Source organism: Haemorhous mexicanus, chromosome 20 (genome assembly GCF_027477595.1).
Source record: "Haemorhous mexicanus isolate bHaeMex1 chromosome 20, bHaeMex1.pri, whole genome shotgun sequence".
Taxonomy (NCBI): Eukaryota; Metazoa; Chordata; class Aves; order Passeriformes; family Fringillidae; genus Haemorhous; species Haemorhous mexicanus.
The window spans coordinates 772,503-876,348 of record NC_082360.1 but is presented as its reverse complement, the minus strand read 5'-3'; the positions used below and the strand labels follow the sequence as shown (position 1 = coordinate 876,348).

Below are 103,846 nucleotides of genomic sequence, written 5' to 3'. Positions count from 1 at the left end.
CTGAGGCCCAAAGGAAGCCCGTGGGTTTGAAGGAAGTGCCATTTATCTGCAAAGCTGGGAAGCAGAGAAAGGCAGCGCCAGTGCCACAGGGAGCTGCCCCTAAGGGAAGGGGTCTCTGCCCCCTCCACCCACCGGTCCCAGTGGGGCCAGGGGATCCCTCTGGCTCCCAGACCTGCCTGGACTGTGGTGGGAGTCCCTGCGAGGGGTGGCATGAGGCTCCCTGGGGCACTGCAGGCACCCAGAGCTGCTGTGGCACAGCTGGTGGGAATGTGGTGATGCACAGGACCCCCAGTCCCTGCCTGGGGTCTGTGGGGACATCCAGGAGATTCAGGGACAGAATGGGGACCCTCCCTCCCCAATCCCTGCCTTGTGTGGGTGAACCCCAGGGATGGGGGTCACACTGAGCCCCTGGCTCTGCATTCGTGTATCCACCACAAAAAGCCTCCAATGCATTTGCAGTCAGGAAGGAGCTGCTGTAATTTGCTCAGTCTCCCACATCCTCCTGTGGTTATTATTTGAAGCCATTTCCCTGATTTCTGGGCCTGGTCTGGAGATCCCCATTCCCAGACTGACTGATGCCTGCGATGACAGCATTTCTGCTCTTGGGCAAATTAATTTCCCATGGGATTGTGGCCTAATACATAAATATAAAACTGACACATTTTTACTGGGTTGAAAGGAAAATAGCTCCAGCTAGCATGAGATAAGGCTTGCAGGAGATAAGGCAGCAGTTGGAGTGTGAATTGCCATGAGGATCCCACTTTTCCCACAGATCCCGGGTGATGTTTGCTGGCCTGGCTGTGCGAGCCCTTGATAAACGTCAGCAGCGTTAATGCAGCCTTTGGTTCTGCTCCATCTCACCCTCACCTGCCTTCTCCTGGGCTCAGCAAAGGGCTGCAGGGTGGGAAGGGGGAGCTCTGGGTGCTCAGGATTCACCGAGGGATCTGCCTGGAGCTGGGCTGGTGCTGGGGAAGAGGGGCAGCCCCAGCCCTGGAGGAGGGCAGGGAGCCCCTTCCCACAGCCAGGGGATGGACAAACAGCCACGGTCCAGCTGGACGGGAGGGATGGGCATCTCCTGTGCCCTCCTCCAGGAGGGAGCCACGCTGAGAGCACCTGGGGAGTGGAATTCCATGGCTCTGGGCAGGGCTGTGCTCTGGGCACCGGGAGCTGCCCTGAGCCAGCGCTGCCTCCCTTTGCAGGAGCAGGAGGGGCAGATCCTGGGCTGGGGGTGGCTCTGTGCCCCAGGGGCCATGGTTTTATCACCAGGCTGTGGGACCAGGCTGTGGGAGCAGGCTGTAGCAGCAGGCTGTAGCAGCAGGCTGTAGGAGCAGGCTGTAGCACCAGGCTGTAGCACCAGGCTGTGGGAGCAGGCTGTGGGAGCAGGCTGTGGGAGCAGGCTGTGGGAGCAGGCTGTAGCACCAGGCTGTAGGAGCAGGCTGTAGCACCAGGCTGTAGCACCAGGCTGTGGGAGCAGGCTGTAGCACCAGGCTGTATGTCCAGGCTGTATGTCCAGGCTGTAGGAGCAGGCTGTAGGAGCAGGCTGTGGGAGCAGGCTGTGGGAGCAGGCTGTAGGAGCAGGCTGTAGCAGCAGGCTGTAGCACCAGGCTGTAGGAGCAGGCTGTAGCACCAGGCTGTAGCACCAGGCTGTGGGAGCAGGCTGTGGGAGCAGGCTGTAGGAGCAGGCTGTAGCACCAGGCTGTAGCAGCAGGCTGTATGTCCAGGCTGTAGGAGCAGGCTGTATGTCCAGGCTGTAGGAGCAGGCTGTAGGAGCAGGCTGTAGGAGCAGGGTGTAGGAGCAGGCTGTAGGAGCAGGCTGTAGCAGCAGGCTGTATCAGCAGGCTGTATCAGCAGGCTGTAGCAGCAGGCTGTTTCAGCAGGCTGTAGCACCAGGCTGTAGCACCAGGCTGTAGCAGCAGGCTGTAGGAGCAGGCTGTGGGAGCAGGCTGTGGGAGCAGGTTGTAGGAGCAGGCTGTAGGAGCAGGCTGTGGGAGCAGGCTGTAGCACCAGGCTGTAGCAGCAGGCTGTAGGAGCAGGCTGTAGCACCAGGCTGTAGCAGCAGGCTGTATGTCCAGGCTGTATGTCCAGGCTGTATTTGGAGGTTGATCTCAGAGCCCTGGAGCCGTTTGCTCACGCAGCAGAGCTGAGGGTGTTTGATCCTGACCTCAGCCCTTATAAATAACCCAGCTGGGGCCATGCAGGCACCCAAAACAATTTGTCCCTCTCCTCTCTCCTCCTCTCTTCCCAGCTCCCTCACTGCCCTAGGAATGTCCCCTCATCCCCAGGATGATTAAATCCCAAAGAATGTGCTGGGAGCTCTGCTGGGGCACGCACACACGCATGGGGGGCTGGAATAAGCAGGAGGATTTACCTGCCCTCTGTAACCCAGGCATGGCCAGAGCCCTCGGCCTGCTCCTGTGCCCTGGCAGAGCCATCCCATCCATGCCATGGATGGAATGTGCTGGGAGGTGGTGCTGTGGGCAAGCAGCTCCTGAAAAGCAGATCTGAGCAGAAAATGCCAGACCTGGAAGGATTTGTGCTTTTCCTGCCTGCCAAGCACCAGCAATACTTAGAAAGAGCTCTGGGGTGGATTGCAAAATCCACCCCGTTTGGAGTGGGTCTGAACACTTCAATCCCTCTTTAATGACACTGCCCAGGAAATGACAAAGCTTTGGGAAATCAGCCGGGCTGGATTCTGGATTCTGCCTTGGGACATTTCAATTCCTTGCATACATTTTTTTTTGTGTGGCTCAGCAAAACCCTACAACATCCTGCCCCAGCTTTCCTTGTTTCCCTGACACTTCTGGCACAAAATTGGACACTGCAGCAGATTCCAAGGCTCAGTTCCATCCAGGTTTGCCCTGTGCTGTTTGGGTCACTCTCCTTTCAGGTTTGTGGGTGACAGCTCCGTGGGGATTTCAGAAAGGAGCTGCCTCTGACAGTGGGTTGGTGTTTTCTCCCCTGCTGCCCCTGCAGTGCTGCCTGTGGATGGACACTGCCAGGGGTGCTGCAGTGGGGAAAGATTTGCCTAAATTCCACAGCCACGTGCAGTGGCACTGCCCAGGGAATGCCTGGCAGGAATTGCTGGGTGCCCAGTGTTCCACAGGGACCATCCCAGCTGTGAGCTCGGGGCAGGGAACTCTCAGAGCTGAGCAGAGTGCAGTGGGGAAAGGAAATAAAATAAAACATTGGTGTTCTTCCAGCGGTTAACGAGTAAATATTAAACTGTTTTGAGGTTTTGTTACAGGAGATGTTTATGGGGTTATAGCTTTTAAAACTGAACATTGAGAGCCTTTGTGCTGAGCCCAGGCCATTCACAAGAGGAGGTTACACTTGAAAAACTCCACGTTAGATTGAATAGTGTTTGCTTGAGGCCATAGCAAGAAGGGAGACCCAGGGAGAGAATCAGAGGCATCTCTAGAGGTGACTTTTGGTCCAACCAAAGTGGAAACAGTGCAAAGAGCAAAATGCCAGCTTTGGGCTCGTGTAGGGCTTTTGTGACCCACAGTTTGGGGTCACTGGGCTGTGTGTGGCACAGTTTGGGGTCACTGGGCTGTGTGTGGCACAGTTTGGGGTCACTGGGCTGTGTGTGGCACAGTTTGGGGTCACGGGGCTGTGTGTGGCACAGTTTGGGGTCACTGGGATGGGGCTGTGTGTGGCACAGTTTGGGGTCACTGGGCTGGGGCTGTGGCCCAGCAGAGCAGAGGGCACACCGGGGCAGTGCAGGACTATCAGGGGTGTAAAAGGGTGGGTAAAGAACAAGAAGGGCAGATGCTTGCAGCCTTCTGAAGAGGTGTTACTGTGTATGGGTTGAAGCTTTCTGAAGCTGCATGGGGACACTCTGTGTACTGTGACATGTGCTGTGACAATCCAGCTCAGCCTGAGAGCAGCTGGGGTGGGCAGGGTCCTGCTCTGAGCCAGCCCAGCCCAGCCCAGGCCTCACTGCCCTTCCCTGGGCACTTCCCTGGGGTGTCACAGCACTGGCTCCTGCAGGGCTGGGGCAGGGTTTGAGTGCTGCCCCTCTGCAGCAGGGCCAGGCAGCTGCTGGCTGCACCACACCTGGCTGCAGCTCCAGCACGATTCCTTTGCTCTTTCCTTGTGGATTTCACCCAAAAATGCTGCCATGCTTTGTCCCCCCATCACCTGATGGAAAATCACTCTCACTCCTTGTCCCTGGCAATCAGTGGTGCAGCAGCAGAGCTTTGGGCTCGGGAGCCTTCAGTGGGCCTGGAAACCTGTGTGCAGAAAACTGGAGGCACAAATGTGGGAATTCCTCCCTGGGAAGCAGGTGGGAAGGGCTACCAGTTCCTATCAGCCATCAGCTGTCAGGGCCATGAGCAGCAGATTCTGATTTCCTCCAGGACCTTCAGACATCAGCCTGAGTGAAGCAGCTCATTAAGAGCAGCTAATAGCTGCAGTCATTTGTGAAATGAATTTTTCAAGGTTAATTTAGTTTAGCACTGAGAGGCCTCCATTTAGCTCTGGAGAGGGTGAGCTGCATGTGCCACACATCCCTCCCTCCTCCATGGCCAGAGCACCCAGGCTGGGGGGCTCAGATCTGGGGCACCCTCAGGGCTGGCTGAGGGAGTGTCCTGAGCTGGGATGGGGAAGCCCAGGGGATGCAAACACTGGTCCCAGCAAGGCAAGGTGAGCAGCAGGGCAGCTGGGCCTGTGCTTGCTGCAGACATCAGCTTTGCTCTGTCAGGAGATGAGCAGTCCCCTCCAAAGCTCTTCTAACCATTGCAGGGGTCCTGGGAGAGCAGAGCCTGAAACGGGGTGAGTTCAGTCGAGCTTTGCTGTTCACCTCCCTGATCCCATTTCCCCTTTGCTGTGGGGGTTCCACAAGCAAACCTCCCTGTCTGAGGGGCTCCCAGATGGCTTTAAAGACAGAGGGACAGCCTGTGGGGGCAAAAGGGACATTTGCTGCAGCTGGTGCCTGATGTGGAATCATTTTCTGCTCTTGCAGACTGAAAGCAAGTCCCAGGAAGAAACAAGAGCTTCTTGTGATGCATCATTTCAGGTCCAGGGGGCTGCAGCAGCCTTTGCTGTCTCAGTGTGGCCCAAAGCAGCCTGGGCAAGGGTCTCAGTGCTGTGGGACACCAGCCATGGGGTCTCTGCCCACGCAGGAGCAGTGGGGACCTCTGTCCATCCCTCCACTCCCCACTCCCTGTGCATCATCACCCACATCCCCGTGGAAGGAGTCAGCTGCAGAGCCCAAACTTGCCCAGAGCTGCTCCTGAGCTGCTGGGGCTGGAGAGGAGCTGGAGAAGAGCTGATGGAACTGGAGCTGAGCTGATGGAGCTGGAGAGGAGCTGGAGCAGAGCTGATGGAGCTGGAGAGGAGCTGGAGCAGAGCTGGTGGGGCTGGAGAGGAGCTGGAGCAGCTGGAGCAGAGCTGGTGGGGCTGCACGGCTCCCACCTGAGCACAGCCCACCTCGGCACCGGCCTGGGGAAATCGGCTGTTTAATGGTCACATCCTGTGTTTGCAGAGCACCCGCCAGCTGTGACAATGCAGATGTTTCCTGTCTCCCTGGAGCTGCTGAGAGCCTTTTCCCAGCTGGGAGCAGTTCCTGCATTCGGGCTCGGTCTGGGGGTCACACAGGCCTGGCCTCGGGCAGCGGGACGTGCCTGGGCAGTGCCTGGGCAGTGCCTGGGCAGTGCCCGTCCCCCCTGCCCGCTCAGCCCCAGCTCGAAGGCAGCTCCAGGAGCCAAGCCCAGCTCCAAGGGCAGTGCAGGGAGGCTGCCCCAGCCCTCCCGGAGAGTGTGAGCGGCCCTGAGCAGGACGTGGGGTCTGCAGGTGGGCAGGAAGATCCCACGTGTGAGCAGGATGGAGGATGTGACTCTATTGACTGTCCTGCCTTGTTGAGTCTCCGTCTTTGCCTTGTCTGGACCCCTGGAGCCGAGTCTTGCACATCCTGTGGGTTGAGACTGCATTTGGGAAGCAGATAAAGCCAGGTTCACCCCCTTTTCTGCTGGGGCAGAGCACAGCTGGTGCAGCCCTCACAGGCAGCTTTTGCTTTCCAGAGGGACGGCTGGACCAGCCTGCCTCTCCTCCCTGCACAGCATTTGGGGCTCCACGGCTGGACCAGCCTCCCTCTCCTCCCTGCACAGCTTTTGGGGCTCCATAGCTGGAGCCAGCCTGCCTCTCCTCCCTGCACAGCTTTTGGGGCTCCACAGCTGGACCAGCCTGCCTCTCCTCCCTGCACAGCTTTTGGGGCTCCATAGCTGGAGCCAGCCTCCCTCTCCTCCCTGCACAGCTTTTGGGGCTCCACGGCTGAGCTGAGCTGAGCTGAGCTGAGCTGAGCTGAGCTGAGCTGAGCTGAGAGGGTTTAGCCCCGAGTTTTCCTCCGGAGCTGCAGCGAGCCCGGCCCTGACTCTCTGGTTTCCCTCCCCAAGCCCTGGAGCCGGCAGTGCCTGGGCATGACCACGGCCTCACCCGGGCTGACCTGAGCACTTTTCCTGCCGCACTGAGCCAATGTTTCCTGGGCTGTGTCATGCACGCAGAGCTGGGGCAGCCCCCGGGTGAGGATGCCACCCTCCGTGAGGATTTCTACCTGCACCGTTCCCGATGCATTCGCTTCCTGCCAGCGTGGAAGGCGAATTCCCTCCCGTCAGCCTGCAGCTGTGCATGGAGCAGGGATGCTCCCTGTCGGAGCAGCCAGGCCGGGCTGCCCGGGCACGGCGACAGCTGCGACGGCACCGCTGTCACCTCAGACAGCCCCTCCACTCCTCTTCGCCTGCTTTCTGCAGCCCCCGGGTTCAGAGCAGGGCGGATCCTCGCAGCAGTCCCGGGGGAGGCACGGGGGGTGCTTGGGGACAGGTTCGAGCTGTGCCGGAGCTCAGGGGAGCTCCTTGTCCTTGCAGGGCACGCAGGACCCTGGACAGGGATGCAGGAGCACGCACTGCTCCGTCCCTCGGTGTCCTGCGGTGACACAGCCCCGGGGTCCCTCCCGCTGAGCGGCTCCGGGACAGCTGTGGAGCACCTGCGGCTGTGGAGCTGCAAACTCTGCCTGGATGCTGCACGGAGGGGGGAGGAATTGTGCCCCAAATCATTCCTTTTCCTACCAAGCTGTGGGGCAGCCTCGGTGGCCTGCAGCCCTCCCTGCCTGTCCCCATCCTCTGGAGCAGCTCCGGGGGCAGAGCCCCTCACCCTGCCCGGGGCTGGAGCAGCCACGGGGGCCTGGAGGGTTCCCAAACGCCTCCAAACCACAGGAGGTGAAAAATCCGCGGGAATTGCAGCCAAAACGGGACAATTCCTCCACTGTTGCTGGAAATGCCACGTCAGACGCAGAGCACTCGGCACCCACCTGCATTTCCCAGCATTGGCGTGCAGTCCTGGGATGTGCAGTCCATCCCACCCAATGCAATCCTGGGACGTGCAGTCCATGGGATGTGCAGTCCATGGGATGTGCAGTCCATGGGATGTGCAGTCCATCCCACCCAATGCAATCCTGGGATGTGCAGTCCATCCCACCCAATGCAATCCTGGGATGTGCAGTCCATCCCACCCAATGCAATCCTGGGATGTGCAGTCCATCCCACCCAATGCAATCCTGGGATGTGCAGTCCATCCCAGCCAGGGACGGCAGCAGGGCAGAGGGGGCTCTGCGAGGGCGCTGCTGAGGCACCCCTGACCAAACCGAGCTGAATTCCCGGCAAAGGCCGCGGGGAAGCAAAGGGGAGAGGAGGAACGGGACACAAAAGCACAAGAGGAGCGCCTCGGTCTGGCAGCCGCAGTGCCGTGCCGGGAAAATCCTCTGATTTACTGCAGGAGTTCTGGCAGATGAGGAAAGAAGGGAGCAGAGTTTCTAACCAGTGACAGCTCCCTGAGTCTTTTCCTTTCTTCCCTGGCCAGCTCTGCAAAGCTGCTTGTGACATTCAGCGGGTCTGTGGGGGGCTGCTGGGCCCTGCTGCCCATGCCTGCCCCTCAGCCTGGGCACAGGGCTCTGCCAGGCTCCTTGCCCTGCCTCTCGCTCCTCAGGAGAGCCTTCCTCCCACCGAGGAGGGCACGGCTGAGCCATGGTGTGAGCCAGCAGCTCTGCTCCTGCCCCCAGGGGCCATCCCGATGTTCAGGCTGGGCTCTGGCTCCGAATGTGCCCTGGGCTCGGGTGCCTTGGCCAGGCAGGAGCCCCGGGGGCAGCTTTGCTGTCAGGCAGTGGGAGGGAGCAGCACCCAGCCCGGGGCTCCCAGAGCTGCGGGAGCTGCTCCTGGTGCTGAGCCTTGGGCAGCGTTTGCCCGCCCAGCCCGGCAGGTCTGCCCAGGCTTTTCCACCCGAGCTGTTACTGGCTCTCCACCCCAGGAAGCCCATGCGGGAGGAGCAGCTGTATGTAAATCCCAGCGGGAATTGGTGTCCGGCAGGGAATTCCCACGAGGATCAGGCTGGGAGGCCTTGGGAAGGGTCAGAGCGCCCTCAGCTCCACCCAGTGCACTGCTGGGGGTGGCACAGCCCTGCCCAGGGCAGTGCCCGGCTGCCCTCCGCTCTCTCTGGGCAAACCCGCTGCTGTTTCTCCCGGCGCCGGGGGATGGCATCAGCTCCTCACTGTTCGGGATGCCAGGTGAGGAGCCGGAGGCTTCCCCATCCCCTGCGCCCTGCAGGGCGTGGGTGAGGCTCGGCTGGGTGGAAAACAGAGATGCCACATGAAAAGCCGAGCTCTTCACGCAGTTCCAGCCTCAGGTCCCCGGAGCTCCTGTCCCCAGGGCCCTGTCCTGCTGCCACCCGGCTGCCGCTGGGACACGGGCAGGGCTGGCCCGGTCCCGGCTCGTTCCCGGCGGGCAGCGCCAGCTCCCGCCCGAGCCCAGCGATTCCTGCAGGTATTTCTTTGAGCAGGAGCTGGGGGTTCCACAAAAGGCTCCCTGCTCATCATAGCTTGGCACTATTTACACATTTTAACAAACAAGGACATCAGCCTCCACTAACTGCTGATCACATCGCCTTTTTTATGTTTACTTTTTATTAATTGGCATCCTAGCCCTGTTTGCTGGGTGTATCCTGATCAGTCACAGGAGCAGCTCTCTAGGTGGTCGCTCTTCCCACTGCTGGAATTCCCTTCCCCTGAGTATTTCTCATTCCTGCTGATCCCCCTCCTGGTGGCTCTGGCCCAGACACCCCATTCCTGGTGTGCCTGGATACCCTGTGGAGGATCCCAGCCATTCCTGGTGTGCCCATGCCCAGCCCCCTGAGAGCTCTGCCATTCCTGCTCCTGCTGTGCCCTCCTGCCAGTGCTGGCACAGCCCTGGGGCAGCCACAGCTCCTGCCCCGAGTGGCTGCAGGGCTGGGATGGGTGGGAGGTGACCCCACCTGAGAAAGTGTGTTTGGGGTGGGAGAGGTTCTCCTGCTGCAGCCAGAAGGTTCCCTGTGGCCTCCAACCCCCCTGTGACAGAGAACACCAAACATTCCCATTCCACATTAAAACAGCCCATCCTGGTGATCCCAGCCCAGTGACACCAAACCTCCCCATTCCACATTAAAATGGCCCATCCTGGTGATCCCATTCGGGGATCTCCTCTGTGGCCAGCCCTGCAGTCCCACGCCAGCCCTGGGCTGGGGACAGAGCAAAGGGCTCAGCCCCAAACGTGGGGTCCCCCTGGAGCTGTCACTGCACCCACAAACTGCGGCAGGGCTTTGCCATCTGATCCAGTCCGGTCTGATCCAGTCTGATCCGTTCTGCTCTGCGCCGTTCTGGCCGCGAGGGGACCAAGGAGCTGTGCCCAGGTGGCCCCAGCCGGGCCGGGGGTGCCAGGGCAGGGAGGGGTCCCCGTGGCACACAGGGTGTCCCCAGGGCACCTAGGCTCTTTGAAAGCCCCACACCTCCAAGAGCTGCACCTGGAAGTTCTCCTGGCAGAGCGGGGGGTTGTCGAAGGTCTCGCAGTGCTCCGTGTGTCCCCGCAGCAGGCTGGCGTCCAGGGACAGCGCTTGGCCTCCCCCCCCGCCTGCAAGAGCAGCCAGGCTCGGGCCGGCCCTCCCGGGCTGCTGCCAGCCTCGGCCCCGGTGCCCCCGCACGGAGGGAGGGAAGGGCTGGGCAGGGGCGCTCCCGCCCCGGGCAGCGAACCCCGGCGGGGTTTGGGCTGTGGGGGCCCCCTGGGGCTCTCGGGAGGAGCTCCCTGGGCTGGGGAAGGGGAGCTGCCCTCGCCTGCCCGGCCTTGAACCCGGTATCCCCAACCGGAGCTCCTGGGAGCCGATAGGAATCCCCCCTTAATGATAGGGATCCCCCCTCACTGATAGGGATCCCCCTTATCCATATCAATGCCCCTTATCAATAGGGATCCCCGCTTATTGATAGGGATCCCCCCTCACTGATAGGGATCCCCCCTTTACTGATAGGGATCCCCCCTCACTGATAGGGATCCCCCCCTCACTGACAGGGATCCCCCCCTCACTGATAGGGATCCCCCTTATCCATATCAATGCCCCTTTATCAATAGGGATCCCCCCTTAATGATAGCGATCCCCCCTCACTGATATCGATCCCCCCTCACTGATAGGGATCCCCCCTCACTGATAGGGATCCCCCCTTACTGATAGGGATCCCCCCTCACTGATAGGGATCCCCCCTTACTGATAGGGATCCCCCCCTCACTGACAGGGATCCCCCCTCACTGATAGGGATCCCCCTTATCCATATCAATGCCCCTTTATCAATAGGGATCCCCCCTTACTGATATCGACCCCCCTCACTGATATCGATTCCCCCTCACTGATATCGACCCCCCTCACTGATATCGACCCCCCTCACTGATATCGATCCCCCTTACCGATATCGATCCCCCCTTCCCGGTATCGATCCCCCTTACCGATATCGATCCCCCTTACCGATAACGATCCCGTCCCGGGAGCCGGACATGAACATGGAGGCCGTTTTGGAGGGCAGCAGGAAGTGCCTGATGGCCAGGAACGGGGACAGGCGGCCTCTCCCCTGCGGCGAGGGCACGGCCAGGTGGTTGGGGCTGGAGCTGCGGCTGGCCCGGGAGGAGCCGGGCGGGGATTCGGGAGCGGGGGAAGGCGAGCGCTGCCGGGAGCGCGGCACGGCCTTGGCCAGCTCCGGCTTCTTGATGAGCACCCACTCGTACCTCTCTGCCTCGGGGCGCACCTGGGCAGCGGGACACACCTGGTGACCCCCGGGGCACCGCGCCACCCTGGGGGAAGGTGCTGCTGCTGCTCCGGCCCTGGACCTGGGGCAGGGAAGGGACGGCGTGTCCCGGCAGGACAGCACCGAAGGGACAGAGCCGGCCACAAACCGTGACTCACAGTGAACACAAAGCACTCCCCTGTCCCAAAAAAGCCCGACGTGGCTCCGCTCTTCTTCCTCTCGGCCCAGTCGGAGGAGAGAAAGGCCCCACACACCTGGGGAGAGAGCACAGGGAGCTCAGGGGACGGACCAGCCTCACTCGTGGCCCCTCTCCCCCTCACCCTCTCCTCCTGGTTCCCCAGCACCCCCGGCTGAGGTGTGTCCTGGTGGCCGAGGTGCACTTTGTTCTGCCCTGGGAGCGGGGACAGACCCGGGCCGGGGCAGGACAGGGACCACGCAGCCCGTGGGTGCTCCCAGCAGTGCCACTGGGGTCACCCAGCCCGTCCCCTTCCCCAGCCCTGCTGGAAACGCTCACCTCCCCCTCGGTGGTTTTGATGAGCAGCACCGTGGGCTCGTAGCCTTCACAGCACGTGTAGAACCTGCAGAGATGGACAAGGGTGGGCTCGGGGGGAGCTGCAGCCCTGGGCAGGGCGGGCTGGCTGTCCCTGGCCGCTCACAGCGTGCTGGCACAGACTGGCACACGGGGACATCCCTGCCTGGCACAGCCACAGGCTCCCTGTGCCCCGGGCGGTGCCCAGGTGTCGGTGGCCATCTGGGCCAGCCTCTGCCCTCTGCCCTAAGCCACCCTCAGGACCCCGAATGGAGCCCAGCAGGGGCCCCAGCAGCCCCAGAGGTGGCCCAGGTCACTCGTGCTGCTCCTCCCTCCAGCACCAAGCCCTGCCCAGGTGTCCCCCGCGCCCGGCCCGCCCGGCCCCGGGGCAGGTGAGGCTTCACCTCTGCAGGCTGCAGCCGTCCTCGGAGGTGGAGAAGAGCAGCAGCGGGGGGAAGAGCGAGAAGCGCTCGGGGAGCCAGGACCAGACGAGGCGCATCTCCTGCGCCGTGACAGTGCTGGAGCTGAACTTCTGCATGTCCACGGCCAGGTGGAAGGACGGCCTGGGGGGGAGGGACATCAGGCCGGGCTGGGGCCCTCTGCTTCTGGGGCACAGCCCCTGCAGCAGGTTCTGCCCTGCCCTGTGCACTGTGAGCTCTGTGCCAACACCCCCAGCTCTGCTGTGCTGTGTCCCCTGACAGGGTCCCCAGCTCTGGCTGTGCCGTGTCCCCTGACAGGGTCCCCCAGGGGCTGCGAGGGCCCAGCACAGCCACAGCTGCGGGAGATTCCTGCAGCTCCCCCGAGGGTTCTCCACAGGAGCTCCCATTCTGCCAGCTCAGCCCCAGAGCTGGGGGGCGCAGAGCTCTCCTCACCTCCTCTGCACCACGGTGATGCCCCTCTCCACCAAGGCCTTCCTGTTGGCCATGTGGAGCAGCCAGATCTCCTTGCGGGAGAAGAGGCGGATGCCGAAGGCTCTCTCCAGGAGTTTGTCCACGGTGACGTGCTCGGCGATGTTCCTGACGAAAGCCTGCAGCTCGGCCTTGACGTCGGAGCCCTGCGGCCCGGCCGGGGCCGCCGAGAGCCTGAACTGCTTCAGCAGGGCCAGGGCGATGCGGTACAGGACCTTCTGGCCCTCCAGCAGGAACACGTCCAGCACGCGCACGGCGTAGCCGAAGGGCAGCCCGGGGAAGAGCCACGACAGCCACTCCGAGTAGACCTCGAGGACGTTGTCGGCGGCGCCGGCTATGAGCCTGTGGGCCGCGGGGCAGTGCTTGCTGGCCAGGTCCCCGAAGGTCATGCAGGAGGCCTGGTGGGCCAGGAAGGACTGGTCGATGTAGGCGGCGTGGGGAGCGTTGCTGGCGATGAGGCGCGAGAGGCTCTCGAAGCACTGCGCCTCGTCCTCGCTGTAGTGCAGCAGCAGCGCCGCCAGCGCCGGCAGCAGCGGGCTGTGCGTGATGTCGGGGAACAGGGCGCCCACGCAGATCAGGATCTTCTTCAGGGCCGTGACGCCGTGCGGGCTGAGGCAGTAGGTGGGCACGGGGCAGCCCTCCAGGAACTCGGGCAGGGGGTGCGAGCTCACGCTGGGCTTCCCGAAGAGCCGGGCGGCCACGTCGCGGTACACGAGCGCGTCGGGGGTGACGAGGCGGCAGGAGACGCGCTGGATGAGCCGGGGGTAGAGCCGGGCCCGGCCCGCGTGGCTCCCGGCCCAGCAGCCTTCCCTCGCCAGCCGCTTCAGCTCCTTCGGGGGCCGGCCCAGGACGTCCCGCGGGAGCTGCGCCGGCCCCTGCGCCTCAGGCATCTTGTCCCAGTCCACGAAGTGTCCGCAGCCCCGGCCCGGGGAGGTGTCGATGTCCCAGGTGTCAGCCTCGGACGTGACCACGATGGTGATCGGGGAGGAGCCGAGCGCCTCTGCGGGACAAAGAGCTTTTATTGATCACCTCTCACCGCCGCACCAGCAGCGTTCCACCCCGGCTCAGGGCGCTCCGAGTCTCACAGCCACGTCCTGCATGTCTTTGCTCTCCCCCGCAGAGGGAAGCGTTTCAGGCTTTGCCCTCTCCCGCTCCCATCAGCTCCGGGCCCCGGAGAAGTGTGGGGCCAGGTCCCAGCTGGGTGTCAGGGCAGCTTCTCACACCGTGAGGGGCTTTTCACCGCTCCCAAAGCTCCCGGCCCCGATCAGGGCTCGGGCAGCCGCCGGCCCGGCGCTGGGCAGAGCAGGCTCCGAGCTCCGCCTGGACAGACGGGAGCGGCATTTCCCCGGCGCTCGGGAGGGCTGAGCCGAGCCCTGCCGGGGCTGGGAGCTGTCCCCGCGTGGGTGAGCTCTGCTGGGCACTCACCCACGCCCGGGGACACCGCCAATCAGCGCACTCATTAACCCTCGGACGTTTGTACCGCGCCTGTGCTCGGCTGCTGGGGGTCAGGGATGGATTCGCACTGAGCCGAGGGGACACGGGGGACAGCCCGTGGTGGCACATCGGGAGGGTCCCGGGCCGGGTCCGGCTCTGGCTCTCCAGCTCAGGTTGGCGCTTGCCCAAGGCCAGCAGGAGCAGCGGGCCGGGCTCAGCCTGGTTCAGGCAGGAGCTGCTGGATCCGGAGCCGCTCGGGCCGACTCCTGTCCCGGACACAGCCTGACCCCGGCACAGTCACGGGGGCTCCCGGCCACAGAAACCAGGCTGAGACACCACCGGGGGTCGATCGGGGGCGGTTTGCAGCCCAAATTCACCCCAAATTCCTCTCTCAGGGCGCTGCCCTGCCCCGGTACCGAGGAGCATCAGCCCGAGCCCACCCGACCGCCGGTGCCCCGGCCCCGGGTGCTGGACGGAGGCTCCGGCTCTGCCCGGCCCGGGACGAGCCGGGGGGCTCGGGGCAGGAGCCCGGCTGTGCCCCGGCCCCTGCGCCCCCCGGCCGTGGCCCGGCACGGGCGGGTCCCGCTCTCGCACTCACCTGGCCCGGTGCCCGGCTCCTCGCCCGCGGCCGGCTCGGCCATGGGGAGGGCGGCGGCCGCGCCCCCGGGGCAGCGGGGCAGGCTGAGCCCCACCTGCAGCATGTGCCAGCTCGGCCACCCCTGCCGGGTCCCCTCTGGCCCCGCACCTGCCCGCGCTTTTAAGGTGCGGGCCAGCCCCGGCCCCGCGGTTTATTTGGGGTAAACACAGCGAGGGGTGGAGCAGCTCCGCGCCCGCATCGCCCCTTCCTGCCCCAATTCCGCGCCGGGCCTGGCCGGGGGCTGTAAACACCCCGTGGGCCGAGATAGCATCAAACAGCAACACGGGCAGTAAATGAGCCCTTCATTTTCCCGAGGATAACCTTCGTGCTCCGCTCGGGCTGCGGCGGCTGCGGCCCGGCCGTGGGGCTCCCGCGTTCCCGGTGTGCCCCCGGGAAATGCTCGGTACCGATCGCTCCCAGCCTCAGAACGCGCTGCAGAGCTGCAGAATGAGCGCCGTGCTCACGGACAGAGGAGCTGGGCTGGAGGAAAAGCGGCCTCCAGCAGCTGGGAGAGGCTCCCGGGACACCGCCCCGCTCCCACAGCGCTGCTCTCAGCTCGGGCTGCACTTAGCGGGCACTTTATAGGCATCCTAACCTTGTAAAGGATGCTTATTTGCCTTTAAAATCGGATTGCTTCCGCTGTGATAAGAGCAGCTGCAGGTTGTTCCTGACCTGCCTCCCTGCCTGCGAGATATGAAATATGAAATACGGAATATGAAATATGTAGAGGCCGCGGGGCTCGGGCTGAGCAGCGCAGCCCAAGACCATCAATGTTTGATGGCCGCGGCTGCGGGAGCATCTCCGGCAGTGCGGAGAGCCGGGCCAGGGCACAGAGCCCACCCCGGGGGCTGCGGGACCAGCGGGGGCTCAGAGCCCCGGAGGGCACTGCTGGCCCTGGGCGCTCCTGGGCAGGAGCGGGACCTGTCCCCAGCCCAGCCCGGCCTGAGGGACAGCCCTGGGGGCATCCCGGGAGCAGAGCGGGCGGGGATCAGCCCCGGGAACGGGGGAGCAGAGCGGGGATCAGCCCCGGGAACGGGGGAGCAGAGCGGGGATCAGCCCCGGGAACGGGGGAACAGAGCGGGGAGCAGTCCCGGGAATGACGAGATGCGCTGGTTCTCGTTATCAATCTCGTTATCACCAGTGTTGTGATTGTCCTTATCGCTGCCGTCATCGCTGCCGTTATCAGCAGGCCCAGCAGCCCCGTCACGAGGGCGATAAAGCCTCGCTGGCAGCGCCCCGGAGCTGCTCCTCGGGCTTGTGCCCGATTTGCGTCACCGATCGCATCCAAAAGCAAAGGGAGAGGCCAAATCCCGGCGGATGAGGGGCGGGAAGGGCTTGGAGCGAGGGGCTGAGCCCACCGCAGCCAAAACAGCGCCAGTGCCAGCAGCGCCAGTGTCACCGGGACCGGGGCGGGGACAGGGAGAGCAGCGATGTCACTGCGGAGGGGCAGGGACAGGGCACAGGGCTGGGGGTTTGGAGAAGGGAACCGCTGCCACCGCTCAGTGCGGGGTTTGTGTGGCAGCAGGGAGGGGTGGGGGCAGCTCTGGTTCTGTGCTGTGCACATCTGCCCACATCTGCACCTTGCACCGCGCATCTCTACACCCCGAACACCTCTGGCCCTCGTATTGCAAAGCTCCGTGCCCGAACACTGAACATCTGCCCCTCTAAACTCCGAACATTGCATCTGTCCCTGCGCCCCGCACATCTGTCCCTCTGTCCCGAACACCTGATCCTGCCCCTCTGCCCCAACACCTGCCCCCGTCCCTCTGCCCCAACACCTGATCCTGCCCCTCTGCCCCAACCCCTGCCCCTGCCCCTCTGCCCCGAACACCCGGCCCTCCCCTCTGCCCCTCTGCAGAGCCGCTGCGCCATCGGCCCCGCTCCCCGCACTGCCGCGCCCCTGGGGCCGGCTGCGCTCCCCCGGGCCCGTGCCCTGGTCCCTCTCTCCATCTCTCCCCTCTTTCCCCCTCCATCTCCCCTCTCCTCTCTCCCACTTCCCTCTCCCATTTCCCTTTCCCCTCCGTCCCCTCCCGGCGCCTGCGCGCGGCGCGTCCGGGCGGATCCGGCGGAAGCGCCGCGAAGGTTCCGGGGCCGTGATGGCTCCGGACCCCTGGTGAGCGCCGGGCCGGGCCGGGCCGGGGGCTGCGGGCCGGGACCGGGCCGGGACCGGGTCAGGACCGGGCCGCGACCGGCTCTGCCGGGGCTGCACAGCGTGCGGAGCCTGCGGGGCCTGGCACGGGCGGGAGCGGGGCCGGGCAGGCCGGGCTGTGCGGGGTGTGCCTTCGTGAAGCCCGTCCCGGTGTGCGTGTGTGTGTTCGGGGTGTTGTGTCTGTGTTCGGGGTGCTGTGTGTGTGTTCGGGGTGTTGTGTGTGTGTTCGGGGGTGCTGTGTGTGTGTTCGGGGTGCCGTGTGTGTGTTCGGGGTGCTGTGTGTGTGTTCGGGGTGCCGTGTGTGTGTTCGGGGTGCTGTGCGTGTGTTTGGGGCTGCTGTGTGTTCCCTTCCCGGAATCCTTTTCCAAAACCCATCCCAGGTTTTGTGGCTGTGTGTTTTGGGGCTGTTGTGCCTTCCCCTCCCGAGGCTTACACCGGCGGGTCCCATCAGATCCCATCCCATCCCATCCCATCCCATCAGATCCTATCCCATCCCGTCCCAGCCCGTGTTCCGCTCCGCAGGCTCCCGCTGCTCGCCGCCGCTCGCCAGCTCGCCCAGGACATCGCCGAGAAGCTGCAGGAGCGGAGCCGCTGCCAGCGGAGCGGGGAGAGCTCGGCCAAGGTGCCCCGGCAGGGTCGGGCTCGGGGGGCTGGGGCTGGGTGCGGCGGGCCGGGGGGCGGAACTCCGGGATAAGGGCGGAACTCCGGGATATGGGGCGGGATACTCGGGTTAGGAGGCGGAATACCCGGGATATGGGGCGGGATTGCCGGAGATGCGGGGCGGGATTCCCGGGATGCGGGGCGGGATTGCCGGGATGCGGGGCGGGATTGTCGGGGATGCGGGGCGGGATTCCCGGGATTGGGGGCGGAGGGAGGTGCGGATCGGGGCCGGGGCTGTGTCGCTGTCGCTGCCGGCACCCGCAGGGGAAGGCTGTGTTCCAGCGCCGCTGTCTGTCCCTTAAGGGGAGCGAGAAGGGAGTTTGGGAATGAACCGCGGCTCCCCGGTGTCGCCCAGGTGTGGGTCAGCAGCGGTGAATCTGTGCGTGCAGCCGCGCCGGTTCAGGGAGGAGCCGTGGCCGTGCTGGGCACGCCCCGCTGCCTGCTCCGGGTGTCCCTGCGGGATGGAGCCGGCCCAGAGAGTCAGGGATGCTGGGATGGAGCTGTCCTTGAGGTTCAGGGATACTGGGATGGAGCTGTCCCTGAGGCTCAGGGATGCTGGGATGGAGCTGTCCTTGAGGTTCAGGGATACTGGGATGGAGCTGTCCCTGAGGCTCAGGGATGCTGGGATGGAGCTGTCCCTGAGGCTCAGAGATGCTGGGATGGAGCTGTCCCTGAGGCTCAGGGATGCTGGGATGGAGCTGTCCCTGAGGCTCAGGGATGCTGGGATGGAGCTGTCCCAGAGAATCAGGGATGCTGGGATGGAGCTGTCCCTGAGGCTCAGGGATGCTGGGATGGAGCTGTCCCAGAGACTGGAATTCTCAGGGATGCTCAGCAGCTGCTCTGTGCCCTCTCTCTCTGAACAGGGAGCAGAGGTTCCTCCTCCAGGGCTGGCTCCTGCCTTTTGCAGTGGCTGCAGATCAGAGGGAGTAGCATCTTGCATCCTTGTTTTAGCTGCATTTCTAACACAGTGCAAGCCCAGAGTTAAAGAGGAATGAGAAGCAGCAGTTGGAGCTCACCCAGGAATGTTGTGTTCTCCACGTTTTCCCCCTTCCTGCTTATGAAATAAAATAAAGTTAAGGTTTTCAGGAGGCTGCTTTCCCTGGGGCTCCAGGCCTTGTCCTTTCCTTCAGGAGCAGCTTTGAGTCATTACCTGCTCCTTTGGCTGTGTTCAGATGAAAACTGCTGTAAGCCCTTGAGTTGGTCATTTACAATAATTGGCATAATTAAAGCCCCAGTGCTTTTTCTCCCCCTCTCTGTATCAGGGCTGTAATGCAGTGCCTGATCACTGGGTCTGCTCACTTTGCTGAGGGCTGTTCAAATCAAATGTCATTTTTGAAAAGTTTCCTTGGAAGAAGTTCTGGGGAAGAGTGTGTAGGCTGTGCACAATGATCAGTGCTGCTGAATGGCTGCCTCACTTCAGCAGGAGTTGAAAAGGGGTCTCAGAAACCCCAAATGAGTGGGGCTTGAGCAGTATTTTCTCTGCCTTTGGAGTGTTTGGAGGTGCAGAGTAAATTCCTGCTTTGGGGATGGTGAAGTATCAGAATTGCACAGATACACCTCAACAACAGCAGACCAATAAAAAGATTGCTGCTCAATCTGTCTGTATTTATAGAGGGCAAAGTTCTCTACTGCCATCAGTGCCAGCTCTGAGGAGCCCAAAGCCCAGTGAGACGTGGGGCTGGTGCTGTTTGGAGCTTTCTGGGGCTGGAACTCTCCGGGCTTGTGTTTTATGGAAACATTGCACACGTGGCTGACTTCTCCATAAAATCATTTGTCCCATGCCCTGTGTTTTCCAGCTTCCTTTAATCCATCAACAGGTAGAGGGGAATATTTGGCAGCGTTTGATTCTACTCTAAACAAGGTTCCCACAAGGAGAGAGGTGTTTCCATAACAGAAATGCCTGTTGAGAAACCCACGGCTGAGCAGTCGCGTGTCCTGTGCCCCCTGAGCGCTGAAATGCAGGGAAATGTCTTTGTACAGCCCTGGCCTTTCAGGGAGAATGTAAACAGGGCTTTGTTTTTGTAGTATTTTGCAATTAGCATGGCTGACAGACCTCTTGCTTGTTGCTGAGCCAGAAATAGAGCACAGAATCTAAAATGGAAAAATAAACTGCGAGGAAGGATTTCAATCCAGCACTGACCATCCGTGAGCTCTGCTCTGTTCAGCTGATCATAAAACTTCCATTGGTTTATTTTTTTTCTACTTTTCTTCTGCCTTGGTTTTCTGTACAGGAGAGGAAATCTTTTGTTCTCTCACTGCAGTTTCTGGCCAGGCTGCTGCATTTGGTGACTTTTTTGGCCGTGTCACCTTTGTGCTCTGTTGCTGTTCTGGGTCAGTCAAATGGAGCATTCTCCACCTGGAGCTGAGAACAAATGAAATTAATTACCTTTAATTACCTGACTGCAGAGCTGGAGGCCACGCAGAGGCTTCAGCACCCCCAAAATCTCTGATCCCCTGTGCTGGTTTGGATCTGCTGCCGTGGTGGTGTTGGGTGCTTTGGTCCACAGGTGGATTTTGGCTGCCTCAGCCTGGCTGCATCTGCTCTCTGCTGTGTCTGGTGGTGTTTGGGGGCAAACCCCAGCCAGTTAGGCAGGTTCAGTCTCCTGAGGCTCTCCTGCTCCATCCCAGGCAGGTTCAATCTCTCAGGCTCTCCTGCTCCATCCCAGGCAGGTTCAGGCTCTCCTGCTCCATCCCAGGCAGGTTCAGGCTCTCCTGCTCCATCCCAGACAGGTTCAGGCTCTCCTGCTCCATCCCAGGCAGGTTCAGGCTCTCAGGCTCTCCTGCTCCATCCCAGGCAGGTTCAATCTCCTGAGGCTCTCCTGCTCCATCCCAGACAGGTTCAGGCTCTCCTGCTCCATCCCAGGCAGGTTCAGGCTCTCAGGCTCTCCTGCTCCATCCCAGGCAGGTTCAATCTCTCAGGCTCTCCTGCCCCATCCCAGGCAGGTTCAGGCTCTCAGGCTCTCCTGCTCCATCCCAGGCAGGTTCAATCTCTCAGGCTCTCCTGCTCCATCCCAGGCAGGTTCAGGCTCTCAGGCTCTCCTGCTCCATCCCAGAGCACCCAGGCAGGGTCTGGCAGCACTGCCCCTGCTGCTGCTGCTGCTGCCTCTGGGGCTCCAGGAGGGCAGGGCTGAGAGTGAGAGCAGATTTTCCTCTCTGGTTCCAGTTCCCCACAGAGCAGCTGGGGTTGCTGCCTGTTGTAAGCCACAGCTTGTAAACAAGAGGCACAGCAAGTCTTAATTAGCATGACTTGCATTGTTAATTGCAGTTTGAGTGGCTTTTTCTGCATAACTGGAATGAAAAGAAATACTAGCTGAGGAAGAAAAACTCAGAGGATAATGTGAGTTTGGGTTGGGAAGGGGTGGGGGGAAAGCAGGAGGGTTCCTGCAAGGCTGGGGTTTGCTTGCAGCAGGGAAGGATGGCTGAATTACATTTTTACTGAGAGCAGGCACATCTGGGGCTTGGGCAGGTCAGTGGTGAGAAAGGACTGGGGAGCTGGGTGCTGCTGAGAAGGGAAATGGAACAATCTGGATTTCTCTGGGGACTTAAGTTTCAAGTCTGGAGGAGTTGAGTGCAGGGAATGTGTGAGCCTGTGGCAGCCTTCTCTCTGATCCTGGGAGCTGAGGAAGAAACCCAGTGGCAAAAGAAGCTGGTGCCTGTATTTTTACTGAAGATCAGAGGAAAGAGCTGGAAATTTATCTGGAAAATATTAAAATGTGCTGAAATGTTTTGCCCATATAAAGAAGCGTGTTTATAAAGACTTGAAAGACAGCTTTCCATATTCATCAGCATTAATGCCTCAGAGTTGTGTTTGTGAAACTGTTCCATTGTTTTGTAAGCAGTGACTCCTGGCTCTGAACGGGCTCTCTGGGCTTGCAGTGGAGCCCTTCACACCTGTGCAGGAAAAGTTAAATAAAATGGCAGATCCCAGGACATTCCTCTGGCTGCCCTGGAGGGCTCCAGACCCTGGCAGGGGGCTCAGAGACCTTGGCACCTTGGTCAAAGACACACCTGTGCCTTGGATTTTAGCCATGGAAACAATTCCCAGCTCTGGGTGAGGAGTTACAAGCCACAAGGGTTTGAGTAGAATGACAGTGAATTTATCACAGGGTGAAAATGTAGAATTTTGGGGATTTGGAATGGGGGTTCAAGAGGCAAGATGGAGGAATCTGGGTGTGTCCTGTCCTTCTTCTTCTTCTTGTCCTCCATCTTCTGCTGTGATGGTGGTGACACTTCTGGATTGGTTTAGAGTAGAGACAGACTGTCTAACACAGGTGATAGGGATTGGGAAATTATTGTAAATAAAGCACAGGTAGTCCTTAGTATAAAAAGCCAACAGCAGCCCAAGGGCAGGGACTGTGCCACAACCCGAGCTGCTGGACAGATCTCAGCAGGGCAGAGAAAGAATGGGAGAGATAAGACACAACAACCTTGGAAAGCAGAGTTGAGGAATCTTGACTTCTGTCACGGGGCTGGGAAAAAAATCTTTTTAATACCTGGGGAGCCATTTCAGCAACAAGCCTGAGATACATCTGCATGAAATGTGGTGCAGCTCTGCCAGAGCAGGCCAGTGACAATGTCTGTGTTCCCCCAGGTCAACGTGGCCATCAGGTCCTCGCTGCAGAGCCTCAGGGAGAAGATTGAGCAGCTGAGGGAGCAGCTGCTGCGGGCGGTGTCCACACGGCAGATGTATCTGTGCCCAGCAGCTGCCCCGGGGGCTGGGGTAGGCTGTGCAGTGCAAAGAGTGCAAAGTGTGCAAGATGGGCTGGGCAGGATGGGCTGGGCAGGATGGGCTGTGCAAAATCTGGTGTGCAAAATGTGGTGTGCAAAGTGTGCTGTGTAAAATGTGCTGTGCAGGATTGTGCTGTGCAGAATGTGCTGGGCAAAATGTGCTGTGCAGAATGTGCTGTGTAAAATGTGTTCAAAGTGTGCTGTGCAGAATGTTCTGTGTAGGATTGTGCTGTGCAAAGTGTGGTGTGTAAAGTGTGCTGTGCAAGATGTGTGTAAAGTGTGCTGGGAAAAGTGTGCTGTGCAGAATGTGCTGTGCAAAGTGTGCTTGGGCAAAATGTGCTGGGCAAAATGTGGTGTGCATAATGAGCTGTGTAAAATGTGTTCAAAGTGTGCTGTCCAAAGTGTGCTGTGCAGAATGTTCTGTGCAGGATGTGCTGTGTAAAATGTGTTCAAAGTGTGCTGTGCAAAGTGTGCTGTGCAGGATGTGCTGTGCAGAATGTGCTGTCCAAAGTGTGCTGTCCCCCCCTGCCACAGGCTCTGGCTTTCCCCTCGTTCCCTCTGCAGGACCCTTGGGCACAGAAGGGTCTCTGTGCTGCTGCTGTCACTGTCAGGGCAGCTGCAGTGCAGGAAGGGCCGGGCACTTCTGGGCTGCAGGGACAGAGCCTGGCTCTGGTCACCTCTGTGTCCCCATCCTTGACAGGATGGGCTGAGAGGAGCTTGAGGAGAGCTCTGAGGCCTTGTGGGTTTGGTCCTTAACCCAGAGCCACCAGCACCCAGCTGGAGGGGGACAGGAGGCAGAACTTGGTGGACGAGCTCGTGACCCGGCACAGGCAGCTGGAGGCATCCTACAGGAATGAAGGCCCCGAGCCAGATGTGAGCAGGTATGGCCCTGTCCCCTCCAGTCCCAGGGGATCTGAGCTTTGGGGGCACCTGGGGTGACCACTGAGCTCACCTGCCCCTGCAGGTAGCAAAGGGAGGCATTGCTCAGAAATGAGGTGGTTTTGTCAGTGACAGCACATTGCTGGCAGCTCTCCTGATGCTTGGAGAGGCTCCTGGAGCAGAGGCTGGACACAGTAAAAGGAATAAAGTTTATTAAATTCATTCAAAGGCCCCAAAGGATCCACCTGGGGCAGGGCAAGAGCCCAGCCAGGGCTGCAGCCAGGATGGAGCCAGCATGGACTCAGGGTCAGGAGTTCTCCCTCTTTTATGAGCTCTGGTCCATTTCCACCCTGGGGCTCAGGGTCCAGTCCCACTCCAGGGGATGCAGTCCCACCCTCCCAGGCTGCTCTCCTCCATTCCCTGCTGTTTGCACTTTTTGGGGCTGGAGCTGCAGCGGTGTCCTTGGTTCTGGGGCTGGAGAAGGATTGTTCTGTGTGCCTGAGCTGGGAGGAGACCTTGCTGACACTTTCTGTGCAGTTCAGAGTTATTTACCAGTGCAGTGCACAGCCTGGGAAATGTGAAAGATAAAAACTAAGGCAAACAAGAGGAAAATACCAAAATCTCTTGATAATTTCAAGGCCCATTAGAAATGATCAGGGATTCCAGTATTTTCCAGCAGAAGATAACATCAGAGAGTATTTATTTGCTAGTGCTGCAAGGCTTGATGTTTTATAGTTCTCTTTTAACTTCTTTTATTAAAAATGGATAAAACTATGCCAGATACTCCATCTGGTGAATTCCCAGCCCTTCCCAAATGTCCCTGTGGGTCTGGTTTTCAGGGGCACAGGCAGAGACACCTCAGGGCCTGGATCTTGTGCCAGGAAATCCAACTTTGCTCTCTTGCCTGGGTTGGGAGTGGGTCTGTAGGGAAGGGGCTTGGGGAGAGCTTGGAAGGAATTTGGAAGGAGTTTGGAGGGATTCTTGAAAGGATCTGGGAAGGAGCCTGGGAGGATCCTGGCAGGCCCTGGCAGGAGCTGGTGCCAGGCATGGAGCCCCCGGGCTCTGCAGGGCTCAGCTGCCGTTCCCAGCTCGGGGTCCCTCTGCAATCCTGGCAGATCCTGGCCCAGCTCTGGGATGCTGGAGGTGGCAGAGCCCCCCTGGGATGGGCCTGGGGCTGACTCTCAGCCTTCCCCTGCATTAGAACAATCAGCACCTGGGCTTTGATGGGGCTGAGCACTGACACCTGCCTGGCTTGTGCTGCTTTTCCAGATCTAATCCAGGCCTGATGTGACAGCCCTCGGTGCCCAGGCCCTGCTCTTGGCAGCAGCCCTTCCTTTCATTAACCTTCCTGCACCACTGATCACATGTTTGCTGCCCAGGGCCTGGGGCTGGGAGCTGTGCCCTGGAATTAAGCTGCTTCACGCCTGCTCAGCACTCAGCGAGCTCCACATCCTGTGAGAGCTGCTCTGAAGCTGTTTCTGGGCTGCAGGGCTGGGCTCTAATGCTCCCGGGGCTGATCCCAAGTGACAACTGCTGCAGGACCCTCCCTGGCTGGGGACAGCCTTCCTGCCCCTCTGGCCCTAATTGAGGAGCCCCTGGAATTCCCAGGGCAGGCCTGGGCTGTTTGTGCCCCCCTGGAGCAGGGCCAGCTCCGTTCCCTTTGGGGGGGATTTAATGACAATTCCAGGGTCTTCTGCCCCTTTTTCTCCTTGGGAGGATCTGTGCAGGCTGTTGGAGCAGGGGCTGCAGTGGGGCAGAATTCTCAGGGCCTCACTCCATTCCCAGGGCAGGAGTGGGAAAGCAGCAGGAATGTGACTCTGGGTGCCACAGGTCAGACTTTAGAGTGTTTAAACATTTGTGGAGACAGAGGGATGGGAATGGTCCCACTCCTGTCTGAGCAGGCCTCAGGCTGGAGGAGTCCCTGTCAGTCCCCAGAGAATCCATGAATTTCCTGCCCTTCCTTGGTGTCTCTTGGAATTCCTCAAAAACAGAGACAGCTTCTGGTGCCTGTGGGACACACAGCCCTTCAGTGAGAGCTACCCCAGGTACTTTTTAGAAGAGGCCATAATCTTTTTTCTCCTCAGTGTGGGTCACCATTTTCCTGGTTGAAGCCTCTCCTGGCAGATGGAAGGGATTTCAGCCTGATCCAAGCAGGAATTTCACCTGATGCCAAACAGGCTTCAGTCCATGAGTGCCAGCTTCAGGTGTCAGCTGCCTTTGGGGGTCTGGCTCTTGTTTGGGGGGGGCAGATAAGAAAAGAAGGAAAGAAGGAAATGAGATCAGCAGGAGTTGTTTAGGTGCCTGAAAGCCCCTCCTGGTGTCCTCCCTCCCTCCCAGCTGTGCTGGAGCCTCCTGGCTGCAGCTGCAGCATCCTGGGATGGGGATGGGGATGGGGATGGCTCAGGTGGGTGGGACAGAGGGAACTGTCCCCCCAGGGAGCCCCTGAGTGCCAGGATCAGACCTGGGCTGGGGCTTCCCAGGGTTCAGGTGGCTCTGTGGTCAGGGGTGCCCAGCCCCTCCTCAGGCAGCACCTGCAGCCCCCAGGCCCTGGGGCAGGGGGAGCAGAGAGCCCCTGGGAGATGCTGTCCAGGGCCACGTGGGATTCCCTGGAATGGAGCAGCAGCTCTTGTGCTGCTGGGCTGGAAATCCTCTGCCAGCTGCAGGGGCTGCTGGGGGCTCCCCATCAGGAGAGGTTCCTGGGAGGAAATCTCCCCTGGATGGTGCCTGGAGGGGTCTTGGAACTGCCTGTGCTCGTGTGGCCTCTCCTGGGTTTTTGGAGAGATGGAGGGGGTTTCTATTTCATACAGAACATTGGTTTCTATTAGAAAATTGTTATAGTGAAAATTTGTATGGTTTTCTTTTTCAGATTTCTATATTTATATAGAAAATTGTTTTACTTATTAGCTTGAAGCTTCCTAAAAATACAGAGTGAGCCCTGTAAGTGAGAGAATGCCCCAGTCCTGCAGCTCCCCTGTGGAGGGTGACCTGTGAAGCCAGGCTGGGGTGCCCTGGGTGCTTCAAAGAGCCCTCTGTAGTTCAGGGAATGTTCAAGTGATCATCCACCCAGCTGTCAGATGACCCAGGTTTTGTTTGAGACTCAGTCTTGCTGATCAGCCTTGTAAAGCCCTAAGCCTCGATGTGTGGCCTGGAGTAAGTGCTGGTTGAGTAATCTAAGTTCCTTGGGAGGTGTTCTGAGAATTATCAGTGAAACAAAGGACAAGCCCTCCCTTGTTAGGCAGTGGCAGAGCTCCCTGATTTTAAACCCCATCACCTTTTTGTGCTCGGGCACAGCGCTGAGCCCTGTAATTAGTTAAATCTGCTCCCCTCATCAAAAGCCATCCCCACGCTGCAGTGCTCGTGAGGCTCCCCAGATCTGCCTGATTAACTTGTGGAGGCAGTGGGTGGCTAATTGGATGAGCTTTAATCTTCACACCAGGCAGGGCAGGAGGAAGTGGGGCTGTGTGCAGGGGAAGGCAGTTACCAAACATGTCACAAAGATTGCTGTGAGCAGCACACCCCTGGGCATGACCCAGCCTCCAGGAGCGGGGCAGGCACTGCTGGGAGGGAGAGAGGCACAACACAAATTATCCCAGATTTGCTTGCCTTGGCTGTTTTGGAGCAGGCAGGAATAGCTGTGCTGGTTGCAGCAAGCAGAGTTTCCGTTCCTTTGCTGTGGTTAAGCAGCTCTGGCAGCAGTTGGTACCTGGGGTTTGTGTCCCTCTAATTGAGGGGAATTGGGTGAGCTGCAGTGCTGGTTCCACCTGGAGCAGAGCCGTGTTTCTGTGCTGGTCACACCCTGGTGCCCTGGGGGATGAAAGAGCCCACTGAAGCCCAGAGCAGGGAGGAAAGCTGGGCACTGTGGGCAGCTGCATGCCAGCTGTGTGCAGGGTGTCTGATCCAGCCCCCTGCCAGCCCTGGGCAGTGCATGGGGCTTCCAGGAGGGCAGGGCTGGGCTGGAACAGTGCCAGCTCCTCTCTGGGGCTGCCCTGAGCACCCAGCTGCTCCCAGCAGGGCTGCCTCTGCTTCGGGGCTCAGCCTCACTGCCCTGGGGAAGGGAGGGGCTGAGATTTACACAAAGTGCTTTTTAGTCACTTGCAGGAAAAAAGGGATTTTCTGTATTTTTTCCATATTTCTTTCCATCTTTTTTCATATTTTTTTCATATTTATATTTTTTCTTTATTTTTTCCCCTATATTTGTTTTTTTCTATATTTGATTTTTTCCTTTTTTTTTCCTATTTTTCCCCCTATATTTGTTTTTTCCCCCCTATATTTGTTTTTTCCCCCCTATATTTGTTTTTTTCCCTATATTTGTTTTTTTCCCCCGATATTTGTTTTTTTCTCTATATTTGTTTTTTTCCCCCTATATTTGTTTTTCTTCCTCCTATATTTGTTTTTTTTCCCTATATTTGTTTTTTTCCCCCATATTTGTTTTTTTTCCGCTATATTTGTTTTTTTCCCCCATATTTGTTTCTTTCCCCCCCTATATTTGTTTCTTTCCCCCCATATTTGTTTCTTTTCCCCTCTATATTTGTTTTTTTCCCCCTATATTTGTTTTTTCCCCCCCATATTTGTTTTCCCCCCCCCATATTTGTTTTTTCCCCCATATTTGTTTTCCCCCCCATATTTGTTTATTTCTTTTTTTCCTATTTATTTTTCCTATTTATTTTTCCCATTTCCCGTTCTGCCGTCACCGGAGCGCGGTGCCCGCGCTGCCGCGGCCGGGGAGAGGAGCTGCAGGCTCTGCTCTGGGCGATTTTCCAGCAGCGCTGCTCCATCCCAGGCCAGGAGATGTCCCCAGCTGCCCGGGATTGCTGCAGGAGCCCCGGCCGGGCCGGGCCGGGCCCGGAGCCCCCGCAGTGCCCCCGGTGCCCCCGGTGCCCTCCTTGGCACAGAGGGGTGCCCGGCCCAGGGGGGCACTGGGCAGGTCGGAGCAGCTCCATACAAACTCAATTTAAAACACTAAAACAGCTGCAGCCTTCTCATTTAGGTCTGGGTTATTGTAATTAGTTCTTTTAGTTACACCAAGGGGCAGTAATTGGGCACCTGAGAGATCCTAAAAAAGTTCTTTTAGTTACACCAAGGGGCAATAATTGGGCACCTGAGAGATCCTAAAAAAGTTCTTTTAGTTACACCAAGGGGCAGTAATTGGGCACCTGAGAGATCCTAAAAAAGTTCTTTTAGTTACACCAAGGGGCAATAATTGGGCACCTGAGAGATCCTAAAAAAGTTCTTTTAGTTACACCAAGGGGCAGTAATTGGGCACCTGAGAGATCCTAAAAAAGTTCTTTTAGTTACACCAAGGGGCAGTAATTGGGCACCTGAGAGATCCTAAAAGCCCTCCCTGTTCTGGGGTCGTTTGTGGAAGTGCTTTGGGGAAGAGCAGGGAGAAGGGAAAATGGGGATGAGGTGCAGAGTTGAAGGAAAGGAAAGCAGAAGGAAAACCCCAAGTTGTGAACATCTGGGGAAAGCAGCCTCACCGTGCCTCCCCAAGCCTGAGCTGCAGCTCTGGGCTCAGGGACTCTGCTGGGAGGTTTGTCCTGCAGGAGAAGCCAGGGAAGAGCTGGAAGGCAGAAAGCAGGAATCTGTACTGAGGAAATGCTGGAGTGGGGTTTCGTTTTACTGCCTGGATTTATGTGGCCTGGACATGGAAATCTTGTTTTCTGTGGTCACCAGGGAGGTGTCTGTAATGTGAACAATCTCAAGTCATAATTCTTTGAAAAGAAAACCCATTATTTAATTACTCTTTCATTTAGCAGTGTGTGCTCCTGGCTTCTCGTTCGGGTTGATGCCAGACTAGGAGATGCAGGAAGGGAGCTGTGTCCATCTGCAGTTCCCAAAATTCAGGAATGTTCCTGCCTAGGTTTGGTCAGGATTGCAGGGAATTAAGTCTCATCTGATTTGCATCTCTATTAACAAGTGGGTCCTTCTGCTGTTTGAGGCTGTAGCAGTATTTTTATTTTTATAATCCAGGAATAATTTGTATTCCCAGGAATGCTGTGTGCTCTACATGCAAACAGCATTTTATATGGATTTATTATACAACTGTTTATCCCTGTCAGATGAATTCTGTCCTTCCTTGCCACTTCCAGCCTGTGGGGTGGATTTGTTCTTGGGGATTGTTTTGGCTGATCCCTGCTGGGCTGCACAGAGGGCTCAGCCCTGGGGGCTGCTGTGTGCCAGGGCAGAGCAGGGCTGGGAATCACCCACTGGGACCCTGGGTGCTGTGTGCAGGGGACAGACACCCAGCCAGGGGACAGACACCCAGGCAGGGCTGGGAATCACCCACTGGGACCCTGGGTGCTGTGTGCCAGGGGACAGACACCCAGGCAGGGGACAGACACCCAGGCAGGGCTGGGAGTCACTCACTGGGCTCTTTTCAGGTCCAGCCTCATGGCAGGAGGGGCCAGACGAGGCACCCCCAACCCCTGGCTCTTGGAAGAATCGGAGGAGACCAGAGGACTTGGCTTTGATGAGCTCAGGCAGCAGCAGAGAAGGATCATTGAAGGTACAAGAGCCTTTCTGGTTGCTTTGAGCATCTCTGGGACTCTGAGAGGAGCTTTGGTGTGGAGCTCAGTACACCAGCCTGGGCTGAATTTTATTCCTTACAGATGTCAAACACAGCAGCTCCAGGCAGCTGCTCTCGGTGTTTGCAGGAGCAGCACTGTGCTTGCAGGTTCTTACCTGGATGCAACTTGTTAAATTAAAGTTTGGAAGTCCTGATTTTGCCCATGTTCATGGTTTTGGTGTGCAGTGGGATCACATAACTGCACTGGCTGGAGGGGCCATGCTGGGGGCATTAAAGGTGTTGAATTGGGACAAGGTGAGAATTAACTCATCCAAAAAGGGTCCTCAGATTTTGGCCCTCTGCACCCATGAGGAGTCCCTGACTTTGGGAGTGTGGGGAGAGCTCAGCCTGGGGAGGTCAGGTGGCTGCTGAGGTCATGTCCAGGCAATTCAAGTGCTGGAAGTGATGCAGTGAAATCAGTCTCAGGAGAAGCCTGCTTCACTGCCTGGGCACAACTGCTGTGCAGCTCAGGAGCACCCCTGATGGTCCAGGAGGGGCCTCAGCTGCGTTCTTAATTACATTGTAGGTCATTAAACTGGGGCTGCAGGAGTGCAGAGTGTCCTGGCCAGCCCATTTGGGCATCCCTGCTGTGCCCTGGGCACTGACCCTCTGCAGCTCCTCCTGTGCCCCCCTGGCAGCTCTGGGCAGGGGGAGCTGCCCGTTTCTGCAGGGCCCAGGGGATGTGGCTCTTCCCCCAGGAGCTCTGGGAGCACCTCACACTGTCCCTGCCCTCCTCCCCTCAGCTCTCCCCACCCTCTGCGTCCTCTCACAGCTTTAAAAATCTCTTTGAATTCTTTGGTGTTTGCATCACCTGTTTTCTTTTATTCATGTTAGAAGTTGCTTGGAAAATTTAAAAAGACTAATCTGGAGCTTGCCAGAAAATCCCCTGCATTTATGATTGAGTAACAGCTAAATGTTAAATTCTTGGTTTTTTTTTTTTTTGGATCCTCAGCAAAATGTCCCAGCCAGAGCAGAGAAATTATTTACCCATCATTCACATTATTTCAAGAGTACTGTTGCCATAAGGATTAATTTTCATGTTGTGTTCATGTGTTTTTCTTAAAACATTTTAGCCTTGAAGCACAGAGTAGATTTTTTCCTTCACTTCTACCTGTTTTATGTAGCCTGGCATTTCAGCAGCTTTTGGAAGTAATTGAATATATTTTCCTGGTGCAGAACAAGATGCTGGACTCGATGCTCTTTCTTCAATCATATCCAGGCAGAAGCAAATGGGGCAGGAAATTGGGAACGAGCTGGACGAGCAGAACGGTAAGGACAAGGTCTCACCTCACTTTTCTGTAAATCTGGGCTGTGGAGTTTCCTCTCCTCACACAGCTGCTCCTCCTGCCCACAGAGCAGCAGCGGGCACTGGAGGTTTGTGTTCCAGCAGTGCAGACTGTGCCCACTCTTCACCTGGTCCTACTGTGCCCCTCCAGCCCTTGGGATTTCCCCCAGCCTGACTTTGAACAGAGGCATTGCTGATTGCTGCTCCAGAGCACAGAATGGATGTTGTGCTCCATCCTCTGCCTTCTTCTGTTGGATGGCAGTTTTTATGTGTTGCAGGGCTTCACTTGAGCATTCTCAGTGTGTCTCTTTCCTGAGTAGAGAATGGAGAAGTCTTGAGGCAGCGATTGAAGGAGCAGCATTGCATTGTTTGCTGCCAGTGCCTGGGTTGGGGAGGGTTGGTGGCAGTGAGTGTAGCTCAAGTTCAGTGTCATACTGACCCAGGAGAGCTCCTAGCTCCTTTCAGAGGAGCCACTGGCCGAGTGCAGTTGCTCTCCTGCAATAATAAATGAATACAAGTGCTTTGTTACTCACCTCATTGTGGCATGAGGTGCCTCTGGCAGAGCAGATCCCCCTGAGCTCTCCATCCCTGGCACCTGGAGCAGCCCAGTGGGAGCCCGGGGCTTCATCCCAGAGCAGGGCAGGGTCCTTGTCCTTGCTGGGAACCTGGAACCCAGCCCTGATTCCTGCTTCTTCCCGGGGTGGTGTTTGCCCTCTGCAGTCTCTGGGAGTTTGGAACCCCCCTGCTCAGAGTGAGGAGTTCCACACTCACATCTCTGCACACGGAGGCAGGAGGGTGGATTTCTCCTGTTTGCCACAGCTAATCCCAGGAGGGATGGGAAGTTCCTAGAATATGTCTTTGTTTATTTATCTTAGGGTTGTTGAGGAAGGGTTTGTGCAGCTGGGACAGACCATGCTCGGTGCTCTTGTCATATTTGGATCCTCTGCCTCCTGTGAGGAAAGGCATTTTCAATTTGGGGTCTCGTCTCATAGGTCCCTTTATTAATTGTTGCTTATGAAGTCATATTAATTGCCTTTTTTTTTGCTCTAAATAGGAAACAGGTGGGAAGCATGAGCATGTTTATGGATTCCCTGTGAAACTTTGGTTTCTCCTCAGGAAAACACACAATCTGTGTCCCATTTCCCTGTTGGGGGTTGGGGATGGTTCCCCAAATTCTTACATTTTTAGGACCCTAAAGGTTCTGTGTTTTGTGCCACTGCGATTTTGCCAGACTTCTTCTAGCAATGAGACCTGGAAATATCTGTGAAAGGGAATATATTTAACCCTTCTTTTTACAAATACTGCAGATAGTGCTGGTGCTGTTTGTGTTAGAGATGGTAACAAAGCCTTGAGCAAATTCCTGTGTTTCCTTGGAGCTCTGCCTTGAGCCGAGGCAGCCCTTGCTCAGCAGAGGGGAGCTTTGTGGGCCCTCTGAGCAGGGAGAGGTGAGGAGTGTGTGCTGCTCCTGGGGGCTGCTCAGAGCCTGTGTCCCACAGGCAGGAGCAGCAGAGCTGCCAGCCCTGCAGAAGTGTCAGCAGGAGAGGCTGCAGCTGCCCAGAGGAGTTGGGAGCAGCCTGACTCTCCAGATGTGGGGCAGATCACTCAGCACTTCCTCCATCCCTGCCAGGCCAGTGGAACTCCCCTGTTTCCTCTGACTTGATGCAATCCCTTTTTCTGGGCTTTTTTGGCAGATATGGGGGGATAAGGTCAGACATTTTGTTGCCACTGGCACCCTGGAAAAGCTGAAGTCCTTAGCAATATTTTCCAGGGGCTGTTTTCCCTGTGCACCTCTTACTTCATGCCCCTGCCTAACCATGAGCAGACTTTGCTCAGGCTCCGTGCCAAGCTCTGTCACTGCTGCTGGCCCAGGTTGATGAGGATAACTGCCCTGCAATTTCCCCTTCCCTGGAATCCCTTTCCTTCCTGGTGCTGAGTGATAATGGCATCGTCTGCCTTGTGGGGAGGCAGGGGAAGTTCATCTTCATTAAGTGCTGCTTCAACATTTCTCTTTCCTGCAGTCAGACTTTCCAGCAGAGCCCCTTTCTGTGGGAAGCCTCACTTCCCCTTGCCAGGCTGCCGGGGATGTTCCCACCTTCTGCAGCTTGTCCTGCTGCTCAAGTGGAGCCTGGCTTCATTCAGGAGCAGCTGATAATTGCATTAATTAATGAATGAGCCCCTGGGGAGCTGGGTGCCCATTCTCCAGGCCTGTTTGTTCCATTGCCAGGCAGCCCTGGCTCCCTGGAGGTGTCTGCAGCCCCAGCTCTCCGGGGTGCCCAGAGGCATTCAGGCACTGTCCCCTGGTGCCAGCTGGGGTAGCTGTGCCTTTGCAGATGCACCAGCACCCGGTGACGTTCACTCCTCACAGCTCTGTGTTTGTTAAATGACTGCAAAGTGATTAAACCCCTTTGGGAGGGAGGTGCTGCTGCTGCTGAGGGGCAGGAGCAGGGCTGGAGCTTTGTCCCCGGGCATCCCTGGGCTCCGGGGGCAGCTGTGCCCATGGAGAGTCCTGCCCATGGACCCAGGTGACACCAGGTGACACCAGCCTCCCTGAGCCCCACCCACCTCTGCAAGAGCCTCTGGAGGCAGCAGGGGCTCTCAGGTGGGATCCCTGCATCGCAGAATGTTCTGGAAGAGCCCGTTCCCCCGGGGTCCAGCTGGGGTGGATGTTGGTGGCACAGAATGTTCTGGAAGAGCCCGTTCCCCCGGGGTCCAGCTGGGGTGGATGTTGGGTGGCTGAGCCCCATCCTTGGCTCTCACTGGGCAGCCCCCCTGTTCTAGTGGGGGTCTCTGGTGGTTCTGTGCTCAGGTTTTCCCTGCAGGTTTGATGGCCCTGCTGGAAGCTGATTTGGGGCCTTTGCAAACCTCCTGAGCTGGGCATTTTGCACTGATGAGCAAAAGAGAAGCTGGGTACCAGGAGACATTGTTTTTTTCCAGCCTCAGGAGTCTGCTAGCAGTGGGGATTAGCCAAAAGAATTTTCCCATCATTAGCTCCAAATTTGGCCCCAGAAAACTTTCTGTAATCCTTTCATCTGTTCCATAAAAAAAATAAAAAAGAAAGAAAATAGTGTAAATGGCCTCTGGCCCTGGTGATGAGGCAATCTAATCTAGTGCAATAATTGTGGAAGAATGCTTTCAGAAACTGTGAATGCTGTTTGTTTTACCCTTATAGAGATGTTGTTTTCTCATTGTGACATGCTTGCATGAGAATGGAGTACTCTGGGATGGATGGTAAATATTGGGAGCTTGCAACACTCGCCCTGTTTGGCATTTTTCCCTGCCAGGGTCATTTCTTTGCTCTTTTGCTTCCGGCTCCTCTGAACCTCATAGCAGGGCATAAATAAATTCATGGATAGATAAGCTGCAAAATCAGACCCTTCATGTCGTTCTCCTGGTCAGGAGAGTGCTGTGCCAGTCAGGGTGTTCCTACCCAGAATGGATCATTTTAAGTAAACCATCTCTCATCATAATCCTTTAATTATATGGTTATGTAACATTTTGAATTTCTTGTCAAAATCAAGTTTCTGAAACCGACCAGAAATTGTGGCATGATGTTTTTGTTTACAATAGCTTTGCAAAGCAAGGTTGCAGTGTCACCTCTGGTCACAGTGGGTGGCACAAACTCCTGCAGGGGGACTCAGCTCAGAGAGATTTTGGTGACCCTGATGCCTGTGGTATTTGCTGCCATCAAAGTGTGTGAGCCTGGAGCCTGTTCTGGCTGCTCTGAGCACACCTGGAGAATTGTCCTGGCCTCGTCAGTAAAGGAGTGAAAACATCCCTGCTGCTGCCAGGACTTCTGGGGCAGCAGCAGAGTGAGGTTCCCCTCTCCAGGGCAGTGCTCAGCTCCTGTGCAGCAGCCCAGGCAGGGCATGGGCAGCAAGGGCTTCCCCTAAAGATTATTTACAAGGCTGCTGCAAAACCCTGCAGTCCTTTCACATTTCTGTTCATTGGGAGCGTTTCTGCTGTCATACAAACTAATCAGCACTGGAGTGGTGAGCCCCAGAGCAGGGCTGGGGGTGCATTGCATCATTGTTAGGATTAGTTTGTAAATCAGAAATGATTAAAGATTCAAGTTTCAGGAATGTTCATCATCTTGTCTAAACAATATCTGTTCCCATCCTATGGAGTGGCTCCATCCTGCCAGCTGTGACCCCTTGGAGGTGGCTCCATCCTGCCTGCTGTGACCCCTTGGAGGTGGCTCCATCCTGCCTGCTGTGACCCCTTGGAGGTGGCTCCATTCTGCCTGCTGTGACCCCTTGGAGGTGTTCAGCATTCCCTGGAAAGGCTGAGCACCAGCAGGTTCAGCTTTGCTGGAAGCCTCCATGGAGGACCATGTGTTTCTAATATTCAGATTAAAAATAGCCATCCCTAGCCCCAGTGACCTCAGACCGTGCAGATAGATTTTAATTTTGCTTCCTGAGCTTATGGTATGGAATAGAAACAATTCAGTGTTACTGGGGCACGGCTCTGTCTTTATTGCACATTGTTTAAGTGGATTTAACCCTTCCTAGGGGAAAAACTACCTTTGCTTTTTGTCTTGAGTGGTCTGAATAGTGCAATACTTAGGCTGAGAAGCTGGGAAGTGGCAAACCTGAGGTTGCACTGCACTTCTTGGGTGTGTTTTTAGTCCTAAAGCCCTTGCACTCTGTTTTCTGCAGGTCTTGCCTCATTTTTTGCACAGGACTCGATCTCTTCTGGGGCTGAACTGTGCTTTTGTGGTGACCAGAACTGTTTGTAAGGTCCCTGCCTGGCTCCTTCCAGGTGTGGGAAAACGTTTAGAGAGTGAGGCCAGGCTCGTGAGAGGGCTTGTGGCAGCAGCAGCAGATAAATGTGGCCTCAGAGCACAGAAGTGTCTGTGCTGCTGCCCAGGAGCTGGGGCTGAGGGTTTAACCCATCCTGGGCTCTCCAGGAGTGCCTGGCTTGGCACCCCAGGCTGGGCTGCAGGATGGGAATGCCTGGGCTGGGAAGGAGCTCTGGGGATCACCTGGGTCACCCCAGCAGGGACTGGGGATGTGGAATCATTCCCTGGTGGAAGATCTTTAACATCACCGAGCCCAGCTGTAAACCTGGCACTGCTGAGTCCACCACGAAACCATGGCCCTGAAAATATCAAAATGTACTGGAAAGGTAGATAAGGCTTGCTTTGCGTGTGGTTTTGAAAAAGAGAGCTTCAAACTCTCTTTGAGCATCCAAAGTAAAGCTTCACTATCAGTTTTCCTATTTTCCATCTGAGTTCAGCAGTAGTGTTTCATCTCCCAGGGAAGCTGTCAGAGTCAGCACACTCAGACCTGCTGTCAGGAGGGCCATGGTGGGAAGGTCTGGGGCAGCTTTAGCTCTTCAGAGCAGAGCTGGAGTCGTGTGCAGGCCGTGAGGAATGCAGCCTCGTGCTGGGTGATGAGGATAAAACAAATTATTTGGTGTCTGTCGAGGAAGTAACCCTGCCTGTGCTGCCTGCTGGGTGATGGAAACCAAGGTTACACTGAATTTGCATTGCTTTGAGAAAGGTAGCTACACAAAAAAGTATTTATAGTGTTTCCTAACCTTTTAAATATGAGACTTTGCTGCTTCAGTATTTCCAGTGTTTATTTACCTGTGACATTTCCTGGTATTCTTAAAAGGAAGGTGGAGAAAGCAGGGAAGCCAGTGCAGAGTGGGTCTGTCTCACAGCCTGGCTCAGCAGCCAGATGGGAACCTGCACAGGGAGCTCTGGAGCTCGGGCTCAGGGCAATTTCAGCAGTGTTGGATGATTGGAGCAGCAGGAGGAGGTGTGAGGTGTCCTGGCCATGGCTTCACAGAGGGCTGCTGACAGCACAGGGAGGAACAGGGAGCAATCATCCCTGTGCAGCCTGTCAGGATTTGCTGGGCTGGGTTTGCATCCCTGTGCAGCCTGTCAGGCTTTGCTGGGCTGGGTTTCCATCCCTGTGCTGCCTGTCAGGCTTTGCTGGGCTGGGTTTGCATCCTTGTGCTGTCTCAGGCTTTGCTGGGCTGGGTTTCCATCCTACAGCCTGTCAGGCTCTGCTGGGCTGGGTTTGCATCCTTGTGCTGTCTCAGGCTTTGCTAGGTGGGTTTCCATCCTACAGCCTGTCAGGCTTTGCTGGGCTGGGTTTCCATCCTACAGCCTGTCAGGCTTTGCTGGGCTGGGTTTCCATCCTACAGCCTGTCAGGCTCTGCTGGGCTGGGTTTGCCATAAATTCCCATCCTTTTTGGTTGTCTCTCCTCACTCCAGTTTCTGCTCTTGGCCTGTCCCCTGTATGGGCTGTCCTTGGTGCCCAGCTGGAGCAGGAATTGTTCTGTCTCCCTGCTCTGTGCAGAGCTCACATCCCGTGATAGGAAGCTCAGAACTGCAGACTAAAGCAGCACAGAGTCTGGAACTAGAAAAGCTAAACCTGAAGGCATCACTTTGAGTGACTGGAACAGAGCATGGGGAGCAGCCAAGGGCTCAGCAGGGGCTGTACTGCTGGCTGGGTCTTGCTGCTGTGTGCAGGGGGATGCAGGGGCTGCTGCTGCTGCTCCCAGGGCTGTTTGTGCTGGGGCTGTGCTCCCAGGGGTGTTTTTTGCTGCTCCCAGTGGTGGTTTGTTTTTTTTTTTTTTCTGCTGCTCCCAGGGTTTTTTTTTCTTTTTTTTTGCTGCTGCTCCCAGGGGTGTTTGCAGCCCTGCAGCTGCACCTGGCAGGGATGAAAGCCCCGCTGCTGCCCGGGGCTGCTCACACACAATGAGCCTGGCTGGCCCCTTGGCACGGGCAGCCTTTTTCCTTGAATAGTTCAGGCTGTAAAATAACTGTTCAACATTTGTCTTCTCAATTATGTGGATTTTTCCACAGTTAGTCAATCCCTACCTCACCCAGGCCGTGCTGGGGAGGGGGAAGCTGTCTCCCTCCATCTGTCTGACCAGGGACCAGAGCTGCTGGGGAAAGGAGCTTCCAGCTTTTTTAAGCTTTTCAGGATTTTTTGATAAGAATTATGATCTCAAGCATCTTCTTTGTTAAGCCTTGTCTTTCGTTTCCTAACGGGGAGCTCTGGTAGAAGCCTCAGCTTTTAGCACATGAGAGTTTCCCATCCTGTTCTTCAGGCATTTGATTTAAACTGTTTAAAAAGAAAACAAAACCTAACTGTAATTGTAGGTATTTCAAAACGCTGATGATTTTTTTCCATGCTAATTTAGATTTTCCTCTGTTCAAGAAAATCTCGAGCTGGGACTGTGGAAGGGGATTTATTTTCCCAGCCTGCTTTCTCAGGATGTCTGTCATGTGTCAGGAAGGAGCAGGGAGGGACAAGCCCAGCCTGTTCTCCTTTACAGCCCCTTTCTGGTCAATCCCTACCTGCCTGGGAGCAGCTGGAATTCCACATCCTGACCTTCCAGTCCTGCTTGTGGCTGAGAAGGGCAGGGGATGGATGGCCCTGTGCAGAGCAGCCTTTGCTGGAGGCTCTAGGAGACTGTTGTGTGAGTTTCTGTTTAATTGTATTTATTTTACCCTTGTAGATACACCAAGGTGCTGTACCTGACCCATTCTCCTCTGGTTTTGGCTGAGTTAGGAAGGTTTGGCTGAACCAGGGAGGGATTTAAGGTCTGAGCCAGGATCCCCAGTGGTTTCTGTGTGCCCTGAGCTGGTGCTCAGTGAGCAGGACAGGGCTGCTTCAGCACTTTCTCATGATGACATTTCCCTGTCTCTGGGCAGTGTTTTATTCCCCAGTCCTTAAGCACCACTTAGGCTAAAAATAATGTTATATTTTTAAATATTTGCTATTTGTGGCAGTGAAATACAGCTTGATGGTTCCTACTTCAGCGTGTACATTAAAGACTCTGACTCCAGTGCTTCCTCTGTGCCTTCCCCTTCTCAGAGGGATTTTTGAGGGTTTATGGGGGAGGTTTTGAGGTGGCTGCTCTGTCCCACACCCCTGGCTGTGGGACATCCCCAGGAGGAGCTGCTTGGCCAGGCCTGCTGGAGAGGAGGGGGAGGCAGATGCTCCTGTGTCCTGGTGATTTCACTCAGGGCTGCCGGGCACTTCGTGGGCTTTTAATGGATTTCCCAGAAAACCTGCAGGGCTGGAGGCTGCACAGCTACAGCCCAGGAGGGGAGGAGAAAACCACGTTCCTGGGCACGTTGTGCTCCTGAGGTATTGCTGGAATCTGAGGAGTGCTTTGAACTGGGCTCGCTCAGCCCGAGCTGCTCAGGGCTCTCCAGAACCTTCTCCTGCTTTTCCCATCACCTCCAGGAGCTCATCCCTCCTCCCATCTCCTCTGCCACCTCTCCTGTTCTCCTGAGCACAGTTTATTGCTTCTCTGGCTCCCGTGTGCAGTGCCTGGAGATGCTGCCCTGGCTTTTGGGGTGCCTGGAGTGCCCGGCTGGGGCTGTTCCAGCTGGGGCTGCTGCCCAGCCCAGCTCAGTCCCAGTTTGTCCCTCCAGGGAGCTGGGCTGGGGCTGAGGCAGCAGAACCCATCCGTGGTGCAGCACTGGGCTGGGTTTGCCGTGGAATTTTAAGTGTTAAGTTGAAGGAAAGGTGAAGGGCCAGGTTGTGCCCACAGTGTTGGTGGGAGCTGATTTTTCAGGGAGGGGTTTTTGGCCCGTGCTGTGCCAGAATCTTTCTGTTTAATGCCAGGGTAGCTTGATGGAGGCAGAGGGAAAACTGGGAGCAGTTGCTTCCTCAGAGCTGTCTTTCAGTCAGAAACAAAATTAATGTGACACAAAGGTGGCATTCTGCTAAAATGGTGAAGTTGGTCTCTTAGGGCATCCCTTTATCACTTAAAAACGGATAAAATCATGATGCTGGAACCATTACTATAAATTAAAGTAACTTCCCTGCAAGCTTGGGTGTCACCTTTTTGTTGGGCTTGCTGGTGTATGAAATGTTTCATCCCTGTGCATCCCAAACCCAGCTGGTGTGGGTGTTATCCTGTTTGTGCCATGCATTGTGAGAAACCCTGCCCTGCTGCCCGACTCCAGCCTCCCCTGTGAGCCCAGGAGCTCTTGCTGTTCCCACTGAACTGCTCTTTCCAGGCATCAGTAACTGGAATAATCCTGCAGCACAACAGCGGTGCAGCCCTTGGATGTGGAAGCAGACAGAATTCCACTTTACTTTCTCCCAGCAGTTTTACAAGGAACACTCCAGCAGGAGGGGAATCAATCACACAAGATGCACGAGGTCCCATGCCATGGAGTGTCTGGCATCCAAGTGCAGGGGCACGATCAGATCTGGCTTTTGGCTCCTGCATCACCGTGCTGAAACAGCTCCAGGGCTGTTTGATCTCAGAATTTTGTTGGAAATTCTCTTACAGGACCAAGTTTGCTGAAAAATGCTGGTTTGGGGCCAGTCTTTAGTGTGAAACATGTGTGCCTGACAGCCTTTTTCCAAGCTCAGGGTAGGAATTGAAGGGATACCTTTGTGATAAAAAGGGATGGACTGGGCTCTGAGACACTGAGGCCACCAAGGTCCCAGTTTGGGGCAGGACAGGCTGGACTGGGCTGGGGCTCCCAGTTTGGAGTAGGACACCCTGGACTGGGCTGGGCTAGGACCAGGGACCCCAGGGCTCCCAGTTTGGGGCTGGACAGACTGGACTGGGCTGGGGATCAGGGACCTCAGGGTTCCCAGTTTGGGGCAGGACACCCTGGGGCTCCCAGTTTGGAGCAGACACCCTTGACTGGACTGGGCTGGGCTGGGGTTCCCAATTTGGAGTAGGACAACTTGGATGGGGCTGGTCTGGGGTTCCCAGTTTGGAGCAGGACCCCCTGGGCTGGCCCCAGGGACCCCAGGGTTCCCAGTTTGGGGCAGACACCCTGGACTGGGCTGGGGTTCCCAGTTTGGAGCAGGACCCCCTGGGCTGGCCCCAGGGACCCCAGGGTTCCCCACAGCTGCTCAGCTGAACCTGCTCCTCCAGGTGTGAGCACAACTGCTGGGAGGATTTGGCTCCCAGTCCTGCCAGGATTTCAGAAGGCTGGGTTTGGTCTGCTGTGGGCAAATCCTGGGTAAGAATAAGAGAGCAGTTGGTAGAAAGTGCCCAGATGTTTGTTCTGGATAACCCTGAGCTTCGTGTTTGTAGGGTGTGGAGAGGGCAGCCCAGTGCCAGTGACAGCTCTGGGGCTGTGGTGCCCTGCAGCAGTGCTGGGAAGAGAGGTCAGGATCCAGCTTCTCCTCACTGGAGGAGAGAAGCACTTCTGGGAGCAGAGAGAACATTTTTGGCTCTTACTGGTTGGTTGTCGTGGGCTCTGTCGTGTTTGTCATTTTGTGTGAGGGATTGAGGGTGGGGAAATGTGGGGATTTGGGCAAGAAAGTTAGAAATTGTTAATTTTACTGTGCTCAGACTCCTGTAATGATTTTAATGGTACTGCAGAGCTCTGCTAGCTCTGCTGGAGCATGGACAGGCAGTGGTGGAAGGGACTGATGTGGGATGGTCCTTGAGGAAAAACCCATCAGGACTGGGCTGAGCTCAGAGATCTCCAGCTCTGCCCCAGCAGAGACCTGTTTGTTTGTCTGCTTCATCTTCCCCAGGTGAGATGTCCCTGATGAGCTGTGCAGGGTGAGCAGGACCTTTCCTTGCTCCTGCTTTGGGGCTGGCACAGGAGCAGGACAGGAGAGCCCACACAGGGAGGGATCCTTGCAGGCAGCTGGGCTGGGAGGGCTTCTCTTCATTCTGGTGTTCCTTGCCTCTCAGAGCCTGCATCCCCTGGATCTGCAGTTGGTAACTCTGCCCCCTGCCCCTCTTTTGGGGTGTCAGGGTTCCCCCAGGCCTGTGCCCCCCCGTGCTGTGCAGGGGGTGTGGGGATCCCCTTGCTGAGCTGCCTTCCCAGCCAGGGCAGTGTGCACCGAGCTCTGAGTGCCCTTCCAAAGCCTGGCATCTGCAATGGATGGAAAACCAGACCAGCTGGGAGGAAAGCTTCCTTCTGCTGGAGCTTAGGGCACGGGCTGCCTCCTGTGTGCTCACTGTAACAAAGTGCTTTCACTTGGAGATTGTCATTAGTCCAGGCTGCCTCAGAGCACCAGCCTGGGCTGGAGAAGGCTCCAGCATGGCTCACATTCCTGGGCTAAACCAGCAGAGTTCTGGGTTTGGGGCTGGATGGTGCTTTTCTGGTGCTGGTGCATCTGTGGGTCAGGGCTGGGTTCCCAGCTGCCCCTGTCACTAGTCCCAGGTCATTTTGGGGGTGCTCAGACTCAAACTGGAGCTGCAGTGGGGTTCTCCCCTGTGTGAGCTGTTGTGAGTTCCCTTGCAGGGAAGGCTCTGTTTGAAGTGTTGTTGCAGAGGGAGTTGGCTGGTGCCTGCTGGGGGTGTGAGCTCTCACTGCAGGGAAATGAATTTCATGGCTGGACCACAGCACTCCTGAGAGTAAAAATCAGTGTATTTTGTATTTCCCTTCTGTTCCAGGGCAGCCTCCCCCTGCAGTGGCTGCTGCTGAACCTCCCTGAGCACTTGGGGTGATTCTGTGTCTGGGGCAGGTGCTGGGAGAGGCCAGCAGGGCTTTACCCAGCCCTGCCCCTGCCAGTGTGCAGCCCACAGCCCCTGGGAGCTGTCCCCACCTGCAGGGAGCTTGCACAGGTTCCTGTTCCACCTGCTGGCATGAGGGGGCTCTGAAGTGGGAGTGACCCCCAGATCTGCCCCGTGCTGCCCACCCAGCTGGAACTGCTGCTGGAAGGGACTGGCAGGAGGTTTTGTGGGGTGAGGGAAGGCTGCATCCCTCAGCAGCAAACATGCATCAAAAATGCAGCAATCACAGCTGGGTTAAAAGAAACCTTAGAGCTTTGTTGTGAGCATAAGGCAGATTTCTCACTGCTTCTGCTGAGTGTTCACAGTGCAAGTGTGATGGCAAACCACCCTCAGCAGCTGGGGCTCTACAGGGTTTATTCTGAAGGTAAAAATTGTTCCTCAGACCCTGCTGAAAGAGAAACTTTCAGATTTCTGTGAGTAAAGGAGGAAAAGCCATTAATAGAGGGGCTGGGGAACCTTTTAAAGAGAGCACATGCCAGGCTTGCTCTGCTTCAGGCCCTCAACTCCTGCAGGATACAAATGACCAAATTACTGTAATTTCTGCCAAGTGTGGAGTTTCTCCTGTCTGATATTTATCAAAGCTGGTTGTATTTATTTTTTCATCCCAGTCTGTGTGTATTTGATGTGCAGCTCAGTTGAAGGAGGAGTAAATTCCTGTCTGCAAGCAGCTGTGGGCCTGACCCTGTCAGACACCCAGAGAGATCCTCTCTCCAGGTCCTGCACAGAGTGCCCAGGAGCTCTCTCTGCCCTCCAGGTGCAATCACAGAGTGCCCAGGAGCTCTCTCTGCCCTCCAGGTGCAGTCACAGAGTGCCCAGGAGCTCTCTGCCCTCCAGGTGCAATCACAGAGTGCCCAGGAGCTCTCTCTGCCCTCCAGGTGCAATCACAGAGTGCCCAGGAGCTCTCTCTGCCCTCCAGGTGCAATCACAGAGTGCCCAGGAGCTCTCTCTGCCCTCCAGGTGCAATCACAGAGTGCCCAGGAGCTCTCTCTGCCCTCCAGGTCACTCGGTACCATCACACTCCTGCTGAGGAGGTCCCTAATTAGCAGATCTCAATCAGTGTTTGCTGGAAGGTGCTTGGCTCTCCTGCAGGACCTGGGCACTCCTGCTCTGTCAGAGCTCCTCAGGAGACCTTGTTGGAGTGAGGGAGAGGGAGCTGGGGTGGGATTCTGGGGTTTCTGTGGCCTGGCTGCTCCTGCAGCCTGTTAGCATCACCCACACTGGGGCATGGTGACAGCTGAGCAGTTTATCCCCTGAAGTTAGCAGGGAGATTAAGGAAAACTCTCATTTCAGAGTTGCCAGGAGCCTTTACAAGGGATGTGTTTTAAACAAGGCTCCCAGTAGTGTTTAAAGAAATTGGAAGGGGAAAACCAGTTTTAACAGGGATTAAATGGAGCAGCTGGGCATTGAAGGCAGCAGATGTTGTCTGCCTAAAATCATCCAGAAGTACAAACACTGCCAAGCACAACCACAGCCAAACCCCATCCCTCAGCTCGGGATAAAAACATCTCATAAACGGGCTGGCACTGCTGGCCTCAGAGAGAGCTTTGGGTTTGGGAGGGGGAAGCTCTCCAGAAGTTCTCACTAACAGGAATTGTGTGAAAATCAGCCACAGCCACAGCCCCATCCTGCCCCAGTGTCCTGGGCTGCCCAGGGCTGCTCCACTGGAGCTCCAGCACATCCTCTGCTGTTTCTGCATCAAAGTAAGGGTGACAAACACTGAATTCTCCAAATTTAGCTTTGCTCAGGAGATCCTGGGTAAAATGTGTCACTGCTGGCAGCAGCTCTTCTGCCCAAAGCTGTGAGTGAGGAGCTGCTGACACAGCCAGAGCTGTCCCCAGGGCTGCAGGGCCACTGGCTGTGCGTTCCCTCCTGCAGAGGATGCTCTTCCTCTTGCTGCCCCAAAGCAGAAATGGTTTGAGCACCAGCTGAGGGTGGGAGTCGAGCTGGGGTGGCTGCTGTCAGCGTGAGGTGGCTCCTGTGTGGGGCTCAGAGGGTTTGGTCCATGGCTTGGTGCTGCTCTTCCCATGCACTCTGCTCTCCTGGGCTGTCCTAGGGGTTGGAAGACTCCCTTCTTCTGGGAAAAAAGGGGAGGAGTGGGGGGAGAGCAATTCAGCAGTTTAATCTCAGTGTTCCTGCGTGTCCTTCCCCACGTCCTAAACATGAAAAACATCAGTGAGTTTCCCTTTGGCCCTGGGGGAAGAAAAAGGAGTCTCCAGCTGGGATTGATGAAGGTCTGCTGGAGGAAGGAGCAGTCCTGGGCTTGGGGTGATCCCACAAGTGCTGTGCTGGGAGTGAACAGCCGGCTCATGCACACTTAAACTGTCCTCAGGCACCACCTCCCCAGCATTGCTTCATCCCTTCCACGTGGGAGACAAGCACAGGAAAAAACCTCAAAACACTGAAAGAGGAGAGTTAGAAACCCAAAGGTACATTTTGTCCTTTGTAAAGAGAGGGCACTGCTTTTCTTGCTTTAAAGCTGCCTGAAATAATGGCTGTATTTTAGCTTCAAGGTGCTTTTTAAGCATGGGGTCAGCAGCAAGGCTGCATGATCCTGCAGTCCTGGGCCTGGCAGTGATGCTGTTTCAGAGGAATGTGTTTTTCCCCTCTTACACTTCTTCAGACAATTGCCCAACTGTTGGAAGACAAGGTAGTGCTGCTGAGGGGAGGAGGAGGAGGAGAGGAGGAAGTGCTGCTGCCCAGCCCTGGTGCTGCATGCCAGGGGAGCCTCAGCAGCTCCAGCACCCCCAGCTCCTCAGGGAGGAAAGGTCTCTGCTCCTGTCCTGGGAGCCTCAGCAGCTCCAGCACCCCCAGCTCCTCAGGGAGGAAAGGTCTCTGCTCCTGTCCTGGGAGCCTCAGCAGCTCCAGCACCCCCAGCTCCTCAGGGAGGAAAGGTCTCTGCTCCTGTCCTGGGAGCCTCAGCAGCTCCAGCACCCCCAGCTCAGGGAGGAAGGGTCCCTGTCCTGTCCTGGGAGCCTCAGCAGCTCCAGCACCCCCAGCTCCTCAGGGAGGAAAGGTTCCTGTCCTGTCCTGGGAGCCTCAGCAGCTCCAGCACCCCCAGCTCCTCAGGGAGGAAGGGTTCCTGTCCTGTCCTGGGAGCCTCAGCAGCTCCAGCACCCCCAGCTCCTCAGGGAGGAAGGGTCCTTGTCCTGTCCTGGGAGCCTCAGCAGCTCCAGCACCCCCAGCTCCTCAGGGAGGAAGGGTCCCTGTCCTGTCCTGGGAGCCTCAGCAGCTCCAGCACCCCCAGCTCCTCAGGGAGGAAGGGTTCCTGTCCTGTCCTGGGAGCCTCAGCAGCTCCAGCACCCCCAGCTCCTCAGGGAGGAAAGGTCTCTGCTCCTGTCCTGGGAGCCTCAGCAGCTCCAGCACCCCCAGCTCCTCAGGGAGGAAGGGTCTCTGCTCCTGTCCTGGGAGAGGTTCTGGCTCCTGGCTGTCTCTCCATGGCAGCCCTGAGGTGCCCCTGGTGCCCTCGGGTGGCTTTGCCAGGTGCTGAGCCCACGTTTGGATCATCCCATCCCTGCCCATCCCTGGTGCTGGGGCTCAGCTCCCCCAGGGCTGGGGCTCTGCTCCCTGGCTTTTCCTGCTCCTGAAGCAGCCCTGAGTGTTTGGGTCACTCCTCAAGTCCTGCCAGGCACTGGGGAGCTCCTCTGCAGTGTGAGCATGCAGTGGGGTAAATCAGGGCAGGACTCAAGTTGTGCTTCCACGTCCTCTCTCCTGAGCTGCTCAGCTCGAGGTGCTTCTGCTGCTGGGCAGGAGGAGCTGCTGACCATGGCATTCCCACTATTCCTGCCCCTTTCAGGCAGGACACCGAGCTCCTGGGGGTTGTGCCTCAGTTTCCCTGGGGAAGCTGTCCTGAAGCTGTTCCTTGGTCCCTTTGTGCTGAGGTTTCCCAAGACAGTTGTGACCCACAGCTCCTCACTGTGCCTCCTGCCCCATTTCTCTTGCATTTCCCTGGTTTATTTTAGTTGTCTCCCCAGTTGTGCTGAATTCCGAGGTAGATGGGAGGGAGGTTGGTATTCTGATTTTCCCTGGAAATGAGTTCCTCTGATGGCACTTGTGCACTAATAAAACACGTGTGTATCACCTGAATTTCTCTTGGAGAACAAAAGAAAAAAATCTCCTGTGGGTTTATGCATTGAGTAACCCAAACCCCTCCTAGCAAACAGCTCTCCCTCTTGGGTTTGCTGTTCTCAGCTGTTGAATTCCTTGCAGGAGCACCACAGGCAGGGCCTCTGGGGGCTCCAGGAACCTGCTGTGCTCAGGGCAGCCCCTGGTGCCTGCAGGGAGGCAGCTCCTCTGGGGCTGCTGAGCCCTGGCCAGACTGGAAGTGATGCCTCAAGTCTGAGCTTTCATTTTTCAGGTTCTCTCCTGCCTTAGTGTCTGAACTCCACTGAAAGTGTCAGCAAGGTCTCCTCCCAGCTCAGGCACACAGAACAATCCTTCTCCAGCCCCAGAACCAAGGACACCGCTGCAGCTCCAGCCCCAAAAAGTGCAAACAGCAGGGAATGGAGGAGAGCAGCCTGGGAGGGTGGGACTGCATCCCCTGGAGTGGGACTGGACCCTGAGCCCCAGGGTGGAAATGGACCAGAGCTCATAAAAGGGGGAGAACTCCTGACCCTGAGTCCATGCTGGCTCCATCCTGGCTGCAGCCCTGGCTGGGCTCTTGCCCTGCCCCAGGTGGATCCTTTGGGGCCTTTGAATGAATCCCCACTTTATTCCTGCCCAGCCTCTGCTCCAGGAGCCTCTCCAGCAGCAGCAGAGGTGAACTCCTCTCTGAGGGCTCTGCTGTGCTCAGGAAGGGAGGCTGCCCTGGGCCAATGCATTCCTGCAGCTGCTCCCCACGGGCCTGTGGGATGATGGATACCTCAGCATCTTTGTTCTTTGTTTTCCTTCTGACACTGGCAGAGCTTAAATCAGGCAGAGAGGGCCTGACAGGTCTCCAGTTACACAAACAAGCGCTGCAGAGACAGGAGTGGGTCGGGTGCTGCTCCTCCAAGGGTCTCTCTGGGAGTCAGGGCTGGACAGGGCTGTGAGCCTTGGAGGCACTGCAGAAGTGGGGATGTGACTGCAGGGCTGGGATGCTGTCCAGGAACAGCCTCAGCAGGAGCTTATCACTGTGTGCCTTTGGGATGGACCCTGACACACGTACTGGGTGTTGTCAGACACCTCACTAAAAGAAAAGAGAAGCTGTTGGCTTCCCTTTGTGCTTCTGCTGCTGCTTTCTCTTGAAATAATAATCCTCAGGGCAATATTAATTTGTTCCAGCTTCCATGGAGCAATCCCCTGTCTCCCCAAACCTCAGCAGGAATAAATACGACTGTGTAGGTGCAGCTTCAGCAGAGGAGCAGATCTCAAGTTGCACGTTCATGTCAGTTCTCAGCAGCAGCTTGGGAATGCAGAGGAATCCAGGCTGTGTGTGGAAGGTGCTCTCTCCTGTGTGTGGGAATCCAGAAAATCAGAGGGTTTTGGGAAAGCTGCAAAAGGTCTCAGAGACAGCAGAACTGTGGTTAGAGCTGTGCAGGAGCCATGAGATTGGTCAGCAGAAAAATTATGTAAGAAGTAGAAAAGGACAAATAGAACCATGGTCTGTGTATTAATGCTTGCCTGGAATAACTCCCTGAGCTGCAGAAAAGTTTATCTAGTGAGATATTGGGAAGTTCAAAGTTAATAATGGAGCTCTGTGCATTGTGTTTAAGGCTCACAAGCAGTGTTGGATTTGAAATGAGCCAGCATTGTTTAACCAAAGGTACCTGTGCTTGTAGTGGTTGGATGGAACCACTGTCAATATGGAATATATACTATACAGATATAAATACTGTCAGTGTGCTTTGGCTTTGTGTGATTGGGCAAAAACTCATGAAGCAAGTTGTACCATTGAGTTCTGTGTCTGCTGCCTGGGATGTGAGCTGCTGGCATCTTCCCATTGCCATACCCATGGAATGAGAGTGATGCTGGAATAGAAACAGCTCCAGGCACGTTTGAGCAGTCCTGTCCTGTTGGGGATTTGTGCACAGCCCCCAGCTGGTGACACTGCACACCCAGGAGCCTCTGCTGTGCTGCCATCGAGCAGCTCTGCTCTGCTGCTCCCATTCCTGGCTTGCCCAGGGACTCCCTGGGTGGGTTTGGGCAGGGTTTTCACCTTGCCCTTTGTTTCTGGGCCTCCCCCAAAAAGGGATTTCCCCTGGGATGGTGCTGGTGAGCCTGAGCTGCTCTTTGAAAGCTGATTTGCTGACAGCTGTGGATCATGGGTGTGCCATGAGGTCCCTCTTGCCAGATCCTTCCTGTTTTCTCCAGGGTGTGATGAGGGTGGGGTTCCTGAAATGCTGTGAGGATCAAGCTTTGACTGCAGCAATGGCCTGACCACGACCTGAGCTCATCCCAAACCTGACCAGAGCTTTGCTGGTTTGATGGGGAGAGAAAATGAGCAGGAGCAGGGGGCACTTGTGCCTGGGGCCGAGACAAACCACAGCACCTGGACACAGCTTTGGGAAAAATGCTCTCTGAACCTTCTGCTGCTTGTTTCAGAAGAATTAACTGGAGGAGAAGGAGGTGCAGAGGAGAAGTGAGGCTGTGGAGGTCAGTGAGTAAGCACAGAGAGGGCTCTGGTGTCTGGGCTGTGCACTCTGGCCAGCTGGGGATGGATTGCAGATCATGGTTTGCTTTCTGTTCGTGTTTTGGCAGTAAAATATTGGGGAGGGAAAGATCTAGTGAAGCTGAAGAAGGATATTGGTTCAAGAAAAAATGGGAATGAATTGACCATAAATAGTACAGATGAGAAAATTACTTTTCTTTTTTCTTTTTTTAACTGAGAGATGAAAAATTCCGAAGGAGCTTCCAGAAAAAATGGGCAAAAAATGATCAGTTTATAGAGTGGAGTTCAGAATAGTAAAAAGTTTATGACTTGATAGGGAGGGAACTGGCCTGGATCTGCAGATCTTTCTGGGGTTTCTATCTGTGAATATGTGCTGCTATTTCAGAGTAATAAAACCAGCTAAACCATGTTTGAAACTGATTGTTTCATGTATAATGCACCAACAATGAAAAACCAGCTGTATTTTGAATCTAGAGAGTGGCAAACCCAAGTACCAATTATTTTCATTCTTTCTTTCTGTGGAAAGATCTCATTGTCAAAAACTCATCAGAAAATCTCGGTGTATTCTGAGCAAGCCCCTGGCTTGTGTAAGGCACAAAGATGCATCAGGGAGGGGACCTGCAGTCCAGGAGAAGGAAGAAATCTGCCCAGGCTGGTCAGCAGCACTGGGGAGTGAGGGAGATTACCATTAATGATTTCTAACCTTTGTGAGCATACATTATGCTGCTAATTTTTTCCTGCTGCTGAATTCATGTCGATGTTGAAAGTATAAACAATCCCCTGAATAAAATTGTGTTTGGTTTGCCTTGTCCCACGGATTAACAAATCTGATTACTGCATTTAAATTTAATGCCCCAAAAATTCCCTAAATGAATGATTCAGTGTGAGGCCGTGAGCAGATGTAATTATCTATGAAAACTAATGAATCATGTCGTTAGGAGAGGTCTCCTTGCAGCTGTCTCCAATTACCCCGTCCGTCAGTGCTGGAGGAAGGAGGCTGTAACCAGGGGAAGGTGCTGCCACTGCCCTGCCACAGCCCCACTGGGCAGGAGCAGTCTGCCCTCACTTTGGGGTGTGTTTTTGGAGAGTGCAAAGCCCTGAGCATGTGTTCTGCCACTCCTCTGGGATGGGGGGGTGGGTTTGGGTTTGTCTGCGTCCCTTTCATCTCTCCCTGAACAGGGAAGTGTTTGCAGAAGTGACTTTGGGGAGCATTCAAAGCTTTTCCCTGCTGATTTTGTCTGGCAGTGTTCTGAGCTGGGGTCAGGGTGTCTTCTGCTGGGCAGCCCCTTTTTCTGATAAGGCAAGTCACAGTTTGCTCAGGGAGCCCTGGAGCTGCAGGAGTGGATCCAGGAGCTTCTCCCCTCTGCAGATGAGTGGCAGAGGATGTTGAGTCTTTAACAAACAGCTCAAATGTCCTGGAGACAGCTGAGTGAAAAGAGTTAAGTATTAAAGGAGCCTTCCAAAGGCCTGGGGAGGAGGAACTTCCTCCTGCCCAGGTTTCAGTGTTTGGTGCCCCTGTGGCAGCTGGTCTGTGCTCTCCACCAGGTCAGTGTGCTCAACAGTAATGTCCATGTTTGTTATTTTGTCTGTCAGCAGTCACAGTTTTCCCAGGCTGGGGTAACCTGAGGAGGGGCTCCGTGCCAGCTGTAGGTGTGGAGCAGTGGTCACTCAGTGCCTCAGGCTCCTGGGCTGGGCACAGCAAACCAAGGGGTGCCCAGCACTGCTGGAAATGAGTTTAACTGTGTGCCTGCTGGGCACCTGAGACCTGCTGGAAATGGTGTGAAAAGAAATCCCTTGGTAGTTTGCAGAATAAGGATTTTGGAAGGAAGAAAGAGCAAATCCCTCACCTGGAAGGAAGGATGTGGCCCAGCTTTTCAGGGTCAGTGGGGACAGAGACCATGGCTGCAAGAAGCCTTTTCCTACATGGGGTAGGACATGGAGAGCAGGATGAAGGTGTGTGGGGTGAAGATCTGTGCAGGGGGAGAGGGGGCAGCCCAGTCCCCTCCCTGCAGAGAGGAAGGGGCTCTGTGGGAGCTGTCCTGCCTGACCACAGCCCGGGCAGATGTGCTGTTCAGGCTCGTTGGAAGCAGTCTGGCTGTTCCTTGTGCAAGCCCCAGCAGGAGCTGCTGCTGGGATGGAGCTGCTCCACCTCAGGCTCACACTGGCATTGGGGATGCACTGCTGGCACCTCCTGCGAGCACAGCCCCGCTTAAAACCCGGATTAAGAGGGAAAGGAGCAGATTGCAGGGTGTTAACAACTTGTTGGCATTGCTGGGGCAGTGGGGAGGGACAGAGCAGTGGGGCTGCTGTGGTTCCTGGGCAGCAGGGTTTGCTGTGTGCTGCTGTGATTCCTGGGCAGCAGGGTTTGCTGTGTGCTGCTGTGGTTCCTGGGCAACAGGGTTTGCTGTGTGCTGCTGTGGTTCCTGGGCAGCAGGGTTTGCTGTGTGCTGCTGTTGTGGTTCCTGGGCAGCAGGGTTTGCTGTGTGCTGCTGGGGTTCCTGGGGAGCAGGCTTTGCTCACAGGCTTTGCTCACAGGGCTTGCTGTGTGCTGCTGGGGTTCCTGGGGAGCAGGCTTTGCTCACAGGCTTTGCTCACAGGCTTTGCTCTGTGCTGCTGCTGGGCACCACGCTGCCATTTCAGACATGAGATCTGTCAGCCTTTGGGACACCTGTAATTGCAATTAGCAGCCAGGAAACACAAAGCCACGGGGCTGAGGGAAGAGGGGAGAGCTGGAGGGGATGTTCTGGAGTGGGGAGGTGGGTGTGAGCAGCGTGGCCTCTCCTCAGCACAGCAGCAGCCTTGTACAAACAGCCCGGCGTCCTCAGCCTGTCCCGCTGATCAAAGCCAGGCAAAATGAGATTTTCCTCCTCACTTCGGGGCACTTCCTATCAAAGGGCTGCCTGAGGTTTGTTTGTGAAGGTGCAAGCGTGGAGAGCTGCAGAGAGCAGGAGCTGACACTGAGAAGCAATTCTTGCTTTTCCCAGTGCGAGTGCGCTGGCGGATCCACGGACGGCCTGACCCCAAACAACTGTGCAGGGAGAGGAGCTGCTGTGCTCTGCCACCTGTCCTGCACTCTGCTCTCCCAGCTATTTTAATAGCTAATTAATCTTGATTTGCTTGGATTTAAGAGGGTTTTTTTCTCTTTTGGCACATATGTGCAACCTATTATGTCATAAATCCCCCACGTTTCAGCAAATGTCATGCTGATTGTTCCCTCCAGCCCAGCATCCTGCTAGGGAAACATTCAGGGTCAGGAACTTGGATTCTTTACCCACTGTATTCGAGGAAGCCGGTTTATTGTTCTTTCCCAGCAGAACAGGGTGATTTCTTTTGGACCTATATCACACTGGCAGCCAATCTGGAGAGGTCACAATTGCCTTGAGGCTGGAGGGTCTGTGGGCACATTAATCTGTCTTCATAAATCAACTGTCGCACCCCACAGATGCCAGCACAGGGCACTTCGGAGTGTTTAGTGCTTTTCTCTTCCTCTAGAAGCAGGAATTATTTTTGTGCACTTGGTGTTTGACCCGTGTCTCATATCCCAAAATCGATACAAGTGCTCCTTGTCCTTTTTCCTTGTGGCTTTTAAAGGCTTTGAAGGAGTTGCTTTGGGGCTGGAGGAAGTGACCTTCATATCAAATACTCCTGACTTGGCGAGTTGGGGCTTTGGGTGGCTTTCTTGTGGCTATTTGTGCTGTGAAAGCTGAATAAAAAATTTGCAACTGAAAGTCTTAAAAAGTGAATTAGGGGAGTGGTGACTGGAAGGGCCATTAGCGTGTCCTCAGCGTGGGATGTGCCTTGTTTTTCCTTGCTGCTTCACCTAGAGCTGTGGCTGACCTTTCCCCCGGGTGTTTTGGTGGGCCTGCGAAGGAGATGTCAGAAGGAAAATGTGAATTAAAACATCTTGTGTAAGGAAATGACTTTCCTGCTCTTCTGCAAAAGGGAAAAACCCCTGAAAATAAAAGCAGAGGGAGAGTCTCTCTTGGTTTGCCATCTCCAATGCTTTCAGTTCCTGCTTCCCCTTGCTTTGGTGGCAGTGTTTGGGTGTTTTCAGGGTGTGCTGCTGGGGGCAGTGTGTCCGTGTGTCCTGCAGGAGCTCTGGGGGTGCTGCCACTGCCCAGCTGCTCTGAGCAGCATCACACCAGGGCTGGGTTCTTTGTAAAACTCCTTCAGCCCCCACAGCTGAATGTTCCCTTCCCAGGTAGAACACAGCTTATTTCACACTTTTTGTTACGTTTCAGTAGCTAAACCAAACTTGTAGACATTCCAGCTCTCAAATCTCCCCGTGGCTGGAGCTCAGGAGGTTTTTTTTTTCTTTTTCAGGAACCTTTGGCGTGTTCTCCCTTCCTGCTGGTCTGTATCAGGTTTTTTGAGAACACAGTGCTGCTCAGTGGTTTCCTGCCCAGCACTGCTGGGTTTGGGGCTCCTGACAAGCTCCTGGCTGCAGAGGCTCTCACAGCTCAGCCCTTTCACAACCAGAGTGGCCTTGTGGTCATGTTGACAGCTTGCCACTGCCAGGGCAGGGATTTGTTAAAGCTCCCTCCTGTGTCAGAGCAGCCCTGTGAGCGAGGCACACAAAGGGGAGGCATGGGCAGCACCTCCCGGAACGAATTGGGGTCTGAGGGAGGCTGGGCTGGGGGATCCCCGTGGCTCTGGGGCTGAGGGAGGCGTGTTTGGCACAGCCCCACGGCCTTGTGCAACAGGGACACTCCATTCAGATCAGCTCTGTGCTGCAAAACAAACTTGGGAGGGCTTGGTTTGTCCTGCAGCAAGCTGGAGTCCAGGAGAGAGGAATCCTGACGGGACAGGGCAGAGAACACCGGGACTGGGGGGTGGGAGGAGGCTTAAAAGAGTCCCTGTCCCCAGGCAGAGGGACAGGTTGAGCCCTGAGGGACGGGGTCCTCCCCCGGGCCGAGCCCTGCGGGACGGGGTCCTCCCCCGGGGATGGGCCCTGAGGGACGGGGTCCTCCCCCGGGCTGAGCCCTGAGGGACGGGGTCTTCCCCCAGGACGGGCCCTGAGGGACGGGGTCCTCCCCCGGGACGGGCCCTGAGGGACGGGGTCCTCCCCCGGGCCGGGCCCTGAGGGACGGGGTCCTCCCCCGGGCCGGGCCCTGAGGGACGGGGTCCTCCCCCGGGCTGAGCCCTGAGGGACGGGGTCCTCCCCCGGGCCGAGCCCTGAGGGACGGGGTCCTCCCCCAGGCCGGGCCCTGAGGGACGGGGTCCTCCCTCGGGCCGGGCCCTGAGGGACGGGGTCCTCCCCCGGGCCGAGCCCTGAGGGACGGGGTCCTCCCCCAGGCCGGGCCCTGAGGGACGGGGTCCTCCCCCAGGATGAGCCCTGAGGGACGGGGTCCTCCCCCAGGCCGGGCCCTGAGGGACGGGGTCCTCCCCCGGGACGGGCCCTGAGGGACGGGGTCCTCCCCCAGGATGAGCCCTGAGGGACGGGGTCCTTCCCCGGGACGGGCCCTGAGGGACGGGGTCCTCCCCCGGGCCGGGCCCTGAGGGACGGGGTCCTCCCCCGGGCTGAGCTGCAGCTGCTGGGGCAGCACCTCGGGCTGGCTCACCTGGGGCACAGGGTGGGGAATGCCCCCAGCTGAAATCTGAAATCTGAAATGTGTCAGTGCTGCTCTGACAGCTGCAGACAGGAACCCTACAGGAGCTGTGCATCATCCTGGGGTCAGGGCTGTCCCAGGGCATTCCTCCAGCAGGGATCCTTGGCAGTCTGCTGAGCTCCAGGGAAATGCCAGCCCTGATGGAAGGAGCAGTGTGGTGTTCTGTGCTCTCCTGGGGGAGTCCCTGCTCTGGGGCTCTCCCCTGGTTAGCTGTTCCCTTTGGGGGAGAAGCTCTGGGGTGAGCTGATTGCAGTTTTCCAGTACCTGAAGGGAACCCACAGGAAGGATGGGGAGTGACTGTCTGAGAGATGGAGGGACAGGAGCAGGGATTGGCTTCAGTGACCTAGGGCAGGGCTGGATGGGATCTTGGGAATGAGGAATTGTTCCTGGCAGGGTGTGAGGCCCTGGCACAGGGTGCCCAGAGCAGCTGGGGCTGCCCCTGGATCCCTGGCAGTGCCCAAGGCCAGGCTGGACACTGGGGCTGGAGCAGCCTGGGACAGTGGGAGGTGTCCCTGGGACAGTGGGAGGTGTCCCTGGGACAGGGGAAGGTGTCCCTGCCATGGCAGGGGTGGCACTGGGTGGGATTTGAGGACCTTTTTCCAGCCCAAACCATTCTGAGATTCTCCTTCCAGTCAAACTGCCCACCCTGTGCTTTCTGCTGCTCCCCCAAGTGAGCACACCAGGGTCTCTCCCATCCCTGGTTTCAATCAGGAAGAGAGGCAGAGAGCGCCTGAGGAATAAATTCTACCTCAGATGAAACTTAATCTGTTTTTAAAGAACTCCCTCCCACTGAAATAGAGGAATTTTTTTCCTTGCTTTTTAACAGTCCTCCCCTGAAAAGCCTCTCTTGGGGTGTCTCTCATCCTCACTCAGTGCTGTTGAGGTTTTTTCCTTTTTTATTCCGAGTTTCTGGAAGCTCTGTGGTTTTCCCTGCTACACGTTTTTAATTCAGAATGCCTCAGTGAGCCTTTCCTGTTCTGAATCTCCCGAGTACTCCATGGGGGAAAATTTAAAAAATAACATGTAAGCTTTACATAATTTACTATGAGAGTAATTGGGTTTATACAGCAGTTCATAAACCTTTAGCTGGTAAAAATCAAAGTACCTTAATCTCAAAAGCAGATGGGGGGATGTCACGGTGAAGGCTTAGAGAGTTTTCAAAGACAAATTGTTTAATTCCATCACTGCTAGGAAAATAAATAGTTCTGCTGCTGGATTGAAAACAGAAACATCCCAGAAACGAGACTTTGCTCGCTTTCAAGCATTGTTAGCTTGACAACAAAGAAATCCAAAGGAGCTCGGTGGAGAGATGTGCTGGGGTTCCAGCTTATGAGAAATGAAAGGCAAGAGCCTCTAAACCTCATTTTATCATTCTTGAGGAATTCTCAAGTGCCTTTCCTGGCTGCTCTCAGGCCCTGCCCCGTGTCCCAGGCAGTGTTTGGTGGGAATCAGGCAGCATGGGATGTCTGCAGGTCATTTCCTTCTATCCTGGGAGGTGGCAGGGCTGGCCCTGCTCCGTGCCTGGGATGGGAGCTGCTCCCAAATCCACTTCTCAATGTGTTTGCAGGGCTGGATTGAAAGCTGGGAGCCATGCCTTGCCTGTGTAATGAAGGCTGCATTTGTAGCCCCACAGAAATGCTGCTCACAGGCCAATCAGGGCTATCTGGCCAGCACATCCCCTCCCAAGTGATGGTCTTGCTTTAGTCCTAATGGCCTGATGAGATCACCTCTAATTTGTGTATCGAGCTGGTTTGTATCACATCGTTCAGAAAAAAAAAAGAAAGGGGGTAAAAAACCCCACACAAACCCAACAAAACCCTCTTTATTTTATTTTGTTCTTGCTGGACTTCAAAAGGTTGTATTGTACCCAGTGTGCAGTGCCTGTGAAAGCTCGGAGCCATTACCTCAGCCCACAGCCTGCAGAAACCAGCTCCCCTTTTGCTGGGGGCTGCTCTGCTCCAGAGTGCTGACAGTGCTGCCAGCCCAGGGGGAGATGCTGCAGATGCTGCTCTGGTGGCTCCCTGGGCTGTGGCTCGGGCTGGCCTTGATGCCAGCAGCATCTCCTCCTGTGGCCGAGGGATGGAGCAGCCTTGGAGAGAGAAGCACGAGCAGCTGCTGGTGAGAGCACAGGAGGAGCAGAGGAAGGTGCTGAGCTGGCTCAGGAGGCTGAGAGCAGCGTGGGGGACAGCAAGGTGCTCCCACAGGGTGGTTTGTCTGTCCAGGTGCAGACACACACCCTGCCAGCCTGGAGAAAGCCTGGCTGTGGTCTCCTGCTGGTTGAGGAAGCAGCCAGGAGGGGCTGGGTGAGGACTGAGTGACCCTGTGCCAGCAGGCTGGGTCCCAGGTGTGCCTCTGCCAGGTGAGGGCATCTCCTGCAGCTGCAGTGTGCTGGTGGTGCTGTTCACTCAGCAGAGCTGATTGTGAAGAGTGTTTCTGCACTTTCTGAGAGGGCTCAGCTGTGGTGCTCAGCAGGGATGGATCCATTCCTGGGGGGCTGAGGCACAGGGAGCCAGAGCTGGAGGAACCCAGCAATCCTCAGAGCCCAGCAAACATTGTGTGTTTGGGGGGAAGAGAGGTTTCATGAAGTGCTTTGGTGTAAAGTGTGAGAAATAATGGAGTAGGGCTGTTGGATATTTGGGAAGTGAGTGCTGACAGGGCAGTGAACCAAGCACAGCCTGGTGCTCAGGGTCTTCTGAGCATCAGCCAGGCTTTTCTTCCAGGTTGTTCCAGAGCTGAATTAACCTCGGGCTGTCTTTTTCCAAAACTGCTCTCCATCTAAAGGAAACAAATTATTGGCAGAAGTCAATTTCTTCTTAGCAGCTGACTTTTAAATCTAAAAACCTTAACAAATATATGCTGCAATGATCAAAAAATGTTACATTGACACTTCTTTGTGACCTTAGCTGAGACACTTGGTAACATGCTGTTGTCCTGGGCAATTTGGATACTTTTAATTTTTGTTATTTTTACTGTTCTGCACCCTTTTGTGTCTGAAAGAGTTTTGCATATTGCAGCACTGGCATTTACATTTCTCTTGAAATCTGGCTGGAGGAATTGAAACCTTTGGAGCTCAGCTTGTTCCTGTCTGCCTCCTTGCTTTTGTCCTTGTGTGCCCACGCTGGTACACAGCAGAGTGGGGAGCTGACAGCACTGAGCACTCAGCTCTCGTGTTTGGAAACTGCACTCTGCTCATGAAATCAGGTGCTGGCTGTAGAAAATGGGGAAAAATCCAGGAGTGTGAGCTGCCCTCCGTGGGCTCTGGGTGTCTGTTTGGGATCAAACCCAGTGGGTGATGCTGCTCCAGTCGGAGGTGTTAGGTGAGGCTGGTTTGCTCTCTCAGGCAGCAGGATTCACTTCCACAGCTCTCTTGGGGCTGCCTGCATTGTTCTGGCTTTTTGTGTTGGCTTCTCACTGCGCTGGGCCCGCAGTTAGTGCCGAGGTTCCATTTCCATGACAAGTTCTCTGCTGGGAGATTTACAGCTCAGCTGCTTTGGTTTGCCAGGCTAATGCTCTGGAATGCAGGTTGACAGTCCAGATGTGAAACCTTTCTCCTCGGAAAGAAAACAAAGGATTAAATGCCTTTTAAGAGGGCTTGAAAAAAGTAATTTAAGGCTGAGGCCCCAAACCCAACATCTGAAGTCTTGAAATACTGCTGGGGATGTGAAACTTCAAAATCAGGACACTTGGAAGAGTGGCCAGGCTCTGTGAGTGAGTTCCCTGTGGCTTTTGGAGCACCTGGCACTGCCTGTGCTGGGGCTTCCCGAGGTTTTTCAGGATGCCAGTAATCAAATTCTGCATCTCCATGCCAGCAGTGCAGGGTAGAGGGTGGTTTGGGTCTTGCTCCTGCTGAAACCTGGGGAGGTGGGGGCAGCTCAGGCCCTCCCTGGGGGTGACCACGTTTCCCTGATTTTCATAGCTGGGGATAGTGGCTCCTGCTGTCTGACCTGACAGACTGACAGTTCTCCTGACTGTGGAATTATCCCAGTTTCCAGGGGAATGGAGGAAGGCCCAGGTGGTGCAGGTTTGTTCCCCAGCATCCCCACTGCAGGGAAGAGGTCTGAGCAGGCTACAAGGTCATGACTGGGCTGGAGAAGGGTTTAATAGTGGTGTTTAATGTCCAAACCATCCTTTTAACGAGAGAAACACAATGGCCCCAGCCAGGCCATTGAATGTGATCCTTTGTGCTGGTGAGGATTTGTACAATTCATCTACCCCCAAATGCCCATTTGGGTTTCAGAATGATTTGGGTTGGAAACAATGCAGCAAGAGTTCATTGTCCTCTCAGAGAAATGATGAAAACATCCAGAACTTTCTCCCTGCCCATATGGGAAGAGCAAACATGAGGAGTCTGTACTAGCAGATGTCTTCAAGTTGAGACCACAGCCTCAAAGGTGGGAAGGGCAGACCTTGCAGGGCAGGTCATTCTCAAGTTGCCTTGGGAAATATCAGGGGTTTATTAGGATATATTAAAACTGGGGTTGTAACAAGCTCGTGGCTCTTTCTTTGGGACTGATAATCCTGTTGGTGTTCTGTTCTGGTCAGGCTCGGGAAGCCTCTGCAGAGCAGTGACTTTGCTGGAGCAGAGGCACCTTCTGTGCACTCAGGTATTTGGAATTTGTTCTGTTCAGAAAGGTCTCTGCCTTTATTCCAGGTTGTGGAACAAGTATGCTAAAAAAGCAGGTTTAACAAATGACAAAAATGGCTTATTTTTTCCTAGGTAAAAATCAGGAAAAAAATAAAACCCCTGAGATAAAACTGCCTTTTGTAGTATCACTGTATCTCTTTTTAAAGCAGGATGCCCTAAACGGAGTCATCAGAAAAAACGACATTGAGATTACACACACACAACTAGGAGTTCATTTTTTGCCATGTATATATTCACGTTAAAACTAATTTCTCCCTGGAAACAATGTATTTTGTGTAAGAAGGTGTTGTTTGGTGTTGAACCTGGCTGCTGCAGTCAGGCCCCTGCTCGGTTGTTCCCAAGCCCTGAGGGCCGTGGAGCCAGCCCTGCTCAGCCTGGCAGGAGAGGCCCCAGGAGCCCCAGCAATCTCTGCATTTGATAAACCCCTGTTTGTGCAGCTTGATAAAGGGAGCTTTCCTTCCTGCCCTGGGCTGTGTCACACTGCAGCTCAGGGCTCCGCTGTGGAGACCAGAGCAGGGCTCAGCACACAAGTGTCCCCAGCCCTCAGCTGGGTGCATTCCCCCTCAGCTGGGTGCATTCCCCCTCAGCTGGGTGGATTCCCCCTCAGCTGGGTGCATTCCCCCTCAGCAGTGAATCCCTTGGGGTCCTTCCCCTGTGGCAAGGGGAGGATCACAGCAGCTGTGGCAGGGCTCCCTCTGTGCAGCAGCCTCCTCCTGCTCTGCAGAACCCACGGGCACACAGCCACCCCAAACACCCATGTTCAGCCACATCTGCAGCAAATCCATGGGAGGGCATGTGGAAAGTTGGCCCAGCTCTTGGTGGAAGGAAGTGGGGAGAAAGAAAATCATGAGCTAAGGCTGCCGGGGATGCGTGGACTCGAGGTCGTGTTATCTGTGGAAGTTCTCCTTGCACCCTTTCTGTTGTTTTAACCACTTCCCTGGGTAATCAGGACTTTTTCCATGCCTGCAGGCTGGGAATGGAATATTTCTGAGCTGTATTTTTGAGCTCTGGAGACGTGTCTCTGTGCTTTTGGCCTGCCAGTGTCCTGGGCAGGTGGCTGGGCAGGCAGGACACCGATGGCAGCGAGATCCAAGGAGTGCCATCCCTGCAGGGCATCCAGCCCCTGCTGTGTGCCCAGCTCCGAGCCTGTTGGTGGGTGATGTATTCCTCCTGCTAATTTACTCAATTTGTCACTGATTCCAGTAGAGCTTGATGAGGGATGTCAGCTGGAGATTAGTCCCAGATGCCTGGGCTGACCTTAGCTTTATCAGCTGCTTTCAATACTGTAACCATGAAGCACTTGCAAGTTTTCTGGTTCCTCCCGTGATTGATGGCCCAATTCTGAAGTGGCTTTCCTCCTCCTTTGTGATCCAAGAGGATAATGCCCTGCAGCTGTCCGCAGCATGAAGCTCTTGTGCCGAGCACTCTGATGCTCTGCTGGCTCCCTCCCAAGGCCAGTGTTTATTGAAATGGCACTCGTGTTCTGCAGGCCTGACCTCCCACTGCTCCACGGCTCTGCCTTGCCTCTGCTCCACTTCTCCTGAGCGGGGTGGAGCAATCCCTCAGTGCAGGTGAGGTGTTTTAGGAGAGGTTTAGCCATGGATGTGCAGGGAGGATGGACGGAGCTGCAGGACCTGTGGCAGTCAGCTCTCAGCCCTGGGCAGAGCTGTTGGGTCATTCTGAGCCCGTTTTGGGGACCTTTCCTGGAGCTCTCAGCCCCTGTCGGTGCAGGGGGTGGGCTGCTGGGGAAGATCTCCCCTGCTGGCCTGGTGACCTCTTCTGCTCTGCTTGTCCCTGGTGTGCCACACGTGGGGAGGGGCTGCAGGGTGGCATCTCCCCTGCCTGTACACCAAGGTTGTTCAGGAGGCTGGGTGCACTCCCAGCACGGCAGAAGCTGTGAGGGCTCCGAGGCTGATGGCACTTCCCGTGATCAGGGGCCAGGACTAGACCTGGGAGTGGTTTACCTTCAGTTTTGCATCTGCTCCTGCCTGATGTTGGGGTTCTGCAGAGGGTGTTGGGGGGCTCGCTGTGGCTGAGTCACTCCTTCAGACACAGGCTGGGGGAAGGTGCTCCCTGCATCTCTGAAGTGCATTTTCATTTCAAATAAAGGAAAAAGGGAAAGAAACACCGAGCCCCCTCTTCCTTTAAAGGGTGAGGGTGAAAGGGCATGAGCTCTGTCCTGGCTTGGTCACCTCAGGTACCCTCTGGGTGTGGTGGCTGCTGGTCCTGGGTCTGTGCCAGGGGAAAGGGGCACTGCCTGCTCTGCAGGTGAGTGGGGCTGGCAGGGAGGGAGGCACCCCTCACTCTGAGCCTGCAGCCAGCAACACCCCTGTCCTGGTCCTCTGCTCAGCACTGCTGCTCATTTTTGCCAGTCTCTCTAATCTGCACTGAAACCAAGATCACTCAGCCTGCAGTTGTTGGATAACTCCCCATTGCAGCAGTGCAGTGTTTCACTGCTTTCGAGCTCCTAAATGACAAATGTGACAAATGTGGGGCATCCTTGTGGGCATGGCCTTGCAGTGAGCACTGGGGTTGGCGTGGTCCTGCTCTTTGGGTTGAGTTTTCCTTCATTCCAGTAGGGATGAGTTAAAATCCTGCTCAGCCTGCTGGACCCCCCAGCAATGCCAGTGTGCCTTCCTTTGGGGTGCTGGCCCCGAGGCAGCAGGTGAGAATTGCTTTAGTTGGTTTTTATCTGCTGGAGAGCTGGCTGGAGGTGGCCAGGGTGGGCGAGGAGCTCTGCCCTCTGCTGCATTTTCTGTTTTCCTTCATGGACTAAAGCCTGGTTTGTTGGTACCCACGAGGATTGTGTTATGTTCCTGGGGTGGGTTCACCTTTTAGGAAGTGTAGGAGCAGGAATTGCCAAGGAGATCTTAAAAATGCCAACAGCTGCATGGAGTGTGACACAGGCTTTTAATTTTTTTTCTTTTTTATGTTTTTGTTTTGGTATTTTTGTGGGGTTTTTGGTTTTCTTTGCTTTGCGAAATGGACTGGAAACCTCAGCTTAGGGTGTTTAGTAGCCAAATAGTGTTTTATGGGGTACAGCATAGCTCTTTTGGACTTTCTGCTGGTTTTGTTTTGGCGTTGGTTGTTTTGGTTGTAGGTTTCTTGGTGTTTTTGTGGGGGTTTGTTGGTTTCTGTCTTTGTGAAATGGACTGGAAACCTCAGCTTGAGGTGTTCAGCAGCCAGAACAGTTTTTTATGGGGATTTGCTAAACCACCTTAGGAAATTGTGGCAACTGGTGTGTGTTTGTAATGAAAGCTGTTGATATCAATGGAAAAGGGTTGCAATGGTGTAAAAACTTGGGAAAAATGAGCCTTGCTAGAGGAAAGCAGGGGTGAGTGCTACCAGCAGTTTCTGAAGGCAGTATTTTAAAAAATCCTGCTTAGATTTTGGATAAAGGGAAAACAAACAAATGTGGAGTCTGAAACAGCTTCTGTCCTTTCATTTTCTGCTGTAAGTTTGCAGAGCACAAACACATTGCAGCAGGAGAAGTGTTTGGCTTGGCAGGGATGTGTTAGAGCCATGGAAGTGGCCTTGCAGCCTCCCAGTGCTCCAGGCTTTCCTAGACATGCAGATTTTATGGGTATTTTATCTGTTAGCAGGATTTCCTTGCTTTTTCTCACAGCCACGTCTGTAGGAAAATAATCTGGGGACATTGTCCCTATAACTTGAAGATTTTGCTGGAAGTTTGGGTTGTAGGGCCCCAAAATCTGTGTTTGTGTTGCTGGGGCACTCAGATTTGGGGTTTGAGTAGAAATCAATGTTAATTCCAAGTGCAGAGAGCCCAGTGAGTGCTGTGAGCTTGCAGAGCCCAGAGCAGAGCCCTGGTGGTGGCACTGGGGACTCCAGCCACTGCTGTGAGCTGCAGGCACGTTTATCATTCCCACAGGAGCACTTCTGTTCCAAAGCTCTGCTTGAGCTCAGGTGACTGCGCTGCTGTGCCTTGCTCAGGGTGAGTGAAAGGAGAGGTCACTTCTTGGGAGCAGAGGGGGGGAACAAATGGCTTCACACTCAAATACTTCCAGGGAAGGAGACTTTTATCTCCTGGCAGATAACGGGGGGAGGAGAGCCAGTGCCATATCATGTGAGTATGGTTCTGGCCTGCCTTGTATCACTGCGAGTTCTCAACACATCTGGGCTGAGAGCAGTTCCAGTAACATCCCAAGTGCTGTTTTGGTTGGCACTCTGGGGCTGTGAGAGATGCCAATTAGTAATGGCTCTTGGAAGCAGCCTGCCTTCAAACTGTCCCTGAGCCGCTCCCCAGAGAAATTATTCAATTAAGTACAGCTAAAATTAATGGCCGTGGGTTTTGTTCGAATCAAACAAAATAAGCAGCTGGAGAAGGGGAAACTTCTCAGTGTGTGCTTTTAAAATAACAACTCTTAACTAATAACTGTGTGAGCTGGAATTGATAGCAGGGTTTGTTTTCCCAGCGTGGCTCTGGATGAGCCGCTGAGGCTCCCTCAGCTGACACCCTTGGGTGGCTCTGTGTCACCCCCAGGCATTCCCCAGGCACCATCTGCTGCTCCTGGACCTGCTCTGGAGGGGATGAAGTGTCCTGGGCTGCCTGGGGGTGTCAGAGGGTGACCCAGATACAGTCAGATATTCCAGGATGGGTGAGTGCAGGGTGGAAGGGTCATGAGGTAGAAGCAGTGTGCCTGGAGGTGACCTTGGAGCAGGTGGGGTGGAAGCAGTGTGCCTGGAGGTGTCCTTGGAGCAGGTGGGGTGGAAGCAGTGTGCCTGGAGGTGACCTTGGAGCAGGTGGGGTGGAAGCAGTGTGCCTGGAGGTGACCTTGGAGCAGGTGGGGTGGAAGCAGTGTGCCTGGAGGTGACCTTGGAGCAGGTGGGGTGGAAGCAGTGTGCCTGGAGGTGACCTTGGAGCAGGTGGGGTGGAAGCAGTGTGCCTGGAGGTGTCCTTGGAGCAGGTGGTGAGGTTCTCTGTGGCAGAACAAGCTGGTTCCTCTGTTTGGCAGGTGTAAGCCCTGAGGGTTTGGCTGGGGAAGGTGTGGGCTGCTCCTGGCTCTGAGCTGGGTGCTGGGGCTGCTCCTCACTTCCCAAGGCAGGCAGAGGGCACGGGGCCATGGAGCAGCTCCTTCCTCCCAGTCTGTGCCTCTGTCACTGCTGTCAAGAGCTCCAGCAGGCAGCAGCAGTCCTGGAAGTGAAGTTGCTGTTCCTCTGCAGGAATTCCTCAGGCAGGGCTGGCATGGCCTGGAGCTGCTGCCAGGCCAGCACCCAGTGCCTGGGGCTGTCCCCGGGACACAGCTCCTGGCCAGGACACAGCTCCTGCCCTGCAGCCCTCTGGTGGTGTTTGAGGGTCCCCAGGACGAGGGAAGAGATGAGAATCTGACTCCATGTTTCAGAAGGATGATATTCTATTCTATTCTAGTCTAGTCTAGTCTAGTCTAGTCTAGTCTAGTCTATTCTATTCTATTCCATTCCATTCCATTCCATTCATGATACACTAAAACTGTACCAAAGAACAGAAGAAAGGCTTTCTTCAGAAGGCTGGCAAGGAAAGGAATGAATGATAAAATCTTGTGACTGATCAGAGTCCCAGCACAGCTGGACCTGGGATTGGTCATCAAGTAGAAACAATCCCCATGAGATTTCAACCAAAGATGCACCTGTGCATTCCACAGCAGCAGATAGTCTTTTTTTACATTTCATTTCTGAGGCCTCTCAGGAGAAAAAATCCTGGCAAAAGGATTTTTCATAAAATATGTGTGTGTGACAGACCCCCCTGTCCAGCTGTGCTGCTCTGCCAGCAGGGCAGGGACAGGGAGGGTGGGACATGTCCTCGTGCCACCTGGAGCCCATGGAGCTGCAGGGGAGGCTCTGGGGCTGAGACCCTCTCTGTAACAGGAATATTCCTGCAGGAATGACAAAATTCCTGACAGAAATTGTAACAGGAATATTCCTGCAGGAATGACAAAATTCCTGACAGAAATTGTAGCAGGAATATTCCTGCAGGAATGACAAAAAGCTGCCTCACCTTCCCAGCAGGAGCCCAAGCAGAGCCCCTGGACCTTCCAGGGCCATCAGGATCCCTGTTTATGGAAAGAGCTGAGGAGTGAGACAGCTGGAACACGGAGGAGCAAGGTGGTGTGACCCCTTGGAGAAGTTGGTGGTTCTGGGGTGTTTAATGCTTACAGGAAGTTCTGCCAAAGAGGAGATTAAATGTCCTCAGTTAAATTTGGGATGTGGAGGGAGGAATCTTGGTGTTTGCTTGAAATGCAGAGCCCGTCAGAGCAGGGAGTGCTGGTGTCCCAGCCCGGGGAGCAGGAGCACCAGGGGGTTTGGGCTGCAGCTGAAGGAGGAGAAGCCCAGGAGGGCTCTCCTGTGTTGCCTTTGGCTCAGGGAGCTGCACACCTCGGGGGTGCTGCACAAACCTGCCATGGCTGCAGCCAGGAGACAGACTGGGATTCCTGGCTTGGTGGTTTTTACTGCGTTTTTTCTCTTTTCACTCTGCCTTGACATTACAGCTGGCACACGGTGCTGAGGTTCTTCAGGTTTCTGGTGTGCTTACATCAGTTGCAATCTTCATTTCATAGCCCTGGCACCTGGAACAATGCTTTGCTTTCTTATTCCCGTGCAATTATGGGCTTTGGACGTATAGAGGTTGGCATTCCCCGTGTGATTCATTTCTCTGGTATCCAGCTCTTCTCCTGAGGCACAGGGACCTGAGGGAGGGAGGGAGGGAGAGCCTGCCTGGCCTCTCCTCTGAGCTCCAGCCCCGCTGTAGTTGGGTTTGTGTCAGGGTTTAGCTCTCTGTGTTGTCCTGAGGCTGACTGGACTCTCCATGACTCCCTGGGGCAGGCCTGGAGGTGCATTACTCATCAATAAACACCATTGAGTGATCCATCCATTTCAATCCATGGAAAATCCAAACAGTTCTGAGCAAACCTTTGCTCAGCAGCACTGCTCTGTGAACTGATCAAACCCCAGGGCTGCTTCTCTCTGCCAGTGCTGAATTTCATGGGGCCACCTCTGGGCTTTGGGGTTTCCCACTCCACAGACAGAACGGGTGCAGCTCAAAGATGGACTTGCCAAAACCAACTCTGACTTTCTATGCATTTTAAAGAAAACAAGCAAAAAATAAAATCAATTAGTGTAAAGTGACATATGCAGAACTCTAAAACCTGTTCCTCTTCATGGGAGGAGATGGTCATCCTTCCCAAGGAATTCCTGAGTTAAGGAGAGGGATTTAAAGAAGAAAATAACACGGCCTGGCAGAAGGAGGAGACCTGGAAGTGCCTCTGCCTTCCTGCAGGGACTGGCCACTTCCCGTGGGGAGTGTTGGGCTGCCTCAGCTCCTGCTGAGCCCCAGCCCCTCCTGCCTGGCTGGTGGCTGGCACTGCAGCACAGGGACACGTGTGCAGGCGTGGGGACAGCTGTGACACTGGGTTTGAGCTGATGGAGCAGCTCCTGGCCGAGCTCACCTCCAGCACTGACCTTCAAACTTCTCCCGCTTGGGCTGTGCTCAGGTGACTCCGAGTTTAGTGCTGGGCTTGGGCACTGGGTTTTATCTTCTGCTCCAAGATCCTGCTTCCCTGAAAGGAGACCTTGGCTGAGCGTGTCCCTGGCTGAGTTGTGGTGGCAGTGCTGTGTTGCAGAGTGTCCTTTGGAAGGTCACCAGCAGCCAGCCTGCCGTCCCCGTCTGCTCCCTCCCTCTGCCAGCTCTCTCTCCACCTTTTTTAGCCTGGTCCTTGCATAGCCAGCTGAATGGGGGTGATGGGACATGGCATTGCCAGCTTGAAGGGCAGGGGGGCTGCAGGTGGGTCAGGAAAGGTGGGAACCTGAGGAGGGCCAGCGCTCTGAGAAATTCCTTAGCCATGGATTCCTTGGTGCCCACCTCAGAAATCCAGTGCTTGTTTTCAACTCTGCCTTGTCCAACACGGATTTCCTTTGGAGTGGGGAGAAAATTTCATTTTCAGGGAGATTGGGCACTGCCCTGTGCTTGGGTGTCACCACAACAGGGGGTCTGTGGGTGCAGGGGATGATGGATGGATGGATGGATGGATGGATGGATGGATGGATGGATGGATGGATGGATGGATGGATGTTTCTCTTCTGAGGAACCTGCTGGGCTGGATTTCTGCTTGAGCTGGGAATGGGGTCAGAACCCCCTTGTGCTTCCTTCCCGTTCCAGCTGCTCAGACCTCCAGGTGCTGCCAGGAGCCCTCCAGAATTCCCAGGTCCCAGCTGAGACATCAAAGGGCAGGGTGCTCCCTGAGCTGTGGGTGAAGTGCCCTGCTCCCCTGGAACCTGACTGTGTCACAAAGCACGTTATATAGATATTTTTATCTGGAGAAATGCTTCTTCCAGGATGTCCTGGGCAGCCCTTTGGTTCAGCAGTGAGTCCTGGCAGGGGGATGGGAAGGGAGAGGCTCCACCCAGAATCCCAATTGCAGTGCCTTGGGCTTTGAAATGATGACAGAAAATTTTCCTGCTCACATTTGTTCTCATTTAGCCACAGCTTGTTCACCAGGATGTTTTTCAAGGAGGGTCTGGTCCGTGCTGGCAGAGGAAAGTCTCCAATTTCCCAAGCATGCTTATCACTTTGTCCTTGACAACGATGGGAACTTGCAGCAGTTTTTTCGTGGAGAGGCAAACATGAGCAGTCCTGCCCTTGCAGGCAGCATTGTCCTGCTCTTCCTGTGTGCTGACTCATGCAGGACAGATAAAGTTTCCCCAAAATATTGTTGGCTTTGCAGATGTCAGACCTGGGAAGTTGGGTGGAAGGGGAGGAGGGTGAATATCTGAACTGCAAACTGAGCAAACCTTGCAGCTCAAACAAAATGCCTCCCATCCCTTGGGAAAATGTGTGTTGGTGTAGGATGGACAACACTGAGTCTAGTAATATTGATGAACAATAATTTTGAGTATTGCAAACAACTTCAGAAATAGGAAGGGTTTGTGTCTGGCATAGAGCAGTGTTGGTGGGGTGGATGGGTCAGATGCAGAGGGTAAAACACAGGGGAGAGGTTGGTGTTTGGTAGAACACAGGGGAGTGGTTGGTGTTTGGTGGAACACAGGGGAGAGGTTGGTGTTTGGTAGAACACAGGGGAGAGGTTGGTGTTTGGTAGAGCACAGGGGAGTGGTTGATGTTTGGTGGAACACAGGGGAGAGGTTGGTGTTTGGTAGAGCACAGGGGAGTGGTTGATGTTTGGTAGAACACAGAAGAATGGCTGATGTTTGGTAGAACACAGGGGAGAGGTTGGTGTTTGGTAGAACAGAGGGGAGTGGCTGATGTTTGGTAGAACACAGGGGAGTGGTTGGTGTTTGGTAGAACAGAGGGGAGTGGCTGATGTTTGGTAGAACACAGAAGAATGGCTGATGTTTGGTAGAACACAGAGGAATGGCTGATGTTTGGTAGAACAAGAGAGTGGTTGGTGTTTGGTAGAACACAGGGGAGTGGCTGATGTTTGGTAGAACACTGAAGAGTGGCTGATGTTTGGTAGAACACAGAAGAATGGTTGATGTTTGGTAGAACACTGAAGAATGGCTGGTGTTTGGTAGAACAGAGGGGAGTGGTTGGTGTTTGGTAGAACAGAGGGGAGTGGTTGGTGTTTGGTAGAACACAGAAGAGTGGTTGGTGTTTGGTAGAACAAGAGAGTGGTTGGTGTTTGGTAGAACACAGAAGAATGGTTGATGTTTGGTAGAACACTGAAGAGTGGTTGATATTTGGTAGAACAGAGGGGAGTGGTTGGTGTTTGGTAGAACACTGAAGAGTGGCTGATGTCTGCCCTCTGCCCTCCCTTCGTGGGGATTCAGGGAGGGTTTGGGCTGCAGCACAGGAATCAGGAGCTCAGGCTGTAGGAAAGCTGTGTGTTTTCAGAGTCCAGGGGTTTTTAGATGCTGATATCATTTTACATGGGGATTCACTGGGGTGACAGAGTGCTGGTGGAGCAGATGGAAACATGCCCTGCAAGGATGGTGCTCAAATGTCTCAGCTCTCTGGGAGAGCAAAAGCTCCGTGCTCCGTGTGCCTTGGACATTTCCTCTGTGCTGCAGAGCTTTGATAATTTTATGTGGTTTTTGTTATCTCTGTGTACAATCAGCCTGGTTATATCTGTGTTTGATACAGTGCTTGTTCCTTGATAAGACTGAGGACATAAACACCCTCCATAATGAACATCTGGGACCTGAGGGAGCAGCTGGAGCTGTGCCAGGAGAGGTTTAGGCTGGATTTCAGGGAAAGGTTCTCCCCCAGAGGGTGCTGGCACTGCCCAGGCTCCCCAGGGATGGTCACAGCCCCGAGGCTGCCAGAGCTCCAGGAGCCTTGGGGCAGGGTGGGAGTGTTGGGGGTCTGGGCAGGGCCAGGGGCTGGGCTGGGGGATCCTGGGGGTCCCTCCAGCTCAGGAGTGCTGTGATCTGCTCTGGGAAGGTGAATGGTGCAGGAAACCATTCCCATGCAATCCCTGGTGTTGCAGGGATGGCAGCAGGGCAGCTGCAAGAACCAATGTCACAGCCTGGCACTGCTCCTGTAAGGACAGGGGCTCCCTGTGTCACAGGGGACTTGGGGAAGCACCAGGAATGCCCTCTCTCTTCAGTGTCATCCCCTCTTCCCTTGGAGGGACAGTTGGGCAATCTGTTTGAAGGAATACAATCAAACCAATAAAGGCTTAAGAATGAAGGCCAGGTCCTGGAGATGGATTGTGTTCTTTAAATGTTCTTTAGCCCTCTGCCATCACCCACTCAGGGCTGGGATCCCTTTTGGGCATTGGGATTGTGTTCTTTAAATGTTCTTTAGCCCTCTGCCATCACCCACTCAGGGCTGGGATCCCTTTTGGGCAGGAGATCCCTTTGTCTGCTGCCTGCTCTGACTTCTGCTTTGGTTGGTTCCCCTGGGGCAGAGCTGCAGTGCCAGAGCTGCAGTGCCAGCACTGCTGGGACACAGAGCAGCTGAGGGCACGGCCACTGTCCCCAAGCCAGGCTCAAGGGCAAGCAGGGCTTTCAGAGACCAGGGACAGCCACTGTCCCCAAGCCAGGCTCAAGGGCAAGCAGGGCTTACAGAGACCAGGGACAGCCACTGTCCCCAAGCCTGGCTGAAAGGCAGGCAGGGCTTTCAGAGACCAGGGACAGCCACTGTCCCCAAGCCAGGCTCAAGGGCAGGCAGGGCTTTCAGAGACCAGGATCAATAGTGGGGAGGGTGCTGAAGTGGAACCAGAGCAAGAGGCTGTGCAGCAGCACTCAGGGCTTGGCTGCTGTCCCCTCCTGATCTGCCATGCACAGAGGAAGCCTCTCCTCCCTGCAGGGCTGAGGGCAGCCAGACCCGGTGTGTGCAGGCTCCAGGAGCACTGGCTGTGTGTTCCAGGGAAATCAGAGCGTAACAGGCAGTGAGAGGGAAATTCACTGCCTGAATGTGGCTTTTCAGTTTGAGCCATCCCATCAGCCACTCTCAGTGCAAGCCTTGTACCAGCTCTGCTTTCCATGACAAAAGTAAAGCCATCAGTTACAGGAGGCTGAGGGCAGCTTGGCTTCAAGTTTTCCTTTCTCCTCTCTTAAAATTTGATGTAGGGGAAGCTTTGCCTGCTTTCCTTTTCCCAGAGGACCCTCTGGGCTGCAGGGAGAGCTGCCAGACCCACAGCTTCAGGAGGGAACCAAGGCAGCATTTGTGACCTCAGTGGTGGCGTGCTCAGGGCTGCACTGGGTGCTCCCAGAAGCCTTTGTGAAGCTGGTGGATGTGCTTTAGTGAGGCTGTCATGACCAAGTGCTGAGATGCTGTTCCAGGGACTGGGATTCCAGATCTCCTATAGCACAGGCACTAATTCCCTCACTTGGGCTCAGTGAGGGAATTCACCTCACCATCCTGTACTCCCTGACCTCCTAGACTGATGCTGCTCTTTCAGGCTGTATTTTTTCCTCCATTTCAAGCTGTACTGTCCCCTCCACTCTAGCAGTGGAGCACTGCACTGAATCTGCAGTGTCTGCTGTGGTGCCTGCCAGGATTTGGACCTTTCAGTGATGTGAGCCCTGGTGTGTCCCGCTGGGGGAGGCAGCAGGTTCCACTCCGGGGCTCTCAGCAGGAGGGTGGCTGGGCAGGGCTGCTGTGGGCTCAGATTTCATGTTCCTGTTCCTCTTTCCCCAGAGATCATCGATGACCTGACGAGCCTGGTGGAGAGCACGGACGGGCGGCTGCGCAGCCAGACACGGCACGTGCAGGCAGTGGAGAGGAAATCCACGTCCTGTGGTAGGAGGGGGCTGCAGGACAGACACCCAGGGCTGCAGGACAGACACCCAGGGCTGGGCTACAGCTCACACACCCCGGGCTGCAGGACAGACACCCAGGGCTGCAGGGCAGACACCCAGGGCTGCAGGACAGACACCTGGGGCTGCAGGACAGACACCCAGGGCTGCAGGACAGACACCCAGGGCTGCAGGACAGACACCCAGGGCTGCAGCTCACACACCCAGGGCTGCAGGACAGACACCCAGGGCTGCAGGTCACACACCCCAGGCTGCAGAACAGACACCCTGGGCTGCAGCTCACACACCCAGGGCTGCAGCTCACACACCCAGGGCTGCAGCTCACACAGCCAGGGCTGCAGGACAGACACCCAGGGCTGCAGGACAAACAGCCAGGGCTTCCTTGGGAGGGCTGAGCTGGAGCAGGGGCTGGGCAGAGTCACAGAATAAGCAGGGATTTATTCCAAGGATCTCCTCCATGGATCCACCTTGGGCAGCACCAGAGCCCAGCCAGGGCTGCACCCAAGGTGAACCAAAATGGTCCCAAAATGAATCAAAATGGTCCCAAAATGGTCCCAAAATGAACCAAAATGACCCAAAATGCTCGGCCAGGCACAGGGTCTCTCCCTGGGATCAGCTCTGCTCCATTTGCACCTTGCAGTTCACTGTCCCATCCCAGCTTTGGCCCATCCAGTCCCACCCTTGTTTTTCTCTCTCCAGCCCACGGGGTTTGTGCTCCTGGGCTGAGATTGGGATCATTTGTCCTTGGTGCCCAGCTGGAGCAGGAATTGTTTTGTCTCCCTGCTCTGTGCACAGAGCTCAGCATCCCCTGATGTGAAGCTCAGAACTGCACACCTAGGCAGCACAGAACCTGAAAAGTAGAAAAGCTGAACCTGAGGCATCACCAGGGCAGTTCTTCACTGATGATGTGCAGTTATTAAGTGTTGCTGATTGCTGTGCAGTGCTCCCCCCAGGACAGCTTCCTTCAGAGGCACAGACCCCAGCACTCCCCACATGTCCAGCAGCTCTGGCTGGCTGGGCTGAAGTGCTGGTGCAGTTAATTTCCTTCAGCCATTTGACTCCAGCCTTGCACAATGTCCTGGTTGTAAGAAATGGTTTGAAATTAGAGCGGTGCATGTTAATTAGCTTTACACAAGCGTGCTACCAGCTCTCACAAAGCTGGCACAGCAGGGAGTGGGGCTGCAGGGGCGTTCCTGGGGTGTCCTGAAGGAATGAGCTCCTAACCCAGCAGCACTCAGAGCCTGCCAGGCATGAAATCCTTCCTGGTGAGCCCTGCAGGGGTGTGCAAGCTGCTAAAGCCAAAGTGGCCTCCTGTGCAGAGAGCCAGGGCTGGGTGATGGCCACAGGCAGTTTGGGTGAAGGGCTGAGGGCTGGTAGCTCTGACAGGAGAGGGTGCTGTGCATGGTCCAGAAGATGTCTTTGTGTGGGGAGGGTGACTGACTGAGGGATGAAGTCCCTGGGAGGTGGTGCCAGTTCAGTTCTGGATCAGCCTGTCTGGTTCTGGGCTCCCTGGGTTTATCGTGCCAGAAGACTCTCAGTGCTCTGCAGAATTTGGACCTACAGGCAGAAGTTGCTGAAACTGGGTTTGTGTGGTTCAGTAAAGAGAAGTCCAAGGGCTGAGGTGGTCACAGCCTGGCTGTGGCTGGTGGGAGATGTCCCTGTGTGCAGGGAGGCTCTGCCTGCAGAGCTGCCCAGCTCACACTGCCAGGGAAGCATCTTTGCAGCACTGACAATTCCAGGGATTTATTTGGTTCTCCATCCGTGATAAGGTTTTGAAAGCTTGCTTGATGGAGGTTGATGAAAACCTGTGGCTTCTTCTGGAGGTTAAAGTTGACTTGTCAGAGCCATTTGTCTCCGAGTTCTCCCGTACCAACTGCAGATGGAATTAAAGGCGTGACTGCAGAGTTCATGACTGACTCTTTTATTTTAGATCTTGGATGTTGATGCAAGATGGATTTAATTTAAAACTGAGTGCACTTGAATGATGCTGAGCACCCCTGTGTGCCTTTGGAGTCCCCCCTTAATTCCTGTGCCTTCGTTTTCCTCACGAGTCCAGGGCAGCTCAGCCTGGTGTGGGGGTGGGCAGGGAGTCAGTCCCACGGGGGATTTCTCCCCAGTTTTAGGTTCCTCCTGCAAGTGCAGCCCCAGACACGTTGCATGATGATGAGGCTGTCTCTTTAACTGGGGAAGCCCATCCTGGCTGCCTGGGGAATTTCAGAGGAGGAGGAGGAGGATGGGAGAAGCGAAGGCTGGGAGGATCCTGGCCTGGATTCCTTGGGGGTGACCTTTCTCACCCTTTGCACATTGAAAAACATTTGGCTTTGGTGAGAAGTGCAGCCTCTGGTGCCCGTTCCCTCTGCTCCCGTCGGTCTTCCTGTGTTTGCTTAACAACTTGGGCATAAGCAAACACCACATTGCCTCAGCTGGCTGCTTCCTCCTGCCCAGGGTGAGCTTTGGAGCAGCAGTGCTGAGGGCACGGGCTTCAGCAGCATTCCTCCCATCCCCTTCCACCCTTATCCTGGCACTGGGATCAGAATTACCCTCCCTGTGATGGGATTGCCCCTGGAATGAGGCCAGGCAGCAGGAGAACTGGCACCTGCCAGGGGAGCCTGCCTGAGTGCCTGTTTATCATTTAAATTGATCAAATCAAATGGATCAAATTCAGTCACTCTTTGGGTTTGCTGTCTTTGGATTTACAGCAGGGTGAGTGCCCAGCCCTCCCCCTTGCTCCCCCAGAGCCAGTCTCCCCTCTGCTCCAGCCTGTGCCTGGTGATGTGTTTTTCCCTCCTTTCTGAAATGGTGATGTCTTTTTCTTTTGCTGCTGAGTGCCTGTGCTGGAGCCAGGGGCTGTGGGTACAAGCAGAGCACCCTGGCTGCAGTAATGGAACAATCCCTGTTTTACAAGCAGGAATGTCATGCATTGATGGGTGTGTCTTTGTTAGCAGCCAGTGTCATCAGAAAATCAAAGGATTGCTGATGAAGCCCAACTTCAATCAACATTTCAGCATCTGCCCCTCCTGCAAGCCCCGTTTCCAGCTGTGGGGCTGTTCCCAGTGTCCCTGGTGAGCCCAGGGATGCCCCTGGGGCTGTGCCCTTGGCATTCCCTGCCTGGCCCAGGAGCTGCCTCAGCCTGGCACAGCCCTCAGCCTGGCCTGGGGGCTTGTTTCATTCACAGCTCGTTTTCAGAGCCATTTTTCTGGCTGTCCCAGAGCTGCTGACAGTGCCAGCCCCTGCCATGCCCAGGGAAGGCTGTCCTGTCTCCCAGTGGCCTCGGGCAGCCCCACACTGGTGGCACTGGGCACTCCCAGCCTTGCAGTGCAGGGATAACCACGGGATGGACTCCAGCCTCTGCATTTATGAAATTATTGTTGAAAATCATCCGTCATCCTGAGGCAAATGTTTGCACGCTGCCTGGCATTGTTTTCTCCCTTCCCAGTGAGTGCTGGGCATTAACAGGGTGCTGGGACATATAAGTTTCTTAGATTTCAGGAATTTGCATCGAGCTTTCAGCAGGGTGTTCACACAGCTCGTCAGTCAAGTGTCAGGCTGCCTGGAGCAGCTTTGCTCCAGGAGTGGCTGTGTGCACAGCCCTGCCTTCTCAGCCTCACCACTGCTGCTCTGGGGCTGGCTTCTCCCCTCTCCCGGGCTGGGCACCTTTAGGGCTTTCTGCAGAGTAACACTCACTAACCATTTCTCAATAAATGTGTTTATCAGAGACTTTAACTCTTAGAACCTCCTCTTAAGAATTGCATTTAAAAATTTGCAAATAAATTGAAGTGTAATTAATGTAGAGGTGCTGGGGGAAACAGGGCTTTGGTGCTTTTGGGTAACTTTCCCCCATCCTTGAGGTTTGTAGTGGGATTTTTTGTTTGGTTCCTTCCCTGAAGACCATGAGTAGAGAGGATGGTTAAGCCAGGCTTTGGCTGTGGTGAGACCATCCTCAGGTGTTTGTGTCTGGAGCAGTCAAGGGGGTTTTGGTAGCTCAGGCCACAGCTGGAGGCCCTGTTGGCAGATGTGACCTGTGCAGAGGTGCTTGCACCTCAGCTGTGCCGTGTGTGGAGCCAGAAATGCCTCCAGGTCCTGCTGAATTTTGGGGAGGGGAGCTGGGCACTGCTGCTTCTGCTCCTGTCCCACCCCAGTCCCTCCCAGGTGTTCTCCTGCAGCCAGGGAGAAAAGCTGCTCGTGTTTCCTGGGGAAGCAGCCCAGAAAACCATGACCTTGTCACAGTAAAAAGAAGCAGGAAATAAAAGAGGGAGCATTTATTCCTGGTGGGTGAGTCCGTGTGCATCCCCTTCCCAGCAGCCTGAGGGCAGCAGACCTCGCTCTCGTGTGTGCATTTATCCCTCAGATCAGGGAGGAGGATGAGGAGCAGCCCCGGCAGGGCCCTCCTGGGGCAGGAGCCGTGTCCTGGAGGGCACGGGGCAGTTTGTCCCTGCCCTGGTCTCCTCCTGTTCCACCAGGTGGCAATGCAACCCCAGCCCCTCCCTCGGCCCAGGTGAGGGCTCAGCCCCCTTCCTGCCCAGGGACAGGGTGTAAACTACACCACATGAATCTCTGCCAGGTGGGTGACTTGTTTTAATCTCACCAAAACGCCTGAATTAAAACCACAGCTTTGCTGAACCCTTTAATTGGAGTTTTTGGAAGGTTTGGCTCGTTTAAAACAGGGTAGCTTGGATTATACAAGGTTTCCTCTAGAAAATAATGATTCATGCAGGCTGGGGCCTTTTCCTGCCAGGTTCTGTGATCTCTCTGTCCTAAGTTTTGCTTATTTTTGCCATGGATTTAATTTGTTTTATAAGTTACGATGGCAGCTGCTCAGGTTTGTTCCTCTGACGTTTCCTGTGTGTTTGGATGAGCAAGTCCCCATCCATTTGTTTTGTGCTCAGTGGAGAGGAGGAGTGGCTCAGTTGCCATGAAATCAGCCTTTCCTGCAATCTGACTCTTGCAGAAGTTACTCTGATATTCCCCCCAGAGCTGCCTGACTGCTGCCCTGCTCTGAGTCACCTGTGCAGCCTTTGATGGGATGACATTTCTTGGCCTGGCAGTTGAATTGTTTTCCTGAGATGTCCTCAGCCTGGTGGCAGTGTCCTCAGCCTGGTGGCAGTGTCCCCAGCCTGGTGGCAATGTCCCCAGCCTGGTGGCAGTGTCCCAGCCTGGTGGCAGTGTCCCCAGCCTGGTGGCAGTGTCCCCAGCCTGGTGGCAATGTCCCCAGCCTGGTGGCAATGTCCTCAGCCTGGTGGCAGTGTCCCCAGCCTGGTGGCAGTGTCCCCAACCTGGTGGCAATGTCCTCATTCTGGTGGCAGTGTCCTCAGCCTGGTGGCAGTGTCCCCAGCCTGCTGCACTCCTGCAGTGCCCTTGTGCCCTCAGCCAGCTCCTGGCCTTGCTCTGCCTCCTCCTCCTCCTCCTCCTCCTCCTCCTCCTCACACTCACTGTATTCCCTTCTCAAATGTTTGCTGGTGCTGAGGTGTTGGAATGGATTCAGCTGATGAAAGAGGATGGACCAAAGCGGTCATAAAAAGGGGTTTTTGTAAAAGAAGGTGGTTTGGATTTGCTCTATGAGTCCCAGGTGGGAAGCACAGCGTGTCCTGGTGCTGGCTGCTCCGTGTGTGTTGAGCAGGAAAAGATGGGACTTCTGGGTCAGAGGATCCCTTCCAGATCAGCTTCTGAGAACAAGCTTGTTTTTTCCCCCCCATTACTCCTATTGGAAGGCTGAAATGGTCATAAACTTATTTCCAGCCTGGACCTGTCAGGGATACTTCATGATGCCCACGTGCAGCCCTTGTTCTGCTGTCCTGAATAGTTCTTTCCTCCTTTTTATTTTTCCCCTCAAATGTGTGTGTCCAAGAGATCACTCAGTGTGCCCTCCCAGCTTTGTTTTGCAGGGCTGAACAAGTGTCTTTACATTTTAATCTCCTGAATTAATCTGGTTTCTGCCAAGTCTTTTTTTTACACTTCTTCCTACTGAAACCTTTTGGGTGTTAAGCACAGGAACCAAGTGCAGAGTCCCTGGGGCTGCTCACAGCTCTGGGTTTCTGTCAACCCTGTAACCTGCCTTGTGCAGCAGCTCCAGCTCTCCTCTGGCTCTTGGAAATACTGCAAGTCCAGCAGGTTGATGCCTCAGTCGTTTTGGTTTTGAGCTGTTTGCTTGGGCCTTTCTCACTCTTGAACATTTCCACTCGAGTTCATTTTCTTTCCAACTCCCAGCAAAAACTATTGTTTGTCTCCAGAGTGTGGCTTCCTCTCCCATCCCGTGGAATTTCACCCTTCCTCCATTCATGTTCACAGTTTCCCATTTTTTCCCCCCTCCAGTCCCAGCTTTCCTGTGTGCTGCTGCTGCTTTCCAGCTTTGTGTCAGCAGCAGGCTTCATTAGCACACTCACTTCTTGTGCCAAGGTCATTAATAAAAACATTTAATAAGCTCAGCCTGCTGACCATTCCTGGAGGAGCTCTGCCAGTGACCTCCATCCATCCTGAGCCTTCTTTCAACGCCACTTCCCCTCTCACCAGTTTCCTGCCCTTCCAGCTCTGCTAATCCCCAGGTTTTCATTTCAGGCTTTCCCCTCTGGGGCTGCATCACTTTGCTGAGGTCTGTGTGGGTAGGATCTGTCACTTCCTTTGTCTAGGAAATTCACCATCTGACCAGCTAGCCTGGTTAGCTCTGTGTGATCTGATTTCCCCTCAGTACACTCCCAGTGTTTTCTCCCCTCTTTATTTTTGGGTTCCTGCTCTAGTCAGCCTTGGTTTGCTCTGGAGCCTCCATCCTGCCCAGGCTGGTTGGACCTGGGCATGCTCACAGCTGTTTCTTCCCTACATTTTGTGGGGGGCACTTGTGTGGGTGCTGCAGTTCTCCTCTGGCTCTGGAGGGATCCCTGATTTTGGGGTCCCTGTCCTGCTGAGGCTCAGGGTCAGGGGAAGGGCCTGGTGCATCACTGAGAGATCAGTCAGGCAGAGGCTGAAGCCTGGAGCAGTGAAAAGCCATCCCTCCCCATCAGGAGACAGGGAGAGGGGAGAGGGGGAGCAAAAGGCAATCGAGATCTTCTTAATTACATTTGCATATGCAGCTGTTCAAACAGACTGAACTTCATCAGAGCCTGCTCATACCTATCAGGAGATTTAGAGCAGCTGTTGTCAGCCCACGGAGTGGGATCCTGCAAATCTGGTGCTGAAATGAGCCCCTGGGCACCCTGCTCACCCGAGCTGTCCATCACTGCAAAAGGCCAAGCAATTAATTGGATTTCAATACTGAGAAAATGGAATTGTGAGAAACATCCGAGCGCGACTGCTTACAGCTCGGTTTCCAAGGATACACGTTGCAGAATTAAATCATTAATTTATATTTCTGAAAACAGTGATGAAATGTGTTAATTTGTACATTACCAAAGAGGCTCAAACTTGCCTCCTTCTGCCTTTTCTTTCCTAATATGCTCAATGACAAAATAATTGCTCTCCCTGATCTGGAGCTGAAATCCAACGGTGTTCAGGCTCGGGGATTTCGTGCCACGTTCAAACCCAAATGAGGGGGGAAATCATCTGGGTCAAAGGTTTGTGGTAATTCCTGCAGGCTGAAACTCTGCCTTCATCTTTGGCTCCCGAATGCTGAGCCTTTTGTAGCCTCCCTTGGGGGTGTTACCCTGGATCCCCCGAGCCAGAGCTGTGCTGAGCACACAGTGCCCGGGCAGGGCATTCCAGCATCTGGAATTTCATGTTTGCCAAGGCCAGGGCAGAGCCAGGGCCAGCATCTGGAATTTCATGTTTGCCAGGGCCAGGGCAGAGCCAGGGGCAGCATCTGGAATTGTGCTTGCCCAGCCCCGGGCACTGCAGGGCCACAACAATGCACGGAGGATGTGGTCAGGGGGAAATGAGGCTGCTGGGGACAAGTGGTTGTGTTGTCTCTTCAGGGCTCTGTGAGATGTGTGGAGGATGCTGATCCCAGCAGAACCCGGGGATATAAATCAGCAGGGGCTGGGATCTCAAATTGTTCTTGTTTTGCAAAAGGCACAGGACTCCTGCCATCGTGCCAGTGGACTGGAGGAACCGTGTCCTCATGGGGGGAGCAGTGGGAAAGCCCTGCCCTTGTGGGGGACTGGTCAGCTCTGGGGCCAGGGGGGCATTTCTGGTGTTGCTTCAGGAAATGTACTGACTTATGGGGAAAATCAAGATTTTTGTGCAGCCCTGGGGAAGACCCCTTCAATGTCACTGTCACCTGGACTACCTGTCTGCTCACCCAGGCTCCAGGTGGGCTCTGCACCCCTTGCTCAGTGTCACACGGAGGGGATGGGTGCTGGATGTCACACAGGGGGACAGGGCTCACACTGAAGCTGTTGTGCCATCCTGGAGCTGCTGTTTGCAGTGACTTTCCTGGGGGAAGCAGAGGAATGACCCTGGAATGTCACAGCTGTTTGTGAGCCCAGCTGGATGCTAGTGGCAGGAACCTCCCCTGCCCAGGTCTGGGCTGGGATGTGCAGCCTGGCTGCTTCAGAAACTTCTGCTGCAGGATGATCAGCCTGTGCCAGTGGCCTTGCTGTGACATTCTGGGGGGTTCTGGGCTCTGTAGGTGTGGGGCTGGGGCTGCACTGAGGTTGTGTTGTACCACAGATGGATTGTGACACCCAGTAGCTCCTGTGCAATACTTACCTCCTAAACATTCAAAAATCCCACACCAGAGCATGGCTCTTTTGGCAAGGAAAGCAGTGCCACTGGCTCTGTCTCAGTGGAAGCTTTGTTTTGCAAGCCATGCTTTCTGAATCCGCCTGGTTATTGCATTTATCTGCCAGGTGCACTGGGAAAACTTGGGGAACTTGGCTCCAGTTTGCAGCAGCCTTTTCAGGGAGGTGCTGTGGGCTTGCACCTCAGCCCGGGGTCGTTGTGTGCCTGGTAATTAATGATGCTGGTGACTGTGGCTCCCGGGGCTGAGGGAAGCTGGGGATGGTGCAGGGTGTCCCCAGCCTCTCCTTCCCACCCCTCCTCTGTAAACATCTCCCCTGGATGCTTTCTTTTGTCAGGAGCCTGAAAGAATACACTTATTTTAAGCTGCTATCTGCTTCCACAGAGGGACAGTTTTATAGGATACAGACAGTGCCTGCTGGGATTTTTATGGCCTGTAGTGTTCTCAGCAAATGGTTTTGAGCGCAAGTTGGCTGGGCTGGAATGACCTTCTCTTGTTCATTAACTGTCTGTTGAAAAATCTGCGTGTGGTGGTAGCCAGAGAGCCCTGACTGGGGTTATTTTAGGTGGTGCAGGGAGGTCTGGGCCTTTCCTTCCCTCCTCATTATCAGGCAGCAGAGGCTGCTTAGGGCCTGGTTTATTTACCTAATAAACTGCCTCTTTATCGTCTAGGAAATGCTCACATTTTTCAGCCAAGAAATCCTAGTAACAGGCAAACAGAGGTCTAGCAGTCAGGTCTGGGGAAACAACACGATGAAGGTCAGCTAATATTGCTGTTATTCTCTTTCCTGGTGGCCATGACAGCAGGGGTGGTTTATTTGAAGATCCCAGACTCGGAGTCATTGTTGGTCCCCCGAGCAGGGCAGGCTGTGCCAACACTTGGGATATTAATGCATTCTGCAGATCAGTCAATGAGGAATTCCTCCACACTCCTTTCTTTGCAAGAAAAGGGAAAAAATCCCCTTCTCCCCCCCTTCCCCCTTCTCCTCACACTTTGTTTGCTGTGCCTTTGTCTGCAGGGTGTTGCTGGGCATCCCTAATGAGGCTGGCAGGGATGGGATGGGATTGGGATGGGGATGGGGATGGGATCCATGGGATGGGGATGGGGATGGGGATGGGGATGGGGATGGGATCCATGGGATGGGGATGGGGATGGGGATGGGGATGGGGATGGGGATGGGGATGGGGATGGGATGAGATTGGGATGGGGATGGGATGGGATGGGATTGGGGATGGGGATGGGGATGGGGATGGGGATGGGGATGGGATCCATGGGATGGGATGGGGATGGGGATGGGGATGGGGATGGGGATGGGATGAGATTGGGGATGGGATGGGGATGGAATGGGATGGGATTGGGGATGGGGAGGGGATGGGGATGGGGATGGGGATGGGGATAGGGATGGGGATGGGGATGGGGATGGGGATGGGGATGGGGATGGGATGGGGATGGGATGGGGATGGGATGGGGATGGGGATGGGATGGAGGTGGGATGGGATGGGATGGGGATGGGATGGGGATGGGACGGGAGGGGATGGGGATGGGGATGGGATGAGATTGGGGATGGGATGGGGATGGAATGGGATGGGATTGGGGATGGGGAGGGGATGGGGATGGGGATGGGGATGGGGATAGGGATGGGGATGGGGATGGGGATGGGGATGGGGATGGGATGGGGATGGGATGGGGATGGGATGGGGATGGGGATGGGATGGAGGTGGGATGGGATGGGATGGGGATGGGATGGGGATGGGACGGGAGGGGATGGGGATGGGGATGGGATGGGGGACACAGCCCCAGGTGTGGCAGCTCCTGCCGGCAGGGACACCTGAGCAGGAGGAAGGAGAGGCTCCCTGGGGCACACGGGGCTCCCTGGTTTGCTTCCTCCCAGGAGAAAACCCTGCCTGCCCCCCATGCCTCAGTGCTCGCTTAGTGTTGATCCCAGCTCCCAGCCCACCCCAGGGCTCCATGGAAGCCATTCCTGCTCTGGGACTGCCAGGGAAGGGCTGGGACCTGTCTGGGGGGAACATGGGCCAGCTCAGCCCTGATGGTGGCAGGGGTGCCAGGAGAGGGGGCTTGGTGGGATGGGTGTGCCCAGACTTCTGGGGGAATAAAGGCTGGGCTCCTGAGGAGACAATTATCCAACAATAATGCCAGGGATCAGGGAAAGGCATCTGGGCAGGTTTTTTATATATTCCTATTCCATAGCAGGAATTGTACTTAGGTATTTTTAATATATTCTTTGATCCCTGATGGAAATGTTAATGAGACAAAACCTCCTAAAGAGCTCTCCAGACACTGCCCTGCTTTGGGGAAGGGTGGACTGGAACACAGCCCCTGCCAGGGCTCCTGACACACAAGCAGCCCCTTTGTTCCCTCCTCTCTGTCCCAGAGACAGGGACAGGAGAGGGCTGGGGAGTCTGGAAGTGCAGGGACAGGAGAGGGCTGGGGAGTCTGGAAGTGCAGGGACAGGAGAGGGCTGGGGAGTCTGGAAGTGCAGGGACAGGAGAGGGCTGGGGAGTCTGGAAGTGCAGGTGAAGGAGAGGGGCTGAGAGGGCCGGGATTGCCATTGAGGGCAGGAAAATCCCAGAGCAGCCATTGGGGCAGGGGGGGCTGTTGGAGGTGCAGGCACAGCTGCCCCAGGGAGGGCTGCTGGCTGCTGGCCTTAGTGAGTAAAGTGCCAGCCTTTGTCCCCAGGGGCTGCTCACGGGGACAGCTGGGCCCCCAGGCACAGGGCTGGGCTGGAGGGGACAGCACAGGGACAGGGACAGGGGCTGGGCTGGAGGGGACAGCACAGGGACAGGCATGAGGACAGGCACAGGGACATGACACTGGGGCAAAGAGTGCTGGTGGCTTTTTGGTGGCCATCCTCTGTCCTGCCAGTGCTGGCAGTAAGGACACTTGGCGCTGGGGAGGGTTTGGGTGTGGAATGTTCTGCAGGCTGAGGAGGCAGCTCCCGGCAGGAATGGTGGCTGTAGGTGGGCGCTCAGGGATTTTTATGGGATGTGACTGAGGGGGATTTACAGCAGGCAAGTTCCAGTCTGCTTCCTGCTTGGTTTGGCACAGGCACACAGAGCCCAGCTTGAGCTGAGCCTGGCTTGGGCTGGGCTCTGCTCAGTGCCTGCCTGTGCTTGGGCTGGCTCACCTGAGACCCCCAGGTGCAGGGACCTCATCTCCTTTTTGTGCCTTAGCTCAGCATTAGTCAAGAAAGAGGCAGGGTCAGGGAGGCAGGAAATGTGTGATTTCTGCCCTTGGGTCTTCAGAGACTCACAGGAGGGTTTGGATTGGAAAAGGGACCTTAGAGCTCTTCCAGTGCCACCCCTGCCATGGCAGGGACACCTTCCCCTGTCCCAGGGACCCCTCCCACTGTCCCAGGCTGCTCCAGCCCCAGTGTCCAACCTGGCCTTGGGCACTGCCAGGGATCCAGGGGCAGCCCCAGCTGCTCTGGGCACCCTGTGCCAGGGCCTGCCCACCCTGCTAGGGCACAGTTTGTTCCTAATTTCCCATCTAACCCTACCCTCCTTCAGCTTCAGGCCATTCCCTGTGTCTGTCCCTCCATCCTTGTCCCCAGTCCCTCTCCAGCTCTCCTGGAGCCCCTTTGGGCCCTGGGAGGAGCTCTGAGCTGTCCCTGGAGCTTTCTCCAGGCTGAATAACCTCAGCCAGTCAGCAGGAGCACTCAGGCTTGTGCTTTCCTTTCAGAGCTGTCCCACCAGGCAGATGAGCCCTTCTGTCAGGCTGCCCAGGGGGTTGTGCCCTTTGTCCCTCTGGGTGCCAGGGTGAGACCATCCCTGCTGGAGGAGTTTCTTTTGGTGGAGCTAGACTGCACTTCAGGAGTCCTGAGCCAACTGCTTGCATAAGAGACTTTCTTTGAGAAGTATTTTTAAAGACATCTCTGATAAAAATACCCCAGGTAGGAGGGAGAGCTGTTGGCACACTCACCTGCTCTAGTGTGAGGGGGTTACACCCTTTTCTTTCTGTAGATCCAGAAAAGGGGGGATTGTAATGCTCCAGATAGTGGGGGCTGCTGAATAATGCTGGGCAGGGACAGAGCAGGGCAGGGACAGTGCTGGGCAGTGACAGAGCTGGGCAGTGACAGTGCTGGGCAGTGACAGAGCTGGGCAGGGACAGAGCTGGGCAGGGACAGTGCTGGGCAGGGACAGAGCTGGGCAGTGACAGAGCTGGGCAGTGACAGTGCTGGGCAGTGACAGAGCTGGGCAGGGACAGAGCTGGGCAGTGACAGAGCTGGGCAGGGACAGAGCAGGGCAGGGACAGAGCAGGGCAGGGACAGAGCTGGGCAGTGACAGAGCTGGGCAGTGACAGAGCTGGGCAGTGACAGTGCAGGGCAGTGAGAGAGCTGGGCAGTGAGAGAGCTGGGCAGTGACAGAGCTGGGCAGGGACAGAGCTGGGCAGGGACAGAGCTGGGCAGGGACAGAGCTGGGCAGTGACAGTGCAGGGCAGTGAGAGAGCTGGGCAGTGAGAGAGCTGGGCAGGGACAGAGCTGGGCAGGGACAGTGCTGGGCAGGGACAGTGCTGGGCAGGGACAGAGCTGGGCAGGGACAGTGCTGGGCAGGGACAGTGCTGGGCAGTGAGAGAGCTGGGCAGGGACAGAGCAGGGCAGGGACAGTGCTGGGCAGGGACAGTGCTGGGCAGGGACAGAGCTGGGCAGGGACAGTGCTGGGCAGGGACAGAGCTGGGCAGGGACAGTGCTGGGCAGGGACAGTGCAGGGCAGTGAGAGAGCTGGGCAGTGAGAGAGCTGGGCAGGGACAGAGCTGGGCAGTGACAGAGCTGGGCAGGGACAGAGCTGGGCAGGGACAGAGCTGGGCAGGGACAGAGCTGGGCAGGGACAGTGCTGGGCAGTGAGAGAGCTGGGCAGGGACAGAGCTGGGCAGGGACAGAGCTGGGCAGTGACAGAGCAGGGCAGTGACAGAGCTGGGCAGGGACAGAGCTGGGCAGGGACAGAGCTGGGCAGGGACAGAGCTGGGCAGGGACAGTGCTGGGCAGTGAGAGAGCTGGGCAGGGACAGAGCTGGGCAGGGACAGAGCAGGGCAGTGACAGAGCTGGGCAGGGACAGAGCTGGGCAGGGACAGTGCTGGGCAGTAATAGTCCTGTTCACCTTCCTTTCTGGCTGGGGAAGAGCTGGTGGGAGTTCCCTGGGAAGGGAGTGTTTGATGCTGCCCTGCCTGAGGTGGATCCTGGAGCTGGGGATGAATGTGCTCTATCAGGGCCGGGGATTTGGGGTGTGAATTTCCCAGGGTCTAATCATCTCATAAAGCTGCTGAGTGTGACTCCTTCCCCAGTAATCTCCTTAACTCAGTCATTTACCCTCCTTTGGAGAATGCAGCTCCCAGGCTGTTTGCATGACAAGCAGCCCGGGATTGTCTGGGCCCTGGGGAAGGTGCTGGGAGTTAATTGGAGCAGCTGGAGCTGCTGCTTTCCCATGTTCACCGGCAGGCTGGCTGAGGAGCAGAGCTTTTATGGGCAGCTCGAGTCCAGGCTGCATCATCTGTTTTGATAGCTAGAATATTTAAAATTAAAAAAAAAAAAAAAGGTTTGCCTTCCAAAGGATGTTTTTCTCCACCAAAACTAATCTTGAGGGAAAATGATGTTTGGGAGCTGTAGAATTATTGGATTTGCAGATAGAAACTGCTGTGTTAATGGCAGCTACTGACTGATGACCAAAGCAGCTAACTGGGAGATGTTCTTGGCAGCTGGTCCTGCTAAAAAGCTCCCCTCCAAGCCGTGAAAACCACAGTGAACAATATCAAAATAACAAAAAAAAGCTGCTAGTAAGCAGAGACTAATCACTGCATCCACCTCTTCATTATAAAATTAAGGATGCTCCATTAGAAGTGTTCCCTTTTAAATTTTATTAGGATTCCCTCCCACCAGGCCTTGATTGTGCTAAAAATAGAAGGATAAGGATCCCCTCATCTCTGTTTTTAATTTGCCCACTCCTGAAGCCAGACCCTGTGAATGGAATTCCTGCTTGGAGATGGGCTCTGTGATACGTGGCCAGCCTGTGCTGCAGAGGCAGAAGGAGAGGTGGATAAACTCTGCAGGTTGGATTGAAATCCCTGTCCTGCTCTGTGCTTGCCTGCCAGGCCTGTCCCTGCAGTCCCTGCTTTGCACCTCAGATCATTTCATGAAGCTCTTGCAGATGATTTTATTCCTGCTCTAATGCTGGAATAAATCCCTGCAGCCCGGAGCTTTTGAAGTCATTGAGGCAGGAGCTGGTGAAACCTCAAAAAACAATTGCCCTCCGTGCCCAGGACTGCCCTCCATCCCAGGATTGCCCTCCCTGCCCAGGACTGCCCTCCATGCCCAGGATTGCCCTCCATGCCCAGGACTGCCCTCCCTGCCCTCCCTGCCAAGAATTGCTCTCCCTGCCCTCCCTGCCCAGGATTCCTCTCCCTGTCCTCCATCCCAGAACTGCCCTCCATGCCCAGGATTGCCCTCCATGCCCAGGACTGCCCTCCATCCCAGGACTGCCCTCCGTGCCCTCCCTGCCCAGGACTGCCCTCCATCCCAGGATTGCCCTCCCTGCCCAGGATTGCTCTCCCTGCCCAGGATTGCCCTCCATGCCCTCCCTGCCCTCCATCCCAGGACTGCTCTCCCTGCCCTCCATGCCCAGGACTGCCCTCCCTGCCCTCCATACCCAGGACTGCCCTCCCTGCCCTCCCTGCCCTCCATCCCAGGACTGCCTTTCCTGCCCTCCATGCCCAGGACTGCCCTCCCTGCCCAGGATTCCTCTCCCTGCCCTCCATCCCAGATTGCTCTCCCTGCCCTCCCTGCCCAGGACTGCCCTCCCTGCCCTCCGTGCCCTCCCTGCCCTCCACCCCAGCACCCCTGGCCTCACTCCCCGCTCCCGTGCCGGGCACTGTGGGGGCTGTGCAGGGCTAAGCATTCCCTCTCTGTGCCAGCCCAGGGACTGCCACTGCCTTGGTGTGCATTCTCCTGCTGCACTGGGAGTGTTTGGAGCGCCTTGCAGCTCAGCAGGGCTCAGTCCTGCGGGTGCCAGGGCTTTGTTCCCCGGCCAGCAGAGCTCTCCAGGCTGGCTCTGGAGCACACCCAGGCTGCAGGAGCTCCGTGAGTGCAGCGCTCCCAGGCCTTGTGCCAATACCAGACTTCTTCCAATGATCCCGGCTCAAACAGCAACATCCAGGGATGTGTTCCTTGAATCTCAATGCTGCCTTAGCCAGCCAGGGCTGCACAGCCAGGGGGACAAAGACAGACCCGTGCTCTGGGGGAGGTTCTTCTGGGAACAGGAGAAGTCAGGCGTAACGGGGATTTTCCCTCTCTCCCCCCTTATTTCCCCTTCTGTTCTGCAGTAGCAGGGCTTTGCTTTAACTGTGCTCATCTTTTAATAAATGGAGAGGAAACTGGAAGAGTTTGGAAAAGTCTGGGATAAGCAAGCACCCCAGAGGGACCTGTAGTGGCAACATGATTAATAAGGGACAGTGCTGGTAATTCTATCAAACAGAGCTATTGCAAAAGCACCTGGAGCATCCTGGCTGTGGGCAGAGCAGCTCTCAGACAAATGATCCGGGCAGATTTACGTGCCTCCCTGCTGGGGGGGTTTCTTCTCCCCCTAGAAGTGTGAGGGGAAAAGCTCTGTAGATTTAACTGTAGGATTAGACTCCAGGAAAAAAAAAGAAATTAGTGAATCAGGCAGCTGATGGCTCCAAGTGTTTTGCTGCTGGTTGTTTGTTTGATAACAGGCTCCAATCCTTACACAGATTTTTTTTCCTTAATTTTATATATTTCTCATTTTCTCTGTCAGCCCCCACACGTATCTGGGAATAACCTCAGGGAGCTGAAAAGGGGCAGTGTTCTCCAAAAGGAAAATGGGATGCAAAATGCAGAATCCCAGAGTGGTTTGGGTTGGGAAGGACATTAAAGGAGGGACATCCAGTGCCACCCCTGCCATGCAGGGACACCTCCCACTGTCCCCTGTCCAGCCTGGCCTTGGGCACTGCCAGGGATGGGACACAGCACCTTCAGAGGCACCAGAGAAGGTTCCAGCCCTCTGCAGGCTCTGCCAGGGCTCTGCTGGGGCTCCAGGCAGAAATCCCCACTGGGGTGGGGGCACAGAGCTGTGACACGGTGACACGGTGACACAGTGACACGGTGACATGGTGACATGGTGACACAGTGACAGTGGCATGGTGACACAGCAGTGACACAGCAGTGACACAGTGACACAGTGACACGGTGACATGGTGACACAGTGATAGTGACACGGTGACACAGCAGTGACACAGTGACAGAGCAGTGACAGAGAGACACAGCAGTGACACAGCAGTGACATAGCAATCACACAGCAGTGACACAGTGACACAGTGACACCCTGCTCCTGTCACCGGAGCTGCCGTTGTTCCCAGAGCAGTGACACAGTGACACAGCAGTGACACAGTGACATGGCAGTGACACAGTGACATGGCAGTGACACAGTGACAGTGACACAGTGACACCCTGCTCCTGTCACCCGAGCTCCGTTGTTCCCAGCCTGTCCCTCGTGTCCTTGGTGCCACTGCTGGGGCTCTTGGCAGAGCAGGGCCCTGCAGTCGGGCCCTCAAACCTCTGGGGCTTTAGGGAGGTGCAGAGATGCAGAGGTGCAGTGATGCAGAGGTGCAGAGATGCAGAGATGCAGTGATGCAGAGATGCAGAGATGCAGTGATGCAGAGATGCAGAGATGCAGAGATGCAGTGATGCTCAGCTTTTCCCTCCTCCTCCTTCCTCTTCTTTTTTTCTTTTTTCTTTATTTTTTGACACGAAATGAGAGGGGACCTCTTGCACTGCACGTGCATAAATTGTGCAGGTTTGGCTCTGCTCGAGGCTGAAATTAAAGAATAAAAGAAAATCAAATAGTCATCCTGACACATGAGACAGTGCAGTCGTCCAAAACCAAAATAGTTCTGTGTAGTGCTCTGCAAATAGGAGTCAGGGATCTGTGTGTGGGCTTTAAGGGTGCCTTGCCTTCTTTTTTTGGAGAAGAAACTTCTGTTAACATCGAAATGATGTCAAGAATTCAGCAAGGATTGAATTCCCTACTTCATCTGCACGAAATTTTCGCATTGCTACTGAACTCTGTTATTTTATCAGCCTCCTGCTCCTCTGACTCCATTTTCCAAAAGCTTTTAAAGTGATTGTGCAAGTCAGAGCTAATTTCTTATCACAATCCTTGTGTACATTGGCCCAGCGGTTTGCAAGGGATTGTGTCACCCACCCTGTTTCCCTTGGCATTTCTAGAAGGTTCTTGGAGTTGTTAGCAGCTGTAAATGGTATTAATAAGGAGGATTTGGTTGCTGCTTTCTGCAGTTTTCTCTGCTGATGAGGCTGCATTGCCAAAGGTTGAGCAAGTTTCTAAAAGCAGGATTGTTCTTTGAGTTGTGAAAACACAATTCCCAACGAAACAACAGCTGTATCTGTGTCAAGAATTCTCCAGGCAGGCTGCACCCAGCAGAAACTGGGCTGGAGCACTCCTCATCCAAGGGGGGTTGATGTTCACATCAAGGAAGCTTCACCTGAATGTTCAGAGATCCAGCCAGGAGGACACCAAGGCTTTTCCCCTTTGCTCAGGCTGTGTTGGAGGTGAAAAGCCCTTTCCCACTGCAGGGTGCTGTCCCTGCTGTGCTGGGCTTCCCAGAGCAGCTTTGGTGGGCTGGGAAGAGCCTTCTGAGAGCAGCTGGGGCTCAGCACAGGGGGCACATCTCTGGCCTTCACCCAGGGATCCAGGCTGTGGGACCCTCAGCAGCTCCCAAGGGTTCCCAGGGCTCAGGACAGGGGGCACATCTCTGGCCTTATCCAGGAAATCCAGGCTGTGGGACCCTCAGCAGCTCCCAAGGGTTCCCAAGGACAGGGGCACATCTCTGGCCTTATCCAGGAATCCAGGCTGTGGGACCCCCAGCAGCTCCCAAGGGTTCCCAAGGGTTCCCAAGGGTTCCCAAGGGTTCCCAAGGACAGGGGGCACATCTCTGGCCTTCACCCAGGGATCCAGGCTGTGGGACCCTCAGCAGCTCCCTGGCCTTCCCAAGGGTTCCCAGGGCTCAGGACCTGAGCCTGCTGCTTGAATCATGGAATATCTCGGGTTGGAAGGGATGCACAAGGATCATCCAGCCCAGCTCCCTTACTTGACCCTGCTGGGAGCACTGAGTGGTACTAGAACCTTCCATGGTCCGTTTCCTCCTGGTGTTTTTGTGAGTGGTGAGAATTCCATCCCTGCTGGCTCCTGGGGGCTCCAGCAGGAGCCACAGCAGGGCTGGCTGCTCCTGTCACAGCTCTTGGTCGTGGCTGCTCAGTGCTGCTCCTGGAGAAGCCCCTCAGCTCAGCCAGGACATCAGTCCTGGCTCAGGCTGGAGCCTCCTTGCTGTGCACCTGGAGCTATCTCTGAGCTTCCTCCAAGCCCTGCAGCAGCTGGAGAGAGACATCATGAGCAGAGGGGAGAGCAGTTTGGGCTTCCAGGCTGCGTGGACTGGAGAAACCAGAGGAGTTCTGGGTGTGTGGGAGCAGTTCAGGCGTGCAGGGTCATCAATCTTCATCTGTGGCTTCTAAATCAGCAGCCCGAGTGTCCCAGACCTGAAAGCTGTGTTTGTCCGGGTGGACTGGGTGTGCAGGGAGGTTTTGCTGAGTTTTTTCACCCACCAGGGTAGGTTTGTGTCAAGTGGATTGACTGGAGCAGCAGCCCTGCTTTACAGGGTCAGCCCAGTGGTTTCCTGCTTAAAGCTGTCACACATTCAATTCTTGACTGTTTTGTGCCCATTCTTAATTTCTAAAAAGAAAAAAAAAAAAAAAAAAAAGTCCATGCTGGTTTTTGAGCTGGAGTTTCTCATACTTAAGTCTGTGTAAAGATGATTTATGGTGCTAGGAGGGCTCCACTGGAAATGCAAGATCTGTTATGGAGTGGATTGAAGGGCCCATGCTGAAATGTTTATTGCTGTCTTCAAAACAGAATACATCAGGGTTGATGGGGCCTGTCCAGGAGAGAGAGAGGCTGCAGTGCACTGGGGCTAGTGGGGTATTTTTAGTATTTCAATAAAAGATGAGGCTTTTAAAGGAAATCACTTATTGCCATTTTGCAATCAAGAATGCAGGAGTGTTCCAGGGACTGCGAGAAATATGCTTCAGGAATGTGGGAGCCATAAGGAACTAATCATTAAATATTCTCCCGTTTCCACCCCCGGCCCTGTGCTGAGGAAGCCATTTAGGAGCTTTGCAATTTGTATGGAAATCTCAGCCCTGCAGAGCACTCAGCCAGGCATCCCGGGCACGGGGGAGCCAGCAGGGCCCACTTCCAGAAGTTCCTGTGATTCCTGGGTGAGCAGGGCACTCGGAAAATCGGAGACACATGGAGCAGCCTTCAGGAACACTTAATCCCCCTCAAGTGACTGACATGAACACAGGCTGATCCTTTTGAGTGGGGGCTCCTCTGGGCCAGTGCCTTGTGGGGCAGTTGGCCCTGCAGGTTCAGGTGGATCAGCAGAACTCTGAGGTCGTGGCTCTTGCTGTTCCGCTCGTTTGGCTGAGCTGGGATTGGTTTTATTTCTTGTTTATTTTTTTCATGGGATGCTGGAAACCCTTTGGAAGCATCTTGGTGCTGTAATACATCCATGCAAGCAGGGAGGGAGCCATCCCAGCCCTTGCCAGAGTGAAAAACAAAGGCAGAGGCAAAAGATAATCCTTTCCCAAGTGATTGAAGAGCCTGGTGGGACAATTTAGTGATGCATCTAAGCAGAGCTGGTGGTTGCCTCCTCCTTCTCCCCACGTTCCCACCTTTTTCCCTGTCTGGCCCTGGTGTCCTGGGGAGGCAGTTCAGGCAGCCACAATGGCAGAAGAGTGACCCCACCAAAAACAAAGGCAGGGTGTGGGGCTGGTGGCAGATGGACGTGGGCAGATGTCCCTTGTGTGCCAGGCCAGCAGAGCTGCCCTTTCATTGGATCCTTTTTCTTTGCCCGTTTGTTTTTACTGGGGAAAGTGGTGCAGGGGCAGCAGTTCCCTGCTGAGATCATCTGTCACAGCTTCTGCCTGTCCCCAGCCTGCTGCAGGTAGCAGGGCTGGGCTCTGACCCTTCCTTTCAGGAAAACCCTCTGGAGATTGCCAGCTGGGCTGGGCTTCGGCATCCCCTGCTGGAGCTGGGGCTGGGGCTGGCAGGGAAGCTGAGCTGGAGAAGGTCCGTGGAGACAGGGATCTGGGAGAGCCCCAGCCCGCAGGACACTGCCCCAGCTCTGGGCTGGCCTTGGCTGTGGCTCCCTGCAGCCAGGGCTGGGCAGTCCCCCAGGGAGAGGAGCCCCTCCAGTGCTCTGTGGCTGCTGCTGCCCAGGGTCCCACCTGGCTGGGTTTCCCATCAGGAACCTTGGATTTCCTGTGGCCAGGAGAGCTTTCCCTGCCTGTCCTGCACTGCCTGGTCCCAGCTGCTCTCCCCACCACAGCTCCTCAAGGTCCATGGCACAGTTCCTGGCAAACCCTGCTGTTCCTCGGGGCTGATGGCCTGGGGGGGTATCTTCTGCTGGAGATGGGGATACCCCAGTGACACCTGTGCTTTCTCACCCTTCTGCTGGCTTTTCCAGAGCAAAAGGGTTCAGGTGGCGCCTTTGGCTTGGTTGGGCTCACTGGAGGGAGCTGAGTGACCCTCATATGAAATGAGGGATTTTTGGAAGCCTGGTGCTCCTCTTTGAGCTGTTTTGTTTCCTTTCTCCTGGGAAAGGAGCACATGGAGGCGTGTGGCACCTCCACAGGTCCCGTTCCAGGCTGCAGAAATGCTGAGGTCCCTCAGCTGCTCCTGCTCCTGGCTGGGCCTGATGCAAGGGAAAGGATGCCCAGGAGTCTGGAGGAAGGACAGCTGGAAACTCTGTGTGCTTGTTTAATTAAAAAAAGGGGAAGAAAAACAAGCCACATGCAGAGAAATCCAGTAACCACATCTGCCAGTGACCTTTGGGGCTGGAAGGAGTCTGGTGGTGGTGTGGGGCCAGGCGAGGAAAGTCGTGAAGTCACTGCAGAGGAGCAGCAGGAAAATCCATGAGGATGTTTCCAGTCTGGGGCTGGGGGATCTGCACAGCTCTGCCCCAGCCCACCCCTCAGAACAGGCAGAGGTGGGTTGAGGTTGCCACTTTTGGGTTGATTTGGGGTTTTTGGGATGGGGAAGCTGCTGCCTCCCACGCCTGCTCCCGATGCAGTGGTGAGTCCAGGAATTGATTTTATTTCCCGGGGTTTTGCAGGAGGTGTTCAGGTGGGGATTGCTTTAAAGCTCTCTGCTTCAGTCCTTGTGGCTCAGAGGCACCTGAACCATTCCCCCACCATTGTCCTCTCCCAGCTACCTGTGCTATTTAAAGGAGGTTCAGATTTAGCTCCCAGTGTTCCCTTTCCCACAGACTCCTCTGAAAGTTGAAACTTGTGACAGTTCAGTTCTTGCTGTGCTCTTGCCTTGTCTTCAGCTCCCAACAAATGTCTGTCTCAACTTCTGGTGGCTGAGAAGGTACAATAATTTAAATTTCCTCATTTCCATGGGAAGCTCTCCTGCCTTTGAGCTGCCCTTGCTGGCCTGTGGTTCCCAGGGCAGAGCAGGAGCTCAGGAATGGCTCAGCAGACACACAGTCCAGTGGGGCTCCCCAGAGCCCTGGAGCTGAGCCTTCCAAAGGCAGGAGTGACCTTGCCTTGGAGCAGCAGCCCCAGGGCTGCTGAAACCTGAGCAGCAGTGGGGGCTGGGAGCAGAGCCCCGAGCTTGGGGTGAGCTTGGGCTTGTGCCTCTCCTGGAAGGATTTGGGATTTCGGGGCAGTTGTGCTTGGAAGCAGTTCAGGGCATTACCTGGCATGGCTCTGGGACTAAAAGGAGATTAACAAAGAAGCAAATTGGAGTGCAACAATAATGGATTAAAGAAACACTTATCTCACTTGCCTGCCCTCAGCCAGGCTGCCCGTGGGGTTTGGGAGCCGAAGTTTGGGGTTATTTGAGTGCTGAAGTCAGAAAGGTTTGATATAAACTCTCTCCACGCTGCTCCTGGGCTGACCTGAGGTTTGTTTCTGCTAGGGATGGTTCTCACCCTGCTGGCTTTCAGCCCCGCTTTGTTTGCCCACAGGCCCTTGTGTCAGTGACCTGAGGGATCTCCACGCCCTGGTCACAGCTTGTGTTGGCACCAAACTCATCTGTGTGCCCCAGAGGGAGTCCTAGCTCCGACCTGAGGTGACCAAACCCCACAAAAATGCAATTTCTGGCGTGTGAAATAATGTTGACTGAGGAGTTGAAGTGCACAAACAAAGCCTGCACCTTCCCCTCAGATAAATCGTTTTTTTGGGTTAATCTGGCATCGCATGAGCAGCTCCAAATGTGCAATAACTCACAGGCCCAGAGCCTTTTCATCTCACACAGGAACGACCTGGGCTGTTCTTTCTTCCAAATAAGGAATTAATAATGCCATAGTTGTTGTTTCCAAGGAGCTCAGCTTCTCTGAGGAGTGCCTCTTCCCCCTCCTCTAAGCCAAGGAAACACAGGAACATTTGGAGCCTTTAATAACCTGGCGGAGCCTGCTCTTGATTTCTCTGAGACCTGCCAGTGATTTGGGTGTCAGGGCTGCGAGCTGCAAGGGCAGGGCTGGATTTCTGCAGGCAGAGCAGGTGAAAAGGAAGGTCAGAAGCAATAAGGGCCGGGTTGCTGAGGAGCGTCCCCCCGGCCCTCTCGGCCAAGAAAACGTTTGGCTGTCACAAAACTAATAAAGGAAAACCTCCAGAGAGGTGGGCTCAGGGCTGCAGGTGGAGGAATGGGCTGCAGTTACACACCAGGCAGCTTAATAGCGTGGGATTTCTGCTCAAGTGCTTCTTAATGCAGCACAAATGGAATACCAGCCCGGGGAAGGTGTTGGAGGGAAAGGATTTTATGGCTTTGGGGGAGAAAGTGCTTGGCTCTTTTGCAGGGAACATAAAGGACAGCAAGATGGATTTCTCGGGGCGCTTGCCATGAGTGCCTGTGGTATGTGCAGAGGGTTCAGAGCCAGCCTCCAGGCTGGTCCTCTGCTGCCTCCCAAAGCAGGGCTTTGAGGGGATTTGGGCAGGGCTGCTGCCATAGATCTGGCAACACGGCCTTGAAATGAACTCACTGAAACAGCAGATAGAGTTTGGGTTCTCTCAAGCTGTGGTATTAAATAGAAGTCCTGGAGGAAAGCAGCCAGGCCTCTTGCAGAAGGTCCCATGCTTGCCCTGCCTCTCTGCTGCCCTGTAAAACAACAATTATGTGATTAAAGTTACTGCTCCGTGTCCCTTATAAAAGAAGACTTATTCATAAACTTCTGGATAGAGAGTTCTGTGGGAATATAACTTCCTTGGCCTCAACCTAGCTGCGTGTTCCAGATAATGGATAATGCTATACAGGCTCTTTAAAGTCCAAGCATGCTATTTATTATCATTTTATCATCTATAAAAGACACCAGTGTTGAACCTGGGAGTGACACGACACTCAGATCAGCAGGAAAGACAGGGAAAACCCCAAGGAGAGCTGCTGTTCCCAGAAATGTTCACTGACAGGTGCTGGGGATGCTCAGGGCTGGGTGCAGGGCTGCCTGGGCACTGCCATGGGCACAGTTTGGGGTGGGATTTAGGGCAGGGTGCAGGGCTGCCTGGGCACTGCCATGGGCACAGTTTGGGGTGGGATTTAGGGCAGGGTGCAGGGCTGCCTGGGCACTGCCATGGGCACAGTTTGGGGTGGGATTTAGGGCTGGGTGCAGGGCTGCCTGGGCACTGCCATGGGCACAGTTTGGGGTGGGATTTAGGGCAGGGTGCAGGGCTGCCTGGGCACTGCCATGGGCACAGTTTGGGGTGGGATTTAGGGCAGGGTGCAGGGCTGCCTGGGCACTGCCATGGGCTCAGTTTGGGGTGGGATTTACCAGATGCAAGCTGGACATTGCTGAAATGGACTTGGATGCAGCCCTGCAGCTTCTGAAGTCAGGGCACAGGAGTTACCCCACACACGTGCACAGCCTTAGAGTTTTTTAATGGGCTGAAATCAGCATTTAGTCCAGGACCCAACCACACTTGGCTGTGTTTGCTCTCTGGGTATCCCCAGTGAGGGAATATCAGCACTGGGATCAGCACTGGGATCAGCACTGGATCAGCAGTGGGATCAGCAGTGGGATCAGCAGTGGGATCAGCACTGGGATCAGCACTGGATCAGCACTGGGATCAGCACTGGGATCAGCGCTGGGATCAGCACTGGGATCAGCACTGGATCCCAGCTGGATCAGCACTGGATCAGCAGTGGGGGATCAGCATTGGATCCCAGCTGGATCAGCAGTGGGGGATCAGCAGTGGATCCCAGCTGGATCTGCACTGGATCAGCACTGGATCCCAGCTGGAGCAGCACTGGATCAGCACTGGATCCCAGCTGGATCAGCGCTGGCTCCCAGCTGGATCAGCCCTGGCTCCCAGCTGGAGCAGTGCCCCAGCTCCTGGAGCACAGGGAGCCCCAGGAGCGTGGCATTCACTGCAGCCTGCCGTGGTGGTTGGCTCAGGAGCTGCTCAGGGATTCCTGCTTCCCACCTTGCCCCGGGGTGCAGTTGGGATTTGTATTCTGGTGCTGTTTCCTTTTGCACGAGAACCTTTCCTTTGGTCTCTTCTGACTCCTGTTGACTTTAAGAAAGGCTTTGATTCCTGAACCTCTCTTCGAGGGTTTCTTGTCAAGGGGAATTTTTATTTTTCATAGCATTTGAGCAAAAAAAGGCAAAGCAGGCAGGGACCTCCTGCAGAATTCCTGTCAGATCCTATCCACGGCTTTTGTGGGGAAAGCATGTGAAAGAGCCAGGTTTAAAACCTCCAGATCCTTCTGATCTGCTGTTCTGTGGTGCAGGGAAATGTGTGCAGCAGCTGCTCTTCGTGGTGGGAGGGTGCCTGGGGCTGTGTGTGTGCTGTGTGTGCCCAGTGCCCCTGGCCTGGCAGCCCTGGGCTCAGCAGCTCCCACCTCAGCTGGGACAAGGACAGCCCTTCACCTTTTGGGCTGCAGGGTTTTTCCTGCTTTTTCCAGGGGTGGAAGGAGGTTTATTTCAGTTTATTTCACTTTGCTGTCCCCTCTCTCAGTGCCCTGACTGTGCCCTGCAGGTCCCTCACTCAGCAGTGCCATTAGCAATCCTTTTTTAGCCCCCACCTTCCCCTCTGCCTGCTGGGGATCATTTGGGGTTTGTGTGCAGTTTTTCTTGTCAAAGAATAATTACAGCCCATTAACTCCCCCCTGTACATTAGGAATTCACACCTAGGGAGGATTTGCCAAGCACTGATCTCAGTTGTCTCTTAATTGCTGGAGTCCATAAACTCTGTTACACTGAAACTGTGTGAAGGATTTGCACCCTCTAAAACTTCTCCCTCCAGTGCAAAGCATAACAGAGAATGGGAATGGGGCAGCTTTATCAGATCTTACTTCTTCCCCATTTAGGCAAATGATTTGCTTCTGGCTCTGTTGAAAACTCCAGAACGTACATTGAGGTGTAAAAAATTCAGGACTGAAAGGGTGAGGAAGTGGTGGCTGCTCAGCCTGGAGAGGAGAAGGCTCCAGGGAGAGCTCAGATCCCTTCCAGAGCCTGAAGGGGCCACAGGAGAGCTGGAGAGGGACTGGGGACAAGGATGGAGGGACAGGAGCCAGGGAATGGCTCCCAGTGCCAGAGGACAGGGATGGATGGGATCACAAATGGTTTCAGCTCAGCATAAGAGAAAAAAATACTGTTGGTGGCAACTCTTATTTCCCTGGAAAAAAAAATCCTGGCGCCCTGGCAGAGGAACAGTTTCTGCACAGAAAACATGACACTATTTACAAAAAGCAGTGTCTAATATCCTTTTCCAGCTTGGAAGGAGGAGTTTGTTTCAATACATCCTTTTTTTTTTAAATTGCCATGAGCTGGACTTGTAAATACTGTAAGTGGTTGAGTAATAGTCCTCAGTGAGCAGAGGGAGGAAGGGACAGGTTTTCCACTCTTGGAACCCTCTGCATTCCCTCAGCTCGGGCAGGGAGGCTGCTCACAGCAGATACTGAGCACAAAGAAAAGCCTCTTAATTGAAAGATGGTTGAAGCCCAGGGCATGCCATGGGTGGGATGCCAGTGCCCAGCACAGGGATCCAGCTGGGTGAGGAGTTTGTTTATTGGGGGTGGTTTGGGAGGTGGATCCAGGGTGTTCCCACTAACATATTTCTTCCTTTCCTCTGAAAAATGGGAGAGAAAGGGGAGGGTTCCTGCTGGGAAATGGGGACTTAGGGAGAGGGGAGGGATCCCATTTTGTGCCATCTCGTTTGTCACTGAGCTCTGCAGGGATCCAGTGAGTTTGGGGCAGGATGGGGCACACAGACAGAGGTGGGCAGGGCACTGTGGGATTCTCTCCAGGCTGGATGATCCCTGTTTCCCCAGGCCAGCCCTGCACAGAGTTCTGTCTGAAAGCAGGAGTACTTTGTGTCGGAGACAATTTCCTGCTGCAGTGTGGATTTCCTCCTGAATAATCCTTTGCCCCAGTGGGATGGTACAGAGGGATTCTAGCAAAGCTCAGCCGGCCTGGCTGTGAGTTAAAGACATCCCTTGGTGTTTCTGGCAGATGTTCAGGGAGGAAGGTACCCCACAGGCCCTGCTGGGAAATTCTGATTTGTGGGGTCAGGAAGGGAAGGTCGCTCTGCCAGCGTGGGGTTTGGGGCCAGGGCTCTGCTCAGGTCAGCGGTGCGGGCCTGTCGGGGTGAGCAGGGGGAGGAGGAGGAAAGGATTCACAGCAATCCGTGTGTGCATGCTGAAGGCAGCAGCCTGAGCCCCGCTCTGTCCCTGCAGGGCTGCTGGTGGTGATCGTGCTGCTGCTCATCGCCATCGCTGTGGTCGCGCTCTGGCCCACGGGGTAACCCCGAGCTGCCGGGGCAGCTGCTCCAGGGCAGCCCAGGGCTGGGGCAGGGACCTGCTGAGGGCTGCAATGAGCTCCATCCATCCTGGGGAACGAACTGCACGGCTGGGATTGAGCTCCATCCATCCTGGGGAACGAACTGCACAGCTGGGAATGAGCTCCACTGCAGCAGGGAAAAAACTGCACAGCTGGGAATGAGCTCCACTGCAGCAGGGAAAAAACTGCACAGCTGGGAATGAGCTCCATCCATCGTGGGGAACGAACTGCACGGCTGGGAATGAGCTCCATCCATCCTGGGGAACGAACTACACGGCTGGCAATGAGCTCCACTGCAGCCTGGACAAACTGCACAGCTGGGAATGACCCCACTGCAGCCCTGCTCTCCTTGGCCGAGGAGCTCGGTGGGATCTGCAGGATTCCAGTGGGAAAAGGATTTCATCCCACCCGCAGGATCTCATCCCACCTTCCCCTGGCACTCAGGCCGCTGCAGCAGGGGGATGGACCCAGCTCTCCTGCATTTGGGCCCTCGCTGCTGCTGCTGCTGCTGCTGCTGCTGCAGCCCTGCGCAGCTCGCCGAGCTCAGGCACGCCAGGGCTGCGGACCAAAGCCCCGGAGTGCCATGGAGAGCAGCGGCGTTCCCGCTTTGGGATGGACCCTCCTGCAGGGCAGTGCTCTGATCGAGGGCCGGCCTGGGCACGGCTGCGGCCGGGACAGCCCCGCGGAACCACCGGGCTGGGCGGAACCACCGGGGCTGCACGGAACCACCGGGGCTGCGCGGAACCGCCGGGGCTGCACGGAACCACCCGGGCTGCGCGGAACCGCCGGGGCTGCACGGAACCTCCGGGGCTGCGCGGAACCGCCGGGGCTGGGTGGAACCACCGGGGCTGCACGGAACCACCGGGGCTGCACGGAACCACCGGGGCTGCACGGAACCCCCGGGGCTGCGCGGAACCGCCAGGGCTGCACGGAACCACCGGGGCTGCGCGGAACCACCGGGGCTGCACGGAACCGCCGGGGCTGCGCGGAACCACCGGGGGGTTGGGGGGTTATTGATCCCCAGGGACGGTTATTGGTGGGTTATTGATCCCCAGGGATGTTATTGGTGGGTTATTGATCCCCAGGGATGGTTATTGGTGGGTTATTGATCCCCAGGGATGGTTATTGGTGGGTTATTGATCTCCAGGGATGGTTATTGGTGGGTTATTGATCCCCAGGGATGGTTATTGGTGGGTTATTGATCCCCAGGGGTGTTATTGGTGGGTTATTGATCCCCAGGGATGGTTATTGGGGGGTTATTGATCTCCAGGGATGGTTATTGGTGGGTTATTGATCTCCAGGGACGGTTATTGGGGGGTTATTGATCTCCAGGGACGGTTATTGGTGGGTTATTGATCCCCAGGGGTGTTATTGGTGGGTTATTGATCCCCAGGGGTGTTATTGGTGGGTTATTGATCCCCAGGGATGGTTATTGATGGGTTATTGATCCCCAGGGATGGTTATTACTGGGTTATTGATCCCCGGGGATGGAGTTACTGCAGAGTTGCTGATCCCCAGGGATGGGGACTGAGCAGCAGCAGGGCTCAGCCCAGCCTGTGAGAGAGAGCTCTGCCCTCGTGTGCTCCCCGGGGGCCCTGCCAGCCTGGCCTCGGGAGATGCACCACAGTTAAGGTCCTCACTGAGCTCTGGCTCCTCCTTTGACAGCTTCTCACACCCTTCTGCAGCTGAGAGGAAGGATTACCTATTTCAAAACTAATGAAAAAGAAGTATTAAATGTTTGCTTCTGGCCAAGAGAATAATTATTTTGTTACACGTCAGTTTGATTTCAGGAATAATAGAGCAAGCAATAAATGCTGATTAAAGCTGATCCATTTCTATACAGTTTCTCTGCCTGGGGTTTTGTTGTTTCCTCCTGTCTTGTGTTGTCTGTGAGTGGTTTATCCAACGCTGCCATATCCCAAGAGCTGGTCTGGAGAAGGAAATCAGCAATTTCTTTCAGGCTCTGTGTGTGTTGTGCCAGATCTGTCAGACTTGCGAGGGCGGGCCCTCACCTGCCCTGGTGGTGTCTCTGTCACAGCTCTCACCTGGCTTTGGCCCTGCTTTCCCTCTGCCCACAGCACACCCAGCACTGCTCTGGCAGGTGGGAACCAGGCTGTCCTGGTGCTCTCTGTCCCCTCTTGGCTGGCACAAATCCATTCTTCTCTTCGGGGCTCAGTTTCCCCCGGCTGGCCCTTGGGCACTGCCCCTTTGTCATGGTTTGGAGGCTGCAGGTCACCCTCAGTGGTCTCCTTCAGGGTGCAGCTGTTGGCTGGAGCTTGGACCCAGGCTCTGAGCCTGAGAGCCGTGGAGGAAGATGAAGAGGATGGAGTTCTGCAGGAAGCAGAGGCAGGGAGCTCCTGAGTACCCCGTGGGACCCCAGCGTGGTTTGGATGGGAAGGACTTGAAATCCCATCCAGTGCCACCCTGCCCTGGGCAGGGACACCTTCTGCTGGCCCAGCTTGCTGCAAGCCCCAGTGTCCAACCTGGAACATTCCCAGGGATCCAGAGCTTCTCTTCTTCACCTGGGACAGTCCTGCAGCTGTGGGGGCTGTCCCCTGGATCCAGAGAGCATTTCCCTGTCTTTGTGCTCCCAGGGAGGGCACAGGAGACAGGAGCTTGGTGGGGAGAAAGGCCCAGAGCTCCAGCTCCAGCCAGGGCTCTGTGCCCATCCTCACCACTCAGAGCTGGGGGAGAGGCTGGAGGCTGGGGCTCCTCTGGAGCTGTCCTCGTGCTCTGCTGCAGAAAACCCTTGAAGCCTTGCCAAGGGCAGCCCAGGCTGTGCCTGGTCAGTTTTCCTGGAGAGATGTTTCACCTCGGGGCTGTCAGAGAGGGCAGGGGCAGGCAGGGCTGGTTTGATGTGCTCGGTTCTCAAGGCAGGGTTGTGAGTTACTGCTGATGTCAGATTGGCAGTGGAGCTGTAGGCAGGGCTGCTCCAGCTGCAACCAAGGAAAGGTTTTGGAGAGGAGTTCCAAACCCGTGCATGCCTGCAGCTCTGTGGACACTGGGAATGCTCCTGGAGCTGTTCCTCAGCAGCAGCCTCCAGACCTGGAGCAGGATTTCACTGCCAGCTCTGGAGCAGCCCCGTGGATCTTCAGTGACAGCCAGAGAGCAACGTGGGCTTTGTTCAGCCCGACCACGGGCCTGGGCTCCTGAATAAAACTGCCACTTCTGGGCTCCTGATTAAAACTGCCACTTCTGGAGGGAATTAGGGCTTTGTTTGAATTCCCAGGACATGCAGGAGGGACGTGGAACTCATCCTGGTCAGCATTCCCCAGCACTTTGTTCTGACCCAGGATTTCAGAGGCTTTTCTGACCTGCTGGGCCCTCCAGCACATTTTTCCTGAGAGCTCCTGGGAAGGGTGGAAACAGCAGGACTTGTTCCTTGTGCTGGCCAGCCAAGGGGTTCTCAGCCTTGCCCTTTAGGTAGCATTTAAAGTGTCGTGTGGCTGAGGAATTTTATTAAAAAGCAGTGGATTTGGCAGCGCTCTGCTGTGTGCAGGGAAGCTTTTCTGTCTCCCTGCCCCACTAAAGAAGAAGGAAGGATAAAATACGAGAGACGCCGGGGTTTGGCTCCCAGCAGCAGTGGAGGAGCCAACCTGGAGTGGCTTCTCCAAGCAAAGATCTTCCTGGAATGTGCCCAGAGACATCCCAGCCTTGGCCTTCGCTGCCACCTCCTCCATCTCTGCCCTGGAGGACGTGCTCAGGCGTTCAGCTGCTTCCAGATCAGCATCCCAGTGCTGGGGCAGGCCTGGTGTGTGCCCCAGGCACTTGGATGTCCCGGCGCCCTGGGAGCAATCCCCAGCTCCTGCAGGAGAGCAGGGATCATCCTGGAATGCTGCTGGGCACTTTCCCACTCCCTGGTTCCTGGGCTGAGCTGGGTGTGTGGGTGGCTCCTCTCCCACACTGCCTGCCGGGACCAGGGGGGAAAACCTCTCCAGGTCCAGCCCTCCGTGGGAAAGCCTCATCCCCCCTTCCCAGAGGCACCGTGTCACCTCTGGACGAGTGGCCACCTGCACTCTGGGAAGGCCATTTGCCCCTGGGAGCAGAGGGCTGCCACTTGTGACCCGTTTGTCCCTGCAATAAAGATCTGACATTTCCGCCCCCGGCGTGGTTTTGGGTTCGTAAATTCCCAGCCCTGCTGAAGGCTCGGGTCAGCTGGGCTGACCCCAGCACTTGGCAGCACCTTTTGCCTGGAGTTTTGTCCCTGGAAGTGTTTTGGTGCCTCAGTTCCCCCCAGCTCCAGTTCTCTTTGCTGTTGGTGCCACCAGCCCTTGCCTGGCCACCAACGCTGGCCCTGCTGATCCTGGATGGGGCAGGGGGAGCTGAGGGAGCCCTGCAGGGTGGGCAGGGGGAGCTGAGGGAGCCCTGAGCCCTGCAGGGTGGGCAGGGTGAGCTGGCAGAGCCCTGCAGGGTGGGCAGGGGGAGCTGAGGGAGCCCTGAGCCCTGCAGGGTAGGCAGGGGGAGCTGAGGGAGCCCTGCAGGGTGGGCAGGGGGAGCTGAGGGAGCCCTGAGCCCTGTTGGGTGGGCAGGGGGAGCTGGCAGAGCCCTGCAGGGTGGGCAGGGGGAGCTGGCAGAGCCCTGCAGGGTAGGCAGGGGGAGCTGATGGAGCCCTGCAGGGTGGGCAGGGGGAGCTGAGGGAGCCCTGAGCCCTGCAGGGTGGGCAGGGGGAGCTGGCAGAGCCCTGAGCCCTGCAGGGTGGGCAGGGGGAGCTGGCAGAGCCCTGAGCCCTGCAGGGTGGGCAGGGGGAGCTGGCAGAGCCCTGAGCCCTGCAGGGTGGGCAGGGGGAGCTGAGGGAGCCCTGAGCCGTGCAGGGTGGGCAGGGGGAGCTGGCAGAGCCCTGAGCCCTGCAGGGTGGGCAGGGGGAGCTGAGGGAGCCCTGCAGGGTGGGCAGGGGGAGCTGAGGGAGCCCTGAGCCCTGCAGGGTGG

The 103,846-nt window shown here is 55.7% G+C and overlaps 2 protein-coding genes across 5 annotated transcripts; one reads left to right on the top strand and one right to left on the bottom strand.

Moving 5' to 3' along the window:
- Positions 1 to 8,909: 8,909 nt before the first annotated feature.
- LOC132336738 (TBC1 domain family member 24-like) lies at positions 8,910 to 14,108 on the bottom strand. Of its 2 annotated transcripts, XM_059864535.1 has the most exons (6): positions 12,485 to 14,108; positions 12,017 to 12,175; positions 11,598 to 11,661; positions 11,242 to 11,337; positions 10,807 to 11,083; positions 8,910 to 9,926 (listed from the first exon to the last, which is right to left on the bottom strand). In XM_059864535.1, exons 1-6 carry the CDS (start codon positions 13,408 to 13,410, stop codon positions 9,781 to 9,783), a joined length of 1,668 nt encoding a protein of 555 aa, XP_059720518.1. In that variant the 5' UTR covers positions 13,411 to 14,108; the 3' UTR covers positions 8,910 to 9,780. The 2 variants fall into 2 exon arrangements, with proteins under 2 accessions (XP_059720518.1, XP_059720519.1); XM_059864536.1 differs by lacking the exon at positions 12,017 to 12,175 and having other exon boundaries at positions 12,485 to 14,107.
- A 2,495-nt stretch (positions 14,109 to 16,603) lies between these two features.
- Positions 16,604 to 100,765, top strand: STX8 (syntaxin 8). 3 transcript variants are annotated; one of them, XR_009488882.1, is made up of 9 exons: positions 16,604 to 16,704; positions 17,263 to 17,362; positions 21,992 to 22,086; positions 22,899 to 23,009; positions 29,388 to 29,512; positions 30,749 to 30,841; positions 71,261 to 71,362; positions 98,818 to 98,995; positions 99,038 to 100,765. XR_009488882.1 is itself a non-coding variant. In XM_059864073.1 (8 exons), exons 1-8 carry the CDS (start codon positions 16,688 to 16,690, stop codon positions 98,883 to 98,885), a joined length of 711 nt encoding a protein of 236 aa, XP_059720056.1. In that variant the 5' UTR covers positions 16,604 to 16,687; the 3' UTR covers positions 98,886 to 100,765. The 3 variants fall into 3 exon arrangements, 2 of the variants coding, with proteins under 2 accessions (XP_059720056.1, XP_059720057.1); XM_059864073.1 differs by having other exon boundaries at positions 98,818 to 100,765; XM_059864074.1 differs by lacking the exons at positions 98,818 to 98,995; positions 99,038 to 100,765 and adding an exon at positions 73,149 to 73,288.
- The last annotated feature ends 3,081 nt before the right edge of the window (positions 100,766 to 103,846 follow it).

What these genes read in the sequence shown, in the direction of transcription:
- LOC132336738 (XM_059864535.1), bottom strand. Translation starts at nt 13,410, where the DNA reads ATGCCTGAGGCGCAGGGGCCGGCGCAGCTCCCGCGGGACGTCCTGGGC. An exon ending in TCAAAACCACCGAGGGGGAG is followed by an intron (nt 11,338 to 11,597) that starts GTGAGCGTTTCC and finishes CTCTCTCCCCAG; the next exon opens with GTGTGTGGGGCCTTTCTCTC. An exon ending in CCGGGACGGGATCGTTATCG is followed by an intron (nt 9,927 to 10,806) that starts GTAAGGGGGATC and finishes CTGCTCTTGCAG; the next exon opens with GCGGGGGGGGAGGCCAAGCG.
- STX8 (XM_059864073.1), top strand. An exon ending in CGAGCTGGACGAGCAGAACG is followed by an intron (nt 30,842 to 71,260) that starts GTAAGGACAAGG and finishes CTCTTTCCCCAG; the next exon opens with AGATCATCGATGACCTGACG. An exon ending in GAGGAAATCCACGTCCTGTG is followed by an intron (nt 71,363 to 98,817) that starts GTAGGAGGGGGC and finishes CTGTCCCTGCAG; the next exon opens with GGCTGCTGGTGGTGATCGTG.